Here is a 114,663-nt window from a genome sequence, read left to right as displayed (position 1 = left end):
ATCTTCTCATTTGTCTGGTTTATTTTACTCAGCAAAAATACTTAGATATTTTACCTTCTTGTTGCATGTATCAGACAATTATTTATTATAAATGTTGTGTAGTATTCCATTGAACTAATTTACCATAATTTGATTTTCTGTTAAGCAGCTTAACAATGTTCAAATTATTTTATTACTCTGGTAGTACTAAAAATCTACTACTCAACTTGAAAATGTACATAAATGAGGAATATATTTTCTTTTTTTCTTACAACTACATCAACAATAACAGATAAACAGTCAAGATGAAATTTTGCAAATTTCTGAATGCTTAGGATAACTGAAGTTAAAAAAAATCTTAAATTTAACAAGAAGCAAGTTCTTGTAGAGAGTAACAAAGCCAGCATATGAGATTACCTAAGGCAGAGTCTGGCGTATGAAATATAGGCTGTTAAAGATAAAAATACAAATATATATGGGATTGCTTGAAATTGAATATGGTTAGCTTGTTGTAGTTTGAAATTCTAAGGGACCACATACTGAAGAGCTTTTCTATCCTCTTGAATCCCTTTCCCCAAAAAAGGGGCAGTCACAAAATCTTCCTTTCCCAAAGTGTCTGTCTGGGAGAGAACAAGAGCCCCCATTTTTGAAAGGCATTCAGACTCGACTCCCTTATATCCACTACAGAACTAAAAATTACTTTGCAGGGGTACCACCAAAACCAGTAACCTACGGGCACTGGTGAAACTCCTCAGGAATTGAGATGGGAACAGAGGTCACTGCCACGAAGTTCTGTTGAGACATAACTCTCTTTCTTATGGAATCAGAGCTTTAGTCTGCAGGGCAGGGCAGCAGATCTGGGAGGTGATGACACTGACGGGGAACACTGGAGCTGTGGGAGGGAACACCTGGGGGAAACAGGGGGGCTGTACCCCAGTGGAAGGGACAAGAACACACAGATGAGCATCTCATCTGGAGGAGGGTCAGGAACACTCAGAAGGTCACACCCAGACTTACGGGCACAATGCCTTTCTAGGAATATGGACCGAGATGAGGTCAGAGACTCTTCCTTCAGTGTAAGGGCTTCCACTAATTTATCAATTGTCAGTTACATATAACGGAGGAATGCACCTGTGGGAGCTGAAAGAGATTCTCTGAAGGATGGAACAAGGAGAAGAGACCCAGTCACGCAGCAAAGAAAAACAAGATATCACTGGAGCATCTGTAGTCTCTGGTGGACATAGAAGAACAGACTTCAATTAATTGTTGAAACCTTTATATCAGTCTTTACTAATTTATATGCTAAAATAGTTGGCCTCATCAATGGAGTCTTATTATCCCCATCAGGGATGAGTGTCCATGTGGGCACGTGGTGCAGTTCTAGTCATGGGGGCAGGGGAGGTGGTCTGTTCAGGTGTTCCTGGTCCTTCAGAGGAGAATTGCAGAACTGTCTCTGCCCCTTTTCCAGCCAATATATAAAATATGTATGTGACCATGGGAATATTGTCACCATGTAACTGCATGATGGGAGTCACCTGAGGGGTGAAGCTGACTTTCTGGATGCATCAGTGTGGAAAATTGAGAAAAGAAACTTCTTGGGCACATGAGCTGTCAAATTATTCAATCCTGGAGCCACTCACTTCCAGAGGCTTCCTGTTTCATCAGGTTGTGATTTTCCTCATTGTGTAGTCAGCCTAGGTTGTCTTTCTTCACTCTCTGCTAAAATAGTCACACATAATATCTAGAAGCATTAAGATTAATAAGTAACTAATTTGAAAATTAGAACAAGTCCCAAGTGAAGTCAAAGTTACTGTGTGGTTGACAGGAAACATGGCTGGATACTAAGAGTGTGTTCACATCTGTTTTATGTAGATTAGCAACATATTTTATATATCCCTTAAGTAATACTTTCATTGAGACTCCTGATTTAACACTATTTCTTGATGAATAACACCTAAATCATAAAGGTGGAGGTTATTACCTAATAATTCATATTACTGGTACAAACTTTCACCTAGGGTATATTCCTATACCTGATGTAAAATCAGCCCAGAATGGAGAAGTTAATTCTCTTATTAGAGCTTGTCAATTAACTAAAAACCAGGATTAAATACAGATGTTCTACATTAGTGTGTAATTTTGAAATGTGTTGCAAGCAGAGGAGGTTCTTATGTCTCCTAGAAGCCCCATCAAAATGGACAAAAAAAGACACTTTTAAATAAATTCCTACATTATAGAGACCTGACATATGAATTTGAAACCAAATGCCAACAAAGGAGAAAACAAACAAATAAAACAACTAGTATGGAAGCTAGAATAATGTGATGCACCATTACACCAAATATTCAGTCTTAACATGGTTTTTAATATTATGTAAACATGGAAGGTATTGCCATTGTTCATATGATACAGAATCAATGGCACTCACAATCATCTGAATATATTGAAAAATGGCACCTTCAAATAAAAATTGTGAAAACTTCAATAAAATATTGAACTCTATTCACCAAGGGTTATACCATTAGCACTATGGCATGATGGTTTCCTCCCTCAGCACACATCAGTTATTACCCTATGACTTGGTAGCTGGAAGATTCACACTTTCGAGATTTTACCCTCATCACATACCTTTGTCCTATTGCATGCATGTGTTACAAAATATTGAAAATGATTTTTGTGTTATACACACTCCAATGACTAAAAATTTAAAGTTGCCTTTTTACCACATCTTTTAACAGCATTTTGTGATATCCGACCATGAAGTTATGTCTATTGTGTGTCTTTTATCACACAATGTGAATCTAGTTAGGAATCGCAGGAGCTTCCTCATTTGACACCAGTGGGTGTTTCACACTGTGCAATCCCCTTCCTGTGAGTGGAAAGCCTCACTCTGACCCACCACGAAACCATCACAAAAGCCCTGAGCCAGTCTGCTTTCTGGCTCTATCGAGCCATTTTGGGTGTTCCTTAGAGACCAGCACTAATCTCAACAGACCCCTCAAGAGGTAATTAACTTTTCCATATTCACATCGAGGGAGTACGCAGCACCCACAGATGTGACATCCACATGACATTTTAGTTGAGATCCCTTCGCCTTTTTGAGGTGTCAACTAGAACTGACGCTGTGAGCTTGTTGTCATGGCTGCTAAACACAGGACCCACCTGTTCCCTGAACCAACTCCAGGATAGAGCTGGACATGCCTGGTGTGGTTTGATAAACTCCCATTTTTAATAAAATCATGACATTATTTTGCTGTATTCTAGTGTTTCCCTAAAAATACAGGTAGACCCAGCGTGTATTCATATGTATATTCAGGAGTCACTGATTTCTCATAGATATTTAATGGAATATGTAATCCTTTCTTTAAATTATACTTTACGTTCTGGGGTACATGTGCAGAATGTGCAGTTTTGTTACATAGGTATACATACACACGCCATGGTTGTTTGCTGCACCCATCAACCTGCCATCTACTTGAGGTATTTCTCCTAATGCTATCCCTCCCCTAGCCCTTTACCTCCTAACAGGCCTCAGTGTGTGATATTCCCCTCCCTGTGTCCATGTGGTCTCATGGTTCAACTACCACTTACGAGTGAAAACAGCGGTGTCTGGTTTTCTGTTCTTCTGTTAGTTTGCTGAGAATGATGGTTGTCAGCTTCATCCATGTCCCTGCAAAGGACATGAACTCATCCTTTTTTATGGCTGCATAGTATTCCATGGTGTATATGTGCCACATTTTCTTTATCCAGTCTATTATTGATGGACATTTGGGTTGGTTTCAAGTCTTTGCTATTGGGAATAGTGCCGCAATAAACACACGGGTGCATGTGTCTTTGTAGTAGAATGACTTATAATCCTTGGGGTACATACCAAGTAATGGGATTGCTGGGTCAAATGGTATTTCTAGTTCTAGATCCTTGAGGAATCGCCACACTGTCTTCCACAATGGATGAACTTATTTACACTCCCACCAACAGTGTAAAAATGTTGCTATCTCTCCACATCTTCTCCAGCATCTGTTGTTTCCTATTTAATTGTCACCATTCTAACTGGTGTGAGATGGTATCTCACTGTGGTTTTGATTTGCATTTCTCTAATGACCAGTGATGAGGAGGATTTTTTCATGTTTTTTTGGCTGCATAAATGTCTTCTTTCGAGAAATGTCTGTTCGTATCCTTCACCTACTTTTTGATGGTTTTTGTTTTTCTTGTAAATTTGTTGTAGATTCTGGATATTAGCCCTTTGTCAGATGGATAGATTGCAAAAATTTTCTCCCATTCTGTAGGTTGCCTGTTCATTCTGATGATAGTTTCTTTTGCTGTGCAGAAGCACTTTACTTTAATTATATCTCATTTATCAGTATTAGCTTTTGTTGCCATTGCTTTTGGTGTTTTAGACTTGAAGTCTTTGCCCATGCCTATGTCCTGAATGGTATTGCCTAGATTTTCTTCCGGGATTTTTATGGTTTCAGGTCTTGATAAGTCTTTCATCCATCTTGAGTTAATTTTTGTATAAGCTGTAAGGAAGGGGGTCCAGTTTCAGTTTTCTGTATATGGCTTGCCAGTTTTCCCAACACCACTTATTAAATAGTTCTGGAATTCTTTCCCCATTGTTTGTGTCAAGATTGTCAAAGATCAGATGGTTGTAGATGTGTGCTGTTATTTGGGAGGCCTCTGCTCTGTTCCATTGGTGTATATATCTGTTTTGGTACCAGTACCATGCTGTTTCAGTTACTGTAGCCTTGTAGTATAGTTTGAAGTCAGGTAGCATGATGCCTCCAGCTTTGTTTTTTTTTTTTTTTGCTTAGGATTGTCATGGCTATGCAGGATTTTTTTGGGTTCCATATGAACTTTAAAATAGTTTTTTCCAATTCTGTGAAGAAAGTCATTGGTAGTTTGATGGGGACAGCATTCAATCTATAAATTGCTTTGGGCAGTATGGCCATTTTCATGATATTTATTCTTCTTATTCATGAGCATGGAATGTTTTTCCATTTGTTTCGGTCCTCTCTTATTTCCTTGAGCAGTGGTTTGTAGTTCTCCCTGAAGAGATCCTTCACATCCCTTGTAAGTTGTATTCCTAGGTATTTTATTTTCTTTGTAGCAATTTTGAGTGGGAGTTCACTCATGATTTGGCTCTCTGTTTTTCTGTTATTGGGTTATAGAAATGCTTGTGATTTTTGCACATTGATTTTGTATCCTGAGACTTTGCTGAAGTTGCTTATCAGCTTAAGGAGATTTTGGGCTGAGACGATGGGGCTTTCTAAATATACAATCGTGTCATCTGCACACAGAGACAATCTGACTTCCTCTTTTCCTATTTTTATACAATTTATTTCTTTCTCTTGCCTGATTACCCTGGCCAGATCTCTCAATACTATGTTGAATTGGAGTGGTGAGAGAGGCATCGTTGTCTTCTGCTGGTTTTCAAAGTAAATGCTTCCAGTTTTTGCCCATTCCATATGATATTGGCTGTGGGTTTGCCATAAATAGCTTTTATTATTTTGAGATACATTCCATGGATACCTAGAGTATTGAGTTTTTAGCATGAAGGGGTGTTGAATTTTGTTGAAGTCCTTTTCTGCATCTATTGAGATAATCATGTGGTTTCTGTCATTGGTTCTGTTTATGTGATGGATTACACTTATTGATTTGCATATGTTGAAACAGCCTTGCATCCCAGGGATGAAGCCGACTTGATCGTGGTGGATAAGCTTTTTGATGTGCTGCTGGATTCGGTTTGCCAGTATTTTATTGAGAATTGGTGCATTGATGTTCATCAGGGATATTGGCCTGAACTTTTTTTTTTTTTGTTATGTCTCTGCCAGGTTTTGGTATCAGGATGATGCTGGCTTCATAAAAAGAGTTAGAGAGGAGTCCCTCTTTTTCTATTGTTTGAAATAGTTTCAGAAGGAATGGTAACAGTTCCTCTTTGTACCTCTGGTAGAATTTGGCTGTGAATCCATCTGGTCCTGGACTTTTTTTGGTTGGTATGCTATTAATTACTGCCTCAATTTCAGAATTTGTTATTGTTCTATTCAGGGATTCGACTTCTTCCTGCTTTAGACTTGGGACGGTGTATGTGTCCAGGCATTTATCCACTTCTTCTAGATTTTCTAGTGTATTTGCATAGAGGTTTTTATAGTATTCTCTGATGGTAGTTTGTATTTCGGTGGGATCAGTAGTGATATCCCCTATATTACATTTTATTGCACCTATTTGATTCTTCTCTCTTTTCTTCTTTATTAATATGGCTAACTTTCTATCTATTTTGTTGATGTGCTGTATTCAGGAGACCCATCTCATGTGCAAAGACACACATAGGCTCAAAATAAAGGGATGGAGGAATATTTACCAAGCAAATGGAAAGCAAAAAAAAGAAAAAAAGAAAAAAAACAAAAGCAGGAGTTGCAATCCTAATCTCTGATAAAACATTTTAAACCAAAAAGGATCAAAAGAGACAAAGAAAGGCACTGCATAATGGTAAAGGGATCAATGCAACAAGAAGAGCTAAATATCCTAAATATATATGCACCAAATACAGGAGCACCCAGATTCATAAAGGAAGTCCTTAGAGACCTACAAAGAGACTTAGACTCCCACACAACAAGAGTGGGAGACTTTAACTCCCCGCTGTCAATATTAGACAGATCAATGAGACAGAAAATTAACAAGGATATTTAGGACTTGAAGTCAGCTCTGGACCAAGCAGACCTAATAGATATCTACAGAACTCTCCACCCCAAGTCAACAGAATATACATTCTTCTCAGCACCTCATCGCACATATTCTAAAACTGACCATATAATTGGAAGTAATACACTCCTCGCCAAATGCAAAAGAACAGAAATCATAACAAACAGTCTCTCAGACCACAGTGCAATAATCAAATTAGAACTCAGGATGAAGAAATTCACTCAAAACTGCACAACTACATGGAAACTGAAAAACCTGTTCCTGAGTGTCTACTGGGTAAATAAAGAAATGAAGGCAGAAATAAAGATGATCTTTGAAACCAAAGAGAACAAAGACACAACATATGAGAATCTCCGGGACACATTTAAAGCAGTGTGTAGAGGGAAATTTATAGCACTAGATGCCTACAAGAGAAAGCAGGAAAGATCTAAAACTGACACCCTAACATCAAAATTAAAAGAACTAGAGAAGCAAGAGCAAATTCAAAAGCTAGCAGAAGAGAAGAAATAACTAAGATCAGAGCAGAACTGAAGGAGATAAAGACATGAAAATCAACTTCAAAAAATCAACGATCCAGGAGCTTGTTTTATGAATCTTTAATTCTGTGTTGAGAAATTTAAAATTTCTTTAGTTTGATGATTGAAGTCCTTATGCCATCGTTCTGAGATTTTCTTTTTTATTTCTCATATATTTTATCCATCTCTAAATTCTTTTCTACCAAATTATATATGTTTAAATTTTTAGTATTTTAATAAGTTGAAATTAGAAAGTAACAATCTTCCCTTAATGTGTACAATTTAACAAATAATGACATAACCGTAACTTTTCTCAATACAGAAAAAATAATCCTCAAAATTTCCTCTTGTTGTCCTGTAATTTCCGCTTCCTACACCTTCCCTTCTCATACCATGACCACGGCCAACTACTGGTTTTCATTATGTAACTTTAGATTAGTTTTCATTTTATAGAATTTATAAAAGTGGAACTGTATGTATGTACTTGTATTTCTTTGGTTTATGTTACTCGTCATAAGTACTTGTGAATTTACCCTTGTTGCTCATTTCCAGCAGTACTTGTTTGAACAGTGGGTATTATTCAAGTGAATGAATTTAGAACAAAGTGTTTACTGCTTAACCTGCTGATCAATATTTGGATTGCTTTCAGTATCTGGGTATTATAAAGAAAGGTGCTACTCAGCTTAGAGAACTACACAGTTGAGAAAGACAATGTTCTTATTCCTACATCAACGTGAACAGCAGTTAAACTGAAAAAGCTGCACTTCAATACATTTTCTTCAACACATCAGGTAATTAAAGTTGTAGAACTCTTTGTGTGTGTCAGTTTGTGTGTGAGAGAGGAGGGAGGAAGGGACACAGAACAAGTGAGAGATCCTACATAATTGACCATAATTTATGAGGTGCTCAAATATATACAAGGACTTAGTCCTGAAGGACAAGGTCCACATTAGATGGAGAGGACAACTTGGTGCACCTACGTGTGGCTATATATTTATATAAATATCATTGTCTAATAATACAATAATATACATTAGAATACATATGGTGGAGAGTAAAATATGTCAGTGATGAAAAACCCCATCTCCAGCACCTTTTTTCCCCTCTTGCACCTGCCTTAATGTGTCCTGAGCGCCCCTTGGTGACCTGAGCACCCCCTGGTGTCCTGAGCTTCCCTGCAGGGAGGTTTGTGTCTGGCCTCACAATGACTTCCCCCTCTGTGTCTTTTGTATAAAAATCCATGGTGGTGTACTCATTGCACATGTAGCCCAGCTGTAGGAAAAACTGCTTTCTGAATGTGTATCTGGAGGTGGTGACTGGACTCTTGAGAAGCGGGTGGTACTGTGTGCTTCCTCATGACCTACACACCTGACCCACTTCAGCTCCTTCCCTAGGGGCTGGCAGATCCAGCTCCAGGAGGAAGTACTGGTTATGATCAGAAATCCAGAGGCAGCACAGGTGAAGGAGAGGGTCTCTGAGGGCTTTACTAGAACATGACTGCACTGAAAAACACAATTTTTGTCATACGCAGCATCTGAATGACATTTTGATGAGAACGATCCCAGGCTAGAAGCATCAATAACAAGGTTGACATCAGTGTAAGGTTGGACAGGCAGTTGCTGTGCAGATATTTTCACAGAAGTAATTCTTTTATTGTTGTGGTTGCCTTTGTGCAAGGTTGTGGCTTTTCTGAGTGTTATAAAACTAGCTCTTGTTGTTAGGGATATAAGTAATTATTTTGTTGTTGTGGTTGCCTTTGTGCACAGTTGTGGCTATTCTGAGTGTTATAAAGCTAGCTGTTGTTCTTAGGGATATAAGTAATTCTTTTATTGTTGTGGTTGCCTTTGTTCAATTTGTGGTTTTTTGGAGTGTTATAAAGCTAGGTCTTGTTCTCAGGGGTATGTGCATGAGAAGCTTCCATAAATGGCCTTCCTCAGCTCCATTTGTCAGGGTTTGAACACAAGGGACTCCAGTTGGATTCCAACAACTTTTACAGGCTCTTCTAACACTACCGGTGAAGAAGGTGACTCTGTGACAGTTTACACAGCACAGGATCAATTCCACATCCTCACCCCACTTTGACCAAAGAAGCTTATGCCCTCATTCCTAATGGCCACATGCATTCCCAGATGCGTCTCCAGAAAACAGAGTGGAGTGTGCTTAATAATGAGAGAGAAGAAAGTCTCAGCAGCCTCTCCCAATGGCTGCAGGAGTCACAGCCTGAGCCCCACCTAAGCTCCAGGGAAAGGGCTTGAGCCCCAGGATTTAGACCACAGGGACAACATCCTTTTTTCCAGAAAGCAGGAAAAGCAAATGGAAAAGCGAGAACCACTAAAAATGAAAGTCAGAAAGCACCAGATCAGTGCTGATACTCATTTGAATATTTTCAGGAGAAATGTCATACATAAAACCTGTGAGGTCCTACATGACACTGAACCTGGTCCAGCCTCTCTCTTGGCTGTAATCAAAATCCCTAAAAGCCATTCTAGTCAGGGAATCCCATTGAAGTTCCTATCCTGAGTCTGACTGGAGAAGACTCACCGGGCACCCCTGAGCTTCCTCATGACTCTGATGCTGGTGCGCATGGTTGAGGAGTTCTCATTCCTGTAGGTGGCAACGTACATACTGTGCATGTGAGAATGAGTCCTCATATGACAATGATTAAAAAAAATATGTAGAGATGACATTGGTGGGCACAGAAATCTAAAATTAAAGAGTTTCCCTACAGAAACTGTCAGAAGCAGAGGAAGTCCCAAATCCTGACAGGAAACAAACCCCAGCCTCCATGTGAACCTGCTCTGGGGTTGACTCTGATGAATGGGTCCTGAGCGCCCCCTGCAGTGATTTCCCCCAACGTTCCTGCAGGAGGTTTGTGTCTGGGCTCACACTTGTGTCCCCTCACAGGATTTCTCACACAGTAATACACGGCCATGTCCTTGGCTCTCTGTCTGTTCTTTTGCAGATACAGGGACTTGCTGGAATTGTCTCTGGAGATGGAAAATTGGCCCTTCACGGAGTCCACATAGTGCGTCTTACCGCCATTCCAACTAATACCCGAGACCCACTCCAGCCCCTTTCCTGGAGCCTAGAGGACCCAGTTTATGTCACTGTTACTGAAGGTGAATACAGAGGCTGCACAGGAGAGTCTCAGGGACCCCCCAGGCTGGACCAAGCCTCCCCCAGACTCCACCAGCTGCACTTCACACTGCACACCTGCAAACACAGAGACATCCTGGTCAGAAACTGCCACACATAGCCACTGTTCTGTCACTCATGTCCCCTCACACTCAATATCCTTAGTTCTCCATGAATTACCTTTTAAAATAGCAGCAAGAAAAACCCAGCTCAGCCCAAATTCCATGGTAATTTGTTTATTGCTGTTGACCCAATAGAAACACCTGAGAATCCCAGGGCTGGGGCTTCTCTCCCACGGCTGCAGGGTCAGGGCTGGGCTGCTTTTCATCAGAAAAGGGAGGGTCCTATTTGCATGTCTCCTATTACATAGCAAGCTCTGAAGTGGGACACCTGAGGAGAGGACTGAGCCCAGAGTAATGAGAGTGAAACAGCAAACCTGAACAACTACAGATAAAAAAAAAAAAAAAAAAAAAAAACCTCAGCATATCAGAGTTGATATCATGGAGCAAACATGAACTGAAAATTTGAGGATAGGGGTTGATAGGGAGACCCAGGATGCATATATGAGTGTACCTGGGGCAGGTGTCACTCCATGGCATTTAAGCTAACCTGGAAACATTTAGAGTTCCTTGAGGATGTGCGCATTAACAGTGTTGGAGTGTGAAGCTTCTAGAGCCATATATTGTTGCAGGCTTTCCTTACAAAGTTTGAAATATCCCACATGACCTCACACTCACACAGTGTGACCTTGCACATCCCCAAGGTCACCTCACATGTGCCCTGAGTCACCTTACACATCCCCAATGTCACCTAACACATCCCGCAGGTCACCTCAAACATTTCCCAGGTAACCTCACACAAGTTCCAATTCACCTCACACATCCCACAGGTAACCTCACACTCACCCAAGGTTACCTCACACATCCTCCATGTCACCTCAGATGCGCCTTAGGTGACCTCACATGTGCTCAGGTCACCTCACACATCAGGCAGGTCACCTCACATATTCCCCATGTTACCTCACACACACTCCTGCTAAGCTCACACATCCCCCACGTCACCTCAAACGCACCCACATCACCTCACACATTCCCCAGGTCACCTCACATGTCCCACAGGTCACCTCACACATTCCCCAGGTCACTTCACATGTCCCACAGGTCACCTCACACGTTCCCCAGGTCACCTCACACGTCCCCCATGTCACCTCAGATGCGCCTTAGGTGACCTTACATGTGCTCAGGTCACCTCACACATCAGGCAGGTCACCTCACATATTCCCCATGTCACCTCACACACACTCCTGCTAAGCTCACACATCCCCCACGTCACCTCAAACGCACCCACATCACCTCACACATTCCCCAGGTCACCTCACATGTCCCACAGGTCACCTCACACATCCCCCAGGTCACCTCACACATTCCCCAGGTCACCTCACACATTCCCCACGTCACGTCACACGTCCCCCAGGTCACCTCACACATTCCCCACGTCACCTCACACATCCGCCACGTCACCTCACACGTCCCACAGGTCACCTCACACGTCCCCCAGGTCACCTCACACATCCCCCACGTCACCTTACACGTCCCACAGGTCACCTCACACGTCCCACAGGTCACCTCACACATTCCCACAGGTCACCTCACACATCCCCCAGGTCACCTCACACATCCCCCAGGTCACCTCACACGTCCCACAGGTCACCTCACACGTCCCACAGGTCACCTCACACATGCCTTAGGTCACATCATACATGCCCAAGTCACCTCATGAGATCCCCGTGTCACCTCATGCATGTCCAGGTAACCTCACACGCACCCAGGCCACCACACATGCACCCTGGGTCACCTCACATGAGCCCAAGTTCACCTCACACATACCCCCAGGTAACCTTACACATCCCCCAGGTCACCTCACACATCCCCCAGGTCACCTCACTGTCACGTGACCAGGTCACCTCACCTTCATACAGGTAGGTCGCTTCACACATGCTATGATACATGTATACATCATGGAATTGTTTTTTTTTTTTTTTTTTTTGAGACGGAGTCTCGCTCTGTCGCCCAGGCTGGAGTGCAGTGGCGCGATCTCGGCTCACTGCAAGCTCCGCCTCCCGGGTTCACGCCATTCTCCTGCCTCAGCCTCCCTAGTAGCTGGGACTACAGGCGCCCGCCACCACACCCAGCTAATTTTTTTTTTGTATTTTTAGTAGAGACGGGGTTTCACCGTGTTAGCCAGGATGGTCTCGATCTCCTGACCTCGTGATCCGCCCGCCTCGGCCTCCCAAAGTGCTGGGATTACAGGCGTGAGCCACCGCGCCCGGCCATGGAATTGTTAATCAAGCTATTTAACATATCCATCACCTCACAAATGTGTAATTTCTTTTTTTTTTTTTTGAGACTGAGTCTCACTCTGTCGCCCAGGCTGGAGTGCAGTGGTGCGATCTTGGTCACTGCAGCCTTTGCTTCCCAGGTTCAAACAATTCTCCTGCCTCAGCCTCCCAAGTAGCTGGGATTACAGGCGCCCAACACCACGCCTGGCTAACTTTTGTGTTTTTAGTGGAGACAGGGTTTCACCATTTTGGCCAGTCTGGTCTTGAACTCCTGACCTTGTGATCCACCCACCTCGGCCTCCAAAAGTGCTGGGATTAGAGGTGTGAGCCCCCACTCCCGACCTGTATAATTTCTTAGTGGGAAAAATTTTAACATTTACATTTTTAGCCATTTTGAAATATACAATGCATTCATAGCCATATTTTCCATCTTGTGCATTAGAACACTGCAACTTACTCCTTCTGTCTAACTGGAACATTTTACACTTTGACCAAAATCTCTCCTTTTCCAGTCCACCCCTCCAGCCCCTGGTAACCAACATTCTGTTCTACTTCTGTGAGTCTACCATTTTAATGCACTACAGTGAAATCATGAATTACTTGTCTTCTGCTCCTGCTTGTTGCATTTCACATGTGGTCCTCTAGAGTCATGACTGCTGTCGCATTTCAAAACCAATCATGCCTGTTCAAGAGTCTGCCAAAGTCTTAACTCATTTGAGCCTTAACTCAAAAGTCCACAGTCCAAGGTCTCATTTGAGATGAGGCAAGTCTTTTCCATATGAGCCTGTAAAATAAAAACGAAGTCAGTTACTTCCTAGAAAGAATGGGAGTTCAGGCATTGTGTAAATACAGCCATTCCAAATGGAGAAATTGGTCCAAACTACAGGCCCCATGCAAGTCTGAAATCCAGCTAAGCAGTCAAATCTTCATGTTCCAAAATAATCTTCTTTGACTCCATGTCTCAAATCCAGGTTACCTGATGTAACAGGTGGGTTCCCATGGTCTTGGGCAGTTCTGCCCCTGTGGCAGAACATTTTTAAAACTTTTCACATGAAAAGTTTTAAAAAACTTTTGCAGGGCACAGTCTCCCTCCTGGCTGCTTTCACGAGCTGGCATTGAGTGTATGTGGTTTTTCCAGAAATATGGTGCAAGCTGTCAGTGGATCTACCATTCTGGGTTCTGGAGGGCAGTGGCTTTCTTCTTACAGCTCCACTAGGTGGTACACCAGTAGAAACTCTGTGTGGGATTTCTGACCCCACATTTCCCTGTCACACTGGGACTAAAGGCATTTGCCACAATACCTGGCTATTTTTTGTATTTTTAGTAGAGACGGGGTTTTACCATGTTGGCCAGGCTGGTCTTGAACCCTTGACCTCAAGTGATCTGCCTGCCTATGACTCCCAAAGTGCTGGGATTACAGGCCTGAGCCACCATGCCTGGCCAAGATTAATATGTCATTTAATGATGTATTTGAAAACTTCATGGTTCTACAAACACACATACATACACAACAGCCCAGCAAAGACACATACATATGCCCATGCAAAAGTGAATGTATATCTAAACACCAAAATAGCACACCTATTTGTTTCATATTTTTTAATTACTTAATTGAATTTAAACTGTGTTTGCAGTTTGAGGTTGTAGTAGAAAATAATGCTCTTCTACGTGTATGTCTGCCTATTCCAATACTAAAAAGACAAATATATTTAAATACATGTTTTGTTAAAGCTGAATGTAAATGCTGTTCTTGCCAAATATGTCACTCAAACGTGCAATGGTATTAACTTTAAATATCAGTCTGCTTTTAATAAATTGAATAACTAATAAGACAAACATTGTATTACATTATTTGTTAAATTTAGATTGTAGTTTTCAAACCAGGAAAGATAAAATTGTTTCATTTGAAAAATTAAAAAAAAAACTTTTTTGGCATGAATATTCAATACAAACTCTAGTATTTATTTGTCAATATTCCTTTATGATAGAGAACATCCAGGATAATGAAACTGAACACAGCCCATTATTTTCAGGGCTCACTCACAATGGCATCTTCCTAGAGGGTGGTCTCAGAGGGTCCAAGCACATGGGGATTTGGACTTCATCATCAAAACATAATGAGCCCCAGGGCTGAACACACAGAGGGCAGCAGGAGCTGCAGAGCCCACTCTGTGGTACTTAGGGAAATGAGGGGATGGACTGCAGGACCCTGGAAAAGGGTGAGTAGGGCAGAGTCTGCAGGTAGATGAGCATATTCTAAGGAGAGCCATTATCCTCTAAACTTGGTTGGCTTCAGTGATTATGAAGACAAGGGAACTGATTCACCAGACTTGGAGGTCAGAAAGTAAAGTGACTTTCTTTTTCCTTCATGGAGACTGAGGAAGGTAAAATACTTTCAAAGAAAAAGGGAAGATGGAGAAACAGTCTGAAAAACAGGACACCTGAAGCCAACCAAAATGGAGAACAAGAGCATTTAAAGTCGTGTTTAATTTCCAAAAACAGCAGATGAAAGAAAAAGAAACAAAATGCCATGTATACGCTGAGTTAATGTTAAAAAACATGTACAATTGTTTGACTATTACAGCACAAAAATACAAAACTCTAATCATTGAAACAGTTTATATTGAGGATATACATTTTCTTTAAATAGGGTCTCACTCTGTCAACGAGACTGGAGTGCAGTGGCACAATCACAGCTCACTGCATCATTAACCTCCCAGGCTTAAGGGATCCTCCCACCTCAGCCTTTCAAGTAGCTGCTACCACAGGTGGAACCATACCCAGGTATTTATTATTATTATTTTTGTATAGAAAAGACCTCACTGTGCTGCCAGGCTGTTCTAAAAGTCCTGAGCTCAAGTGATCTGCCTGCCTTAGCCTCCCAAAGTTCTGGGATTACAGGTGTGATTTTTATAATTTTACTATTTTAATAATAGTATTATTTTTAATCAAGAGAATATATAAATAACCTATTTTAAAAATTGTCCTGAGAGATCATTGCTAGTATTACTTGGAAAATATGCAGCATTAAAAGTTGAATTAAATTCCTGTTCTAAGTTAATGTTTTGTAGGTAAAAGTAATCATGGATTTACAAGGAAGAAATGGTGAGAGATCCTGGGGAAGACTTTTGCTTGACCAGGTCGGGAATCACCAAGGTTTAAAAGAAAATCACAGCTTCTCAGGCTCCTGATTTGGAGCTGCTTCCTGAGAACCCCCGTGTACTGAGCACCCCCTGGTGGTTCTGAGTGCCCCTGGTGTCATGAGCGCCCCCTCGTGGTACTGAGGGCACTGTGATATCCTGAGCACCCCTGATGCTTCTGAGCGCCCCCTGGTGGTTTGAGCGCCCCCCCCCCGTGTCCTGAGCACCCCCTGGTGGTTCTGAGCGCCCCCTGGTGTCCTGAGCGCCCCCTGGTGGTCCTGAACACCCCCTGGTGACCTGAGTGCCTGCTGGTGGTCCTGGGCAAACCCTCGTGTCCTGAGTGTCCCCTTGTGATTCTGAGTGCCCCCTGGTGTCATGAGCACCCCCTCATGATCCTGAGCACCCCCTAATATCCTGAGCACACCATGGTCCTAAGCACACCCTGGTGGTTCTGAGTGCCCCCAGGTTGTCCTCAAGGTGCCCTGGTGGTTCTGAGGAGCATCTACCATGCAGCTCCCTCCTGTCTTCCTGCAGAGATTTTTCTGTTGGGGCTCACACAGATATTCCCTCTCCTGTGTCTCTCACAGTATTACAAGGCCTTGTCCTTGACTTTCAGTTTGGTCCCTTTAAGGTAGACTGCACATTAAAAGGTGTCGCTTGGGACTGTTAATTTATTTGTACTTATGGAGAGTAACTCTGAGAACTCCCACTTGATCACTCACTGTTTCCACCTACACAAATCCCTGTCGTGAAGCTGGCTGGACCAAGCTCATTGCTGTAGCCAGTAAAGGTGAAATCAGAGGCCTTGCATGAGAGTCTCAGTGAACCACTGGGTGTACAATTTTTCCTCCTCTGACTCCATCAATAAATTTCACACAGGACTTCTGCAAACACTGAGGAAATGGAAGAACAGCTCCATGTGGAGCAGCCGCACCTGGACCTGATTCACAAGGGACACTAATATTGAGGGTGATGAGAGGGGAAGCCCAAATCAGTGCAGATCCCACGGTGTGGACACCGAGGAAGGGAAGAGACATGGGTTGGCTCCTCGCCAGGGCCTGAAGGAACAGGGGATGAGCTGCCTTTCATGAGGAGGGGAGGGGACACATTTCCTTGTCTTTCTTTTAGTGGTCTTGGGTGCACCGCTCGGCATTGCTCATCCGTCCTCTGTGTCTCCATTTCAGGGGGGCAGGGTCAAAGGACTCGTGGGTCTGGATGCACAGGGTTAATCTGCTGATTAGTCTTTTTTATTTTCTAGTGTGGACCCTGTTCAGGTATCTTCACAGTAGCAAACATTATCAAAAAAATACATCCAGTAAGAACTTAAAAATACATTTCCAGAGAAAACGGACACCAATCTCTAATCGGTGCATTTAGAGCTACAAACTACTGTTCTTGACAATAAGGCAAAGTTAAGGTACAATAAAAAAATGCAGATCTACACCTTGTCAGGGAGGGATTTTATAATTATTATCTTGAGATCATTTTCCCATAAAACAGTTCAACATTGGATATATCTGCTTGTGTCAGGAAACAGTCACTGTGGAAATATGTGTACTTATCAGAGTGAAGAGTTCACATGCAGACATGTTTGTTTGTCTGAGACAAGAGTCCACATGAGGAAATGTCATTACCAGAGGAAAGAGTAAATGTAAGGACATACGTGGTGGTCTGAGGAAAGAGTCCATGTGGGGACATATGTGTTTGTCTGAGGGAAGAATCCACGTGAGTAAAGGTGTGTTTGTCTGACGAAAGAGTCCCCATGTTGACAGGTGTGTGTACCCATCTGTGGGTAAATGCCCATTCAGGGACAGTGTGTGCCTGAACTGAGCTGAAGTTTGGGGAAAATCTTTATCAACCAAGGAAAGAAAAGAATTATCTGGGTTATTTGCTTGTCAGGAAGAAAAAACCTGGGTCACAATGAAAATTGATTTTTTTAAATTAAAGGTCTTTAGTGAATGGTAACATCTTATATGCAAATGAGGAAAGTTACTTCATTCTTTTTTGCATGCATCTCATGATATCCCCACCCTCACCAAATAAGTTATTAGATAACTTTATACAGTCTGCATTTAATCCTTGGTTTAATGAACTGCTAAATACTTTTTACAAAAATTGTATATATTTAGGTTTATATTTTCCATCACACAATTATGAGCTTAGACAAATTAACTGCATCGTGTCTCAACCATTTTATAGCACTAAAAATAATTTTATTATTCTTAAACAGTGCCATTTTTACTTATTTAATACTCATTCTCTAAATTCCTTGAATATCCTCTATCTGTTTACTTGACTATAGTTTTGGTTTATACCAAATTTCAAATAAATGATATTATATGGTGTAATTGAAATGACTTCACTGAAGAAAGTAGAAAATGAAGTTGCTAGTCTAATTAACTTTGAAAATGAGGAAATTCTGTATGTTTAAAATGTAAAGAAACTACACATAGCACTCTATTCTAGTAGATAAACATATTTCCAATGAGCTTTACATTTCTGATACCGCTATGCATGTGTCCTAAAATTGTGCAACCAGGTAATAATAAGGCAATTGGTGGGATAGGATTCCTCACTTTAAAGTGGATGGTTATGGACAGTCAAGGAAGGAAGGCTAGAAAGGTCCACGTGGTAGCATAGTTGGGTCAGGAGACCAGTGTGTTCTCATTTTTAATATAATAAAGTTACAGAAGATTAAGTACATAAGTAGTTTTGATGCGTCCATAAACATGGGTTCATATAAACATGCACGTCTGCTAGGCCAGTAGGTTGAGAGGTCCTAGAAGTAATTATACACGGTATCACAATTTTTTTATTTTACTGCTATTCGTTAACGTTAGAAACAAGCAAGCTTTAGAAAAATGGCTAATTCTATGTACAAAAGAGGTAATATAGAAAATGAACTTAGAATTTGTTGTAATACAAGGAAACAGGGAAGTGTTCAAAAACAAAAGGATGAGGTGCACTGTAAGGATACAGGATCCAAACTAAATGAGCTCCCAGGACCTAATAAAGCTGTGGTGATTTGAACGATAAAATGAGTAATATAGCATGGATCTTCTTCAGAGTATGAAATATATATTCATAAACCAATACACATATTAATAGATGATTATGAAAATAAATATTGGGAAGACGAACACATCTCCTTACAGAAGTATTCCAAATATCTGAGGTGAATAGTCCTCCAATCAAGTAGGTGAAGTTTAAACACTCATGAGTTGATTGTGGCCTGAGCTTAGACACATGGAAAAAATAACCACTATTTGGTATTCTATAATGAGACTTCAGATATAATGCCAAAAACATCATCTATGAATGAATACAATTTTACATGTTTTTGAATCTAAATTTGTACAAACACACACATACACACACAGGCACATGCACACACACACGTATGTTTCTGCAATACACACGGATAAGGGAGTAAAGACAGCCACAGACTTGGAAAAAATACTTCCAAGTCACATATTTGTTAAATGAATTCTTTTAATTTGTTAAATGACTTTTATAAACAATATGCAAGTAAACTTACAATGAATCAAAACAAAGCAATGCAGTTAAAATGAACCAAATATCAGGAGAGGCATCTCAACAAAAGTTATTGGAAAATTGTTAAATATGAACTCTTTGAGGGACATGTGCATTTAAATAAAAATTAGATCCCATTACTCACCTACTAGATTGGTTAAAACACACAACTCTCATAAGGATACACATCTCTTGAAACAACTGATTAGCCTTACTAAACCTATTGAACTCTGCAAGGAGACCCAGAGCAAGGATTCAATGACACAGAAGGGAGCCCCTTCTCTGAAGCTCCAGATTCACTTCATTAGTGGAACCAAAATGAAGACAAAAACTTACAGGAGATTTGGGAGTGCCGTGTTTCTTCACTGGGCTCTTGCAGTTGAATGTTGCATCTGAGAATACCAGCAGGTGCAGATACATTCAGATGAAAGCCCACTCCATACCCACTATTCCAATAACACATATTTTCCCTTCTTCCTAATATGTAGCTTTTAGGAAGTGCCTCCTACGCTAACACTAGGCCCAGTTATCTGACTTTCTTCTCCTAGAGATTTAAAGCAAACAGGATACAGGTGGAGACTTGGGAAGTGCATGCAGGTTGTTATTTTCACTTTCTCAGCTGGGAAACCAGCAAAGTCCCCATAATAAAAGAAGCTGAGATCTATGATGGCATTTACAAGATGTTGGTCTTAAAAATCACGATGTCAGAGGCTTCACATTGCTCTACTGCCTTTGTCTCACCCTCTGTCATTGTCTTAGTGTTTCTGTATTCTCCTCAGATAGAGTCTGTGCATTGCCACACTTTCATCTTTAATCCATAGTCATCATCCTAGTTAGAATGGATTGTGCAGTGCAGGTAAGCACTGCCTGTTCTTCCAATGGAAACCTAGAGATTCGATAGGCTTCCTCTTCTGGGCTGTGACCTTGAAAAAGCATCTCCAGGGGAAAAGCTCATTTTTGGCTGTTACTCCCTTTTGTGGTTTTGGCCTCCCTGGACTATTTACATACATCTTACCCCTTTTGGCTAACTTTACTCATTCATATAATAATGGAAGAATGGGAGAGAATCTGGAATGGGAGATTTGTCTTCCTTCACATAGGATAAGGTTCTGGAAAAGTCATTCCCTTTAGAAGCTTTTGAAGTAGGCTCCTGGTATAGTTTTCTGTAATTAATCATCTTCATTTCATCTTCAATTCTGACCCACAGGAAATTTATTTGGATTGTATATTTTAGAATCTGGAGGTTTCTGGAGAGAAAGTCCAGAAACCTTAGAAGTATAAGACCCTCTGGAATGGTCACATTTACCGAGTCCACATTTGTCTTTCAGACGTCTATAGTGGTTACCATGTAAGTGCCCTCAACAGCTTGTGGCTTCTGCAGCTTCTGCAGCTTCTGCATCAGTTAAGCAAGTGCTAACTGCAATTCTGGACATGCCCATCTCTCCAGTTTTTGGAGTGGGTAATATTTCTTGCAATTTCAGTTATTTAGTAGATTCCAAAATGTATTGACATTCAGATTATGCAGATTTATTTTGACATAAAATATGACGGTGATGAAATTTATAATCAATATTTTGGAGCATAAACCAAAAGTACAATCAAAGGTCACCTTTGATGTGTTACTGGAGGCAGAATTCTGACCTTATTACATATAGGTGGCACATCTGACATAAATAAACAGGCAAGAAAACAGAGAAAGGACATGGCACAACACTGTGCCATGGCACAACTCTGGTTGCCCTTAAAACTTTCTCCTTCATTTCAACCTTGGTGAATCTGACAATTATGTGTCTTAGGGTTGCTCTTCTCAGCGAGTATCTTTGTGGTGTTCTCTGTATTTCCAGAATTTGAATGTTTACTTTCCTTGCTAGGTTGCAGAGGTTCTCCTGGATACTATCATGAAGAGTGTTTTCCAACTTGGTTCCATTCTCCCTATCACTTTCAGGTATACCAATCAAACTTAGATTTTTCTTTTCACATAGTCCCATATTCCTTGGAGGCTTTGTTCATTCTTCTTACTCTTTTTTTGTCTAAACTTGTCTTCTATTTTTATTTCATTAATTTGATCTTCAATCACTGATATCCTTTCTTCCACTTGATCAAATCAGCTGTTGAAGCTCATGCATGCATCACAAAATTATTGTGCCATAGTTTTCAGCTCCCTCAGGTCATTTAAAGTCTTCTCTACACTGTTTATTATAGTTAGCCATTCATCTAACCTTTTTTCAAGGTTTTAGCTTGCTCTTGATGGATTAGAACATGCTCCTTTAGCTTGGAGAAATTTGTTATTACTGACCTTCTGAAGCCTACTTCTATCAACTCGTCAAAGTCATTCCCATCCAGCTTTGTTCTGTTGCTGGTGAGGAGCTGTGATCCTTTGGAGGAGAAGAGATGCTCTGTTTTTTAGAATTTTCAGCATTTCTGCTCTGGTTTCTCCCCATCTTTGTGGTTTTATCTAAGCTTTGTCTTTGATGATGGTGACCTACAGGTGGGGTTTTGGTATGGATGTCCTTTTTGTTGATGTTGATGCTATTCCTTTCTTTTTTTTTTTTTTTTTTTTTTTTTTTGAGACAGAGTCTTGCTCTTGCCCAGGCTGGAGTGCAGTGGCGCGATCTCGGCTCACTGCAAGCTCCGCTTCCTGGGTTCATGCCATTCTCCTGCCTCAGCCTCCCGAGTAGCTGGGACTACAGGCACCCACCACCACGCCTGGCTAATTGTTTTTTGTATTTTTAGTAGAGATGGGGTTTCACTGTGTTAGCCAGGATGGTCTCGATCTCCTGACCTTGTGATCCGCCTGCCTCGGCCTCCCAAAGTGCTGGGATTACAGGCATGAGCCACTGTGCCTGGCCATGCTATTCCTTTGTATTTGTTCATTTTCCTTCTAACAGTCAGATCCCTCAGCTGCAGGTCTGTTGGAGTTTGCTGGAGGTCCACTCCAGACCCTGTTTGCCTGGGTATCACCAGCAGAGGCTGCAGAACAGCAAATATTACAGAACAGCAAATATTGTTGCCTGATCCTTCCTCTGGGAGCTTTGTCCCAGAGGGGCACCCGCCTGTATGAGGTGTCTGTTGGCCCCTACTGGGAGGTGTTTCCCAGTTAGGCTACACGGGGGTCAGGGACCCACTTGAGGAGGCAGTCTGTCTATTTTCAGAGCTCAAATGCCATGCTGGCAGAACCACTGCTCTGTTCAGAGTTGTTGGACAGGGATGTTTAAGTCTGCAGAAGTTTCTGCTGCCTTTTGTTCAGCTATGACCTGCCCACAGAGCTGGAGTCTGTAGAGAGAGTAGGCCTTGCTGAGCTGAGGTGGGCTCTGCCCAGTTCGAGCTTCCCAATGCAGTGGCTCATGCCTGTAATCCCAGCAATTTGGGAGGCCAAGGCCCGGGTAACAACAGTGAAACTCTGTCAAAAAAAAAAAAAAAAGCTGAGGGGATTGAGGAGATTTCTATGCAAAGTGTGGATGGTGTGTTTTAATTTCTCCTTGCTTAATATAGTATAATGTAAGAGGAGATTGATAAAGAGGAAACTATTGGAAAATGTGGAATCAGGTATTTTATAAATAAAGAAGGTTCTCCCATCTTCTGGAAACCCCATAATCTTTTTAAAAATGAAGGAATTTTAAGATTTATTTCTACATTCTAGATACATGCCTAATATAAACTTGGATTTAAGTGCAAACAGAGATACATAGAAGATGAAAATTCTGCAACAGATCATTTGCCAAATAGGCCGTTTTATACCAGTTTGTAATTTTACCTAAGATTCAAAAGATAAACAACAGAGAGATCCAAATAATAAATTATAACATTTCAATGCTAGACAACTGGTTGAGAGGCGCTTGAACTGACATTATTCTGATGAATCATACCTCAATAATAAAACTGTATTGAATGGTGTACCTGTTCAAGAGGCTGCTTGAGTAAATAGTTTCTACCTCCCCTACTTAGGAGTCCTGCCACAACCCAACATGCTCTAAAACCTGGGGGCCACTAAGAACAAAGACAGAAGTTTGAATATTATGAAGTTATTATGAAGTTTTTGAGAGATCCACAATCACTGATGGGGTGATTGGTGAGGGTTTTTTCTAAGGGCCTAGGCTTGGAAGAGTATGGCTCTTTGTTATGATGAACAAAGAGCTGTTTTTTTTGATGAGTAGATGGCAGCAAAGACCATCAAGGAAAATGAAGAAATGGGGAAATATGGTCCAAACAGAGGGACAACATAAAGGTCCAGAAACTGGCATCAATGAATATAAAAGCATATGGATTTCTTGGCAGAAAATTTAAATATTACAATCTTGTTTAATAAGCTAGTGGCAGCATGCAAGAACACTGTGAGAATTTTAAGAGATAAAAAAATTTAAAAGAGAACTAAAAAAATTGGTGTTGAAGAATACAATAAGTCAGCCAAAAATTTTTAGACAGCACACTGTAGGAGAGGCTCAGGCTTTCCTTTCCCCTACAGGAGGTAGCCCTGCAATTTCCTTAGACGTGAATCACTGTTTTCTCCCACCCACCTTCTAGATTCTCCTCAGAGATTCTCCCGACTCCAGAGCTCATGTTCTCACATGTTGTGTGACTTTGGGTTAAAACACACCTGAAACATTTAATGGCTATTGTCCTTGATCATTTGATCATCATCTGCATTTTAGTTGATGTGATTTTTTTAAACCTCAGTTTGAAGGAAAGAAAAAAAAAATCTATAGACTCTATCTAGGCCAGAATTACTTCTCTCTCTTTCCCTTGGTAGCTGCGAATGTAGCCCCAAATATGATAGGAATCAATAAACACTGCAGCTGTTACAACACTTTCTTGGTCAGCTGTTCCAACAGTATGAGAACCACGGCAGCACAATTATTTTATGGGACTAATTCTGTTCCTACTGGAGACACATTTATTCTTATGTACCAGGACCTCCAGTCCATCGCAGCCTATGATTATGGAGAAGGAAAGAAACATTCTTCAAATTTTCATCATACATGTGGCAAGAGAAACCGATATTTCTGTCCACTGCTTTCTAGACCCAGGTATTGTAGCTCCTGGCCATGGGACACTGTAGTGCTCTCTGTTTGGGGGCATTTAAGCATCATAGAGAATAGTATTATCCCCAAAATGGCCCTTCTTTATTAAATTTCCTACTATAAAACGGAAGCATAAACTACCTGCTGTTTATCTCACATCAGACTGTGGAGACCTAAGTCAATGTTTCCTTTGTTCTGCTGGGGCCTTGTTTCTGGTCAACTGTGAGAGAGAAAGAACTGCTGGATCACAGACTCTTGTTCCCGTGATCACATCTCCTGTCCCTTAACTATATCTACATCCCCTCGTGTCAGAACACATTGTGCAGTGTCTCATTCTAGGAATAAGATATTCAGTAACTTGGACAGTGACTCTAGTAGCTTCTCTATGATTAAGAAAAATACATGTGAAGATAAGAGTTAATTCTTCTAAGTATAAATGACTACCTATCAGGTTTGGGCTTTGACTAAATTTTTTAAATTGTCTCCTTATGACTGGTGGGTATCCTTACAGGGTGTAATGATTTTGTTAGACAAATGTGATATCTATCACTATCAGCTCAGGCACTCGGTGAGAGGTGCTGGTCAGTCTGGTTGGCGGTATCTGTGCTCAGCCTTTATTGTACGTTAGGGAATGTGCTGATATAAAGAGAGAGGATGCTATCACTTGTGTGGCAATAATGATTAAATTGCAGAAAATCATCGTATTATGAGGTCTCCATACCCTCCTATGCAGCAGAAGAGATTTCCCTTGCTTTCAGCTGCTGGTTTCCTTACATTAAAATTTATTGCATTTCCTTTTACTGCACATTTTTTTTAAATTCTAAGATACTGTCTGCTTATTTAATTAAAGTAAGCACCAATAAATTTTAAAATTATCAATTACCTGTATAAGAAACATAAAATGGGTGTGGTGAAGATGCCGAGTAGAGATACCAGAAAACAAAACTAATAAAGAAACACATTGTGTAAGTTTAGAGTCATCACTGAGCACTGAAACCATGAGGAGCTTGTGTTGACTTTTATATTGTTGAAAGTCTATTATATTTGACATCCAGAAGGCTGATCACACCAGTGAGAAAAATCTGTAGAGTGGTCCACACAGATCAGAAATTAGAAAGTGATAAAGTCACAAACTTGCACAACCTGCAGACATTCAGTGTATTCAGCATTCAGCTCTTCCCATTTCTTCAGTAAAATAGATGGGTTACATCTGCATGGAAAATGGGACAAGTATTTTGTAAGCTGATTCTCCTGGGAAGTTGCTAATGAAATCAGTCAAGTGATGCTCTGACACAGGATTGTGAAGAGGACGTTGACCCATGGTGGTCGCTGTCATCAACACGGGATGCTCAACGCTGGTGGGTGTCTTTGTTACTGTTTTGTTCACAAGAGATTTTAAGCTGTCATGTGCTGCATGCAGGTGAGTTTTTAAGCCTCAGATGAGGAAAATAACATGACCACACAGTAGATGAGAAAATTGAAGACCTCACTTCATCAACCACATTCCACTGATGAGACCTGTTCACACAGAGAGCCAGGAATGAGCTGGGAAGAGGAAGGGGCTGGGGAAGATCATCCATAGATGGACCCATCCAGCCTGCTTGAACTCCCTGTGGAAGGAGGGTGTAAATGTTTGTCCTCAACTGATAGCGAGTATTTCAAGACCTTCACAAGCTTTCAGAAAAACAGTTTTCATGAACAAGTGGCCATACGTTACTCAGAGATGTACTTGTCATCATTTATCCTTCCTCTCTAGGCAGCACCACAGTAGCATGTTCTCAGAATTCTCCCTGATCCTCTGTGAGTTCCTGGTGCAGCTCCTGGAGGAAAAGCCTGCATGAGGGAGGGAGCCCTCCTCAATTGCAGCCCTGAGGCTGTCCCCAAAGTGCCATCAGCTCTCCTACATCCCTCTCGAGCCTCTGCTCTCTCTCCCTTCCACCCCCACCCCTTGGACAAGCAACATCTGAAAGTCTTCCCTGCCCTCGGCTCCCAGAGCTCTCTGGCGGTGGCCTGCACTCTCCCTCAAAGCGGCCCTCCCCCAGGTCACTGTCTTCCCTTCGATGACATCACGCGCCCACCCTGCGCTCCTGCTGGGCTGAGGCCCTCGGAGCCTACTTCACCGGGTCCTCTTCTCTCTTCTCTCAAAGGCCATGGGGTTTGCCTGCGGTCCAGATGGGTTGGCCCTCTTCCCCCTGTCCTGGGTCCTTGAGTGGCCCCGCTTATTTAGGCCATCTATGAGTCACTTCTCTAACGCCCCTGTCTCCAGACCAGCTTCAGTCAAAGGCTGGGCCAGAGAAGACCCTAGTGAGAAACTTCTGATGAGCAGTGTGACCTTGCCACCTCAAGGGTACCCGCCCACCGCCCCTGGTCTAAGCACAGGTGACACCGCCTGTCTCCCCCAACCACACACACCCCTTGAGGCTCCTCCTCCAAGCCTGGGTAGGGACACTGCCCCTCCCTCACCCAGGAAGCTCAGTCTGGCTTGGGCCAGAACTGCTTTTCTTCCTAAAGCTGGAGGGATGGCCGAGGGCTTAGCTTAACGGGATGAGCCATCTGGGGACTGCAGTGTCCACGATCAGATCAGGGAGCTTGAAGTTGAGGGGGGCACACTTTACCTCCCAGGCCAGGAGAATGACCACTTCCTTCCCCACCCCACCCCCAGGCTACTCTTGCCCTAGAAAATTCTAACCAAGCTGCTCAGCTGGTGGCGGAGAGGCAGCCCAACAAGCTGGCTCTTGCTGGGTAGGCCTGGGGGTCCTGGGGAGAGGAACACGGGGTGGGTGGGGGGCGGGCAGCCAGGACCTCAGACCTGAGGCCTTTGGGGAAGGGTCTGTGCACCCGCCAGGCACCAGGGGGCAGCCTTGCCTTATTCCCGCTCCAGTCCCCTCAAGTCCGAAGCCCCTACCCACTCTCATGCCAGGCAGGGGTGGGGGCCACCGGGGTCATTTACCCGGGCCCCTTCTCTGCCTTGGTGACAAAGTGGAGCCTTGCTCATCAGTCAGGCAGGCTCCCCTCTGGCCACTGTGGAGACACAGAGGCCTGTCACCTGAAGAGCTGGTCCCAGCCTCCAGCTTCCAGGGTAGCCGGGAAGCTCTAGCCCCCAGTGGGCAGCGGTGGACAGAGCTCAAGGAAGGAGCGAGCACCGGGAGGAGACGGCTGCAGCCTGCCAGGAGCGGGGAGAAAGGGAGAGAAGGGGAGGCGGAGGGCTGAGGGGGCCCGGGGGACGTCTTCCTAGGGCTGGGAGGGGCAGGCCGGGAAGCCTGGGCCACACTAGGAGCGGGCGACCCTGGGGTGAGGGGCGGCCCGGAGCACTGCGGGAGGAGCTGGCGGCCGCCCCAGGTAGCAACCATCCTGCCTCCCGCTGGAGCGGCGACTCCTCCCCGGGAGGAGGGCAGGGACAAGGTGGGCGGACTGTGACGAGCAGGGCGGGAGGGAGAGGGGGGCCGGCCAGCCGTGGGGGTGGGGCGATAGTGACATCACCCCGGAGTCGGTTTTTAAGCGGCTGCCGGCCGGGAACCGGGAAGAGAGGAACAGTCGGAACGCGGTGGCGAGTCGCTGAGCCCGCCGCGGCCCCGAGAGCGGCTGCAGCCGCCGCCGCCCAGAAGGAGAGGGCGAGGCGCGCCTGAGCCGCCGCCGCCGCCACCGGAGTCTCGGGTGAGCCGGGCAGCCGCCGCGGGCCCCGGTCGGGGCCGGGGGCGCGGGCCACAGGCCCCTGCTCCAGCCGCCGCTTGCAGACTGCGAGCGCCGATATCGCCCGCGCCCCGCTAGGCTGAGCCTCGGGTCGGCCGAGGAGCCGTGGCAGCCGCCACCGCCCGAGCCGCGGGCAAGAGCCTCCGGAACCGCTGCCGCGGACGCCTGGCCGGGCCCCGCCGACGCCCGCGCGCCCCCGGGCCCCTGACACACAGGAGATTCTTCAGGCTCACTTTCAAGTGCTTCGTGGACTGCTTCTGACTGCGCCGCCTGTGACCCGCACCCCGCCGCTCTCCCGCCGCCCCGTCCCCCGGCCCGGCCGCCCCCCGGCCCCCGGCCGGCCCGCGCCCTCGGGGCCCTCCCCGGTGCCGCCGGTGCCCCGCGCCTGACCGCAGCCCCCCGCAGGGTGCCGCGACCCCAGCCCGGCCGTGAGGCCCGCAGGGGCCATGGCGAAGAAGAGCGCCGAGAACGGCATCTGTAGCGTGTCCGGCGACCAGAAGAAGGGCCCCCTCATCGCGCCCGGGCCCGACGGGGCCCGGGCCAAGGGCGACGGCCCCGCGGGCCTGGGGACACCCGGCGGCGGCCTGGCCGTGCCGCCGCGCGCGATAGACCTGGACGCGCCAGATGGACTTCATCATGTCGTGTGTGGGCTTCGCCGTGGGCCTGGGCAACGTGTGGCGCTTCCCCTACCTGTGCTACAAGAATGGCGGAGGTGAGCTCCCCCGCCCCCCGCGGCCCCCTCCCCCAGCAGGCCGCCGGCCCCTGACGCCCGACCCCCAACCCCCGGAGCCGCCGCGGAGGGGTGAAGTCCGGGCAGCGGTTGGCCCCTGGGCACGCGGGGTCGGGGCCGCCCCTGGTCCACCGCTGCTGCTCGGTGGCTGGGCCGTCCGCCTCCACCCCTCTCGCAGTCATGTGCCTGGCAGGGTGAGGGGCGGGGGCCGGCGATGCCCGCGAGGCTGCCCCCCAGACTCCTGGGCTGGAAGGAGCGATTGGCCGCCGAGGTGGGAAAGCAGGCCTGCGCCTTGGGGTCTCCTCGAGGTAAGGAGCCCTGGCTGCCCCTGCGGGTCGGGCACACAAGCGGCACATTGTGTGGGCCCCCCACGTGTGCACACACACGAACACACACACACACAATGGGCCACTCTGTTCCTCTCCCTGCCCTCCCCTCCCCTCGCAGCCCTCCCGCTCCTCCCCTCTGGCCCGGGGCTGGAACACTGGGTACCTGAGCCAGGCTTGGGAAGCCTGTGGCCTGGCCCGCCTGGCGCCGCCACTGGAAACACTGCATGCACGTCCCATGCCCGCCCGCCTGTCTGGGCCCAGCTTAGCAAGAGCGATGGGCACGCGTGTGTCCTGTGACTACAAAACAGCACTGGGGTTTCTGGAAGCCGAAGTGACCCAGTGATGGGTGGGAAACAGAGGTCCAGAGCAAAGGCCTTTGCCCAAAGTTAGGAGAAGGATGCTGGGACCTGGAGTCAGGCAAGTTGCAGCCAAGCTCGGCCTCTGAGTAGTGGAGCGAGCCCAGCCAGGGCAAGGGTAGGAGGCCCAGAGAGGAGAAGGGGGTAGTGGCACCCAGCTCTCCCTGCCCTTTTGCCACCCCCACCCCAGCCTGCTGGCCAGGGCCTGTGCCATGCCCTGCCTATCTCCTGTAGAGCCTGACTCCCTGGGCTTGCTAAGGCCGGCCTGGCCCCTCTTCCCGCACCTGTATCCCTCTGTCCTTGCACGTGGCCATCCCACCAGCAGGGGACTGTGACCCACCCGCCCTCTGCCTTGGACCTCACACTTGCAGGCAAGCGTCCAAGTGCAGGACAGTCGCGCTCCCTGCCTTTGGATGAGCCCCTCAGGCCTGATCACCCAGCCTTGGCGCACATGCACACACGCACATGCCCTCACTGTGCTGCCTGAAACAGGGAATTGCGGCACTAGGGACAGGCTGCGTGTCTGAGCGTGCGTGTCCTCCATGGCCATCACCCCAAGTGACCGTGGGGGTGGAAGCCCTGTGGGCCTAGCGCCTCTCTGCCACCCAGGGAATAGGACTTCAATGGCCCAGGGGCTACTGTAGCACCTCTTCAACACACTGAACCCAGCCCCTCAAGACCCTACGTGGGGCCCGAGTCAGTGGCCACCCCTACACTGACTCACCCAGTGGGAAGTTGTGATGGGGCCTTTGGAGTCTGGGCTGGCCCGCTGGGCCTGGGCAGCCTGGCTGGGGGCCACCCTGAGTCCACCCTGTGCCTCCACCCCCAGGTGTGTTCCTTATTCCCTGCATCCTGATAGCCCTGGTCGGAGGAATCCCCATTTTCTTCTTGGAGATCTCGCTGGGCCAGTTCATGAAGGCCGGCAGCATCAATGTCTGGAACATCTGTCCCTTGTTCAAAGGTGAGCAGCCCTTGGCCAGCCTCAGGGACTGCCCCCTTTTCCCAGCTGGCTCCCACTTGAGAAATCTTTTCCTGTCCTGAGCACCAGGCCTGGGGCCACGTGATGGCATCCCAGTCTCGAGGGGGGAGCCTGGAGGAGATGTTCAGGCCGCACAGTGAATTTGGGGAAGCAGGGACTAGAGGGGGCATAGGCAGCTCCACAAGGCAAGGACAGGCCAGGCATAGCCGGGCTGGGGATGGGACCTGCCCAGCACACTTGGCTCTCTAGGTAGGTCCTACTATTACTGTCCCCAAGGACGCTGGGGCACAGACAGGTGGAGCGACGTACTGAGGTTGCCCACTACGGGGGCAACTGTCTCCAACACTACCTCAGGCTACTAGAAACTCCCCCCCTCCCCACCACCACCACCACCAGCTGCTGAGGACTGGAGCTACTGGGTGGCCAGGTGGAGGCTTGGACCTCCTGGAACCGCCATGGTGGCAGTGGGACCCACAGAAGGGGCCAGGTGTGTAAGGCTGGAGACTCAACAGCACTTGGTCAGATGGGGACAGGAGGAGAGGGGCTCGCTCTGCCTTGGGTCTAGGGGGCGGCTGGAGGAGAGGAGAGAGGCTGGGGAGTCAGCCCAGTGTTGGGGCTCACACAAGGGGGAGTCCAGGGGAGTCAGGAGCACCACAAACAAGGCTCCAGAAGGACAGACGGTGGGAGCACTGCCAGCCTGGGTGGGGAGATAAAGGGGTGGCAGGGGAGGTGGCCAGGAAAGAATCTACATGGCAAGGACTTCCCGGCCCCAGGCCTGGGCTATGCCTCCATGGTGATCGTCTTCTACTGCAACACCTACTACATCATGGTGCTGGCCTGGGGCTTCTATTACCTGGTCAAGTCCTTTAGCACCACGCTGCCCTGGGCCACATGTGGCCACACCTGGAACACTCCCGACTGTGTGGAGATCTTCCGCCATGAAGACTGTGCCAGTGCCAGCCTGGCCAACCTCACTTGTGACCAGCTTGCTGACCGCCAGTCCCCTGTCATCGAGTTCTGGGAGTGAGTCCAGCACCTCTGGGCCAAGCCCATCCCATCCCCCAGGTCTCCCTCATGTTGCCTGGCTCCAGGGGAATGGCCCTGAGAGGGGACCAGGGTGTTTCTTGGCAGTCCCTCCTGGACCCTGCCTGCCCTTGTCTGCCCTCGGAGAGTCCTGGGGCCAGCCCCAGGGGCTGCGCCAGGTCAGCCTTGCTCCTGGGTTCGGCAGCCTATCACTGTCCTGGTCACTCCCGCCTGATGGGGGAGCTGGGGCTGCATGTGGGGTGGGATGGGAGTGGCCTCCCAAAGGCCAGGGGCTCGTGGGCTCCAGGCCCAGCCCAGATGGACAAGAGGGCCCACTGAACCCTGGGCTGTGGGAGAGAAGGGAGCCACGACTCCTGGGGGTGGACCCTGTGGCTCCATCCTCTGCTGGCACAGGCCTCATGGGACCTCCCTCCCTCCCCTAGGAACAAAGTCTTGAGGCTGTCTGGGGGACTGGAGGTGCCAGGGGCCCTCAACTGGGAGGTGACCCTTTGTCTGCTGGCCTGCTGGGTGCTGGTCTACTTCTGTGTCTGAAAGGGGGTCAAATCCATGGGAAAGGTACCACTAGAGGCATGCAGGGGGGAGGGTGGCTCAGCCCTGGGAGCTGGATGTCTGTGCCAGGCACACCCGTAGCAACGGGAGGTGACCAGACAGAGTCTAGCCCTAAGGAAGGGGGAGGTACTGAAAGCCAAGCAACACTCCCCACCCTGCAAATCCAGGGCCCAGCAGCCTTTGCTCCTGTGGGGAGAGGCCCCAGCAGGCACTGTCCCTTCCCTGTGCCCATCACCCCCACCGGTGCCCTCCTGCCAGTCTCTGACTCTTGTGACAGTCTGCTGGACCTGGTCTGGCCATCTGTTACCTGCCTATCTTGCCTTGGGGACACAGAGCAGAGTCTGGCCACATCCCTTGGGGGCTCCTGGTCAGGCTGGGGAGTCACCTGAACAAAGAAGACAATGTCCAGAGCTGTGGGACATGGCCAGCTCCCTGGGGGACAAGGTCCCCAGAGCAGCATGTGGGAAGAGGGGGCAGACAGTGTGGCAGCCGCATCTTGCCTGCCTCTGCCTGGCCCAGTTCCACTCTTCACCTGCTCAGCCCCGACCTCTCTCCAGAAGAGGAGGGGGGCCCGGCCCTGATCCAATATCCCGCTCCCTGCCTGGGCCTCCCATGCGTGCACTGCCCACACACTCACACAGCTCTCACTCCCCACATGCTCCATGCCTCCTGTCCCCACTGAGGAGAGCTCCTAGAGGCTCGCCCGCTCCCCACTGACATGCATCCCTGCAGACAAACGAGGCGCCCAGAGAGCTTCCCCACTGCACTTGCCAGGGCTGCCGGGGCCCAGCCTTGCCCCTAGCTTCCTCTGGCGGGAGCTATGGCTCGGAGGAGAATGGGGACCTCTGAACATACCTGCCCGCAAGGGGGACCGGAGGTGCTCGGAGTGGGCTTGTGAGGGAGGTGGTGCCGCAGTCCCCGCTGAGCAGCCTGGCCCCCCAGATCGTGTACTTCACTGCTACATTCCCCTACGTGGTCCTGGTCGTGCTGCTTGTGCTTGGAGTGCTGCTGCCTGGCGCCCTGGACAGCATCATTTACTATCTCAAGCCTGACTGGTCAAAGCTGGGGTCCCCTCAGGTGAGGTGGAGGTGGGGAGGCTGCAGCAGGGTGTTGTGGGGGAGCCCTGCAGGCCCCTCATGCCTGCACTCTCCAGCCCTCCTCTAGGTATGGATAGATGTGGGGACCCAGATTTTCTTTTCTTATGCCATTGGCCTGGGGGCCCTCACAGCCCTGGGCAGCTACAACCGCTTCAACAACAACTGCTACAAGTAAGCACTGCTGCCCTGCCACCCGTGCCCTGTCCCGCCCTGCCCTGCCCAGCAGCCTAACCCATCCACTCTGGCCCCTCCACCCCTCCAGGACGCCATCATCCTGGCTGTCATCAACAGTGGGACCAGCTTCTTTGCTGGCTTCGTGGTCTTCTCCATCCTGGGCTTCATGGCTGCAGAGCAGGGCATGCACATCTCCAAGGTGGCAGAGTCAGGTAGGGCCCTACCCCCAGCCCCGCCTCCAGAGCAGCAACTGCCACCCAGATGCATGATGTACAAGAACACGCAATAGAAATGCTGAAAAGTGATGAGGATTCAAACAGAACTTCTCAGATTGTGGGCCTGTGGGGGCAGGTCCTGGGATTTTTCAATGTTGACAGAGACAGGACCTCCCAGCCCCTGCTGCATGACCCAGGGTTGACAGCACCTCAGAGGCAGGCGTGGGCATGGGCGTGAGTGTTGCAGGCAGGGCTCAGGGTGCGCGCAGGGCACGACATCGGCTGCAAGGTCTAGAGCCTGCACCTTTCCCACAGGGCCGGGCCTGGCCTTCATCGCCTACCCACAGGCTGTCACACTGATGCCAGTGGCCCCACTCTGGGCTGCCCTGTTCTTCTTCATGCTGTTGCTGCTTGGTCTCGACAACCAGATTTGCATGGGGCTCTGGGACAGGGAGCCAGGAGAGGGGCGGAGTGAGGGCTGCGGGCAAGGAAAGGGGTGGAGGGTGGTGCGGGGCTCGGCCTGAGCTAGCCTGGCCACAGTTTGTAGGTGTGGAGGGCTTCATCACCGGCCTCCTCAACCTCCTCCCAGCCTCCTACTACTTCTGTTTCCAAAGGGAGATCTCTGTGGCCCTCTGTTGTGCCCTCCGCTTTGTCATTGATCTCTCCATGGTGACTGATGTGAGTGGGGTGGGGGGTCTGCCTGTGACCTCTGGTGGCCGTCTGCCATCCTCCCTGACTGGGCTCTGTCCCCCAGGGTGGGATGTATGTCTTCCAGCTGTTTGACTACTACTCAGCCAGTGGCACCACCCTGCTCTGGCAGGCCTTTTGGGAGTGCGTGGTGGTGGTCTGGGTGTATGGTAGGTCATGGCTGAGGGCTGGGCTGGGGCATGGTGGCGGGGAAGGCAGGTCTCCAGCTTGGCCCTCCCGCCTCGCCTTGCCACAGGAGCTGACCGCTTCACGGACGACATTGCCTGTATGATCGGGTACCGACCTTGCCCCTGGATGAAATGGTGCTGGTCCTTCTTCACCCCGCTGGTTTGCATGGTAAGGGCTGGGGGAGGTGGGGCGGGGTGGGGGGGGCGGGGCGGGGTGGGGGCCCCATTAACCACGGCATTCTGGTCTGTAGGGCATCTTCATCTTCAACGTTGTGTACTACAAGCCGCTGGTCTACAAAAACACCAACGTGTACCCGTGGTGGGGTGAGGCCATGGGCTGGGCCTTCGTGCTGTCCTCCATGCTGTGCATGCCACTGCACCTCCTGGGCTGCCTCCTCAGGGCCAAGGGCACCATGGCTGAGGTAAGGCTCCCTCCCGGCCTGCCCTCCCCTCCCCTGCTATGAACATTCAACCCAGCCTGCTTCCTAGCCAAGGAGTGGCCCTGACTAGGGTGGCAGGCAGCAGGAGCTGGAGAGAGGCAGAGGAAGTCACCGTGGGGATGAGCAGGTGACTCTGGGGGCTTCAACATGTCCTCTCCTGCAGTGCTGGAAGCACCTGACCCAGCCCATCTGGGGCCTCCACCACTTGGAGTACCGAGCTCAGGATGCAGATGTCAGGGGCCTGACCACCCTGACCCCAGTGTCCGAGAGCAGCAAGGTCGTCGTGGTGGAGAGTGTCATGGGACAGCTCAGCTCACATCACCAGCTCACCTCTGGTAGCCATAGCAGCCCCTGCTTCATCCCCACCCCACCCCTCCAGGGGGCCTGCCTTTCCCTGACGCTTTTGGGGTCTGCCTGGGAGAGGAGGGGAGAAAGCACCATGAGTGCTCACTAAAACAACTTTTTCCATTTTTAATAAAACGCCAAAAATATCACAACCCACCAAAAATAGATGCCTCTCCCCCTCCAGTCCTAGCCCAGCTGGTCCTAGGCCCCGCCTAGTGCCCCACCCCCACCCACAGTGCTGCACTCCTCCTGCCCCTGCCACGCCCACCCCCTGCCCACCTCTCCAGGTTCTGCTCTGTAGCACACCCTTGGGTGACCCCTCACCCCAGAAGCAGCAGTGGCAGCTTGGGAAATGTGAGGAAGGGAAGGAGGGAGAGACGGGAGGGAGGAGAGAGAGGAGAAGGGAGGCAAGGGAGGGGCAGCAGAACCAAGACAAATATTTCAGCTGGGCTATACCCCTCTCCCCATCCCTGTTATAGAAGCTTAGAGAGCCAGCCAGCAGTGGAACCTTCTGGTTCCTGCGCCAATCACCACCAATATCAATTGTGTGAGCTTGGGTGCGAGTGCACGCGTGCGTGAGCACGTAGAGTATATATAGATCTCTATCTCTTAGCAAAGGTGAATACCAGATGTAAATGGTGCCTCTGGGCAAAGGAGGCTTGTATTTTGCACATTTTATAACAACTTGAGAGAATGAGATTTCTGCTTGTATATTTCTAAAAAGAGGAAGGAGCCCAAACCATCCTCTCCTTACCACTCCCATTCCTGTGAGCCCTACCTTACCCCTCTGCCCCTAGCCTAGGAGTGTGAATTTATAGATCTAACTTTCAGAGGCAAAACAAAAGCTTCGAGCTGTTGCATGTGCGAGTCTGTTGTGTGGATGTGTGTGTGTGGTCCCCAGACCCAGAATGGATTGGAAAAGTGCATGGTGGGGGCCTCGGGGCTGTCCCCACGCTGTCCCTTTGCCCACAGGTCTGTGGGGCAAGAGGCTGCAATATTCCATCCTGGGTGTCTGGGCTGCTAACCTGGCCTGCTCAGGCTTCCCACCCTGTGCCCTGGGCTGGGCACACCCCCGGGAAGGGACCCCGGACACGGCTCCCACATCCAGGCTCAAGGCGGATGCACTTCCTGCACCTCCAGTCTTCTGTGTAGCGGCTTTAACCCACGTATGTCTGTCACGTCCAGTCCCGAGACGGCTGAGTGACCCCAAGAAAGGCTTCCCTGACACCCGGACAGAGGCTGGAGGGCTGGGGCTGGGTGAGGGTGGTGGGCCTGCGGGGACATTCTTACTGTGCTAAAAAGCCACTGCAAACATAGCAATAAAAACCTGTCATTTTCCAAAGCAGGCCTCTGCTTCTGCCTCTGCTGCTCTAAGGGGTCGAGGTGCAGGAAGTAGGGGGAACCTCCTCCAGCTGGAGCTGCTGTGGTGGGCAAGGCTCTACTCTGGAGGCCTCTGAGGCCGGCACCCTTCTGGGGACTGGGAAGGGAGCAGGGAAGGCAGCAGCCCAGGGAAAACCTTGTCCCCCTGGAGCCGAGGCACCTGGGAAGAGCAGGATGAGAGAGCTGGAGAGCAGCCACACCCACGGGGAAGGATGGGTGTAAAGCCATGGGTGCTGAAATTTTCAAAATGTTACCCCAAGAATTTGTCACTGAACAGGTGCCTTGTGTCACTTGGGCCAGGCTGATAGCAGCAGAGGGGATAACTCTTTGCATCAGGGATCAATTTTGAAGGTGGAGCCAGTAGGGGTTGTGCATGACCAGGATGCAGGGCTCAAAGAGGAGTTAAGGACAACAGATTTGGCCTGAGCAAGAGGAAAGATGGAGCTGCCAGGTCCTGCAATGGGGAGGCAAGGAGAGAATGGTCCGGAGTCAGCCTTGGGTGTGTCATGCAGGAAGTGTCATCCAAGTGGAGATGTCTAGTTGGCAGGTGGACACAGGAGTTCCAGAAAGTACTGGAGATGGAACTTTGCAAGTTCTTACCACATAGAGATGACACTGAAAGCCCTGAACCTGGGTGAGCTCACAGGGACGCCGCAAGTCCCGGGACACAATGAGAGGGGCAGAGGGAAGATGCGGCAGCAATGGGGGAGGATGCCTGAGAGCTCCTGGTGGGGTCCTGCAACCTGAGCCAGTGAGGACCCCTCACAGGTCAGGGAGGAGCAGTGGCTGGCTCCATCTGTCCAGTGCTGCTGCTGCTGCTGCTGCTGGTGAAGGACAGTGACCTGCAAATGCTCACTGAGTCTGGCAAGGGTCACAGGGGCCTGGTGAGGGTGGCTTGCATGAGGGGTTGCGTGTGAAAGGCTGGTTGGTGTGCGATTGAGAAAAGGAGTGGCGGCAGCCCATTGTCATCTGCAGACGAAGGGAGAGACAACAACATAGTTTACCCAGACAAGGAAATATGAGCCGGCCTGGAAAGGGAAGGCACTCCAACACACGACACAACATGGCTGACCCCTGGAGGGCATTTCTGTGAAATGATCCATCATAAAGAGACACTTGCTATAGGGTTCTGCTCCTGAGAGAGAGACAGGGCCTTACATGAGAGGAGGGAGATCCACAGAGACAGAGGGCAAGGGTGGGTGCCAGGGGCTGGGGACAGGGTGGGGAGTGTTGAGTGGGGACAGAGTGTCAGTTTGAGAAGATAAATTCTAGAGGTGGACGGAAGTGGTGGCTGCGCAACACTGTGACTGCACTTAATGCCACTGAATTGCACACTTAACGATGGTGAAAATGGCTCATTACATATACATTGATGACACTATATATATGTGTGATATACATGCGTTTTACCATGAGAAGAGGCGGAGAGGAATTGAAGACAGTGAGTACAGACAGGTCCTTCAAGGGGCGGGACCCATGCACAAGATGAGCATGTGGCACCCCACCCTGAAAGGGCTGGGCACCATGGCAGGGCACAGCAGGCAATGCAGTGGGTGGCTCAGGCAAGCACAGAGAGCATCAGGGATTGGAGCCTGTGAAGGGGGAGCAGGTGACCCCTCAGAGCAAAATGACAGCTTGGGCTGCTCCCTTTGCGTCCTGCCCAGGACTGCTATCATGCTATGGGAGAACCCCCAGAGGCCCTGCTCCTCAGCAGGCAGCACCCCCTATGGAGGGGCTTTACCCCTAAACTTCTGGAGCCAGGAGAGGGACCTGGCTTAGAATACGGCCAACCAAGAGCCTGGGTGAGAAATACATGGACCAGACAGGGAGCAGAGAAAGGAGTGGCAGCGCAGTCCCACCCTAGCTCAGCTGGGGGCTCTGGAGCCTGCTCTGGCCCCCATCTCTTCGGCAACCACTGTTTCTAGTTTTCTTTTTCTCCCCGAGAAGCCTGTCCTCTCACCATGCCTGCGCCTTCAAGAACCCCACCTGGCTGGCAGCTCCCAGATCTCCAGCCTGGCCCTCCTTAGCTGCAAAGGTGCTTCCCAACGTCGGCAAGACCTCTCCCTAGGGTGCCCCAGGCCTTCACACAGCCCCTGTCCCCAACCGACTCCAACTGTCCTGCAGCCCACGGTCACCCTCAGGACCCCTGAGCTCAGGCCAACTGCTTTATACACTGTCAGCCAGGTCTCTGCCTGGATGACAATCACCCTCTGCTAATTGTTCTCCACACCTCCAGGCCAAATGCCCTCCAAGCCACCTCATGCACCACAATGACACCAAACACACAGAAAAAAGACATTGAAAAAAGGAAACTTCACAGAAGCATGTCATTTAAAGTGGGTTCTGAAATGGAGACACCATTACCTCAGGACTTAGCTCCCGCATGAGGGGTTAGGACACAGAGATCAACAAGCAGCAGGCTTTGCCCTCAAGCAGCTCACAGTCTAGTGGAAGATGGGTGAGAAAACAGATCAGGATGCCCACGGGTGCAGATGCCCTGGAACAGAAGCTGATCCAGGAAAGCGCAAGCCTGCAGGCCGCCCTCCAGTCTAGGCTGGGCAAGCGCCTCAATTTTCATCTCTAAGAGCCTGTGCCCACACCCCCTGCCCCAATGTTGTTCCATCACTCCACTAGAAAGGGCGCTCCAGAAGCTGGCCTCGTGCAGCTTTCTGTCTGCTGCTAGCCTAGGCAGAACAGTGGAAGAAGCCATCAGGGCTGGTGAGGGAAGCACCCATTTGGACTTTAGCCTTTCAAAGCTCAGAGAAGGGTGAGCTCAGGGAGGCCCAAGGTAGCCGAGAACACTTCCTGGAGAAGTGGTATCAGCCTTCGGCCTTGGCACAGCAACCAGAGGGTATTGCCCACGTGTCCCCTACTCCCTCAGACACCACCTCTCAGACCGCCTGGAAAGGGACAGAACTTGTCACGAGGCAGCTGTGCTCTGAGCACAAGGGAAGGGCGACAGGATGCTAGAGAAGGGAACCACTGGCCTGGGCCTGGGCAGGGCAGGCAGAAGCAAGCATGCACAGCAGGCCATCAGCTACCCTGCCAGCATCAACATCCTTCAGGGGTCCCCCCAGTTCCAGGAGACACACCTCTAACCTGCTCCCCTGACCCTTCCGCCCAGTCCTCATGCAGACACCAGGCATGGCAGAGGCCCTGCAGGGTGGGAGCACTGTGCTGCGGGCGGGGACTGCCTTCCTCATGTGCTACTGGAGAGCAGCACAGTGCAGGGGCCTGGGCACTGGCGCCAGGCAGGAAGCCTCGGTTCTGGCCTGGCTTGCTGTGGGCCTGGAAGACACAGCTTTGAGGGAGCCACGGGAGGGACGCCCTGGAGCCAGCACCAGCACAGCGCTCTGGTGGCAGGCACACACCCAGCACGTTCTCAGGGCCAAGGGCCCCAGCCCCTTTCTGCCTAGCTCTGCCCTGGGCCAGCTCCAGGTCACTGCCAAGGACAAGTCTCCTCTCCCAGCTGGCATTAGTCAGAGGTCATCCTGCAAACCTTCAGGAGGGGGTGGGGCAGGGAGTGACTAGTGGCATTCTGCCACGTTCTGTCTGTCCCAAATGTGACGAACGGGAACCCAGAGAAGGCAAGCGAGTCCTCTACCCAGAAGCCCTGCCGGTTTACTGAGCCTCCCAAGCTGCCCACACCCAGGGAGGCAGACAGGACACACACTCAGTGGGTGGCCCTGAAGCGAGGCCTGGCCCAGCCCGGGGAGCAAGAGGACAGAGAGGGCAGGGCCTTTGAGAACAGGTGTGAGCCTGGCCTTCAGTGGTGGAAACAGGTTGAAGGCCTGTGGCCCCTTGGGGGCTCCAGGCAGGAAAGAAAGCAGAGCCCTCTCCATGGCCACAGTCACACACCGCACCACATACACACCATGACAACTTTTATTGCCCTCAAGAGAAACTCCAGTCCACCTGCTCCACCCACCCTCCTGCGGGACCAAAGAAAACACCCAGAGGGCAAAACAAAAAAGGGCTCAAACCAACAGGAAGTCAGCCCCACCGCAAGCCAAACTACAACTAACTCGTGTCCTCCACGCTCAGGCGTGGAAGCCAGGGCTGTGCCAGGCCTGGCCAGGCCAAGCAGGATAACAGCAAATGCATTCTGAACGTGTAGCAATCAGGTACCCTGTAATGTGCTTGGAGAGTGTGGACAAGGGCCAAGATGACGAGCTATGAGCTGTGGAAGGGAATGGGGGAAGTGAAGGGCACAAACAGAAGTACTGGAGGGAGAGGCTGGGCTCTCAGGAAGCAGCAGGCACGTGCCAGGTGGAAGCCAGCTGCAGGCCAGGGAGGAAGGAGGCCCTTACTCTTTCTTCTTGTCCATGGGACCAACTACTGTAGCCTGGAAAGGGACAGAAATCCCACAGCAGTAGGTTGGCCAGGTCCACTCCTCCCCTGCCATCTCCAGCCCCCTGCCCCAGAGGTCCAGCTCGGTTCCCCTCTCTCCTAATGAGAGCTATTCAAGTGAGCAAGGGGCCCCCTCCCCGGCTACACCCAAAGGCCTGCCAGGGTAGGAGCATCAGCCCTGGCCCACGCTCTAAGGAAAGCCCTGGACCTAACGCCAGCCAGGGAGGACTGCCAGGACCTCACTGGGGGCTGAGTCCTGGCTGCAGGGAACAGCAAGGTATCCAGTACCCTTCAAGACCTGATCAGGCCCTTCCCAACTCTGCACACCTTTGACAGGTGCCCTCGAAGCCCAAGTCCCGTCTGCCAAGCCTGCCCTATACAGAGGGCATGGGTGCCCTCTTTGAGGCTGGACCCTTCCTCCCCACCTGCTGTGGTGCCCAAACTTGGGCCACCAAGCACTGAGGCCAGCTGTCCAAAGTTAGGAGTATTTATGTGGCCCTCACTCCCAACGTCAAGACCGCCTGGCTTCCAAATGTGGCCTGGTGCACCCAAGCTAGTCTGAGGACTTGGATCAGGCCTAGGGCAGCAGGTGATGGCCACAACTAGTGCCTGCTAGGGGAGGTGCCTTTTTGACACCTTGTGCCCTTACTTGCCCAGGGATCTTTGCCCTATGTCACCCCCCAGCACTCTAGGAAAGAAGGCCAGCAGTGGGTCCCAGAGTTTCACCTGCTTCTTTGTTCTTGACTGGGCCCCAAACCATGGAATGAGCCTGAGCACGAAGATAGGAAGGCTTAGAGCCTAGTGAGCCAGTGCCACTCCTGAGGGCTGCCTCGGCAAGTGTCTACATCTGCTGCCAGGCCACCCCTCTCCTGCCCGGTGAATGGTCCCACTCGGTAGGGCAGAGGTGGCCAGGGGGAGTGGGGGAGAGGGCAGCCGGCCCCTGGGCCCCTGGAAGGTTCCCTCCGCACCCGCAGGGGCTGCCTCATCCTGCTCTGCTTTCCTGCCCTGGGCGCAGCGATACGTGAGGGCTGACCTGCAGCTTTGCGTGCTCCTACTGCAAGCGGTCGTACTCCTTGGTGAGGCCCTCAGACTGCTTCTGCATGGCCAGAACCTGGTTTTCAGCTTTCTCTAGTTCTTGAAATGATGTAAATGACCAAGAAAACAGAAATGAAAAGACAGGAATCGGGGGTAAAAACCCAGCTTCTACAGACACCAGAAACTGGCCCAAATCTATCTCAAACGAGGTTATACAGGAGCCTACTTCTCAAAATAAAACCGCTCTGCTTTTGCAGGCCCCCAAAGTAGAGGGAAAGGCTGACAAAAAAGCTCAAGATAAAGCAAAAGAAATACAGAGGACATCCCCCAGTCCCTTTAATGGAGGGGAACTCTAGTGGCTCTCGGCAAGGGTAACCTCCAGGGAGGCTGAGAGTGGGAGACAGGGAACAAGATCCCAGCCTGAAAGCGAGACCCAATGACAACCATGCCTTGCAGACAGCAGCAGCAGGCGAGGCCTGTGGTATTGTGGGAAAACGCCCCAGACTTAAGTCTATGCATGGGAGACCAAAGACAGGCAGGCCGCCTGGGAGCTGCCCACTCCGCTCCTGAACACCACTCCCACACTCCCCTCATTCTAAGCCCCCAGGCAGGCTGGGGCTACCGTGCCACACTCTGGATGGGAAAGCCCCAGCGTGCACTGCTCTAGCGCAGGGCAATCGAGTCCCACCAACTGCAGCCTGGTTCCTCCTGAGCCCCATTCAAACCACTTAGTCTCACTGGCCTGCCGGCTAAGCATGGCTGCATTGGGGTTGGAGGCATAGGGTGCTATTTGTTTGTTTTCACACAGCCCTCGAGCATGCGTGCAAGGCTTGTTACTAGTACTTTGGCACAAAATGGGCAGCAGCGGGCAGAGGACGCTCCTCTGGACTTCCCTGCGGGGAAGGACATGAGGTCAAGCCTCACTTTGCTTAGTGCTGGCCAGCTCATCCTTTAGCTTCTGCAGCTCAGCCTTCAGGCTCCTGTTCTCTTCCTCCAACTTCACCTCAGCATTCCCGACATCCAACTTGCCTCCGTCAACAGCAGCTCACTGGGAAAAGTGCCAAAGGTCAGGGTTACTCAGGAGGGAGGGAGGGAGAGGTTCCAGCCCCATCCTCCCCACCAAGCTGCGGTTCCTCAAGCTGCCCTGGCCACTCGCCCCTTCGGAAATGTCAACGCGGAACAGAGCCACCACTTGCTCCCAGCTCTTAGGCAAAGGCCAGGGCGTGGCTGCCCGCCAAGGGGAAGAGAAGCGCCAGTGGGGCCACCTGCTGCAGCTCGCCGGGCACGCCTTGCCTGCCCTGGCCCCTGGCCCTGCCTCCTTCCCGAGCAGCAGGGCTCAGCAGCTCCATGGTGCTCACCAACCCCTCCGCGGATGGCGGTGCCTTGTGCTCTCTACACGGTGCCACTCACTGCAGTCAGGGGCCCCCAGTCGGCCTGGCCAGCTCTATCCCACCTCTGCATCCACATCCCTCCGAGCTTGCCTTGCAGCTCACCTCCTGACAGGACTTCTAAGACTGGCCAACTACCCTGGCCCCACCTCCTCTCCAGCACTGAGGGATGCCACAGACCCCGAGTTCCAGAGGGGGTGCGGCAATCTTGCAGGGAACAATGGCCTAGCTGAGGGCTTTCGGTTCACAGCAGAGGGCCTGGCTCACTGAGGGGCCATTTTTCTCAGGGAAGGGTCTGACTGGAAGCAATGGATGGAAACGTGAGCAGCAACACCCTCCTCCTCACCAGGACCCCCACACACAGACGTCTCCAGCAGGCATACTCTCCCCACTGAGGACTTCCCCTCTGTGCCTCCACCCAACTCTGGCTTTTCAGGCACATTTCCCAGGGTGATAGGCTAGCAGTGGCCACTGAGGCCCTAAAGAATATGGCTCCTGCAGTATAACACCAGGACGCCCCATGGTGGGTCGAGAAACTGGACTCACCTTCTTGAGCTGGTCATTCTCCGTGTACTTCTTGGCCGCCTCACTAGCACTCTCCATCTGCTTTTTAAAGGCTTCATTGGAGGCCAACAGTGTGGCCTGCTGCAAGATGAGAGTCACCAGGCATCTAAGCAGGCGTGATTATTTACAAAAAGAAGGGAGAAGTGAGAAAAAGTGCATGAAGGGCTGGCAGGAGCACCTCCTGGTTGCTGCCACTCAACACCTGGCTCCAGCCTGGACCTGCCCTCTTGCCAAGGCAGCTGAGCGAGAAGCCGCCAACCTGGTGCTGGCAGCGTGAGGGAAAAGGTGGAGCCCAGGAGCTGTCCTCTGCCGCTGTGCCCAACGGCCACCCTCAGCTCTGGGAGGGGCTGGAAGCAGGAGCCTGGGGGCTGGGAAGAGCCTCGATACAGCATGAGGTCCCGGAACGTGGCACTTTCCGGGTCGGGGCCTAGACGTGCCAGACAAGCCACAGCACCACCTTCCTCCCCTCAAGGCTGGGCTTGCCTTGGTAAGGTAACGAGAGAAGCTAATTAATCTGAGCACTTCCAACATGCCAGGCCGCATCCTCACATCTACCTGATGAGGAAGTTACTATCACTGCCCCAGCTTATAGAGAAGGAAACTGAAGTTCAGCAGCGTAAATCAATGTACCCAAGGCCAAAAACCAGAAACGGACATGGCTGGAATTCCAAATTATGTCTGCCTGACTCCAGAACCTGAGCTTGGAACCACTCTACTCTCTAAACTAACAGGGAACGGCTCCCAGGTCCCAACATAAGATAGAACTCTCTTCTCTGGCCAGCCTCCTTCCCAACCTGTCATTCAGGCTGCACTGGAACACATCCGTTATGTAACAGCACCCCAAACGAGGTCTTCTTGGGCTGGAGGGTGTACAGGAATCAGGACACAGGCACACGCTGCCTATCTGAAGAAGCCAGGAGAGACAGGCAAACACGTGGCAGCTGGAGGCAGATGCTAGTCCCCAAACAGAGATTGGAATGGCCACTTCATTTCCCTTGGTTCACCCTTGCCCCGAGATGTTAGCTGGCAGGAAGAGAGGAGGGAAGGACTTGTTCAAACAGTCAAAACAAGGTAGGGGTTCCTTTCTCACACACCTCAGAAGGCAAGGGTCACACAGGGCCTGGGGGAAGGAAGAGACAAATCTGCTTAGTCCAGGGTGCTTCAACAACAGCTTACTCAGAAGAGTCGAAGTGGCCTCCTGCCCCAGCCAGGCCTTCACACTTCGCAGCCTCTGCTCATGGCCAGGGGCAGCCCGGAAGGGCTGGAGAAAGTAGAGAGCAGACAAGGTGAGCTACCTCCCTGGCCCAAGCCATGGCTGTCCAGGGCCTCGGAAGAGCCCCTTTCGAGATGTACTCAGGACAGAAAGTACCCACCCAGGCCAGGAGACACCCCTGAGGTTCCCGGTTTGGGGAGAGGCTCCCAGGGGCCCCTGGCATCACCAGAAGAGCCAGGCCATTGATTCCTGGCAGAGAAGGAGAGTTTCCAGTGACATGTGCTTTCTAAAATTAGTGGCCCAGGACCTCGTGGCCTAGGGCTCAAGTTTCCCTGCCTCAACCCCCAGCTGCCGACCGGCCTGCCCCTGACTGGGCTACAGCCTGAAGGTGGAGGAAGCTACTGAGCGCCCTAGGAGCCAGAGAGAAAGAACGCATCTGACTCACATCGGCATGGCCAGAAGTCACTGGAGAGGCCTAGAAAGAAAGGCAAGTCTGACTAAGACCCAACCCCCGGCAAGGAGCTGCCCAGCCCCAGAGCAGATCCCAGTGATGTAGAGAGGAAGAGGACCGCTACTCCTAACTGGAATTGAGGGGTGGGGGTCATGCCACCTGGTGGTAGAGAGAGGACCAAGCAAGACTGAAGGCTATAATCCCCGCCACCAGGCCAGGCAAGCGGCTGCTGGTGAGTGCCCATGGCTGTCACCCCAGTACCCAGGGAAATAGCTAACACAAATGCTTCCATGGCAGTGCAGCAGAGGCCCAGCTCTTTTCGGACCGTTCCAGGCCTTTCCCGGCTATTGAGAACCAGGGCTTCCAAGATACGCCAGGGCATACACAAAGTCCAGCACAAGATCCACGCCGTGTCTGTCCGAAAGCCTGACCCTGCTCAGCCCCAGCCCAGGCCTTTAGTTCCCAGCCTTCAGACAGTCTGGGGCTCCCCTCTGCCAGGCCCTGGTTCCCCTTCCTCTTGCCAACCCTCAGAGGTGCTCCCCACCCCCACAGCACCCTAGGCATACTCCTCCCACTGCACCCCCAGCCTGATAGTTCTTTTTCACACCTTCTAGGTCCTCTCTCTTCCTGCTGGATGACCCGGGATCATTCTCCCCCCAGGAACCTCACCTTCAACTGCTTCCTTCCTGGAGTCACCCTGCCCAAGCCCCTGGTCTTTTCCCTCACATGTATTCCTCAATCTAGGCTGGCCAAAGCCTGCCCTTCCAAGCCAGTAGCAGGGCCACCAGTGGCCTCCTAACCACCCAGGCAGGCGGTTACCCTGAGCTCCTTGCTCTGCTGCTAAGTTACCCTCCTGAGGTCCCCTCACAACACCCTCCTCCCACTGTTATTCTGCTCCCTCTGGGATCTGCACTCTTCAGCTGACACCCTATACCTTCTTCCCAGCCACTCTTATCCCTGAAAGGGTTTTCTCTGCGGCCCAGACTCACACCTAACCTCCTGCTAAACATTGGCTCCTGGATGTCCCCAGAGACATTCTAGACTCAGCTTGTCCAAAATGGGCCTTCCCTTGTCCTGCCTGACCTGACCACCTCGTGTAGCCCCTGCTGTAGTCGTGGGCAGGCAAACCACCTTAGACTCGGCCCTCTTGGCCCCCTAGCCCAGGCCGCAACCCAGCGCTTTCCATGTCAACTGCAAACATACCCGCCATCATCCCCACTGCTGGCGCCTCCTCCCTATCTGCCACCATACGGCTTTCCCATCCACCTCCCAGAGCAAGGCAAATCCGACCACGTCAGCCCTCTGCTTAAGCCACCTGCTGCCAGCACGCATGCCCTCAGTGAGCTCTCCTCCCTCACTAACCACGTGGCCCCCTTCTCTAGTAACACCTAACCCCTCACCATTCCTGGAACACACCTGGTTCTGTGTGGCAGTCCTCCAGGCCGGAATGTCCTCTCGACCCAGCTCAATCCTCACCTCCCCCCCAGAAACCCTTTCAGATCTCCCACCCCATCAGAGGGACGCCTTCTGGGGGCTCCTGCAGCAGCCCCCTAGGCACCTGCATGTAACTACCTCATTCTCGGTTCTCTGCGTGGCTGCCATCCATTTATATGGCTCCCCTACCAGGCTATGAAGGTCTTTAGTCTGGGCACTGTGCCTTCATCTCTGCACTCCCATACCTGGCACACTGAAAAGGGGTCTTGCGCCCACTCCAGCAAGTATAGCTAAAAAAAGGGGGGCGGGGGGCGGGACTGGGCTTCCAGATGACCAGATCCCACTCCCAGGAGAGGAAGTGCTCCCTGATAGGTGAGGGGACAGATTTGAGGCTGCATGTAAGGCTGGACAGAATCTCCCTGGGCCTAGATTGCACCTGTGTTCACCTGGGAGCCTGGCACCAAGAGTGGCAGAGACAGACACAGAGCTGCTCAGTCTAGCAACAGAGGAGACAGAAGACAGGGGTGGGAAGGCGCCATCTCAGACCCGTGCTGATGGGCAAGCCAGGCTCATGGCTGCAGGGAGAAAAAACATTCAATGCCACGACCTGAAGGCACAACCCAGAGCTCCAGCCTCTGCATCCTCACACCCTCAGCCCCCACCCAGGGCCCAAGCAATGCAGACCAGGTCCCCTCTGATCACTGGCATTTTTCAGCCTGGGAGCCAGCCTTCTAGAACATTTTCCTGCTCCCTCACATTGGGTCACTCAGGCACATTAACTTGCGCTTCTGTCTGTTCCCTTGTAGCTTCCCAGGCCCCCAGGACAGGGCACAGAACATGGTCTTTAGCTTCTGCCTCTGCTGGATCTCCCAAGTAATCTTACCCGAATCACTGTTCTTAGCTATTCATTTCCAGAAAACAGGAAAGAACCTACGAGGCAAAGGCATCTCCTACAGATACAGGGTGGTCACCAATAGAATGGCCTGGGGTCCAAAAAAAGGCCAGTGAATGAAACTTAACAGAATCCAGATGTGGCCTTGGCAGACACACGGCAGCCCCAAATGCCTCAGTCTGACTGGGCTTCCTTGATAGAATGTTGTTGGACACTGAGCGGGGCTGTCGTGCTTTTATAAAGGGTTGAGTAAACCAGAGAAGACAGGAGAAACAGATCCTCTCCACAGACTCTAGAGAAACAGGGCCAACCATATCAAGTGGGGAGAGCCACGGCTCATAAGCACTTTTCGGCAGCCCTGTCTTCCCCCATGAGCAAGGGGAAGAGGACATGGGCTTAATAGGAAATGGGGAAGAAGCAAGTCCCGACCAAAAGATTCCATGCTGTGGCCACCCTCGGCCCGCCCTGCTGACCTGACAGGTTTCAGGTGAGTCAAGTCATTCAACCCCCAGCCCCTGTATATACATGGCGTTCACACAAGCTCACTCCTCTGCCCCCAGCCAGCAGAAAGCTGGTGTCCCAGCGCCACCTGCTGACTTTCCAGGCCTACCGCAGGGTGGCCAGTGGACTCTGCGTGAACATGCCCCAACTGTGGAAGAAAAAAATGAGGCAGCGCCCAGGCAAGGAAGCAAGTCAGGTGATGCCTCAGGAAGGCTTCAGTGAAGAATGACTAACACCAGGGCTTCTACTGCCCTGAGCGACTCTTACCCACAAGTCTGGAATCAGGAAAACAGGTTACAACTGGGAGAGTCACCTAGAGCAGACCCGAGAAGGCTGCCCCAAAGGGCTGCCCCAAGTCCATTTTGGTACAGCTGCGTTGCCTTCCTTGTAGCCTCCCAGCACACAGACACTGGAGAAGATGGGAAGAGGAGGGCTAGAGCTGGGGGAAATGGAGGCCGTTTCAAATGAGAACATGCCTTGTGGCAGCTCCAGCCCACGACCCAGATGGAGCTCGCCCATCCTGAGGACAGTGCAGTAAGCACAGGGCAAAGGGGCAGGTGTAGGTCTCGCCTGTCCTCCCTTCTTCTTGAGAACAAGTGACAGACCAGCTGGGTTTCTGGGGTTTTGCTGTGTATCTTTTTTAAAACCAGCTATCTGAGCGGTTTGGGGTAAGCTGGAGGGTAGAGAGCAACCGAGTGAGGTAAGACAACTTAGGCAAAGGTAGTCTGTGATTAGATGACTCAACCTAAAAAAGAAGAAAAAGCAGCTCAGCAGAGAAGCACGGGCAGCTCCATCTGGGCTAATGACAGCGATGGGATTCTACCCTGGAGGGGTAAGGAGGAAACAAAAGATGCCTGTGGATCAAGTTCAGATCAGCAAAAATTCAGGGGGCTTCCACACAAACAGGGGCCCTCCTGTGACTGGCTGCTAACCAGCACTTTGGGCCTAACCTTGACCACCATTTAAACTGAATAAGGCAGAGAAGGCAGTGCAGGTCCTCTGAACACACAAACCCCAGCCCAGAGGGAGCTGCTGTCCCCAACACACTCCAAGACTCAAGAGGGCCTCTCGCTAGCTGTCCCCCTGAAGTGCAAGGTTGGCAGGAAGGGAACAGGAGCGACTGCCGGAGTTTTCCACAAGCGGAAACCAGTGGCTCATCCAGTGTGGTCCCCTGGAGGTGGCCCCGATGCATCCATCTTCACAAACTCTCATAGCTCCTAAGACCTGAAAAGCTGGGCTGCTTGTCTAAAAAGCCCGACAAGTTCAACCCAGACATGCACCTAAAGCTGTCGCCGTCAGCCCGGGACAGCCCATTCAGTCACCAAAGGTTTCAGTGGCCCTTCATATGTGCCAGGCCCTTGGCACTGAGCTTAACAGTCTAAAGGGGAAGAGCCCAGGTTTTCCATGATGGGCAACCCTGTCAAGTGCCACGCCTCAGAGCTGCATATGCAGGCTGCCCTGGGACCTGAGGACAGCACTATGGGTCAGCCAGGGACATGGTGTGGGCCCCTCGGAACAGGCTCCACAGGGAAGCCTCAGAGATTCATGAAGAGGAGGTTCTGGCTGGGCCGGCAGCTGGAGGGGGTGTTCCGCACAGAGACCCCCAAAATGCTCAGAGAATTGAGTTGGGGGAGAGCATGTATTACGTGAGGCTCTCCCATGAGACCCACATGGCTGCTTCGTGACAGGGGGAGGCCGAAGCAGAGACTGTGGGGGAGCCGCGTCCTGGAGGATCCATGTGATAGCAAGCCACTGGAAGTGGGGTGCACAAGCCAAAGGGGGGAAGGCAGGTGGCAGGGAGCCCACTTGGTCTATATGGGATGGTGGTGGCCCCAAGGGTTGTGAGAGAGAGGCTTAGGAGGCGACATCTACAGGCTCTTTCATGGGTGGAGTCCAGCTCTGCAGGCTGAAGACTTCTTGAGGTTGGCTACCTGAAAACGTGAAAGTGCCTCACCCTGCTGGGCCACACACTGAGAAATGGCCATGATGGTTGGGCAGTCACATGGGACAAGAAGAAAGGGCAGATCAGCCCCAGGCTTCTGGGTCAAGTGATAGGACTGAGACAGTAGTGGCAGAGGCAGGACAAAAGCTCAGAAGGCTTTGGCTGGGAAGCTGGGACTCTCCCACTGCTATCCAGGCAGCAGCAGAAGACTATGGGGGCCAAGGGTACTGGCTTGCTTCTAGGTGTGATGTTTCCTTTCAGGCCAGGCCCCCTTTCCCAATTACAAGGGCTACTCAGGGGTTCTCAGGCTAACCTCCTATGTGTCCTAAGCCCAGTCCCACTGAAAACTTGTGCTAAGCACCAGGCTTTCTCCGGAACATGCTCCCCTCCTTGGCCACTAACCTGCTCACATCCTCCTTCTTGATCTTGCCTCCCTCTTCCTTCTGCTCCCCGATCTTCTATTGCTCTGCTGGAGGCTGGAATCCATCCTGTCATCACATTCCCTCTGTCCCAGCCTCAATACCTCTGTGAAGCCAGCAACCCAAGCTCAACTGCCCGGAAGCACCCTATCCTGATCATCTGCTAGGCCTCCCCTGCTCAACCCTGCTCTCCCTGTCCCCTCCTTTCCTTGCTGTCCCCAGGCCTGGCCAGAAGTCCCACTCTGCAACCAGCCCTCACACCTAGCATGATAGTGTTACTCCATGGGCAGCCAGAGCTCCCTTTCCAGCAGGGGGCTGCGTCCTGGCATTCCGAAAGCCCAGAGCAGAACCAAGATCATCTCAGACTCCCAGAGACTGGAAAAGCCTGCTGATTCAACTCCACGTGGGCCTCTCAGCTCTGTCCCCTCAACCCCACTTCTGCTACCACTGCCCCAGTTCAGGTTCCCAGCAAGTCTCACTGACAACCTCCAACTTGGTCTCCCCACTTCAGGCTCTCCTGCTCCACTCCATCCCATACACCCTTGCAAAATATTAATCCACACAGGTGACTGCATCCCAGCAGTACTGGAATACCCACTAGGCAGGCTCTCTACCACTCAGAAAAGTTGCATACGAAGTCTGGAGCCCTTAACTCCTAACCATCTAACCTGCTCAGGCCATGAGTACCTGCTCACGCCATGAGTACCTGCTCGCGTTCAAGAACTGAGCCTCTCCGTGGGACATAAAGAATGTGGAAAGAAAGGGGGTGGGTGTGGTGGCTCATGCCTGTACTCTCAGCACTTTGGGAGGCCGAGGTGGGCGGATCACACGAGGACAGGAGTAGGAGATGACCAGCCTGGCCAACATGGCGAAACCCTCTCTCTACTAAAAATACAAAAATTAGCCAGGCGTGGTGGCATGTGACTGTAGTCCCAGCTACTTGGGAGGCTGAGACATGAGAACTGCTTGAACCCAGGAAGCGGAGGCTGCAGTAAGCCGAGATTGTGCCACTGCCCTCCGGCCTCGGCGACACAGAGAGACTGTGTCTCAAAAAAAAAAAAAAAAAAAAAAGAAAAAGAAAAAAGAAAAAAAATCAACAACAACGACAAAGAAACAGACAGATAATAGGAGTGGCACGGGTGCTCCAAGAGGATCAGGAGGCCCAAAGAAAACGGACTAGCTGAGGCCACTGTTTATGACGTCAGAAACAGAGCTGCAGTCTCGACATCCGCCATTGAGGAATTGGGTAGACACTCAGGAACACTCAAGAACACTGGAGAGGCCAGGCACAGTGGCTGATGCCTGTAATCCTAGCACTTTGGGAGGATGAGGTGGGAGGATTTCTTGAGCCCAGCAGTTTGAGATCAGCTTGGGCAACAGAGCAAGACTCTGTCTCTACAAAATATTTAAAAATTAGGACGTGGTGGCACGTGCCTATAGTCCCAGCTACTCGGGAGGCTGAGGCAAAAGGGCAGGGCTGCAGTGAGCCATGATCACACCAATGCACTCCAGCCTGGGTGATGGAGTGAGAACTTGTCTCAAAAATAAGTAAATAAATAAATAAATAAATAAATAAATAAATAAATAAATATGTTGGAAACAGGTCAGTTGTCCCAGAAAAACATTCATGATAAACTGAGTAGAACATTCAAGTCACCAAGGGGCATTTAAAGCATGTGGTGCTTTAAAGCCCCATGGTTAACTTTTTTTAAACATGGGAATGTTTTTGAAAAGCATGTGGAGGCTGGGCGTGGTGGCTCAGGTGCCACACCCTCCCATGTTCCCATCCAGTAGCCTGATCCAAAAAAGCCATGAGGTTGGTCTTGCGTGACTTCTTAGAAAAGGAAATGGTGATCCCAGGGATCAGTGTGGATTCACCAGTTGCCCATAAGCGATCTAGTTAATCATTTCTGGAATTTTGCCAGAAATATATACTCCTTGCTAGTCTAAGAGTTAAGGCTAGAACCAAGACAGGGGCAAAGGCCGGGGCAGATCTAGGGCACAAGCAGGGCAGGCTAGGGCAGGGCAATGGCAAGACCAGGCCATGGCAGGGCCAGCCCAGGATAGAACAGGGCACAGGCAGGGCAGGGCCAGGGCCATGGCTGGGGCAGGACAAGGACCAGGACCGGGGTCCAGGCCAGGGCAAGGGTATGGCCAGGGTAGAGGTAGGGCCAGAGCCAGGGTCTGGGCAGGACCAAGGCAGGTCCATTGCAGGGCCAGGGTTCAGACCAGGGCCAGAGCAGGGCTGGGACAAGGCCAGTGCCAGGACCAGGAAAGGGCAATGTCAGGACAAGGGCAATGGCAGGACCAGCAATGGGGCTAGGGCCAGGACAGGGACAGGGACAGGGTCAGGGCTAGGGCCAGAATAGCATGCCGGGGTAGAGCCAGGCCAAAGTAGGGCCAGGACAGGGTCAGGACCAGGGCTGGGCCAGGGTATGGCCTTAAGTAGCAAAGGGCCAGGGCAAGGGTCCATGCCAGTGCCAGCGCCAGTCCAGGGCAGAGGCAGGGCCATGGCCAGGTCTAGGACAAGGCTAGGGAAGGGCCAAGGTCTGGGTCAGGGTCAGCACAAGACCAGGACAGAGCCAAGGGAGGGACAGGGCCATGGTAGGACCAGGTTAAATCAAGGACAACACACCTGCAAATCCACTTCAGGGCCAGGGTCAGGGCAGGGCCAGTTCAGGGCCAGGGCCAAGACAGGGCGAGGGCCAGGGCTGTCAGGGTCATTGGCAGGGCCAGGGCCATGGCAGGACCAGGGTCAGGAGCAGGGGTCAATGCCAGGCCAAGGCCACAGATAGGACCAGGTCTGTGCTAGGGCCAGTGTGAGGGCCAAGGCGGGGTCAGGGCAGGGCCAAAGGGAGGGCAGGGCCAGGGCAGGGTGGAGCAGGCCCAGGGTAGCACAGGGTTAAGGTAGGGCACGACCAACCAGGGCAGGTCTATGGATGGGGCCGGGGCAGGGCCAGGGCCGGGGCAGGGCCAGAGCCAGGGCAGGGCCAAGACAGTGGCAGCTCCAGGGCAGGGCCAGGGTTAGGACCATGGACATGTCCAAGGCCAGTGCCAGGGCAAGGGCAAGGGCAGAGGCAGGGCCACGGTCATCTAAGAACCAGGGACAAAGCCAGGCCCAGAGCAGGGCCAGGACAGGTACCTGGCAGGGCTAGGGTCTGGGACAGGGTCATGGCAGGGCCAGGGCCACAACCAGGTCTGTGTTATGGCCAGGTCCAACACAGTGCCCAGGTAAGGCTAGGGTGAAGGCCAAGGTAGGGCCAGGGCAGGGCCAAAGCCAGCCTAGGGCCAAGGCAGGGCCAGGGCCGGCAAGGCAGGGCCAGGAAAGAATAGGGCCAAGGCAGGGCAGGGCCAGGCCAGTGCCAGGACCTGGGCAGGGCCAGGGAACAGCCAGAGCAGGGCCAGGGCCAGGGCCATGGCCATGGCCTGGGCAGGACCAGGTTCAGGGCAGGAGCAAAACAAGGGCAAGGACAGTGCAGGTTCTTGGCACAGCCAGGGTCCAGGACAGTGTCAGGGCATGGCCAAGGCAGGGTCTGGGCCATGGTAAGACCAGCAACAGGGCTGGGGCTAGGCCAGTGACAGTGACAGGACCAGAGTCAGGGCAAGCGCCAGAGCAGTGCAAGGCCAGGGTAGGGCCAGGCATTTCAGGGTCAGGGCCAGAGGAGAACCAGGGCAAGGTCTCAAGCGGGGAAGGGCCAGGGCCAGGACAGGTCCAGGGCAGGGCCATGACAGGGCCAGGGGCTGCGTTAGGGCAAGGGCAGGGCCAGAGCAAGGTAAGGGTCAGGGCCAAGGCCAGGGTAGGGACAGGGCAAGAAATATGGCAGGACTAGGGGCAATGCCAAGGCCAAGGCTGGGCCAGGGCTGAGTCAGGGCTGAGTCAGGGCAGCGCAGGAGAGGGCATGGTATGGCCAGTGCAGGACAGGACAAGAGCCGGTCCACAGAGAGAGCAGGGCTGATGCCAAGAAAGAGCCAGGCTAGTGCCAAGGCTGAGGCAGTGTCAGAGCATGTCCAGGGCAGGGCTGGGGCCAGGGCCAGAACGGAGCCAGGGCACAGCCAAGGCAGGGTAGGGCAGGGAAATAGTATGGCCGGGTCAGTACTGGGACAGGGCAGAGCAGGGCAAGGTGATGGTAGGGGCAGGGCAGGGACAGACCAATGCAGAGCCATGTTACGCCGGGGCCAGGACACCTCCAAGTCCACTTCAGGGCCAGGGCTATGGCAGGACAAAGACCAGGGCCAGGGTCAGGGCCAGGTCTGTGCTAGGGCCAGCTCCAGAGCAGGGCCTAGCGAAGACTAAGGTGAGGGTCAAGGTAAGGCCAGGGCAGGGTCAAAGGCAGAGTAGGGCCAGGGCAGGGTGAGGACACATCCAGAGCACAGCAGGGCAGGGTGATGGCAAGACCAGGGGCAGACCACTGCCAGCTCAGGGCCAGGGAAAGGCCAGTGCTGAGCCAGGAAAGGGTCTGGGTCTGGGTCAGGGCCAGGACAAAGGCAGAGGAGGGCCAGGGCCATGGCAGAGTCAGGGCAGGTCCTTGACAGGACCAGGTTCCAGGCCAGAGCCAGGGCAGCAGCAGGGGCAGGGCCTGGATAAGGGCAGGGCCAGGGATATGGCAGGACCAGGGCTAGGGCCAGGGCCAGGCCATAGTGAGGGCAGGGCAAAAGCCAAGGCAGGGTCAGGTCAGGTCCAGGGAGCGGCCAGCACCAAGCGGGGCCAAGGCACAACCAGCGCAGGGTAAGGCAGGGCAATGGCACCACTGGGCCATGACAGGGCAAGGTCAGTGTCAGGAGAGGGCAGAACAGGAAGGCCCATGGTGGGGCCAGGGCAGGGACGGGCCAAAGCAAGGCCAGGACATGTCCAAGGCCCGGTCAGGGCCAGAACAGGAGCAGGACCGTGACCATTGGCAGGGCCAGCGCCATGACAGGACCAGGGTCAGGACAAGAGGCAGGGCCAGAGCCAGGGCCAGAGCCAAGGTCAGGCCAGTGCAGGTTCAGGGCAGGGCCAGTGCCAGGGCAAGACCAGGGCAGGGACAGGGTAGCACAGGGCCAAGACAGTGTCAGGATGGGACCAGAGCAGGACAGGGCCTAGAGTCCAGGTAACAGTAGGGCAGGTACAGGGCAAGGCAGGGCAGTAAAGGGCCAGATCCACGGCAGGGGCAGGGCAAAGACAGGCCCATTGCCAATGCACCAGCCCTCCCTACAAAGCTCCTACGGCCTGGCCACTGCTGCAGCCCATCCATCGCTGTAAGCCTGACCCCCAACCCTGGCTGCAGCCGCCTGCCCTCCTAGCACAGCCGCTCTCCTACCGCTCTGGCGCACTGCAGTCTCCGTCGCTGCCACCCACTCGCAGCGAGGCGAGCTGTGGTGTCGCAGGCTCTGGGTGTCTCCTCCTCCTCCTGGCATGGAGCAGCTGGGCGGGCAAAGCCAGAAAAGCCTAGAGGAAGATGTGAGGGGTGGAAGGGTTAGAGCCTCAACTTGTCATGCTGGCCACTGGGTGGCAGGGGCCAGTTTCAGCAAAGGCACTCACATCCACCCTCCAAAGTCCAGCCTCTCCTTTTGGCCCAAGCTGGCCGGGAACTGGGGTCTGGGGTGGGTGCTGGAGACACCACAGCACCCAGCTCCCCACTCCACAGAAACCACTGGGCCCACCGGGTCTGCACTCCTCGGGGAGCAGGAGAAGCAGAAAAATTCAGACCCAGCCAGCCCTCCACACGCAGGTGCCAATTCCTGTTCCGAACGCCTCCACACACAGTGCCCTGTCTCCCGTGGTGTCCCCAGGGGTGCCTGGCAGCCTCTGAGGCACAGACCCAGAGTGCACAGGCCCAGGAACCACGGTGGGTGTGGGGGCTCTGCTGTGCTCAGGATTCCCATGCAAACGCTGTGCGCCTGCCGCACTCCAGTATGACCAAGTGTGGGTCGCCCTCTGGAGTGTGGAGTCAGGGAGAGGAGAACCACTCCTTCCTTGGATGCCAACTCTGCTGACCGCTGCCAGCAGTACAGCCCCTGATAGCACCAAGCTCACCCCCCCACAGCTAGTCCTGCCCTCAATAGCACCCCCCACCTCCATCCCCCAATGCCGCCAGTAGCGTATACCAAATAGTGCCCTAACCTGTCCTCCTCCACGGGCATTGCAGCCCCAGAAAACACCCATAACCCACCCTCTCTGCCGTGGGCAGTGCAGCCCTGTACAGTGCTACCAACCAGTACCCCTAATGCAGGCAATGACACCCTGGATAGCGTCCCCAACCTACCCTACACTGTGACCTAAGGTGCAGCCCTGGATAGCCCCTGTCCTGCCACTCTGGTGGTGCTGCACATCAGCCATCCAAGAGTGAGATGCTAATGCTCCAAGTCCTAATCTCATTTGAGGAAATGCATGCCCTGCTCCACTTCCAAACACTTTGTAGACAGAGGTCCTTTCACTGAAGAACAAGCACCCACAGGACATGCTCCTCACAGTGAACCCACATTTGATTAGCATGGAGACAATTGGGATCATTTCTGGGACCATTACTGTCTATGACACTGAGCAGATGCCTTTGCCTCATCCTGGTTTCATCAGGCACTAGCACAGCCCACTGGGGGCTCTGATGAAGTGACCGCTGGATGTCCCATGTGAGTATCCAGCAGGCCCCATGGACAAGCTCTGAGATCTTCTGGGTGCTACTGAGACAGTGTCTTCAGCATCTGCCTGAGATCCTAAGATCTTCAATAGAAGACTCTTGGTTTACTGATTTGGCTTGTGATGTGTGATTGGTGCTGATTTTCTCATAGACTGACAATGGCAATGAGGTGTTGGAATAATAATTTGGAGTTCTTCATGAACTCCCAGCTCTCAAAATAATTTCCAAGGAATTGGTGTTTTGAGTAAGTTTGGGTTTTATTTCTCATTCTATTTAAAATAATTTTGTGACATATTTATATCAGGAAACACAAGACACTCCAATGAGAAAGCTGTTTTTATGTGAGGTACAAAGCACTGGAGAGATGGAGATGTCCTTGAATTCTCAGAATTGCTAGAACTTGAATACCAAGGTCACCTCTGAATGGCAGTAGTCTGTCTGTGAGGACATCAATCAGCTCTGCCTTTAGGAATTTTTGAATGTGTGGACAAGATCAAGAGTGTGATTTATTTTTATCCATCCTGGTTAGAGGGAAACTTCCAGTCCCAGGAAGTGGGTGATTTTAACTGAAACACCTGAGAGCTGCCATTCTGAGCAGTTTTGAACCCTGAGATCTATTGAAGATCTTTGGAGAAAGCAGTGGGGCCTATCTGCATTCTCCTCAACGTGTGATCCTGAGGATGTGGCCTAATTTCTGTACACTTTCATGTTAAAAGATGTAGATGGCAGACTGAAGTGACAATTTCATATGCAAACTCTATAATAGGTCATAACTGGAGAATAGTCTCATCACCAAGATTACTTCACTTACTTTCCTGGGAACCAGGGAGAACCTCCGTGAGCCCTCCCATCTGAGCACACAAAGAACTCTGCTCCTGCCCTGACAGATCACACCTGTGACACGGGTACTTGAGGACAACAAGAATCAAGTCTATTGTCCTCATTCATATATTGACCAATCTAGCTTGATCCTTCTGTCTCTGAAAGGCCTCTCCTCCACTGAATTGCATGAACATACCTTCTGGTGAGGGGCATTGCAACTTTGGTATTTGATATTAGTTTAGTGAATTACATAATAAATATGCATCCATGGATTTTGGTAACAGGAGAGTCATCAGAAGCTGGGTGAGTCATATAATCAGGACAAACCTGGGCTCTCTTCTTAGTACCTGGAAAAAGTGGGCTGACCTTCTGTGGGGCAACAGAGGGGAAGAGACAGACCAAACTTCCAGAACCAGGTGAGCTCCTCACTTTCCAGGTGGTCTCTGAGCCTTTTGTTTGAACCCATGCAGAAGGACCTGTCCTCGCCTTCAGTGAAATGGCAAAGTTGCAGAAAAGATCACAGTGACCAATAATTTTTACTTACAGAGATAAAAGTGTCATAGACCTGTAAACATCAATGTGGGTGTGTATACGGTTTGCTAGGGTGTTCTCATACACCCACAAAAAATGAAATTATATTTTCTGGAAAGAAAACCAAAGGGCTTCTGAATTTGTAGGTTTTGTTATTCTCATATATGCCAGCTCCCATTTTAGGATGCTGCTCCCTAGGAACCAGGACATCGGCCCTCTGACCCTGATGACAGAACGAGCTGCTGAGGCTCAGTTCTGGACAAGAGCTACTGATAAGAGACTCACTTCCTCCACACAGCCCCACTCATGGCTGGAGGCTCTTCCCTGGGTGCAGCACCACAGAGGACATTGGGTCCCTGGTTCACAGCCCTGCTCCTGTGGCAGAGAGTCCACCCCAGCAAGAACTGCTTGCTGATAAAGTGGGAAACTTCTCCCCAACCCTCCGCTGAGCAGTCAGAGCCTATGCTGAGGGAGGAAAAAGCTCATCTGTCTCCATCTGCAGAAACTTACTTAGGAGCTCTGTCCCAGGAAAGAGGGGCTGCTGTAATTTAGCCATAATATAGAATCTTGAATCTGGTCTTAAACTACCTACATTCGTTTACAATAGAATGTGGAAAAGTTCAAAGCTTGAGTGTGCTCTCCAAAATATTGGAGGCTGTGGTGAAAGGAAGGCCCTTGGAAAGAAACAGGTGGATGCATGGGAGACAATGGCTAAACTGCAGGCCTGCTGGCTGGCTGGCTGGAGAAAACCAAGGAGGGAGAGACCTGGAGTTCTTCTGGGGTCAGAACAAATATCAGACACTCTTCAAACAAGCCCAGTTTTGTCTGTATTAGTCTGTGATGCAATTCAAACCTTAGTGCTTTGTTAAAAAGAACAGAATTTTCAATCTGCAAGTGGTGGAATTCAACATCTGGGCCTGGTCAGGAAAGAGACAGAGAAAGCTCAGCCCATACAACTGATATCTGAGAATGGCAGTGTTTCTTACAACTATGTCCCTTTGGTCGTTGAGACTGGCTTCTCTCAATTAGTGTAATGTCTGGAGTTCACTTGTAATAGTTTGTGTATCAGTCATTTGTTAGTTTTTATGCTGATGGTATTCAATGTATAGATGGTGCCTACCTTCTTTGCCCATTCGAATTTTCATACATTCATGTTATTTTTAGTTTCTAACACATGCACACACACACACACACACACACACACACTATGTTGAATATTTGCATAGAGGTTTTGTTTGAATATAAAATTATATTTCTCTGAAGCAAATATTCAGGAGGGGGATTTTTAGGTAATGTGTTAAGGGCATATATAATTTTACAAGAAACTAAGAATTATTTTCCTGTGTAGCTGTTTCTATTTCCATTCCCATTAGCAATGTTTTAGACTCTGGAAACCTGGTATGCTCACCAGCATTGGTGTGATCCATCTTTCTTCTTAATTTCAGCCATTCTAAAAAGGGTGTTTGGGTATCTTATAGTGGTCTTGATTTGAATTTCTCTGATGAAAAATCCTGTTGAGATCCTGTTTATATGCCTATGTGTAATCTGTACATCTTCTTTAATGAAATGCCTGCACAAAACTTTGCCTATTTTATCCACGGGTTGCCTCTTCTTTTATTCACTGTTGAGTTTTGAAGTTTCTTACTATAATTACACAGGTGGTGATATGATTTGCAAATCTTCTCATCTAAAACTTGACATTCATTCTCTTAAAATCACTTGAGTACAAAAGGATTTTAAGTTAAATGAAGTTCAACTGATATTAATTTCATTTATTGATCATGATTTAAACTTTAATTTTCAAGATCTTTGGTCAACTATTTTTTATTTATTTATTTATTTATTTTTATTATTATACTTTAAGTTTTAGGGTACATGTGCGCATTGTGCAGGTTAGTTACATATGTATATATGTGCCATGCTGGTGCGCTGCACCATCTTGTCATCTAGCATTAGGTATATCTCCCAATGCTTAATAATTTTATATTTTCAATTGTAATTGCTTTTATCTTTATTTGTATAAATTTAAGGGCTATGGGTGCACCTTTGTTACACAGAAATATTACAGTGGTATTGGCTTTAGTGTACCCAACACCCAAGTAACGTACATTGTACCCATTAGGTGATTTTTCATCATGCTCCCAACTCCTACCCTCCCATTCTGCTAAGTCTCCAATGTCCATAATCCCTCTCTCCATATCCTTGTGTACACACTGTTTTCCTCCCACTTATAAGTAATAATGTGTGATATGTGGCTTTCTGTTTGTGAGTTAGCTCACTAATTATAATGTCCCCCAGTTCTAGGCATCTTGCTGCAAAAGACACAGTTTCATTCCTTATTGTGGCTGACTAGTATTAAATTGTGCATATATGCTATATTCTTTTATAAAATCATCTGTCGGTGGACACTCAGGTTGTCATATATGCTATTGAGAATAGATTTGTGGTAAACATAGAAGTGTGGGTATCTTTTTGAAATCGTGATTTCTTTGTCTTTGGGTAGTTACCCAGTAGTGGGATTGGTAGAATAAAGGCCAGTACTGTTTCTCATTTTTTGGAAAGTCTCCATACTGTTTCCCCCCTCTCTCTCTCTTTTTTCCTTTTTTAACTATACTTTAAGTTCTGGGATACATGTGCAGAATGTGCAAGTTTGTCACATAGGTATACATAGGCCATAGTGGTTTTCTGCACCCACCAACTCATCATCTACAATAGGTATTTCTCCTAATGCTAACCCCTCCAGCCCCCCACTCCCCAACAGTCTCCGGTGTGTGATGTTTGTTCCCCTCCCTGTGTCCTTGTGTTCTCATTGTTCAACTCCCACTTGTGAGTGAGAACATGTGGTGTTTGGTTTTATGTTCTTGTGATAGTTTGCTGAGAATGATGGTTTCCAGCTTCATCCATGTCCATGCAAAGCACATGAACTCATCCTTTTTATGGCTGCATAGTATTCCATGGTGTATATGTGCCACATTTTCTTTATCCAGCCTATCATTGATGGGCATTTGGGTTGGTTCCAAGTCTTTGCTATTGTCAACAGTGCTGCAATAAAAATATGTGTGCATGTGTCTTTATAGCAGAATGATTTATAATCCTTTGGGTATATACCAAACAATGAGATTGCTGGGACAAATGGTATTTCTAGTTCTATCTAGATCCTTGAATAATCACCACACTGTCTCCCACAATGGTTGAAGTAATTTACACTACCAACCACAGTGTAAAAACGTTCCTATTTCTCCACATCCTCTCCAGCAGCTTTTGTTTCCTGACTTTTTAGTCATCACTATTCTAACTGGCATGGGATGGCATCTCTTTGTGGTTTTGATTTGCATTTCTCAAATGACCAATGATGATGAACTTTATTTTATATGTTTGTTGGCTGAATAAACATCTTCTTTTGAGATGTGTCTGTTCATAACCTTCCCTCAATTTTTGATGGGGTTGTTTTTTTATTGTAAGTTTGTTTAAGTTCCTTGTAGATTCTAGATATTGGCCTATTGTCAGATGGATAGATTGCAAACAATTGCTCCCATTCTGTAGGCTGCCCATTCACTCTGAAGATAGTTTCTTTTGCTGTGCAGAAGCTCTTTAGTTTACTTAGATCTCATTTGTCAATTTTGACTTTTGTTGCAATTGCTTTTGGTGTTTTAGTCATGAAGTCCTTGCACATGCCTATGTAATGAATCGTATTGCCTAGGTTTTCTTCTAGGACTTTTATGGTTTTAGGTCTCACATTTAAGTCTTTAACCCACCATGAGTTAATTTTTGTATAAGGTGTAAGGAAGGGATCTAGTTTCAGTTTTCTGAATATGGTTAGCTAGTTTTCCCAACACCATTTATTAAATAGGGGATCATTTTCCCCATTGCTTCTGTCAGGTTTTTCAAAGATCAGGTGGGTGTAGATGTGTGGCATTATTTCTGAGACCTCTATTCTGTTCCATTGGTCTATATATCTGTTTTGGTACCAGTACCATGCTGTTTTGGTTACTGTAGCCTTGTAGTATAGTTTGAAGTCAGGTAGCATGATGCCTCCAGCTTTGTTCTTTTTCCTTAGGATTGTCTAGGCTATATGGGCTCTTTTTTGGTTCCATATGAAATTTAAGGTAGTTTTTTTCTAATTCTGTGAAGGAAGTCAATGGTAGCTTGATGGGGATAGCATTGAATCTATAAATTACTTCGGGCAATATGGCCATTTTCATGATATTAATTCTTCCTATCTATGAACATGGAATGTTTTTCCATTTGTTTCTGCCCTCTCTTATTTCCTTGGGCAGTGGTTTGTAGTTCTCTTGAAGAGGTCCTTCACATCCTTTGTAAGTTGTATTCCTAGGTATTTTATTTTCTTTGTAGCAATTGTAAATGAGAGTTCACTCATGATTTGGCTCTCTGTCTTTCTATTATTGGTGTATAGGAATGTTTGTGATTTTTCCACATTGATTTTGTATCCTTAGACTTTGCTGAAGTTGCTTATCAGCTTAAGGAGATTTGGGGCTGAGATGATGGGGTTTTCTAAATATATAATCATGTCATCTACAAACAGAGACAGTTTGACTTCCTCTTTTCCTATTTGAATACCCTTTATTTATTTCTCTTGCCTGATTTCCCTGGCCAGAACTTCCAATACTATGTTGAATGGGAGTGGTGAGACAGGGCATCCTTGTCTTGTGCCGGTTTCCAAATCCACCATGATCAAGTTGGCTTCATACCTGGGATGCAAGGCTGGTTCAACATATGCAAATCAATAAACATAATCCATCACATAAACAGAACCAATGGAAAAAAAAACATTATTATCTCAATAGATGCAGAAAAGGCCTTCAATAAAATTCAACACCGATTCATACTAAAACCGCTCATTAACTAGGTATTGATGGAATGTATCTCAAAATAATAAGAGCTGTTTATGAGAAATGCATAGTCAATATCATACTCAATCCATACTGTTTTCTATAGAGGTCGTACTCGTCCACATTCTCATCAACAGTGTCTAAGAGTTCACTTTACATTTCATCCTCTCCAACATCTGTTATTTTTGACTTTTTAATAATAGCCATTGTGAACGGTATGATATCTCACTACAGTTTTAATTTGCATTTCCCTGATGATTAGTGATGCTGAGCATTTTTTATGTATCTATTGTCCATTTTTATGTGTTATTTACAAAAATGTCTACTCAAGTTGTTTGCTCATTTTAATGGGGTTATTTGGTTCTTGTTTTCTTTCGTAGTTGTTTGAGTTTCTTGTTAATTCTGCATATTAGTACTCCGTCAGAGGCACAGTGTGCAAATATTTTCTATCATTCTGCACTTTGTCTGTTCACTCTGTTGCTGTGAAGAAACTTGTTAGATTCATTAAGTCCCATTTGTCTATTATTTGCTTTTTGTCTTTTGGTTTTTGGCTTGTGCTTTTGAGTTCTTAGTCGTAAATTATTTACCTAGGCCAGTGTCCAGAAGAGTTGTCCTGGTGTTTTATTTGAATACGTTTACAGTTTGAGGTCTTACATTTAAACCTTTAATCTATTTTCTGTTAATTATTTACATGTTGAGGGTGGGTGTCCAGTTTAATTCATGTGCATATAGCTATCCAATTTCCCCAGCGCCCTTTATTGAATGAGGTGACCTTTCCCTGGTGTATACGTTGGTTAATTTTTGTTAACTTTGTCAAAGATCACTTGGCCATAGATTATGTGGCTCAATTCTGGGTTCTGCAAAATGTACCCAAGAGCCTTGATTTTCCTGGGGCCTCAATACTGATCTGCTCACTGCTTGAACTCCATTGACTCAGTGATGCTCCTATCATTGTCGTGGTTTGTTGTCATGCGATGGCTTTCCTAAAATTGTGGACAATTCTGTTTTCTTTTTTTTTTTTTAATTATTATACTTTAAGTTTTAGGGTACATGTGTACAATGTGCAGGTTAGTTACATATGTATCCATGAGCCATGTTGGTGTGCTGCACCCATTAACTCATCATTTAGCATTAGGTATATCTCCTAATGCTGTCCCTCCCCCCTCCCCCCACCCCACAACAGTCCCCAGAGTGTGATCCCCTTCCTGTGTCCATGTGTTCTCATTGTTCAATTCCCACCTATGAGTGAGAACATGTGGTGTTCGGTTTTTTGTCCTTGTGATAGTTTACTGAGAATGATGGTTTCCAGTTTCATCCATGTCTCTACAAAGGACATGAATTCATCATTTTTTATGGCTGCATAGTATTCCATGGTGTATATGTGCCACATTTTCTTAATCCAGTCTATCATTGTTGGACATTTGGGTTGGTTCCAAGTCTTTGGTATTGTGAATAGTGCCGCAATAAACATACGTGTGCATGTGTCTTTATAGCAGCATGATTTATAGTCCTGTTCAAACTTGAGCTAGGAATTTCATAAGAAAAGTGTTGTCGAATTTTTCATTTCTTTTCCACATTGATCCTCAGACTTACTGAGATGGGTTTCTGATGTCAAGCTGAGGCATTTTACTTTCCAAGTGTTGGATTTTATACTTACCTGGGTATTTAATCACCCCCTGTGTGGAAATCAGCCTCATCTATCACACCTTCCCTATAAAATTTCTAGAAATTTATTTGTACACTGCAAGTGAGACACTCCATGATGAGGACACATTCTGTCTTTCTTGTTGTTTCATAAAATTACTTTATTAGTGTAAATTTGTCTCTGCAAGAAAAGATGGTATCTGGATTTTAATTAATCATCCTGCTCTTTTATCTCCACATTCTTCTCCAACACTATTTCCTGCAGTTTAAGAATGTCATATGTTATAGATATTTGTATTCAGACCCTTGGAAGGATATGAGCTCAAGAAATAAGTGGCCACATATCAGTGATGCATGTGGCCGAGGTAATGGGACTCTTAGATGCTCAATCTTTGTCAAACAGGATACAGCCTCTGCTTACATGGATCACTAACAGGGAGCATGACATTTAATAATACAGAATAGGAAAACAGACAGGGCTCTGAGTCTGGTTGGTATAGGAAACACAAGCCCTGGCAGGAAATGGCATCTCAGTCACACTTTCCTGTTCTGCAGAGGTAGGGAGGGAGCACCACTGAGACGCAGCCTGGGTTCTTGTACAGGAGGCATCCTGGGCTGTGTCTCTGTGCTCTCCATGCACAGTAATACGTGGCTGTGTCCACAGGGTCCATGTTGGTCATGGTAAGGACCACCTGGCTTTTGGAGGTGTCCTTGGAGATGATGAGCCTGTTCTTCAGAGACGTGCTGTAGGATTTTTTGTCATTCAAAAAAATGTGAGCAAGCCACTCCAGGGCCTTCCCTGGGGGCTGACGGATCCAGCTCATACCCATTCCAGAAGTGCTGAGTGAGAACCCAGAGAGAGTGCAGGTCAGCGTGAGGGTCTCTGTGGGTTTCACCAGCGCAGGACCAGACTCCTTCAAGGTGACCTGGGACAAGACCCCTGTGGAGAAGACATAAGAAGATGAAGCCCACAAAGGAGAGAACTGATGTTTCACTTCTGAGGAAGTCCCTGACCACAACACTCACAGGAAGGGGTGGTCAGCAGCAGGAGTGTGGAGCAAAACGTGTCCATAGTGGGGCACAGGAGTCACTGAGCGAGGCCCCATTCTCGGCTTTTGAACCCAGAGGAGGGTGGAGCTGGTGGAGATTTGCATCCCCTCATCTGAGTCCTACTCTATGGGGTGCACTCAGGTCTCAGGACTCAGTAGGGGAGTGCATCTGTGGTGAAGAGCAGTGAGCCCTCAGGTGTGGACTTCCACGTGTGCTCTCCATGGGGGACTCCATCTCATTTCAGGACCATGCCTTTCAGCCAAGGCTCTGAGATTCCTGCTCCTACAGACAGGGTCTTCTCTAAGTCTCACCCAGGCAGCATGCAGCTTTCTGGTTTTAGTCCTAGAGGATGAGAGGAGAAATCAATAGAGATGGTTTTCTTTCTTCCTTCAGGAGAAATGAGGGTGGGAATCTGGTAGAGCAAGGGGCTTCCCATAAGTTTCTGATAAAAATCCTCTTTGTTTAGGGGGAAAGTGATGATTTTTTTAAATGATAGAGAATACATCAACAAAACATTTAAAAATGTATTGTGTAAAGAAGTGTAAATAGCATTTCAGCCATTTACACACTGCAAGACACACTGCTTATTAGTGTGTCTGCACATAGGTGCATTCCTGTAGGAATGTTCCATGGATAATCAATCTTGTCTTTATGCCCTGTCAGCCCTTTAGGAAGAGTAGACTGCATCTCTGACATCCCTCTTCCAGCGCATGAGTGAGCAGAGGCTTTAAACAGGGTAATTGGAGGAATCCCAGGGGAGCAGCTGGCTTTTTGATCCCGCCGCCGCGGCTTTTTGCGGCTTTTGGCCGCCGCCGCAGGTTTTTGCCGCCGCCGCAGGTTTCTCCCGCCCCGGCTTTATGCCCCCCGCCGACGCAGCTTTTTGCCGCTGCGGCTTTTTGTCCCCGCCGCCGCGGCTTTTTGTCCCCGCCGCCGCGGCTTTTTGCGGCTTTCTACCTCCGCCGCCGCGGCTTTTTGCCCCCGCCGCCGCGGCTTTCTCTGCCGCGGCTTTTTGACCCCGTCGCCGCGGCTCTTTGCCCCCGCCGCCGCGGCTTTCGGCCTCGTCGCGGCGGCTTTCTGCCCCCGCCCCCGTTGCTTTTTGCTCCCGCCGGCACGGCTTTTTGCCTCCGCCGCCGCGGCTTTTTGCCCCCGAAGCCACGGCTTTTTGCGGCTTTTTGCCCCCGCCGCCACGACTTTTTGCCCTGCCACAGCGGCTTTTTGTGGCTTTTGGCCCCCGCCGCCCCGGCTTTTTGCCCCCGCCGCCACAGGTTGTTCCCACCGCGGCTTTTTGCCTCCGCCGCCTCGGCTTTCTACACCCGCCGCCGCAGCTTTCTGCCTTTGCGGCTTTTTGCACCCGCCCCCCCATGCCACTTTTTGCCCCCGCCGCCGCGGCTCTGACTGCAGGATCCGCCAACTAGGCTGCCAGCTCTACCGGCGTCCTGGCTCGGGCAGCGCCAAGGGGCGCTCCTCGTCCAGCTCTCCCGGCTCAGGGGTTCCTTGCCTAGACGCCCGCACCCCTAGCTCCCCGCCTTGACCGCTGCAGCCTGCATAGAGTGGCGCTGCGCCCGGCTGCGATGGGAGAGAAGAAGGAGGGCGGTGGCGGGGGTGATGCGGTGGCGCAGAGGGAGGCGCAGGGGCCGCCGCTAGCCGGGTGCTGCAGCAGTGCGGGCAGCTCCAGAAGTTCATAGGCATCTCCATCGGCAGCCTGCTCGGGCTGCGCACCCAGTGCTCTGTGTCCAACGACCTCACCCAGCAGGAAATACGGACGATGGAGGTAAGGGGGTCCGGGACCCCGGCTGGGCTCGAGGAGCGGCCCGGACACCTCCCTTGGGGCCCCAGTTCACTCCTGGCCGAGTTGCATCCTTGAGCCCGCATGGCCCCCTTGGAGGCTTCTCCTCCCTCCTGCACTAGCTGATGCAGCAGCCAGAGGACCCCGGACTAGCCCTCACCTTGGGCAGGATTTGTGGGGCGGGTGCGTGATGGGAACTTGGATGGAGGCTCGAGGGGCCCGTGGGCAGGGTGGGCTGCGCACAGACATCCCCTTACAACCCGAATTTCCATCTGGTCCAGCCCTCTCGTCTTGTAGGTGAGGAAACCGAAGGCCTGAGGGAGAACTGACTTGCCAGGAACCTCTCTTAAAGAGAATTAACAAAGTGTGGTTATTAAAGGAGAAATGAGTTGGGAGTCAGACCTGGAAGCCCACACCCTTGGTTAAGACATTATACCACCTTGAGTCTGGCCTGTTGACTGAGGGTGAGCCACTCCATCCTCGTCTGATTGTGGGGTCTTGACCTCAAGGGGTTTCCTGCAGGAAGAAGCAAATGGGTTTGCTTTCCTAGCTCTGTCCACTACCTTAGGGACCCTGAGGACTGGAGAGATTCTTGGAGAGCTATCTAGTGTATGTCATGGGTGGGCCTTTTTTGAAGGTCAGTCTGCCCAGTGGGCTGGCTCAGCCCGAATGAACTCTCTTGAATCTTTGGAGTTGTCTGTGTACTTTTAAGGGCTTCTCATCCTTGCACCAAAAGATCCCCTGGAAATTAGGTGGGAAAACCTTAACTTTCATGGGACCTTTTTCATGCACATGGCCAGGTGTGGTGGCTCACACCTGTTATCCTTTCCTGGATCCCTTGAGTCAAGGAGTTTGAGACCAACCTGGACAATATAGTGAGACCATGTCTCTACAAAAAATAAAATGTTAGCCAGGAGTGGTTGTGCGCATCTATAGTCCCAGCTACTACTGTGGCTGAGGCAGGCGGAGCACTTGAGCCTGCACTGAGCTGTGATCTCACCAGTGTGCTCCAGCCTGGGCCACTGAGCAAGACCTTGACTCAAAAAAAAAAAAAATTTCTTGAAGATTTTGCATTCTGTCCCACTATCCATTGGTTTTCATGTCAAGATAATGTCAGAAATTCTTTACAATTGCTTCCAGAAGGAGTAGCCTTTTGATCTAGTGCACAGGTGTCCAGTCTTTTGGCTTCTCAGGGCCACATTGGAAGAAGAATTCTCCTGGGCCACACATAAAATACACTATTGCTAACGACAGCTGATGAGCTTATAAAAAAAAAAAGGTTTGTGCATAATTTTCATGATACCCACCACCACAGATAGGCGGAAAAGTCCTTTTAGTCAAAGGGTTGGACACGGCTGATCTAGTGTCTTGTCATCAGTTTTGGCTTTCTCCCTGATTCCAGAATGCAGGTAGAGATGTAGATACGTGCTCTCAGGACAGCTGTTGAGATAAAAAAATTCATTGTCATTTATTCCCAAGCACAGCTGTTTCTCATTTGCATTAAAAAAGTCTCCAAACCGCTGTCACATATAAAACCTGTTTATATAAGTCTGTATTTTTCTGTTGTCATGACATTTGTGGGCAGTAGTGTGTTTTAACCGAGCAAACTGTCCTTCAAATAATGAAGCCGAAGTCAGCCTACCTGCTTGCCATGTTTCTTCCCCTTCCATTTTTCTAACCTCAGGATAATTGTAAGAATGAATTAAGATTTGTGTTTAAGGCCAGGCACAGTGTCTCAGGCCTGTAGTCTTAGCACTTTGGGAGGGGGAGACGGATGTATCGCTTGAGCTCAGGAGTTGAAGACCAGCCTGGGCAACATACTAAGACTCCGTTTTGTACAATTAAATTAAAATTTAAAAAAAGAAGAGGAAAAGACTTGTGTTTCAAATTTTAAAAAAGCGGGGGGAAAGGTAATGCAAAATGTGGACTATGCCAGCTATGATTAAGAAAAATAATTTTTCCTACAGCATTATCTGTAGACTTGTATTAGCAGCATACTGGTCATAAGCGTTTTGCTTTCCTCAAATATGATGAGGTAAGCTACTTTAAAGTGTGGTGGGGCTTTCTTCTGCGTGGCTCCTGGAGGTGTTCAGTCCCAATTTAGCCAATTAATTTGGGTTTGGTTTTGATATGGATAAGGGAGACGAGCTTCATTCATGGTACACACACAGTTTTGCCAATAAGGAAAAAATAAAGCAACCTGAATGTTCCTACTCATTAGATGCTATCTGGAGAGCTCCTACCCCACCCTCGCCAAGGCCCGGGCCCTTAAAAAGACTCAATGCAGCCTTTCTGTATCTCATACTGTATTCTGCAAGATGCTCCTGTGAAAGAAAGTTGTGCTGCATCAGCCATCTCCCTCCTGAAGATCCCTGTGGATGAGGATTTGCGTTTAAAAGGTTCTGAGAACTCCTGCAACAACAGTTCTCAAACTTATTTGTCCAGGGGATCTTTTCTTCCACTGAACATAGTTGGGGAGACACGGCCTTAAGCCTTGAGCAGAGAAAGAGACAAGAAACAGTTGGCTCACTTACAACCAAGTGTTGTGTTTATGTTTTAGGTTTTTATGAAACTGAGGTGCTGTTTGAAGTTCTAAATGAAATTGGGTGGTTGAAGAGAGGCTGGTATCCCTGTAGACTTAGCCAGCCATGTGAGGTTGCCTTTTGTTGAAGGAGGTGTTTTACAAAGGGAAATAGGGTGTCTCCTGGGCATCACATTAGCACTTAAATGCATGTATCACTGAAATGAAATGAAATGATGAAATGATGAAATGAAATGAAATGATTAAATGAAATGATGAAACAAAATGATGAAATGAAGAAATGAAACGATGAAATGATGAAATGAAATGATGAGATGAAATGAAATGGTGAAATGTTGAAATGAAATGATGACATGAAATTAAATGATGAAATGATGCAATGAAATAATGCAATGATGAAATGGAATGATGAAATGAAATGATGAAATGATGAAATGAAATGAAATGAAATGATGAAATGATGAAATGAAAAGATGAAATGATGAAATGAAGAAATGGGATGAAATGATGAAATGAAATGAAATGATGAAATGAAGTGAAATGATGAAATGATGAAATGATGAAATAATGAAATGAGGGGTGGAGCCAAGATGGCCGAACAGGAACAGCTCTGGTCTACAGCTCCCAGCATGAGCAACTCAGAAGACAGGCGATTTCTGCATTTCCATCTGAGGTACCGCGTTCATCTCACTAGGGAGTGCCCAACAGTGGGTGCAGGACAGTGGGTGCAGCGCACCATGTGCAAGCTGAAGCACAGCGAGGCATTGCCTCACTCGGGAAGTGCAAAGGGTCAGGGAGTTCTCTTTCCTAGTCAAAGAAAGGGGTGACAGACGGCACCTGGAAAATCAGGTCACTCTCACCCTAATACTGTGCTTTTCCAATGGGCTTGGAAAAGAGCACACCAGGAGATTGTGTCCTGCACCTGGCTTGGAGGGTCCTACGCCCACAGAGTCTCACAGATTGCTAGCACAGCAGTCTGAGATCAAACTGCAAGGCGGCAGTGAGGCTGGGGGAGGGGTACGCACCATTGCCCAGGCTTGCTTAGGTAAACAAAGCAGCCAGGCAGCTGGAACTGGGTGGAGCCCACCACAGCTCCAGGAGGCCTGCCTGCCTCTGTAGGCTCCACCTCTGGGGGCAGGGCACAGACAAACAAAAAGTCAGCAGAAACCTCTGCAGACTTAAATGTCCCTGTCTGACAGCTTTGAAGAGAGTAGTGGTTCTCCCAGCACGCAGCTGGAGATCTGAGAACGGGCAGACTGCCTCCTAAAGTGGGTCACTGACCCCCGAGCAGCCTAACTGGGAGGCACCCCTCAGTAGGGACAGACTGACACCTCACTCGGCCGGGTAGTCCTCTGAGACCAAATTTCCAGAGGAACGATCAGACAGCTGAATTTGTGGTTCATGAAAATCTGCTGTTCTGCAGCCACCGCTACTGATACCCAGGCAAACAGGGTCTGGAGTGGACCTCTAGGAAACTCCCACAGATCTGCAGCTGAGGGTCCTGTCTTTTAGAAGGAAAACTAACAAACAGAAGGACACCCACACCAAAAGCCCATCTGTACATCACCATCATCAAAGACCAAAAGTTGATAAAACCACAAAGATAGGGAGATAACAGAGCAGAAAAACTGGAAACTCTAAAAAGCAGCGCGCCCCTCCTTCTCCTAAGGAACGCAGTTCCTCACCAGCAATGGAACAAAGCTGGACGGAGAATGACTTTGACGAGTTGAGAGAAGAAGGCTTCAGACGATCAAACTACTCCGAGCTACAGGAGGAAATTCAAACCAATAGCAAAGAAGTTATAAACTTTGAAAAACGATTAGATGAATGTATAACTGGAATAATCAATGCAGAGAAGTGCTTAAAGGAGCTGATGGAGCTGAAAGCCAAGGCTCAAGAACTACATGAAGAATGCAGAAGCCTCAGGAGCGGATGCAATCAACTGGAAGAAAGAGTACCAGGGATGGAAGATGAAATGAATGAAATGAAGCAAGAAGGGAAGTTTAGAGAAAAAAGAATAAAAAGAAATGAACAAAGCCTCCAAGAAATATGGGACTATGTGAAAAGACCAAATCTACGTCTGATTAGTGTACCTGAAAGTGACGGGGAGAATGGAACCAAGTTGGAAAACACTCTGCAAGATATTATCCAGGAGAACTTCCCCAATCTAGCAAGGCAGGCCAACATTCAGATTCAGGAAATACAGAGAACGCCACAAAGATACTCCTCAAGAAGAGCAACTCCAAGACGCATAATTGTCAGATTCACCAAAGTTGAAATGAAGGAAAAAATGTTAAGGGCAGCCAGAGAGAAAGGTCGGGTTACCCACAAAGGGAAGCCCATCAGACTAACAGCTGATCTCTCAGCAGAAACTCTACAAGCCAGAAGAGAGTGGGGGTCAATATTCAACATTCTTAAAGAAAATAATTTTCAACCCAGAATTTCATATCCAGCCAAACTAAGCTTCATAAGTGAAGGAGAAATAAAATACTTTACAGACAAACAAAGGCTGAGAGATTTTGTCACCACCAGGCCTGCCCTAAAAGAGCTCCTGAAGGAAGCAGTAAACATGGAAAGGAACAACCGGTACCAGCCACTGCAAAAACATGCCAAATTGTAAAGACCATTGAGACTAGGAAGAAACTGCATCAACTAACGAGCAAAATAACCAGCTAACATCATAATGACAAGATCAAATTCACACATAACAATATTAACTTTAAATGTAAATGGGCTAAATGCTCCAATTAAAAGACACAGACTGGCAAATTGGAGAAGGAGACAAGACCCATCAGTGTGCTGTATTCAGGAAACCCATCTCACGTGTAGAGACACACATAGACTCAAAATAAAGGGATGGAGGAAGGTCTACCAAGCAAATGGAAAACAAAAAAAGGCAGGGGTTGCAATCCTAGTCTGTGATAAAATAGACTTTAAACCAACAAAGATCAAAAGAGACAAAGAAGGCCTTTACATAATGGTAAAGGGATCAATTCAACAAGAAGAGCTAACTATCCTAAATATATATGCACCCAATACAGGAGCACCCAGATTCATAAAGCAAGTCCTTAGTGACCTACAAAGAGACTTAGACTCCCCCACAATCATAATGGGAGATTTTAGCATGCCACTGTCAACATTAGACAGATCAATGAGACAGAAAGTTAGCAAGGACACCCAGGAATTGAACTCAGCTCTGCACCAAGCACACCTAATAGACATCTACGGAACTCTCCACCCCAAATCAACAGAATATACATTTTTTTCAGCACCACACCACACCCATTCCAAACTTGATCACATAGTTGGAAGTAAAGCTCTCCTCAGCAAATGTAAAAGAACAGAAATTATAACAAACTGTCTCTGAGACCACAGTGCAATCAAACTAGAACTCAGGATTAAGAAACTCACTGAAAACCGCTCAACTACATGGAAAATGAACAACCTGCTCCGGAATGACCACTGGGTACATAACAAAATAAAGGCAGAAATAAAGATGTTCTTTGAAACCAACGAGAACAAAGACAAAACATACCAGAATCTCTGGGACACAGTCAAAGCAGTGTGTAGAGGGAAATTTATAGCACTAAATGCCCACAAGAGAAAGCAGGAAAGATCCAAAATTGACACCCTAACATCACAATTAAAAGAACTTGAAAAGCAAGAGCAAACACATTCAAAAGCTAGCAGAAAGCAAGAAATAACTAAAATCAGAGGAGAACTGAAGGAAATAGAGACACAAAAAACCTTTCAAAAAATTAATGAATCCAGCAGCTGGTTTTTTGAACAGATCAACAAAATTGATAGACCACTAGCAAGACTAATAAAGAAGAAAAGAGAGAAGAATCAAATAGATGCAACAAAAAATGATAAAGGGGTAATCACCACCGATCCCACAGAAATACAATCTACCATCACAGAAAACTACAAACACCTCTATGCAAATAAACTAGAAAATCTAGAAGAAATGGATAAATTCCTCGACACATACACTCTCCCAAGACTAAACCAGGAAGAAGTTGAATCTCTGAATAGACCAATAACAGGCTCCGAAATTATGGCAATAATCAATAGCTTACCAACCAAAAAGAGTCCAGGACCAGATGGATTCACAGCAGAATTCTACCAGAGGTACAAGGAGGAACTGGTACCATTCCTTCTGAAACTATTCCAATCAATAGAAAAAGAGGGATTCCTCTCTAACTAATTTTATGAGGCCAGCATCATCCTGATACCAAAGCCGGGCAGAGACACAACAAAAAGAATTTTAGACCAATATCCTTGATGAACATTGATGCAAAAATCCTCAATAAAATACTGGCAAACCGAATCCAGCAGCACATCAAAAAGCTTATCCACCATGATCAAGTGGGCTTCATCCCTGGGATGCAAGGCTGGTTCAACATATGCAAATCAATAAACATAATCCAGCATATAAACCTAACCAAGGACAAAAACCACATGATTATCTCAATAGATGAAGAAAAGGCCTTTGACAAAATTCAACAGCCCTTCATGCTAAAAATTCTCAATAAATTAGGTATTGATGGGACGTATCTCAAAATAATAAGAGCTATCTATGACAAACCCACAGCCAATATCATACTGAATGGGCAAAAACTGGAGGCATTCCTTTTGAAAACTGGCACACGACAGGGATGTCCTGTCTCACCACTCCTATTCAACATAGTGTTGGGAGTTCTGGCCAGGGCAATCAGGCAGGAGAAGGAAACAAACGGTATTCAATTAGGAAAAGAGGAAGTCAAATTGTCCCCGTTTGCAGATGACATGGTTGTATATCTAGAAAACCCCATTGTCTCAGCCCAAAATCTCCTTAAGCTGATAAGCAACTTAAGCAAAGTCTCAGGATACAAAATCAATGTACAAAATTCACAAGCATTCTTGTACACCAATAACAGACAAACAGAGTGCCCAATCATGAGGGAACTCCCATTCACAATTGCTTCAAAGAGAATAAAATACCTAGGAACCCAACTTACAAGGGACATGAAGGAGATCTTCAAGGAGAACTGCAAACCACTGCTCAATGAAATAAAAGAGGATACAAACAAATGGAAGAACATTCCACGCTCTTGGATTGGAAGTATCAATATCGTGAAAATGGCCATACTGCCCAAGGTAATTTATAGATTCAATGCCATCCCCATCAAGCTACCAATGACTTTCTTCACAGAATTGGAAAAAACGACTTTAAAGTACATATGGAACCAAAAAAGAGCCCGCATCGCCAAGTCAATCCTAAGCCAAAAGAACAAAGCTGGAGGCATCACGCTACCTGACTTCAAACTATACTACAAGGCTACAGTAACCAAAACAGCATGGTACTGTTACCAAAACACAGACATAGATCAATGGAACAGGACAGAGCCCTCAGAAATAATGCCGCATAGCTACAACTGTCTGATCTTTGACAAACCTGACAAAAACAAGCAATGGGGAAAGGATTCCCTATTTAATAAATGGTGCTGGGAAAACTGGCTATCCATATGTAGAAAGCTGAAACTGGATCCCTTCCTTACACCTTATACAAAAATTAATTCAAGTTGGATCAAAGACTTACATGTTAGACCTAAAATCATAAAAACCCTAGAAGAAAACCTAGGCAATACCATTCAGGACATAGGCCTGGGCAAGGACTTCATGTCTAAAACACCAAAAGAAATGGGAACAAAAGCCAAAATTGACAAAGGGGATCTAATTAAACTAAAGAGCTTCTGCACAGCAAAAGAAACTACCATCAGAGTGAACAGGCAACCTACAAAATGGGAGAAAATTTTTGCAACCTACTCATCTGACCAGTAAGCTCTCACAAGGACAAAAAACCAAACACCACATGTTATCATTCATATGTGGGTATTGAACAATGAGAACACATGGACACAGGAAGGGGAACATCACACTTCGGGGACTGTTGTGGGGTGGGGTGAGTGGGGAGGGATAGCATTAGGAGATATACCTAATGCTAAATGACGAGTTAATGGGTGCAGCACACCAACATGGCACATGAACACTTATGTTACAAACCTGCACATGGTGCACATGTATCCTAAAACTTAAGGTATAATAATAAAATAAAATAGAATAAAATAACAAAATATACACTAATACAGATTAACCAACTAAAAAAAATTGTAGAGAAAGGTCATTTAAAAAATATGAAGGATAGAGTAATAATCTAACACGTTGAAATCTAAGAAGGAGAAAACAGCTTGTCTGAACAGCATTTTAAGTGGCAATGTTTGAGGTTTTATCAAAATTGGCCAATAATATTAAACGACAGGTTCAGGAGGCTTTTCAAAGCAAAGGAAAACACACACAGAGGACACATCTAGAAACATAATGGGACAATTTCTGAAAAGTAAAAGAAAAATGTAAAGAGCACTTGATAAAAAAATTGGGCTAACTACAAAGAGAAAGAGTTGACTGATAACAACTTTCTCAAATGAAACAACGAAAGCCAACAAGTGAGGTATTGATATCTTTCAAGTCCTGAAATAAAATAAGTGCTGACCTAGAACTGTCTACTTGGTGGACATATCCATCAAATACAAAGATACAATAAAGAATTTCTCCCAAGCAGACCCACAGGAAAAGAAATACTAAAGATTATTCTTCAGGTAGAAGAGCCATGATCCCTGATGAAAGTTTGCAGTTAGAAGAACAATTTTTTAATGAAAGAAATAAACATTGAGAGAAATTTAATTGGATATTGACTGTATAACAGAATGCTATCTCATAAAGTTTAACATGTATCTTCCATACAACGGCAGAAGCATATAAGTTGTGAGTTGGATAAATTAATTTTAAAATATTGTCATTTTTTTTTTTTTTGTAAATAGATGTACCAATTATATTAGACCCTGAATTCAAGAATGCACGTTGTATCAAACCAGGTAAAACATTACCAGGCCAGATTTTTTAAATGGACTCTCTTAAAGTTTTTATAATTTATATTCATATTTCACATATGTTGAAAGTAAATAATGGAAAAGCATGCAATGCAAATATTAACCAAAATATAACTTTAGTTGTACTTATATTCACATTTTAAAAGTTGGACACAGTTAAGTCTCAGGGATTTTTTTACACAACGAAGGCAACCTGTGCAGTTATAACTAGTATTATATTATGCTCTTGGCCTGATTACAGAAGGGAAACGGGAGATCATACCAGACAATGGCAGAATGAAGCAAGAAGGAGTAGAGTTACAGAACATGATGCTGTAACTGGGACTGGAGTTACACTTTTAGAGTTAAAGAATAGTAAACTGGACAAAATATATGAAACATTTTTTTGAAGTACTGAACATCAGGCAGCACAGGACTGTGCTCGGCAAGAGAAGAGAAGGAGCCAGAATGAGTCCTGCTTTATTCCCAGATTCTCCGTGACAGCAGTAGAGACGAATCCCAGAGACAGCAGACATTGTCATTGCACTGAGGAACCAGATAAAAATCAAAAAAGGTTAAGCAGCTGGAATGTGTAGTAGAAGAGAACGTTTACAGAAAAAGGAACCAAGAATCAGCCTAAGGATTCTCCCAAGTCCCTAAGCCAAATGTACATAGGATGAAATTCTAAGGAGCTCAGCAAAGGACTCTACCAGGGAGTTGGAAGAAGAACATTTCCCTGGCATCACATGACAGGAAGACACGTTAGCTCTGACCAGCCAGAGAAGGGAATCCCCTCTGTACCTCCAGGATATTCAGTAAAGACCACTGGAGGTTCATGCCCTAGTGACAGTGCTCATTTAGCTCCAAATTACAGATGGCTCTAGAATAACTCAACAAAGTTTAAAGAAAACATTTAAAACAACAACAGAAAAATACTCATCCTGAAGTTACTGAACTGCCTGCCACAACATTGTTCAAAGGTAGCCAATCAAATCTAGATATTCAATAGCATAACACCAAAATACCCCCCCCCAAAAAAAAACTCTGACATGCAAAGAAGCCGTAAGATATATATAATTAAGACATATATTAACAGGATAAAAATAAGTCATTTATAAATGACAGAAAAGAAGGAAATTTCAAGGTCCTTAAAGTAAATATATTTTATAAATACATATAAATAAATACATATATATGTCAAGGTACTTAAATGAAAATTGAACATAGGAGAAAAATAGAAGCTATAAAGTAAAAAATGTGACATGTATACATGAAAAATAAATATTTGAAATAAAAATTCCATGAGATAGAATGAGTAATCGATTTTACCCTAACATCAGAAAATTTATAGAACAAAATAGAAGCTTTACAAACTAAAGGACAAAGGGTAAACTAAAATAGGAAAGCCAGAAACTCACAGATACGTCAGACAATATGCAGCAGTGTAACATACATGTAATCAATATCTCAAAAAGGATGGATGGGGGAATTATAGGTGAATAAAGAATGGTACACTCATTCCTGAGGGCACCGAGGAGGGAGGATAGCTTTAGATTCCTAAGGGAGGGTATTATCCATTCATGAAGGTCCAACCCCCATGAACAAACACCTCCCAGTGAGCCCCACCTGCAACATTGGGGATCAAATTTTAACATGAGATTGGAAGGGGCAAGCATTCAAACCATAGCAAGAGTTAAATTTCCTTTTTTAAAAAAAATCACTGATATGATTCAATTTCGCCATAGATAAAAGCTAGTATTTCAGCCTACCGTTGAGTGTACTTATAGCTCACCAAAAGGGCACTCTGTCTCGGGAATACAGATTTGCCTAGAGGTATCCTATTGCAGTCAAAGAAAGAGCAATGAGGGATGGAAAAGGTTAGTGATGGAGACACCAGCGCTGCATTTTGCAACAAACAATGTAAAAACTTTACGGATTGGTTCTGCTAACTTACTACAGTTTACATGCCTCTCAGGTGGGAGAATTGTTGCGTTTTTTCTTAAGATAGAAAAGCAATTCAGATAATCTGAAATCTCCACAAGAAGGATAAGAAGCACAGCAGAAACTATTCTAGGCAGGAAGTCAATCCTTTCAACTGTCTGTGCTCCATAGAAACAATTGTCTGCACTGGGAGTCATATGAGGTACAGACCACAGCCAGACCTCTGATCCTCTCATTAGTGATTTCAGAAGAAATTACCAGTCAACTGAGTAATTCACTGAGTAAAGTAAACATTTGGCACTGAAAGAGGTTAGACGGATAACTATTTGTATCACCATATTCATGAAGCTGGAATATGTTCCATTACTCGTATGACATCCGAATGGAAGATGTTGAAAGGTCTCTCATCTTGTAAGATGGATATGAAAGAACATTTTCTGAGAAATGAAATTATTAACACACCTGCGAGGTGGATGGAAGAGAAAAAAAAGAATAATCAGCTTGAGTTCTTCTCCTTGATAAGACAACTCACTAAAAACATAAAGAGAAAAATACAAGTTTAAAATAATTAACCAGAAGAAGACGACTCTAGAGATTTTAAATTGCTGATAAGATTTTAATTTGCTCCAAGTTGAAAATAATTATATTGCTTGTGTTTTAAGGCACATAATGAGCAATTATATCACACATGATAGTTTCAGCAGTAAAATATGATCCGTTAACAGCTGGAACTCATAGAAGCATAGCACAATGTGAAGATGGAATTTGCTAAAATAAACCATCTGCTGAAAACTAATATTCTGCAAATTTAAAAATAAAGTTTAAATGTTATTTGTCTTATTTAATAGGTCTGTGAAAAAAATGCGATATTTGAAAAGTAGGTGCTACCTTAATTAGTTCTTTATGTTAGACGGCTGGTTACAGTAATGCACAGTAAGGTGCTACATAGATATATTGCTAATTTTCTGCATAAACTATGTATTTTGCTTAAATTATTTGAAATTTTATAGTTAAAGTAACAAATGTATACTTAAATGTTTTGACACAAATTGCAAATATACCTTTAAAAAACATCTTACACTCTAAATATTATTTGTCACCTATATAGTTGTCTTTTCTCTATAGGAAAGTTTCAATTTTTCCCTTGAAGCTTTAATTATTTGAGTCTATAAAATAAACTGATAATGTACAAATTAACAGGAAAAAAGGTTTACAGATATGTGCACAAGTATGCACTTGGAGTTTACATAATATATATAATATATCTATACAAATATTTGTATATTATAAAGAGATATACAAATATATACTATATATATAAAAACTCCAGGAAAGGCAAGGTAGTCAACACGCCTATACTGTCTTGAGGTTACAGAAAACACAGAGCTGTAGGTTGGTAAATCAGGCTTTGCGGAAGACAGGTGACGACAAGGAAGAAAGAGGAGCCTGGCAGCAGAGGTGGTCTTGTTACATGGATGAAACCTCACAGGGAGCAGCCCTCCTCTTGGGAAGTATAGATAGGAAATGGTTTTTAGAAATGTAAACGTGCCAGACTCAGTTAATCTTTCCTAAACCCAGACAAGGGAGTATCTCAGGGAAAGCCTGTCTATATCAATGCAGATTTTCTCTACAAATACAAATCTCCCCAACAAACACAGCTTTTCAGCTATTTTTGTAGAAGAAGCTATCTCCAGTCTTCCGAGTAGCCATCTTGAAATATGTCAAAAAGCTGGCCAGGCGCACGCCTGTAATCCCAACACTTTGGGAGGCTGAAGTGGGTAGATCACCTGAAGTCAGGAGTTGGAGACCAGCCTGACCTACATGGTGAAACCCCGTCTCTACTAAATGCAAAAAATTAGCCGAGTGTGGTGGTGCATGCCTGTAATCTCAGCTACTTGGGAGGCTGAGCTAGGAGAATTACTTGACCCTGGGAGGCTGAGGTTGCAGTGAGCCAAGATTGTGCCATTGCACTCTAGCCTGGGCAATAAAAGCAAAACTCCATCTCAAAAAAAAATGCATTTTTGGGTAATATTTTGAGTATCTTTACCTCCATATGTACAATAAATAATATTGTGTTTTTAATCTTTGCTCTTCTGTGGAAAAAAACACAGGTGTGATTTCTAGTGTAGCTGAACATCGTTTATTTGACAATATTGCAGTTGTGTGTGGGTGTGCGCCTGTGTAGCTACTCTTTAATTTTGTTCTCACATAATGATTAGATATTAACAATTAATTCAGTAAAATGTATGTTTCGCAATATTTCTCCATGTTATTATGCTTTAAATTAGTTTAATCATGCCCCTATGATGTGTACATTTTAATCTTTGACTATAGGTCTCAATCTTGCTTTGGATGCTGTATTTCAATTTATGCTAATAAAGTCCTACAGCTAAAAAAGATTATATAAACTTAGCTACATTTTACTAGTATTCTGGTGTCATTTTAAATTATGTAATGAAATCAAATTTTAATTTGGATTATTGTTATCTGAGTTAAGGATCTAAATTTTTAATTTTCTTATAAATATTACATAATTATTTCTGAACCATATATTGACTAATCTGCCCTTTATATGATGTGCTTTATAAGAGCTTGGGATAGTTTCATTTGCAAAGATGAATGCTTGAGAAGTAGATATTTAATCATAACATTTCAAAATCTACTGGATAACCTAGAATTGAAAAATAGCCTATAGGTTGAAAAACTCCTGTAGTGAAGAAAGAAAATAACTAATATACAGTGACAGTATAAATATTGTAAGTATTTATTTTATTAACGCCCTGAAATTTGATAATACAAACATGTAATATCTACATATCATCCATATATCAGGTCATAAAAAGTCAATACATTCTTCAAAAATTTAGCATAACAGAAAATGCACTCTCTCTCCTTGATGGAATTAAGTTACAAATAAAAGTAAAAATAAGTAGATAAGTAGATGGAAGTAGATGTTTAAAAACAAAGAAAAATATTTGTTTTGGATAACATAAAATCTCAATTGACAATTCCAATATTTCCAGAACTTTGCCTGTCAACTGGTAGAGAGTTTTCCCCAGGAGACATTTGTCAATGTCTAGGGTTATTGTGGGGATGTCAAGACTGGTGGAGGTGTGAAATTTAGAGGTCAAATGAAACACCTAGCATTGCTAAGGCAGCCTCCCACAACAAAGAATCCTCCGGTCCTAAAGGTAAGTAGCACCAAGGTTCAGAAACCATAATCTAGACAGGAAACACTACGTAGCTATTCCAAGTGCTCAGGAAAACACATCAGTGCCCTCGAGGGGAAAAGTGTAAACATTTTAATTGCTGTACATGGTGACACAAATCCATGTTGTTAATCTAAGTGGAAGGGGCTGAAGCACAAAACGTAATTCAAAGAGTTTACTTGAGCCACAATGAGGACAGCTGCCTGGAAGAAACAGACCCAAGTATCCTTGGATATGAACTCCCTTTGGAGCTTTGCAACAAGCAGTTTCTTAAAGGCAAAAAGGGGTCCAGAAGTGGGATGATGCAAAGAGATTTGTCACAAATTCCCATTGGCTTATGGAAATAACATTTATCAGTGACTGGCTATACACTGTTACACTATTATCAGGTGTGGATTATAGTGTCTGGTGTGGCGTTATTGGTTAATTTATAGCTATAACTACTATGGCAACAGCAAGCAGCCTAGGTGAACATACAGCTCAAAGAGGAGAAGGACAGAACTGCTGTCTCATTTGAATATCTCTCTGGGCCTGATTATTTAAAGGGACTTGCATTTCTCACATGAAAGTTATTTTCTTTTCTCAATGTCCATAAATGAGAATAAATAGACGTAAAATAGATCTTTTCGAGGATGAAGTAAATGGAATGAAAAACAAAACCCAAGCTGACCAGAAATCATAGAGGGAAGAAAAGGATATAAATATATGGATTTTTCAAAGTGATTTTAAGCTATTAGGAATCAGTTAAATGTTGGGAGATTTTGTCTGAGAATGGGCTAAAGGAGAATGTCCCTTTTGCCTAATGAATTTTCCCTGAAAATCACTAATAGGAGGCAGATAAATAGTAGAAAAGGCATACAGCTTTCTGCAATGTGTGTACACTGGAGCCCTTAGAACGAAGACCCAGACACACGATGCGTGCAGAAGCTTATCTACCACATGAAGTGTACAAAAAGAATGAGGTCTTGGATCACAGGGAAAAGAAAGAAAAAGGTTATGTGAGAAAACGACCCTGGCTAGCAACAGTGGACTTATTACCTAGGTGGAACTTCACTGGGAGCAGTCCTCAGAGAGAATAGACAGAAAATGTTTCTTTCAGACCTTTGGAGACCTGAGACTCTCAGTTAAACTTTCCTAGATCCAGACAAGGGGGCAGACCTCAGAGAAAGCCTGGCTGCATCAAGGCATATTCTCTACCGATGCAAATCTCCCCAAGACAGCTTTGCAGCTAACTTTGCATTTCCAGCCCTTCTCAATAGCCATTTTGAAATATATCAAGGAAATATATTTAGGGGTAAAATATATTAGTTTCCCTCATACAGCTATAAAACATACAGGAATAATTTTTGTCAATGTCTACTACAAATCCAATATAACAATAATTATACAACCCACCAGATATTGAAGAAAAAATATGTAGAGTTCCTCAATTACAAATGTTGATACTAAAATGCCAAATAAAATAAAAATAATATCCAACAATATTTGAAACAGTAAGACAAGAAACTGGCAAAAAAAAAAAAATAAAACAAATATGCACCTTGGGGATGAAAGTGTGTTTCCAAATTTGGTAATCCAATAATATTAATAATCATATTGATTAGCCCAAATTAAAAATAAATAGGGGATTCTCAGTACATGCTAAAGTATATTTGTTAAAAGGCAATATTCATGTCTTTAAAGATTTTAAATGCTATGAAGAGTCTGATATTCTATATGCAAACATGTGTATGTCCATTAGAAGAGAGGCCTGATTTTCATATGTCACTACAAAGAGAGAAGTGGATAGATTAATTAGCATATGCATAGAGAGAGCATAACATAGAAATTTACTATCATATTAAAGGAATTTTAATTCAACAATAAAATAATTCAAAGGTAAAATTTTAAATATTTTTAACAGGTACATTATTATTAGATAATATTTATACTAATTGTGAAAATATTCAATGCTAAAATAAGATACAATGTCTAAACATCAGTATTAAAACTAGTATAACATTTGCTTGTTTATACAAGGAAAATTCAAGCTCGACCTAAAATTATATGGGAAATAAAAGAAAAATTTTAAGGGAGCTCTTTAATAACATAATAATATGTATATATACACACACACATATAACATGTATATATGTTATATGGGATAGATATAGATTTAACATGTTATACCTATATTTGTATCTATAACTACAGCTGTATGTATCTACATTTCTATATATTTACTCAGTGATATAAATATAGACTGGAATAAATATAAAGACACATATGATTCTTGGGTAAAAAAGATTTAGTATCATAAAGACAAATTCTTTCCAAATTCACTTATGAATTCACAACAATGTACAGTTTCATTAGTATAATTTAAAATTTTTAAATAAATTCCAAGATTCATTTAAAGGAATATACATGTATACAAGCAGTCGAGAAAGAAGCAAGAGTGCACTAAACTAACTTGCTATTAAAATACCTTTTTAAACTTAGTCACTAAAACTGAGCAGTACTGATTTGGAGTACTGGAATTTAGGTATATGGGATCTCAAAAGCACAGAGCTCAAAGGAGACCCCTGTATGCACCAGAGCTTAAGATGTGCTTTGGAAGGCATTACAAAACCACGGGCAAAGTTCCTTTAGTGTCTTAGTCTTACCAGGTTTGAAAAGCCAGAGAAAAGACTCAAGAACACCATATAAGAGCAAAACAAAAGGACAGGGAAATAATGTGAAGATACTGAAACATTTTACATAAAGTTGTATAAAACATCCTTTAAAGAAAATATAAAGTTTAGGATATACATCAAAATCAGCAGAGCCACTATATAAATAAATAGGCATTGTAAAATAACAAGAGAAAATTTAAATGGATTTCTAAAAAATATTGACACCTATGATTTTTAAAATATGTTTAAGGAATCCCGTATTTCACAGGGCAGCCTTTCACAACACAGATATGTTAGGACATAAAGGTCCTTCTGTTTTTAATTTACTAGTGTTTATAGGGTTACAAATGTCTTCTACCCTTGTCTTTTGTCTGATGGTGCAAAAAATTTTCATAAGCATGTACTTCTGAATGCCTGATGGATTGACATATATAATAAACGGCTAGTATTAAAATATGTGACATAAAACGCATCCAATCTTCTCACTGTTTACATAAATTCTAGGTTTCTCCTATTTACCTCAAGCACGTATGTAGCGAATTCGTACCTTTTAATATTGCCATGGCATTCACATTGAACATAAGTTGAACTCTCTCATATGGTAGCTGGGTTCGGATTCCCTTGACAATTTCCAGTTCTAACCCTCACAGTTCCTCAGTGTGGCTGGCCCAGATATTGACCCTACACAGTTGCCTCCTCCTGGTGACTACCAGCTATGGAACCGTTGGATACAACCTACCTGACTCACCCCACAGACCTCACAGTGCACATGGACAGCCCCCACACGCCAGAGTGACCTGCTCGATTGCAGCAGGAGTCAAGAAGTGTGCCTGCTGGCACTCACCCCACCGACTAGTGCCCCGTGGAAAACTTATTTGGATAATGTTCTGGGCCCAATAAAGGCTGGAGTCCCACAGACCCCTTTTCTCTCTCCTGCTCCCCACTCATCTTCCCCATTTTGTTCAGCCCTATGAGGTGTGCTACTGTATTAGTCCATTTTCACACCGCCGGTAAAGACATGCCCAAGACTGGGTAATTTCCAGAAGAAAGAGGTTTAATAGACGCACAGTTCCACATGACTGGGTAGGCCTCACAATCATGGCACAAGCTGAAAGGCACATCTCACCTGGCAACAGACAAGACAAGAGAGCTTGTGCAGGAAACTCGCCTTTATAAAAACATCAGATCTTGTGAGACTTATTCACTATCAGAAGAACAGCATGGGAAAGACCTGCCCTCGTGATTCAATTACCTCCCAGCTGTTCCCTCCCACAACATGTGGGAATTCAAGATGAGATTTGGCTGGGGACACAGCTAAACCCTCTTCTCAGCTACCCTCTTCTCTCTGGATCTGTGAGTAATAAACCTACTTCTGTGATTTCCCATGTTTGGTTCTGTGGCCTCCATGTGTCTGAGCTGACCTACACTGGAACCTAACTCTCTTCCTGGCCAGGGTCTCTGAGAGTGGCTCTTGTCAGAAATACACAGGACACAGGTCAGGCAACAGTCACTAGGCATCTCCTAGTCTCAACAGATGTTCTGTGAGAGGGAGGCCTGGTCGTGGGATGCACACCTGGCCACTGCTGGGGTAAGGAAGTGTCCTGTGAAAGGCACATGTTAAGCATCCACAACCCCCTGACCAGAACCCCAGAAAGGCAGGGCTGCAATTGTCAGTCACTCTCCAGAGACAAACCTCAAGCCCTAACTGGAGGAAAAGAAAACAATGTAAAAAGTTGAATTTATCTTACTATTTCAATGATCCAGTAAAGACATTCTATGCCTGTACACCACATATTTTCTTCGATTGTGGATTTATTTTAGATAGAATTTTAGGTCTGGCTTTCACTTTAGCCTGGTCCCTACCTCAAGCATAAGGTAAAGTTTTTCCATGCGTTCTTTTCTGGTACTACTACCTGCCAGTGTGGGGTCATGTCCTAGTCTATCTTGAGGGAATCCCCCTGTTCATTATTGTCAGAGTGAGACTGTTAAGTCTTGATTTCCCTGGACAACTTCACTGCATGACTTTTAATATGATTTTTAATATACCCTTTACTGGACAATAAATTATATTTATTACGGAATTATGGGTGATTTCCTTCAATCTGCATCATATCAAGTTGAGGTTCATATTGATGAAAAGTAAAGCATACGTTGAAAATATCAGTAAGGATGTTTTCCCCTCCTTTTGTGCTTGTGATACAAGCACATTTTAATGCAATTGTGGACTCATGCTTTGATCATTCCTATGATGAAAATAACATTTTTAGATAAAGTATCTGAGTTTTATGAGGCCTTTAGTATGTGATGTGATAGAATATCAGAAGACCATACTTTTTTCTAGGTTTCTGTGCAATTGTGTCATTATTTCATCTTTACTCCTACCAGAGTAATTTTGCAAAATGGATATCTTGTCATTCTTCCTGTTGTTATCAGTAAATAAGTGAAATGAAAAGCTAGATTATATAATTTATCTAGAACAAGAAAGTGGAATTGAATCTATATTCATTAATGAGACTAACCAGTCAATTACACAGATAGGCATTTTACATTTTGAAGATCATATGGACCCATTGTCAGAAATATTATTATTTATGTCTATATGGACATCACCTGGGCATATTTACATAGAAATCAATGAGAGCTGATTTTTATTTTTATTATATATATTTTTTGAGATAAGGTCTTGCTTCATTGCCCAGGCTGGAGTGCAGTGTTGCAATCACTACTCACTGCAGCCTCAGCCTCCCAAGCTCTAGCAATCCTTCCACCTTGGCCTCCCAAATAGCTAGGACAACAGGTGCACATCACCATGCCCACTTTTTTTTTTTTATTATACTTTAAGTTTTAGGGTACATGTGCACATTGTGCAGGTTAGTTACATATGTAAACATGTGCCATGCTGGTGCGCTGCACCCACTAACTCGTCGTCTAGCATTATGTATATCTCCCAATGCTATCCCTCCACCCTCTCCCACCCCACAACAGTCCCCAGAGTGTGATATTCCCCTTCCTGTGTCCATGTGATCTCATTGTTCAATTCCCACCTATGAGTGAGAATATGCGGTGTTTGGTTTTTTGTTCTTGTGATAGTTTACTGAGAATGATGACTTTCAATTTCATCCATGTCCCTACAAAGGACATGAACTCATCCTTTTTTTTGGATGCATAGTATTCCATGGTGTATATGTGCCACATTTTCTTAATCCAGTCTATCATTGCTGGACATTTGGGTTGGTTCCAAGTCTTTGCTATTGTGAATAATGCCGCAATAAACATACGTGTGCATGTGTCTTTATAGCAGCATGATTTATAGTCCTTTGGGTATATACCCAGTAATGGGATGGCTGGGTCAAATGGTATTTCTAGTTCTAGATCCCTGAGGAATCGCCACACTGACTTCCACAATGGTTGAACTAGTTTACAGTCCCACCAACAGTGAGAAAAACAAGCAATGGGGAAAGGATTCCCTATTTAATAAGTGGTGCTGGGAAAACTGGCTAGCCATATGTAGAAAGCTGAAACTGGATCCCTTCCTTACAACTTATACAAAAATCAATTCAAGATGGATGAAAGACTTAAACGTTAGACCTAAAACCATAAAAACCCTAGAAGAAAACCTAGGCATTACCATTCAGGACATAGGCATGGGCAAGGACTTCATGTCTAAAACACCAAAAGCAATGGCAACAAAAGACAAAATTGACAAATGGGATCTAATTAAACTAAAGAGCTTCTGCACAGCAAAAGAAACTACCATCAGAGAGAACAGGCAACCCACAAAGTGGGAGAAAATTTTCACAACCTACTCATGTGACAAAGGGCTAATATCCAGAATCTACAATGAACTCAAACAAATGTACAAGAAAAAAACAAACAACCCCATCAAAAAGTGGGCGAAGGACATGAACAAACACTTCTCAAAAGAAGACATTTATGCAGCCAAAAAACACATGAAAAAATGCTCATCATCACTGGCCATCAGAGAAATGCAAATCAAAACCACAATGAGATACCATCTCACACCAGTTAGAATGGCAATCATTAAAAAGTCATGAAACAACAGGTGCTGGAGAGGATGTGGAGAAATAGGAACACTTTTTTTTTTTTAACTTTTGATAGAGACTGGATCTTGCTATGTTGCCCAGGTTGCTTGTGAACTCCTGGGCTCAAGGAATCCTCTCATTTCAGGCTCTTCAACTGCTGGTATTACAAGCATGAACCACCATATGGGCTGGAAGCTGATTTTTAAAATACTGAGATCATATAGATGACAGCATCTGAAAAATAGACAACACCAAGCTTTATGTTAAAAGGTGTGAGGGTATCAATATTGTTGTGGCTATTGGGGAGGAAACCATTAGTAAAACCAGTAAGTTAAAGCTCTTGCTTTAAACTTTGGCTTTAATTTAACAAATGTTCTATGGAGTGACAGTATGTATGCAACCATGCTATGCCCATTCACAGAGGCAGTAGAGGGAAGAATTTCTCAAAGACAACTGTTCTAAGACTCAAATTAAACCGTACTGCGTTTGAAAAGAGAAAGTCCAGGAATTACCAAATCTTTTAGATATCAGATACAAGAGAATGCCAGGTATGCGATGATAATCAGCAATGGTTGTTCACACAATACATCAAATCAGTATTTGAATTAGCTTTTGAATTACAAGGACAAATGGATCAAGTCTAGACTCTTTAGTAGATAAATCTTATTAGGCTGAGATGTGTTTTCCCCTGTTTTTCCACAAGGAGATTACAAATTGGCAAAGCTCAGCTGCTCTCATTTTATGCTCTCACCAAGCCAAAAGCTGAAGTTCATTAATCAGTGTGTCTAAGGGTTCACTGGTTATATACCATTTTGTAGTTTCAGCTATCTTTCCAACTTCCTAAATCATCACCTTCATTTGATCTTGTTTTTTTCCACTATCACTTCTTTATTGACCATATAAAGAATGTAAGTAAGTTCTTATTTTGTTATTGTTCATTTTAGTCTAATTTCATCAAAAGATCACAATCTTTTAATTTCATTTTAATTTCAAAGATTAAATGAAACCTACATAGAAATGAGTGTAAGATTTGCATTTGCATTATTTTGGCATCAATTTGCTCTCCTCCCTCATGCACATAGAGATCATTTCCATGTACGTGATTTCAAACATCCAAGTGCTGTATTAAAAGCAGTTGTAACTTATGGTTCTCATTTTCATGATACAATTACAATATAAACTTCCTCTTGCTGCTGTAACCAATTACCACAAACGTCATGTCTTACAATAAAGTGACCGTTAGTCCAACAGTTCTGTAGTACAGAAGCCTTAAATGAAACTCACAGGGCTAACATCAAGTTTTGGGTAGGGCTGCAGTCTTTCTGAGGGCTATGTGGCATAATCTATTACTTGATATTTTTCAGCATCCAGAGGCCACCTTTATTCTTTGGAACATGACCTCATTCTTATATCCTATTTTTCTTTTTTTTTTTTTTTTTTTTGAGATGGAGTCTCCTTCTGTCACCCAGGCTGGAGTGCAGTGGCACGATCTCAGCTCACTGCAACCTCTGCCTCCCGGGTTCAAATGATTCTTCTGCCTCTGCTTCCTGAGTAGCTTGGACTACAGACACTTGCCACCACACCCAGTTAATATTTTGTATTTTTAGTAGGCATGGGGTTTCACCATGTTAGCCAGGATGGTCTCGATCTCCTGCCCTCGTGATAAACCCACCCCAGCCTCCCAAAGTGCTGGGATTAGGCGTGAGCCACCGCGCTGGGTCCTCATTCTTGTATCTTAAAAGTCAGTAATGTTGAGTAATTTCTCATGCCACCACCTCCAAGGTTGCCTTTCTTCTGCCTTCTTCTTTCATTTAAAAGGAAGTTTGTGATTTCATTGATCCCACCCATTTAAGACAATCTCTCTATCATTTTTCTGCAACCTTAATTTCACTTGAAATCTAATTTCACACTGCCGTGCAACCTAACATAATTGTATGTTAGACTCTGGGAATTAGGACATGAAAATTTTTGGGAGGCCATTCTTTGGTCTACAGCAGAAATAATTTATTTACCTGCAGATTAAAGCGTTCTATATTTTTCTCTCTCCCTTTCTAATTTTTTTAAAATAATATGAATTGCAGTAAAGAGAAAGAAAGAAAAGAAAACAAAGAAAGAAAAAGAAGGAAGGAAAGAAGGAAGGAAGGAAATAAAGAAAGAAAGAAGAAAAGAAGGAGGAAATGAGGGAAGGAAGGGAGGGAGGGAGGAAGGGAGAAAGGCAGGAAGGGAGAAAACAGAAAGCATGAACACAAGAAAGAAAGAAGGAAAGAAAGAGAAAGAAAGAGAGAGAGAAAGAAAGAAAGGAGAAAGGGAGGATGGAAAGGAGGAAGAGAGAATGGTAAAAGGGAGGAAGGCAAAGAAACAAAGAAAATAAACAGGCAAAGGAAGGAAAGAAAAAGAGGAAAGGAAGGGAGGGAGGAAGGAAGAAATGGAGGGCGGGAGGAGGGAACAAAAAAGGAAAGAAAGCAAGAACGTGAGAAAGAAAGAAAGAATATGAGAAAAGAAGGAAGAAAAGGGAGGGAGAAAGGAAGGGAGGGATTAGGGAAGGAAGAATAAGGGAAAGAAACAAAGAAGGAAAGAAGGAAGGAAGGAGAAAAAAAGAAAGAAAAAGAAAGGAAAAGAAAAAAGAAAAGAAAAGGAAGAGGAAAAGAAGAAAGGAAGGAGGAAGGCAAGGGAAGGGAAGAGAAGAGAAAGGAAGATGGAAAGAAAGAAGGAAGAACGCAAATATTAGAAATTCTGGGTTTGTTAGAGAATATGCCATACTGTTTTTTTTTTTTCACTTGAAAGGAAAGAGTATCTGCCATTGAAGATTGGATGTCTTGTTGGTGATATTGTTGTTCTTATCTTCCACATGATTACTGAGTTAGTGCCTAGTCTTTCCATTTCTAAGACAAAAGTGTTGATGTCGGCAAATATAATTTTGGATTTTTCCAGTTCACCTTTGATTTCTTTCCTGTTTTACCTCATGTATTTGGAGGTTCTGTTGTGAGCTGCATACCCTAATTAGTAGGATGATTACATCTTCTTGAGAATTGATTATTCTATTATCTATTATCTCTCATCTCTGATACTATTTCTTGTTCCGAACTCTGTTGTGTCTAATATCAATGTAGTCCTTCCACAGCCTTATTTTAGTGTTTCCATGATATGGCTTTCTCCATATCTTGATGATAACCTCTTTATATCTCTATATATTTGGAGCAAGATATAAAATTTAGACTTGATTTTTTAAAGATTTTTCAAGATGCGATTCTTATTTCTTTTTGTTCTATTTGACATTCTCTGAGTTTCCTATATTTGAAGTTTGATTTTCTGTCACTTCTTTTAGAATATTTTTGGCAGTTATTTTGAAAAATATTTCTTTTGCTCCATTATTTTTCCCTCTTTTCTTTTTGGGATTTCAATCATAACTAGAGTAGGTAATTTCATCTCAGTCTTATGCAGGTACTTTTTCTCAGGGTCTCAGGAATGTAGCCTTCTCACACTTCCGTTCTTTTCCTGGCTGTGTTGGTGAGCTCAGTGATATTCCTCCTTCACCTTCAAGAGCAGTTTTGTTTTGTTTTTCCTGTTTTCATACTCCCAGCATCAGGAGGATCCTAAGTGTGGCAGTTTTTGTTGCCTTCCCCTACATATTAAGTGGAATATCTTGCTCTATTAGGACTCTTATAACAAAATAACATAAACCGGGTGACTAAAAAACAACAGATATTTCTTTTTTCACATTTCTTGAGGCTGTAAGATCTCGGGTCAAGATGCTCACAAATTCAGTGTTGATGAGAGCCCATTTCATGGTTCATAGGTGGTGCCTGCTTTCTATGTCCTCACATAGTGGAAGGCACACAACAACTCCATTGAGCTTCTTTTATAAAGGCACTAATCCCATTCATAAGGGCTCGGCCCCCAAGACCTGGTCACCTCCCAAGTGTTCTGCTCTCCCTGATCTGTGTCATATACAGACTCTCTTGGATTCCTTACCAATTGCTTGAGAGATCGCAGTGGGTTTGTGGGGAAAAAGTTTTCAAGATGATGGATCTTTCCCAACTTCTGCAGCTGTCAGCCGTCTCCCAATCTCACCAGCCCCACTTTGTGTTTAGGAATTTATTGATTATTCCAGCTTTACTTGTCATGGTGGTGCCTATTTGCGTCTGTCCTATGTAAGTGCATCCGTCCTCTTTCGCCTTGCAGGTGCTTGTTTTCCCTCACATTTTGACTCAGTTCTTGGCAACCTCGTTGCTATAAAAATAAAGTCATGACTTTGAAGTTAGTTTGGGTCTTTCATTGTTGTCAGGTTTGGAACCCTATTCCATCCCAGATCTTCAAAACCCAGACTTTTTGGGGGGTTGAAATTTTAGGGTTTCTCTTTGAATTGTAGTTTTATCTTCTTTCAGTTACCATTTGCATTTTCATAATGATTAATGAGACTAAGCTTTTTTGTGTAGTTGACTGTACCTTTGGATTTTTTCCCCAAATACCTTTTTATTTCTTCTTTTCTTTATGGTTTTAGAAAAGGTAGTTTACATAATTGCAGCTTGATTTTTTACTCAGTTAATGGCATGCTTAATGGAGAGAAAAAATATTAAATATATTTCCCTTTTTAATTACTGTGCTTTTTTCTTTTCTAAGGAAATGTTTCATTATGTTAAATTTCAGTGTTATTCTACTTAGCTATTCCTTAAATATTATAGTATTTAGGATTTCACATGTAAATTTGTAACATATCTTGAGTTTATTATGTATAGAGTAAGGCTATTTTCTCTTTTTTGTTTTTTAAGGTAAAAATCACATAATATAAAATTAACAACCACCATTTTAAAGCATACAATGCACTTGCTTTTAGTATATTCACAATGTTCCAGGGCAATTTCATCATGTCCCTTCCAAAAACCCATTATACCTAAGGTTGTTACACCCTAATCTGCTTCCCTGAGCCCTAATGACCACTAATCTGATTTATATCCCAATTGATTTGCCAATTCCTGATGTTTCATGTGAATAAAATCAAGTAATATTTGTCCTTTTGTGCACTTAACAGAATGCTTTCAAATTTCACCAATATTATACCATATATAAGTACTTCATTCTTTGTTATAGCTGAAAATTGGGTGTCCATTTATGAGTCAACAAGCATATGGATTGTTTCCACTTTTTGACTGTATGAATATTACTGCTGTAAATATTCATGCACATGTTTATTTTTTGAGCACCTATGTTTTGTAAGATTAACAGCTGACTTAAGAGAAACAATGGAAGCAAGAGGCAGTAGAATAATATATTCAAAAGATGCAAAGGAAAAAAAAACTCTCAGCCACGAATTCCTTATCCAGCAATTATTTTTCAAAAATGAAGATAACACAAAGACTTACCCAGATAAACAGAAATATTAACTGAAGTTGTTGCTGGCAGACCTACTATATAAAAAAAACTCTAAAATAAATTCCTAAGGCTAAAAGCAAGTTACAGAAGACAGTCACTTGAATCCACATTTTTAAAAAAACACTGGTATAGGTAATATTGACATTATAAAAGACAGTAAAAATGCATTTTTTCTCTTTATCATAAATTGTTTATTAAATAACGTGTGTATAATGGCCGGGCACGATGGCTCACACCTGTAATCTCAGCACTTTGGGAGGCCAAGGCGGGCGTATTACAAGGCCAGGAGATCGAGACCATCCTGGCTAAGATGGTGAAACCCCGTTTGTACTAAAAATACAAAAAAATGAGCCGGCCGTGATGGTGGGCGCCTGTAGTCCCAGCTACTCGGGAGGCTGAAGCAGAAAAATGGCATGAAGCCGGGAGATGGAGCTTGCAGTGAGCAGAGATTGTGCTACTGCACTCCAGCCTGGGTGACAGAGGGAGACTCCGTCTCAATGATAATAATAATAATATGTGCAGAATGTATTGCTGAGTATTTGACATGTAGAAATGGAACACGTCTATAACATATTTTCCAGTAACATCAAAAAGGAGGTAGTTGGAAGAAAAATGTATTGCGATAAGGTAATAACTCTAGATGGTAAAGTAATAATTACTAAAATGTATTGTTGGCTTTGTAACTTTAATAGATGTAATGTGTAAAGTGATAATACTTTAAAATGGAGGAAACAAAAGAGATTTATATAAGAATGTTGTTTCTATGTATTACTAAAAGTTTACTAGTGTAGATTGGAAGATGGTTTGAATAATTAATTTTCCATATACATATAGGGTAAACTTACAACAACAAAAATTCTCAAAAATATATAATAAAATAATTCATTAGTAATCTAAAGTTCCCTATTTTAGAAAATATTCTTTCATTGCAAAATAAAGCGATAAAGAAAAATATTTGAGAAATATATAAAACAAACGGTAAAATGGCAGACATAAATAGAATTATACCAATTATAATCTTAAATGTGAGCAGATTAAAATCCATTCCAGAAGCAGAGATTGTCAGACTGGATTAAAACAAGTGATCCCAATATACGCTGAGATGCAAGGATACTAATGGATTGAAAGTAAAAAGATGACAAAAAATATCATGCAAAGAGCAATCATAAGAACACTGAAATCATTATACTCATAACACACAATATAGACTATTAAAAATATGAATAGGATTTTAAAAATTTATATTCTAGTGAAAAGGGGGACTACGCTTTAGGAAGACATAGCTATTACAATCATGTATGCACAGATAGGAGCTAAATTGTTTCCTCTATATAGATGCTGAAATTCTAACCACTGAATATGACCTCATTAGGAAATATGTTCTTTGCAGCTGATCAAGTTAAGATACAATCAGATGAGCCTGAATTCAATATGACTGATGTCCTTGTGAAAAGAAGAAATTTGAGTAGAGGGAGACATACACACAGGGAGAGTACCATGTGATTATGAGGACAGAGATTAGCCAAGGAATGCCAAAGACTGCCACTAAACCACCAGAAGTGAGAAACAAGACACAGAGCAGGCTTCCTCTCATAGCCCTTGAAGGGACCATCCCTGCTGACACCTCAATCTCAGACTTTTAGCTTCCAGGACTATAAGATTATAAGACTATAAATGTATGTTGTTCAAGGCACCCAGTTTGTGTTACTTGGTTATGGCAGCCCTAGAAAACTAATACATGAACTAATAACAAAGCATAATAACATGAAGCAAAAATTGACAAAAGAGGAGCATCAGCAAAATGGCAGTGGAGAAAGCTGCAATCTTTCATTTCCCCACAGAAACATCACACAACTAAGAGAAACTGTCCGAATAAACTTCGCCAAAACTCTGGAAAATGGTCAAAAGATTACAACATCCAAGTGAAAGCAGACTCAAGAAAAAGACAACTGGAAAACTTTACTACATTTTTAACTTGCCTTTGCCCCAGCAAATTGGCAGTTCTGAAGTGTCAGAAGCCCACGTTCCCAGTGAGGAAGCCTGGTCCATGGTCCAAAGGAACAAGAGAAGATCTTAACCACAAATTATTATGTGTCTGTTCTGACTGGTCTGGGGGATACCTAAAGGACTCATGAAAGGCTTTTTTTTTTTCTGTGTTGCTAGAATACAGAACATATAAGGAATGGACATTATTAAGAAACTCTGCAAGGAGACCTAACAAACCACAGATGCTTAGGGCAAAAATTAAAGTTTACACATATAGTAGATCACCTTCAGCAGAGCAAGAAAAGTTGGAGAAGAGTATTTCAAAAACTAAGACATACAAAATCATTCACATACATGGGAGAGTCTACAAAGTCACATGTATTCATAGGTTAAGCCACATGCTGACAAATGTCATAAGAAGACACTACGCTTTTACCTTGGCCGATCCCTCCCCTCAGTGCAAGCTCTGTGCAAGAGTGAACTTGAACTTCACTCAGTGCAAGAGTGAACACACACTTTGTGCCGGCTTTAAAGAACCCAGCACAAAGCCAGTCTGCATGGCCTAGAGACATATTTTGCTGGACAATGATTACTTGTTTTTCTTTTTGTTTTTCTTGTATTTGCCTGTTTGATTGGTTCCTGACATACCAGAAAATCACTGTCAAAACATTAGCTTAACATTTGTTAAGGAAACAAAAAGACTTCGGTGACCACACCTTATAAACCAAACAGTTTTGTAAATCACTTTAGAAAATTTCACTAAAAAAAAAAAATCCTTAACAATATAATAAGTAAAGAAAATTTAAAACCACAAAACATTACTGTGTTTGTGGGGGGGGGGGTCTGATTTACAGAGTAACCACATAGTAATTATAATTATTAGAATGTCCGTTTTCAAAAACGTTACAAGGCATACAAAGAATGGGAAAGTGTGGCTCATTCAAAGGACCAAAATAAATTGACAGAAAATATCCCTAAGGAAACCCAGACATCAAACTTACCAGACAAAGACTTTAAAACAACTCTCTTCATTATACTCAAATGTCAAAAGGAAAACATAAACAAAGAAATAAAGGAATCAGAAAAAATATTAAAAAGTAGGAATATCAGCAAAGAGATAACAGAAATTCTGGAGTGGAAAACTACAATGATAAAAATTTAAAAATCACCAGAGGGATTTAAGAGTATATTTGCACACACAGAAGAAGCCATGAACTTGAAGAGAAGAAAATGGAAAATACTGACTCTCAGAAACAGAAAGAATAAAAAATAAACAATGAGCAGAGACTAATGAATCTGTGGGACATCATCAAATAGACCAACATTCATATTCTAGAAGGATAAATTTTGTTGTTAAAAAGTTTACCATTCTTTCTTTTCACCTTTCTTCCTTCCTCCTTCCCCCTCCTCCTTTTTACTTTTCTTCCTCTTCCTTTCTCTTCTTCTTTCTCTCCTTCATTATCCCTTTCACTGTTTCTCTTTCTCCCTTTCTCCTTTTTCTTTTCTTTCAATTTTCTCAATTACTAAGAGATGTTTAAGTACCCTTACCATGTTAGTAGATACGGTTATTTCTCCCTTTAGTTCTCTTTTGAGATTTATAGTCACTCAAATAAAGAGATAACCCAAACATAAGCGTCACAAACAGGCTTTCATACCATTCTTAATCTGGTCCTGTAATTCTTCATTGCTGTATTAACTTTCTGATGCTTTTAAGGATGTTTTATAACAAATTGTGTAGCTTTTTCCAATGGAATGTTTATTCTGAATTATCTAATTCATATTGTAAGTATAGAGGGAGTTTAATATAAAATTATTAAACTAATATTTGTGAAAGAATGTATTTGTGCATTTAACAAATATGTTAATCCTCAGACTGTTATTGGGCAGCTGAGCATACAGGAATAAAAATAACACAATTTTTATGTGTACAATATTTATGGAATACGTTACTGGACCCAATAAATAATTTAGTTAATAACATGACAAAGAACAGAAATTGTATACACTATAGAGCATAGTAATGGAATAATGAATGATTAAAGTTATTAATATTAGGTAGAAAATGAAGGGTATCTTTGAGAGCAGAACTCAAGGAAGCAAGCAATTCACCTTATGAGGAAAGAGTTACCTGTGGATAAAGGAGAAACTGAGAAACTTACAAGTCAAGACTTTTTGAGCAAAAACAAAAATATGACTATTAGTCACCAATTCAGTACAGTGAAAAAAATGTTGAAGAGATATCTTGGAAGTAAACCATGTTGTGGAAGAGCATGTAGGGTTTTGATAATCATGGGATGATTCTGAATTAATTTTAAATGCGATAGGAATATATGAGATAATTTCACCAGAGTATAATATGATTGTGTTTGCATTTCAAAGGGGGTGTATCTGGTGCACTGTGTAGAATAAATAGGTTATGTGAGCAAATAAATTGGGAGGCTACTCTAATCCAGCGAAAAAAGGTAGTGACTTAGGTGAGAATGCTGTCAGGATGAGTGGTAGTAGTGGTGAGAAGTCGTTAGGCCATGGATGTATTTCATAGGACTGGCCAAGAGAACTGCAGCTAAATTGGAGTGTAGGGAGTGAAATAGAGAACTCAAAGATGACTCTCAGCAATGGAAGGTGACAGCTGTCACTGAAGCATGCTGATGCCTCTTATTAAGAGAGTTACTTGGGAATGGCAAGATCAAAATTTCTCACTTTCAAATTTATGAAAAATATTGTTTTCAGAACGAGTGACTTTGGGATCAGAAAGCCACCATTCTAATTGATGGTTCCACGACTGCACGGGCTCACACTCGCAAGAGCAAAAGTAAATCATCACAAAGGTGCTTCTTGATAATTCTAGAGAATGGAGAATTACTGTAACATCTTTCTGATTTTAGGAGAGGTAGCAGTTCCCTTTTTAGCCTAAACGCCATTTTTTTTTTACAGCTCAGCCAAGAGACTCCATTATAATTTTCAAATGTGTGTAACTTAAATTCTCATATGAAATATCACTATGCTTAAATTAGTCAAAACATTTTCCCCATCTATAACTCTATCTTGTCATTGCAATCATTTTCACAAAAGTGACTGCAGCTCACAGACCCTAAAAGGAGAAAATCCAGGGTAGGTTATCTGATCTAGTTAGTTTCAAAGACAGGATCTACAGATTATTTAATATGAAATAGGTCACCTGAAATGAAGTGTTTACTGAAAACAGCTTGGATCAGCCCAGTTTTCTACCACTGAACCATGCATTTGGTTTAAAAAACACAACAACTCTGGGGAATATCAGCTGCTTCCAACTGTGTTGAAGGTGTTAAAGAAAAGAGCATGAAATTAAAAATGATCATCTGAGGCCTTTATAGTCTCTGCTCAAGAGACTAGAGTTTTCCATTCTTAACGAAACACCCAAATATCTTAATAATTGGGTAAAATCTAAATATCAGAGATAATTTTATCTTGAAGATTGTTAAATTATAACGGTGATTCACTACCTTGCCACGTCTCTGAGTCAAAAATTAGGTCTTTGTTTAGGAATCAATCATAATCTGCAATTTGGAAATAGGAAGATTTTAGAAGACTCAGACATTGACTTTCTTGTGTGCAAAAAAAAAGACATATTGAGATAATACAAGTCTTTCCTTGCAAGGATACCTCTAATGCTCATACACCACCTCCCCTAACATTAATATAGCTTCCAGGTCACTAACCAGTGTCAGAGAGCAGCCCATGCAACTAGAAATTCAAAAGATGTCGAACATAGGGTCAAGCTTAGAATAAGATGTCTTAGCTAATTAAGTATGCTTTTTTCCCGAAATTCATATTAACAAAATCTTGGATATGTCAGAGAATGCATTCTAAGTTCACTCAACCTAGGAGGGAGAAACATAATTTTAAATGAAGAGCTGAAGCATTCTTGTCCTAACAGAAAGCAAGGAAAACGAAATATCACACCACAGGAGGGATTTCACAAATTTGTGTCAACATCAAAACCTTAAAATAGGCAAGGAGAATGCAGATTCACAATGAACTCTTGTACTTGTTTTGTTCAGAGAAGAGATGGTTCTGAGAGAATGACAGTGAACTAACCCCAGCTGGTTTAGTTGATGCTTTCAACTACTGCTTCTGATCAACTCCTTTAGCTAGAATAAATTGATGAGGATTTTGGCATGTGGTATTAGAGATGGTTATTAATTTTCTCCTCTTATTTGCATTGTTCAATATAGTAAATACTAGCTGTATATGGCTATTTCAATTCAAATTAATTACAATGAAATATACTTAAATATTGAATTTTTTAGTCACTCTTGGTTCATTATTGAATATCTTCAGCTAAGATTTCCCAACTAAAGACACTAAGAGGTGGCTTAGTTAACTGGTCGTCCACAAATATTGAAGCTGTTGTTAACTCCTGATATATTCTCTGCAAAGAGAATATTCATGAGCCTCCTCCTGAAATCAGCAGCCTAGAGATAGTTTTATAAACGGGATACAAGTTGGAAATCTATATACTCTTTAAGTGTTTGAAATATTAGCTTCCCAGGGAAGAAAATCAAATTCATAAGATATGTTAGGACAATTTAACTCAAGATGTTCAAAACTGAAATGACATATTCTACAACATGTGATAAAACCACCCCCTAACAACTTAAAGCAAAACAGGGATGGACCTTAAAGACCTGCCTTTTCCTCATCCCCCAGCCAGTTTTCACATCTTGCATTTTATTTTGAAAGGTCCCTATCCCCCTGGTCTCTTGTTTCTAGACTTGGCACATATTTAAGTTTGTTACCTCTCTCTACTGACTTTTCTCTCTTCAAACAGTATCTATGCCTGCCAAATGTGAACATACAAAAAACAAATCAGAATGTGCCATTCTGATTTAAACTGCTTATTAGTTAATACCCTCAAGATAACATCTGGGTTCTTAGCTTCAATGAGTCAAGCCTACTTACATCTTTTTTTGTCTTTGGCTGCACATTTCCTGTCACATCCACTCCAGCAATGCCAAGCTGTGCCAGCCTTCTACCCCATCTCCATTATTTCGCCCTCCGCCGCCGCGGCTTTTTGACCCCCCGCCGCCGGAGCTTTTTGTCCCCCCGCCGCCGCGGATTTTTCCCGCCCCGTCGCGGCGGCTTTCTCCCCCCACCGCGCCTCGGCTTTTTGTACGCTGCGGCTTTTTGCCCCCTCAACGCTAGAGCTTTTTGACCACCGCGGGTTTTTGACTCTTCACCGCTGCGAATTTTGCCGCCCTGGCTTTTTGCCCGCCAGGGCTTTGTCCCCCCCCCCCCCCGCCGCCGCGGCTTTATCACCGCCTTGGCTTTTTCCACCCTGCCCCCGCGGCTTTTTGCCCGCCGCGGCTTTCTGCCACCCACCCGCCGCCGCGGCTTTTTGCCCCACCGCCGCCGCGGCTTTTTGCCCCCACCCCGCCTCGGCTTTTTGCCCGCCTCGGCTTTTTGCCCCCCGCCGCGGCCGCGGCTTTTTGCCCGACCAGGCTTTTTGCCCCACCGCCGACACAGCTTTTTGCACCCTCGCCGCCGTGGCTTTTTGCCGCCGCGGCTTTCTGCTACCGCTGCTTTTTGCCCCACCGCCGCTGTGGCTTTTTGCCCGCCGCGGCTTTTTGTCGCCGCGGCTTTTTACCCGCCACGGCGTTTTACCCGCCGCGGCTTTTTGCCCCCCGCTGTCACGGCTTTTTGCCCCCCCGCCGCAGCGACTTTTTCCTCGCCGCGGCTTTTTGCCGCCGCCGCTGTTGCCGCCGCTTTTTGCGCCCGCGGCTTTTTGCCGCTGTTGCCGCCGCCTTTTGCCCCCGCCGCAGCGGCTTTTTGTCCCCGCCGCCGCGGCTTTTTGCCACCGCGACTTTTTGCCCCCGCCGCCGAGGATTTTTGTCCCCGCCGCCGCGGCTCTGAGGGCGGGAGCGGCAGGCTCGGCTGCCAGCTCTACTGGCGTCCTGGCAAGGGCAGCGCCCAGGGGTGCTCCAGGTCCAGCTCTCCTGGCTTAGGGATTCCTTGCCTAGGTGCCGGCGCCCCGGGCTCCTTGCCTAGGCCCCTGTGGCCTGCATAGAGCGGCGCTGCCTGCGGAGGCGATGGGGGAGAAGAAGGATGGTGGTGGTGGGGGTGATGCGGCGGCCACGGAGGGTGGCACAGGGGCTGCGGCCAGCCGGGCGCTGCAGCAGTGCGGGCAGCTCCAGAAGCTCATCGTCATCTTCATTGGCAGCCTGTGCGGGCTGTGCACCAAGTGCGCTGTGTCCAGTGACCTCACCCAGCAGGAGATACAGACCCTGGAGGTAAGGGGTTCGGGGACCCGGGCTGGGCTCCAGGAGCAGCCCGGACACCTCCTTCGGGGCCCCAGTTCACTCCTGGCCGAGTTGCACCCTTGAGCCCACGTCACCCCCTTGGAGGCTTCCCCTCCCTCCTGCACTCGCTGATGCGGCAGCCAGAGGACCCGGGACCAGCCCTCACCTTGGGCAGGATTTGTGGAGCGGGTGTGTGGTGGGAACTGGGATGGAGGCTCCAGGGTCCCGTGGGGGTGGGGGTGGGCTGCGCGAGGACATCCCCTTACCCCCTGAATTTCCATCTGGTCCAGCCCTCTCATCTTGTAGGTGAGGAAACCGAAGGCCTGAGGGAGAAATGACTTGCCAGGAACCCCTGTTAAGGAAAATTAACAAAGTGTGGTTATTAAAGAAGAACTGAGTTGGGAGTCAGACCTGGAGGCCCGCACCCGTGGTTAAGACATTATACCACCTTGAGTCTGGCCTGTTGACTGAGGGTGAGCCACTCCATCCTCATGTGATTGTGGGGTCTTAACCTCAAAGGGTTTCCTGCAGGAAGAAGCAAATGGGTTTGCTTTCCTAGCTCTGTCCAGTACGTTAGGGACCCTGAGGACTGAAGGGATTCTTGGAGAGCCATCTGGTGTATGTCATGGGTAGGTCTTTTTTGAAGGTCAGTCTGCCCAGTGGGCTGGCTCAGCCCGAATGAACTGTCTTGAATCTTTGGAGTTGTCTGTGTACTTTTAAGGGCTTCTCAGCCTTGCACCAAAAGATCCCTCTGGAAATTAGGTGGGATAAACCTTAACTTTTGTGGAGCCTTGTGTTTGTCTTAAAAGTTCATGCACATAGCCAGGTGTGGTGGCTCCCACCTGTTATCCTTTCCTGGATCCCTTGAGTCAAGGAGTTTGAGACCAACCTGGACAATATAGTGAGACCCCATCTCTACAAAAAAGAAAATATTAGCCAGGGGTGGTTGTGAGCATCTGTAGTCCCAGCTACTACTGTGGCTCAGGCGGGAGGAGCACTTGATCCTGCACTGAGCTGTGATCTCACCAGTGTACTCCAGCCTGGGCCACAGAGCAAGACCGTGACTCAAAAAAAAAAAAAAAAAAAAAAAGACAAGAAAAATTCTTCAAGATTTTGCATTCTGTCCCACTATCCATTGGTTTTCATGTCAAGATAATGTCAGAAATTCTTTACAATTGCTTCCAGAAGGAGTAGCCTTTTGATCTAGTGCACAGGTGTCCAGTCTTTTGGCTTCTCAGGGCCACATTGGAAGAAGAATGCTCCTGGGCTGCACATAAAATACACTAATGCTAACAACAGCTGATGGGGTTAAAAAAAAAAAAAAGTTTGTGCATAATTTTCATGCTACCCACCACCAAAGATAGGTGGAAAAGTCCTTGTAGTCAAAGGGTTGGACACTGCTGATCTAGTGTCTTGTTGTCCGTTTTGGCTTTCTCCCTGATTCCAGAATGCAGGTAGAGATGTAGAGACATGGTCTCAGGACAGCTGTTGAGATAAAAAAATTCGTTGTCATTTATTCCCAAGCACAGCTGTTTCTCATTGCATTGAAAAAGTCTCCATTCAAACTGCTGTCACATATAAAATCCATTTATGTAAGTCTGTATTTTTCTGTTGTCTTGGCCTTTGTAGGCAGTAGTGTGTTTTAACCGAGCAAACTGTCCTTCCAAATAATGAAGCCGAAGTCAGCCTACCTACTTGCCATTTTTCTTCCACTTCCATTTTTGTAACCTCAGAATAATTGTAAGAATGAATTAAGATTTGTGTTTAAGGCCAGGCACAGTGTCTCAGGCCTGCAATCTCAGCACTTTGGGAGGCGGAGACTGTTGTATCGCTTGAGCTCAGGAGTTGAAGACCAGCCTGGGCAACATACTGAGACTCCGTCTTGTATAATTTAATTAAAATTTAAAAAAAGAAGAGAAAAAGACTTGTGTTTAAAATTTAAAAAAAGGGGGGAAAGTGTAATGCAAAATGTGGACTATGCCAGCTATGATTGGGAAAACTAGTTTTTCATACAGCATTATCTGTAGACTTGTATTAGCAGCATACTGGTCATAAGCGTTCTGCTTTCCTCAAATATGATGAGGTAAGCTAATTTAAAGTGTGTTGGGGCTTTCTGCTGCGTGGCTCCTGGAGGTGTTGAGTCCCAATTTCGCCAATTAATTTGGGTTTAGTTTTGACGTGGATAAGGGAGACCAGCTTCATTCATGGTGTACACACAGTTTTGCCAATAAGGTAAAAAAAAAGCCACCTGAATGTTCCTACTCATTAGATGCTATCTGGAGAGCTCCTACCCCACCCCCACCAAGGCCCGGGCCATTAAAAAGACTCAATGCAGTCTTTCTGTATCTCATACTGTATTCTGCAAGATACTCCTGTGAAAGAAAGTTGTGCTGCATCAGCCATCTCCCTCTTGAAGGTCCCTGCGGATGAGGATTTGTGTTTTGAAAGTGTTGAGACTTCCTGCAACAACAATTCTCAAACTTATTTGTCCATGGGATCTTTTCTTCCACTGAATGTAGTTGGGGAGACACGGCCTTAAGCCTTGAGCAGAGAAAGAGACAAGAAACTGTTGGCTCACTTACAACCAAGTGTTGTGTTTATGTTTTAGGTTTTTATGAAACTGAGATGCCGTTTGAGGTTCTAAATGAAATTGGGTGGTTGAAGAGAGGCTGGTATCCCTGTAGACTTAGCCAGCCATGAGAAGTTGCCTTTTGTTGAAGGAGGTGTTTTACAAAGGGAAATAGGGTGTCTCCTGGGCATCGCATTAGCAATTAAATACATGTATCACTGAAATGAAATGAAATGATGAAATGATGAAATGAAATGATGAAATTAAACGAAATGATGAAATGAAGAAATGAAATAATGAGATGAAATGATGAAATGAAACGAAATGATGAAATGGAATGATGAAATGAAATAATGAAATGATGACATGAAATGGGGAAATGAAATGAAATGAAATAATGAAATGAAATAATGAAGTGAAATGAAATGAAATGATGAAATGATGAAATGAAATGAAAAGATGAAATGATGAATTGAGGAAATGATATGAAATGATGAAATGAAATGATGAAATGAAGTGAATGATGAAATGATGAAAAAATGAAATTAAATGATGAATTGATGAAATGAAATGATGAGATGAAAAGGTGAAATGAAACGAAATGATTAAATGAAATGAGGAGATGAAAAGATGAAATGAAATGATGAGATGAAATGAAATGATGTGATGAAATGATGAGATGAAGTGAAATGATGAAATGATGAAATGTAATGAAATGATGAAATGGAATGATGAAATGAAATGATGAAATGAAATTGTGAAATGAAATGAGGAAATGAAATGGAATGATGAAATGATGAAGTGAAATGATGAAATGATGAAATGAAATGAAAAGATCAAATGGTGAAATGAAGAAATGATATGAAATGAAATGAAATGATGAAATGAAGTGAAATGATTAAATGATGAAATGAAATGAAATGATGAATTGATGAAATGATCAAATGAAATGACGAGATGAAAAGATGAAATGAAATGATGAAATGACGAGATGAAAAGATGAAATGAGATGAAATGATGAGATGAAATGATGAGATGAAATGAAATCATGAGATGATGAAATGATGAGATGAAGTGAAATGAAATGAGATGACGAAATGCAACAATGAGAAGAAATGAAATAATGAAAGGATGAAATGATGAGATGAAATGATGAAAGGATGAAATGAAATGATGAAATGAGGAAATGAAATGATGAAATGATGGAATGAAAAGATGAAATGTTGAAATATGAAATGATGAAATGATGACATGAAGTCAAATGATGAAATGATGAAATAAATGAAATGATGAAATGAAATGAGATGAAATGAAATCATGAGATGAAATGATGAAATGAGATGAAGTGAAATGACGAAATGAAATATTGAGATGAAGTGATGAAATGAAATGAAACAATGAAATGAAGTGAAATGAAATGAGATGAAATAATGAGATGAAATGATGAATTGATGAAATGAAATGAGATGAAAAGATGAAATGAAATGATGAAATGAAATGATGAGATGGAAAGATGAAATGAGATGAAATGAAATCATGAGATGAAATGATGAAATGATGAAATGAAGTGAAATGATGAAATGAAATGAAATGTTGAGATGAAATGATGAAATGAAATGAAATAATGAAATGAAATGATGAAATGATGCGATGAAATGAAATCATGAGATGAAATGATGAAGTGATGAGATGAAGTGAAATGAAATGATGAAATGGAATGATGAAATGAAATGGTGAAATGAAATGAGGAAATGAAATGAAATGATGAAATGATGAAGTGAAATGATGAAATGAAATGATGAAATGATGAAATGAAATGAAAAGATCAAATGGTGAAATGAAGAAATGATATGAAATGATGAAATGAAATGACGTGATGAAATGAAGTGAAATGATTAAATGATGAAATAATGAAATGAAATGATGAAATGATGAATTGATGAAATGATCAAATGAAATGAGATGAAAAGATGAAATGAAATGAAATGATGAAATGAAATGACGAGATGAAAAGATGAAATGAGATGAAATGATGAGATGAAATGAAATCGTGAGATGATGAAATGATGAGATGAAGTGAAATGATGAAATGATGGAATGACGAAATGCAACAATGAGAAGAAATTATGAAATGAAATAATGAAATGAAAGGATGAAATGATGAGATGAAATGATGAAAGGATGAAATGAAATGATGAAATGAGGAAATGAAATGATGAAGTGAAATGATGAAATGATGGAATGAAAAGATGAAATGATGAAATGATATGAAATGATGAAATGACATGAAATCAAATGATGCAATGATGAAATAAATGAAATGAAATGATGAAATGAAATGAGATGAAATGATGAAATGATGAGATGAAAAGATGAAATGATGAGATGAAATGAAATGAAATCATGAGATGAAATGATGAAATGAGATAAAGTGAAATGACGAAATGAAATGTTGAGATGAAGTGATGAAATGCAATGATGAAATGAAATGAAACAATGAAATGAGGTGAAATGAAATGAGATGAAATGATGAGATGAAATGATGAATTGATGAAATGAGATGAAAAGATGAAATGAAATGATGAAATGAGATGAAAAGATGAAATGATGAGATGAAATGAAATGATGAGATGAAATGATGAAATGATGAGAAATGTTGAGATGAAATGATGAAATGAAATGAAAGAATGAAATGAAATGATAAAATGAGATGAAATGATGAGATGAAATGATGAAACGAAAGGATGAAATGAAATGATGAAATGATGAAATGAAAGGATGAAATGAGGAAATGAAATGAAATGATGAAAAGAAATGAAATAATGAAATGAAATGATGTAATAGATGAACCAAAAATACTTATTCACTTTTTTTCTTGGCATCCTTCTAAGAGTATTTTAGTGAGGTTAATTTCTAAAAATAAATTGCTATTCAATGGCTATACAGTTGGCCTTTGCACCACAGGGGTTTGAACTGTGCACGTCCACTTAGCAAAACCAACAATTCTACATCCTTATCCACACCCTGCCCATGAAAAGGATGAGGATGAAGACCTGTTTGATCATCTACTTCCATTTAATAACTAGTAAATCTATTTTCCTTATGATTTTCTTTTTTCTTTTGTCTGGCATGTTTGTTAAGAATACAGTATATAAGACATATAACATATTAAATATGTGTTAATTGACTGTGTTATTTGTAAGGCTTACAGTAGGCTATTAGTAGTTAAGTTTTGGGGGAGTCAAAGTTATAGTGGATTTTCTACTGTGCAGGGGGCCAGCACCCCAACCTCCGTGTTGCTTAAGGGTCAACTGTACATGTTATTTCCTTTCCTGTAAGAGAAAAATGAGAAGGTCTTTTCTCCAATAAGTGTCTTCAAAATGTAGCAGATTTGAAATGTGTTGGCGCCACCATTTTGCGTCTCATTTTGAAAACTTATTATTTAAAATCGTACTAAAGCCTACCTTACTTTTCCAACCTTAGAAAAAATGTTCCAAAGAAAAGGGGTGAAACCATGCTAGTTTGCCCTGAAATTTGAAATTATCTTTTAAAAATATATTTTGACATTAATTACTTCCAAACTAGAGATCAGTTGCATACAAATGGCAGGTCACCCTAATCCACCCTATGACTGCACTTAGATTCATGAGGGATTGTGCCATCTAGAAAGGGCAGAGAGGAGGAATAGAGTGCTCTGCGTCTTGAAATATAAACATGCACATAGCCACATGCTTTGATTCTGTTGTCACTGTGTACTTACTGCTAGGAAGAGGGCATGTTTGTGTATTTTTATGCAAATTATTATCCAAGTTGTTAATGATTTACGCTTTCAGAACCATATAAAGATATTTTTCCTTTCAGATATAAACTATCTTGCATTGTTCTTCTGATCATATGAGGGATAAATTTGCCTAAATATTCTTCAGACCATAATAGTATGTCCTTATAAATGCCAGTAGCAAGAGTAGAATCAACCACAACTGCCTTAGTAATTATTTAAAGCATGTCTGCCTATAAGTAATTGGCATTTTATATAATCAAGAATATTTGATATAATAATCTCTCAACTATTTGAAACACGGCTCACATGTATTAATTTTTTAAGCAAATATATATATAATATCAGTGTACATGAAACTAAATTTTGGACTTTAGCACAGCTTCTTAGAATCCTGACTTAAATGTCTACAGTAATAGTTGGCTTAAAAAAATTTAGCACACTGTCACTATGATGAAAAAAATTACTATAAAATATTTAAAAAATTGTTCCACCCTAACATTTAGAATATTTTCACATTTGTGGTTAAAACCTATAGTGATTGTTCTTAGAATTTAGATAAAAAATGTTCCAGAAAGATTGAAGAGAAGCACTTTAGTCAATTTTTAGTTGTTGAAGCATGAAGAAAGGGCATTTCATTGACATTTTAAAAATTATTCAGATTCCCTCTTTGAATTCAAGAGTTTCAAAGATATCTTATTTTAAAATACCAAAATAGGAATAGGATATGAAGGGCTGGTTATGAGTAATATGATACAATTTTATGAGATGACGAGATTACAATAACAATACCTCCTCTCATAGAATAGCCAGCAAGTCTCCACTAAATAACAGTGCCTTGATTTTGTAGATGTTTAATCATGGATATTGAGTTAATGTGAACCATTTGTAGACACAGGAGTTTATTAAAGACTTATATAATATCTTTCAAGTATTTAGAATAGTGTTGAAATTAAGCCTGCATCCCCACGATTTTCAGCAGTGCTGATGCCTAATAAACTCAACCCCTTGCATGCCAAAATTGGCTTAAAGCCCATCTGTTACCCAAGCTACACTTCAAGCATCAAGGTTCAAAAATGTGATTTTGAATATGCAAGAGTTTGAGGAATTCACTACTCACACTTTCTTGAACAGTCTATCCAAGTGCATCAAGCAAAATGTGAGTAAAGAAATTTTGACCAAAGGATTGATAGTAATGTTGAATACATTTAATAGTAGATAAGATTAAAAGGTGAAAGTGAGGGTGAGAAGAGTGTATGAATGCTTTGTGTTCTGACAAAGAGAATGTAACACCCAGGTCCTACCTGCTTGGATGCATTGCCAGTGCCCACCGTAGGCCATTTTATCCAGGTTTTTAGGTTTTGTCTTGTTTTGTTTGGTTTTTTCCTTTTAAGGAGTGTTAGTCCAAGACCAATAACTCCGTAACTGGTAGATTTGGAAGACTTTAATAGTGCTTAACATTTTGTACATAGCTTTATAACAGTTTTCTTTTTCTTTTTTTTCTGAGAGATTCTTTTCAATATACCCCACATGGTTGAAATCAAAAATCATTGCTTATTTAAAATCTACAACTGCTGACGTTTTGTAACGTTCGCATTCCAGGTAATTGTTTTTTTGTGCATTTTCTGTATTTTTCTCCATCAGTCTACCTAGACATTTGTTAGATTTAATACTTTAATATTTTTCTGAAAAAGTGAGCTTTTGCATTTTTAAATATATACCCAGTTGCTTTAATTCTGCTTTTTCGTGTACTATTTCCTCGTTTTTTTTGTTTTTGGTTTTTTCTTTTTTTTTTTTTTTTTTGACACGGAGTCTTGCTCTGTCACCCAAGCTGGAGTGCAGTCGCGTGATCTCTACTCACTGCAACTTCCACCCCCCACGTTCAAGCAATTCTCCCACCTCAGCCTCCCGAGTAGCTGGGATTGCAGATGCATGCCACCATGCCAGGCTAATTTTTGTATATTTAGTAGAGAGTGGGTTTCACCATGTTAGACCAGGCTGGTCTCGAACTCCTGACCTCAGGTGATCCACCTGCCTCGGCCTCCCAAAGTGCTGGGATTACAGGCGTGAACAATGGCGCCTGGCTATCTCCTTCATTCTTTATGTTTATTTTACTGGTTTTATCTCTCTCTCTCTCACTGTTTCTCTCCTTCTCACATTCACTTTGCAGTTGTCAAATAGCCCAGGTGATGTTACAGATTTACTCCTTATAAAAGGAGGCATTACACATTACACATGCATCTTAGTGGCCTTACAAAAGTGTTTGGTTTATTTGTATTGACTATTCACCTTTAAAATATTTCAATATTCATTAAAATAGCTTCCAACCAATATTATTACACTTATGTTTCTAACTTTCATTTTTGTATTTATATCTGCCTTCATTGCTGTTTGTTTAGGAAATATATTCTGTGTCATGTTATTTCCGTGAAAATTGTTTGAATTTGTGGTATTCGTATGGTCTAGAAAATGTTAATTTTTGTAAGTATTCTGTATGAACATGAAAATAACATGAATTATAATATTCATGTTCCTTATATAATATTTGCCCTTTTTAAAATCCACTAGCTTCTTTTAAAACTTACTCTTTTAATTTTTTCTTTTATCTATTACTGAAAGACGTGTGTTTGAAATGTCTATAATATTTGGGGGCTTATCCGTTTCTACTTACTTTCTGATATTTTTGCTTTATATAATTTGACTCTCTCTCTACATACGTGTGTGTCTGTGTGTGTGAGAGAGAGTGTGTGGTTTGTGTGTCTATATATATGTATGTATCAGGCTAATGCACATTTAAGTCATCACATCTTCTTAATAACTTAAAACTTTTATCACACTGGTTAGACTAACTTCTTTTAATAAATGTTTCTAACTTACATTCTATTTTGTCTACATAGCAACTTTTTAAAAAATTATATTCATGTAGTATGTTTGTATGTATATCATATATACACAGTATCTGTATTGTTTGAACTTCAAAGTTTCTGTAAATTTATATATTAGTTGTGTCTCTTGTAACTATGATAGAGACGGATGTTTTAAATTTTGCCAATCTTTGTATTTTAACAAAAACATTGTCTACTTAGGTTTAAGTTAATCTTTGATCATTTATACTTAATTTTGTATTATTAATTTGTTGTGTGTATATATATATATATATATATAATGTCTCATTTTCTCCTATCACTTTCTGTCTTCTTGTTTTAAAATTATGACTTTTATTTTTATTGTTTTCATAGACACAACAGAGAAATGCATAATGTCCAGTCAATTTATTAAAGTTCCAAAGTCGGTCGCACGCAGTGGCTCACGCCTGTAATCTCAACACTTCGGGAGGCCGAGGCGTGTGGATCACGAGGTCAGGAGTTGGAGACTAGCCTGACCAACATGGTGAAACCCCGTCTCTACTAAAAATACAAAAATTAGCCAGGCATGGTGGCACGCGGCTGTAATCCCCGCTACTCAGGAGGCTGAGGCAGGAGAATTGCTTGAACCTGGGAGGCAGAGGTTGCAGTGAGCGGAGATGACGCCACCGCACTCCAGCCTGGGAGAAAGAGTGAATGAGACTCCTTCTCAAAAAAAAAAAAAAAAAAAAAAAAAAGTTGCAAAGTCATACCTTTCTGCTCTTGTCAGACAATTAAGGGGTCTTTGAATACTTCAGCCCTAATAATTTCCTTCCTAACATATATATTGCAGTGTTTATCTAATTTTAAATATCCTTTTGTTTCAACACCTAATTTTCTATTTTGATCTATCTGTATATTTACAATATATTTTCCTCTGTGTTCATTCTTTGATTTCAGAACTTCAATCTTTCTGAAGCATGTTTTCAGAGTTTCCTTTGAGTTTCTTTAGTGGAATTCTGCTGGTGGTGTTTTGTTTTTTGTCTCTAAATATGTTATTTAGCCATAGGTTGATGAATATTTTTCTTGGTTGAGAATTTCCGAATGGCATTATTATTCTTAACAAATAATATTGTTTATTTTACCTTTCATGCTTTCAGATTTCAATATGATTAAAGGTAATTTGATTTTTCTAGTGCTAATTGAAATATTTTTCCCTTCCTGATTGTTTACTATTTCTCTAGGAGATATGTAGATGTAGGTTTATCTCCATTGTAGCTTGCTTAGCATGCATAGAAGTTTTGAATATGTGGATTAGTGTCTTACAAAAGTCTAGAGAACTTTCAGCCAAAATACCATCACATATTGTCCCTTCCCAGTTCCCTTCTTCTATGAGAACACTCACTAAACACATGCTACACTTTCTCACTGTATGTTCCATGTCTCTTCATGATTCTGTCCACATTGTGCCTTTATTTAAATTTTCTGTAATGCATTCTGAAATATTTATGAACTCTCACCATGGCCATGTCTAATCTGATGAGTTCATTTTTGAGTTTTTAATTTAAAATGCTATATACAAACTACTTTTCAAATTTACTACATCAATTTTTTAGTCTCCTAAATATATATTCATTTTTTTAAAATTTTTGAAACAAATGTGCTTTATAATCTAACAGTGATATTTCTACCAATGAACCTTTGTGGATCTGTTTGTACTCTTTTTCTGCTTTCCTTTCAAATGGTGGAATATCATTTCCTTGCGTACTTAGATGTCTTTGAATGACAAAGATTTATTTTTCTCTGAAAATTATTATTGTGCACTTTTGCATATTAGTAAGAAGAAAATTTGCCAAAGAGAATTTGAATTTTTTGTGAGTCTACTAAAGGCACCACCATTCTGGGACCACATTATATTAATTCTTGGCCTAAAGGTGTTTGGACGTATGTTTGGACAGCACATTTAAACAATTTTTAAATTAATTGCTGTAAATCATTAATGATTTTCTTTAAATCTGTCCAATCTCAAGTCATTTTTATTTGCCATTTCCAGGGAATGTGAAATGAGACTAATTTACCTCTGATTCTTCTTTAGACTGAGGATATAAATTTTGGTGCTAGCTTTAGGGAAGAGCTCCTGTGTGATGCCCTATCTTGGGAAACACTATGTATTTCTTTACTGTCCTATGTGATGTATGACAGTAGGAATCTGTACACATTCATTTTGCTACCTGTCCGTAGGGCAAAATCAGTTTCAGTGTTTAGGTGTATTTTGTCTGCTCCCTGCATTCCCATAGTTTTGACCTTATATTTTACTCTTTTTTTTTTGTGAACATACCAATGCTTCAATTTTTTTCCAGTAATATAATCAACTATACTATAAGAGAAAAATTTTGATAAAACACAAATTTCATGTTTTCCTACTCTAATTGGCTTTTATGTAAAAATACAGGTAAAATTTATTTGTGCTTTTTTGCTATTATTTTTTGCTATTCTCT

At 45.0% G+C, this 114,663-nt stretch overlaps 5 pseudogenes across 1 annotated transcript, besides 5 other annotated features; 1 reads left to right on the top strand and 4 right to left on the bottom strand.

Moving 5' to 3' along the window:
- Positions 10,099–10,389, bottom strand: IGHV3OR16-15 (immunoglobulin heavy variable 3/OR16-15 (pseudogene); annotated as a pseudogene).
- SLC6A10P (solute carrier family 6 member 10, pseudogene) lies at positions 28,851–36,520 on the top strand (annotated as a pseudogene). The gene is made up of 9 exons (NR_003083.3): positions 28,851–29,083; positions 30,290–31,462; positions 31,906–33,300; positions 33,392–33,515; positions 34,273–34,375; positions 34,462–34,562; positions 34,645–34,815; positions 34,997–35,168; positions 36,151–36,520. The product of NR_003083.3 is annotated as a solute carrier family 6 member 10, pseudogene (transcript).
- On the bottom strand, positions 40,421–44,010 carry BCAP31P2 (B cell receptor associated protein 31 pseudogene 2; annotated as a pseudogene).
- On the bottom strand, positions 65,739–66,280 carry IGHV2OR16-5 (immunoglobulin heavy variable 2/OR16-5 (non-functional); annotated as a pseudogene).
- Positions 67,235–67,406: a silencer, noted in NCBI's record as "fragment chr16:32857908-32858079 (GRCh37/hg19 assembly coordinates)". NCBI's record gives its function as "represses an EF-1alpha promoter that drives an FKBP-Casp9 reporter gene in an ReSE screen in K562 erythroleukemia cells {active_cell/tissue: K562}" and the evidence as "EXISTENCE:reporter gene assay evidence [ECO:0000049][PMID:32094911]".
- Positions 75,264–76,240: an enhancer, noted in NCBI's record as "OCT4-NANOG hESC enhancer chr16:32849074-32850050 (GRCh37/hg19 assembly coordinates)". NCBI's record gives its function as "activates a minimal SCP1, AML or CMV promoter by ChIP-STARR-seq in naive H9 embryonic stem cells {active_cell/tissue: H9 hESC(naive)}" and the evidence as "EXISTENCE:reporter gene assay evidence [ECO:0000049][PMID:30033119]".
- Positions 79,403–79,904: an enhancer, noted in NCBI's record as "NANOG hESC enhancer chr16:32845410-32845911 (GRCh37/hg19 assembly coordinates)". NCBI's record gives its function as "activates a minimal SCP1, AML or CMV promoter by ChIP-STARR-seq in primed H9 embryonic stem cells {active_cell/tissue: H9 hESC(primed)}" and the evidence as "EXISTENCE:reporter gene assay evidence [ECO:0000049][PMID:30033119]".
- Positions 80,880–81,381: an enhancer, noted in NCBI's record as "OCT4 hESC enhancer chr16:32843933-32844434 (GRCh37/hg19 assembly coordinates)". NCBI's record gives its function as "activates a minimal SCP1, AML or CMV promoter by ChIP-STARR-seq in primed H9 embryonic stem cells {active_cell/tissue: H9 hESC(primed)}" and the evidence as "EXISTENCE:reporter gene assay evidence [ECO:0000049][PMID:30033119]".
- Positions 91,790–92,449: an enhancer, noted in NCBI's record as "NANOG-H3K27ac hESC enhancer chr16:32832865-32833524 (GRCh37/hg19 assembly coordinates)". NCBI's record gives its function as "activates a minimal SCP1, AML or CMV promoter by ChIP-STARR-seq in primed H9 embryonic stem cells {active_cell/tissue: H9 hESC(primed)}" and the evidence as "EXISTENCE:reporter gene assay evidence [ECO:0000049][PMID:30033119]".
- On the bottom strand, positions 101,992–103,274 carry LOC101060048 (uncharacterized; annotated as a pseudogene).
- Between the last annotated feature and the right edge of the window lie 11,389 nt (positions 103,275–114,663).

This window comes from Homo sapiens, chromosome 16, assembly GCF_000001405.40.
Source record: "Homo sapiens chromosome 16, GRCh38.p14 Primary Assembly".
NCBI lineage: Eukaryota > Metazoa > Chordata > Mammalia > Primates > Hominidae > Homo > Homo sapiens.
Note: the sequence above shows the minus strand (reverse complement) of the source record. Positions and strands in the feature narration are given on the sequence as shown.